General features: G+C 39.9%; 1 long non-coding RNA gene across 2 annotated transcripts; it reads left to right on the top strand.

Annotated features, from left to right (window-relative positions):
- Positions 1–86,643: 86,643 nt before the first annotated feature.
- LOC149524529 (uncharacterized) lies at positions 86,644–131,802 on the top strand. 2 transcript variants are annotated; one of them, XR_016349425.1, is made up of 3 exons: positions 86,644–86,778; positions 110,863–110,956; positions 130,227–131,802. It is a non-coding gene; the product is annotated as an uncharacterized LOC149524529 (long non-coding RNA). The 2 variants fall into 2 exon arrangements; XR_016349426.1 differs by lacking the exon at positions 130,227–131,802 and adding an exon at positions 122,367–123,128.
- Positions 131,803–144,179: the final 12,377 nt, after the last annotated feature.

Raw genomic sequence — 144,179 nt, 5'->3', positions numbered from 1 at the left:
ACTAGATAATGTTTTGGGAATTGTGGGATGACACCAACTCTTTCACAGAGCATCCCTTCAGCTGATGTCATCACTGCTAAATAGAATTGGTTTTAGAAAAGGTTCAGAGAAGGACAACTAAAACGATTAGGGGTTTGGAATGGGTCCCATATGAGGAGAGATTAAAGAGACTAGGACTTTTCAGCTTGGAAAAGAGGAGACCAAGGGAGGATATGATAGAGGTCTATAAAATCATGAGTGTTGTGGAGAAAGTGAATAAGGAAAAGTTACAGGCAGTCCCCGGGTTACGTACAAGATAGGGACTGTAGGTTTGTTCTTAAGTTGAATCTGTATGTAAGTCGGAACTGGCGTCCAGATTCAGCCGCTGCTGAAACTGACCGCCAATTCCGACTTACATACAGAATCAACTTAAGAACCCCAAGCGTCCCCAAGTCAGCTGCTGCTGAAACTGATCAGTAGATAGAAACTGATCAGTAAATAGAATGCAGGAGTCTTTTCGACCACAGAAAACCTTGTTTTACGAAGAACGCCTTTTTTCGAAAGTATCTTTCGAAAAATCCTCTTTCAAAAGAGGCTTGCAGTCTAGAGTAGGCCTTAAATGCCACTAGATGTTGTATTAGACATTTGCACAGTACCTAGCACAAGAGGTTCCTGATTAGTGACTCTTAGTGCTACTGAAAGAAATATTTAATAATAAAAATAATAATGTTCCATGTCATGCACTCAGTTCATACTAAGGTATATTTATCAAAGCATTCAGACTTAATGTTAACTTTTAAAAAAATAGGATTATGATCATTTTTGCATTATGGGCAAAATAATAGTGAGACTCTTGTTCCTAAAAGCTTTTGAGACATAGATGTTTTACTACATTTTTTATGAATAAGTTTAATTATCATCCACCAGTCATCACTGGCCATTATTTCAAAGCTGAACTTTCAAGGACGCACAAAGAAGATTGACAAGCTTCTTTATTCAAGTTCTGTGTTTCTGTAATAATTTCTCTGAAAGTAGACTTTTAATAATCCATTCTAGAAAGGATTTTTAGAAAGCACATACAACAAAAATTTATTGAAACATAACCCAGATATATTGTCAAAGATAAATATATTATCATTTTCTCATATGAGGACTTGAGTCCAAACCATGGACTGAGAACTCAGATTTCAAATCCATGAGAATTCAGATTTCAAAAATATACAATTCACCTGAAATCCATTCTGTACTTATTCAGGTCCTCAGAGTTCTTATCAAAATTACTTTGAATTGCACTGCTTTCTTTTCTTTTATCATTCAGCTTATCTGCTACAGCATGATGGAGAACAAAATATAATTATACAAGAAAAGAAAGTAAATAGAAAATAATGAGTCCTCTTCTTAAATGTATTCTGTTTTCTCTCTTTTTCTTTTTGTCTCTTTCTTTTGTGATGTCACAAAATTCGGCTTCCTAACATCTATTTGGGGGGGCTTATAAAGGAAAGATAGGAGAATATCAGTAATGACCTCTGGCACTTTCTTTTAGAACATCATCTTCTAGAAAGAAGGGCAGTGAAGTATTCATTCTTTCTCTGTGGCATATTGTGAACATATTCTCTTTCAAATATTTGACTTATTCTGGAATATGAAGGTGAAGTGAGCAGGGGTGGCTACTTACTGACCCCAAGTGGGAAGAACCTCTCTCTGAGCCCGGCTAGGCCAATCTGGGTCCTGCCCCTAAAACTCCACGGAGGTCAAGGAGTGGGGCTGAGAGCATAAAAACTGAGCCCAGGAGCTCAGTAAGGTTTCAGCCACTAGAGCAAGCAGAAGCCTGCCCTCAGCTCCCAAGCTAGGAGGGCCCAGAGGACTGAGGACTGGCCTGGACTGCCGGGCCCTTGCTCCAAATAGGAGACTTTCTACACCCTGCCCAAGGGTTCAGGCTGCCATGACTCTAAGGACCAGCAGCCGTGGAGCCAGGTAGATGCGGAGGGGAAGTTAGGAAGTGGCCCAGGGGAAGCCAACGACTGTCAGGTTGATCTTATAACATTCTAGAGTGTGTCAGCGTGTGCCGGGCTGGATCGCCGCTGACCCCAGTGGCAACCAGGGCTGCCACTGCTAGGGCTCTAGGCTGGGAAGCAGTGGAGTAGGGATGGCCTGTGTTCCCCCTGCCACCTCACATACTGGTGGCAGTCTCCCTGTGCCTGTGGAACTGAATTTGTTTGCTGCCCTATCTGAACCAGGACCCAGGCCATACTGACTTTAGGACTATGTTTGCTTTGCTGCCCTGCCCTGAACTAGGGCCTGGAGCCCTATTGACTGAGAGACTGCATTTGCATTGCTGCCTGCCCTGCCCTCAGGCCCCGTGGTTTGAAGGATCCACTAGATGTTTATTTACAGGACTGAGCACAGGGGCCCGGGCCCGGGCCCAGTACCATGCCAGCCAATTTAAAGAAGATGTTTAAAACTGCTGCTCCTGCTTTTTGTTCTTGAGTGTGGCTGCACTTCTCCTCCTTTGGTTTTAACTTTACTTCACATTTTATAAATTATAAAACATTTCAGACCATGTACTATAGGCATAGTCTATATGTTAAGGATTTTTGTGCCTTCTCTTATGTCAAGTTTGCTGATAAGATTTAATGCTGTTGAAGAGTAGAGCTGAGTAAATACTGCTAAAGAGTCAGTGTTAGTAAAACCAATCAATTTGATATATCTAAGTCCCTTGAGTTCCTATTGTAAGAAAGTTTGGTCAGGTAAGGTTTTCCACATTTAATTTGTATCAATGTGTATGTATTTTTACTAGAAACTATGAAAGTTAGGATCATACAAATCAGCAGTCAAACAATCCATTTGGCTGAAATATGTTTGTATAAGATGTCTAAATAATTGCAAATAACAAAAACATGGTTAAAAATGGTTAAAATGGTTAAAAACACTGTATATCTTCTTGCAATGGGTTTGACCAGCTTGCAGATCACAAACTCTTTTATCCAGTCACTCAAGCACTCTCATGCCCATCAAGCTCTCCTTAGCAGATTCAGTTATGCATCCCATTTTCTTCTTCACAAGCTCACTATCATATTTAACTTAATAATCAGAATTGTCAATTCACTGCCAGATCTCCTCCACAGACTCTCTGATGTATTCACAGTGCTCTGAAGCATAACCAGGTGTCAGGTGAATAACTGGTTAACAGAACTTATTCTCCTTAGTCGTGCTGACACACATTTACTTTCCTGCTATGGTCACTGGCTCATCTCCACATCGTTGTAAAGTGGAAAAGACACATTCCATTTGTCACTTAACCATGAGGACATATCCAATCAGCTCACCCCCAAAAAGTTTTAAACTCCTTTTTATTTGTAAACCATTTGGATTAATTACTGATTCTTGGGAAGGAAGAAAAGCATTAGAAATGTGAGGTTCAAAAACAGGCCTTAGGGACTTTTTAATGCACATCTTTTTGGAAAGAGTCAGCGAGAGGATCCATTTTTCACTTATCAGTACCTGAAGAAGAGCATGGCTGATTTGCTTCAGATTTTAAAAACAAATTCTGTTCTGCTCTGGGAATAATCAGGAAAATCCAAGAGCAAAGTTAGGAAAAGATTAAAACAATGCTTGGACCAAATGGGTCTTTAGTTGTGAATATATGGAGCCATACCTATTGCTCTGTAATAAAAGGAAAAGCTGAGCTGGGAAAAGAAGTTATAAAAACTTTCAAGATTAGCCTTTAGGATAATGATGTATGTGTTTCTACCCTTGTAAAGGCGTGGGGAGTGGGGAGAAGTGTTTCTGTATGAAACTGCAGGTTTGTCAATTGCATGGCTATTCCAGTAAGTATTTTGTCACATTTTGAAATAATTTCCTTTGTTTTATTATCTATACAATCTTTTTGCTATAAAAACACAACAAAAAAACTGAATGGAGCCTGGCCCTGAAATACTGAAATCATTTGTAGTGAATATTTTATTTTTGGAATTTTGCATTGATTTCAGTAGGAGCAGAAATAGGACCATTAAACAGATTTTTCTTTGTCTTTTAATCACCATATTTTCCCTTGAATTGTTAGTATAACTCATTCTAGGGATATTGAAGATATTACTGGGGCTCATATACCTGTAGCGTATAATGGTCTCAGACCTGTTGGTCTGTAACTGAAAAAACTTAAAATAACAAAGAGTTCTGCAGCACCTTAGAGACTAACCAGAAATGTAAATGGTATCATGAGCTTTCGTGGGCACAACCCACTTCTTCAGATGAATGGAGTAAGTAAGGTCCTTCAGAACTATTTGTTGTTTTTTAAGTTTTTTCATATACCTGTAGGGTGTATAAAATTTCTTCAAGCTCAGCTACAATTTTCTCAGTACAGCTCTAAATATTATTTTTTCACTTTGACCTATCATCTTATTATATTCATGAGTAAGTACACAATAAGAAGATACATTCTTAAGAATTAATGATGAAAATGTTAGCTCATTTGCCTACCAGTGTGAGAAGGTTCTTTACAAACTTTTGTAATGACAGTGACCAGAAAAGAAAATTAAAGACTGAACTTTGTTACTGTTGTTTTGTTTTGGTTTTGTTTTGTTCTATGAAATCGCATGAAGTCCACAATAGCAACAAATTTTCATAGTCAAATCATACAATGGTACCCAACAGGTAACAACTGAGCAAATCTGATTACCTAGGATTATAAAATATCAACTCAATAGTTTTATATACACAAAACATACTAAGTTAGCAAGGAATTAATGGACTGATTGAAGATATAATGAAATTATTTAATGAGCAAATATTTACTCAAATATTTACTCAAATAAACTTGTGCTTACTTACTCTGAATAGAAAATGTGCTGGCAGCATTTATTATTCAAGGAGAGACCTGTACAGTTGATGGTTGAGGATAAAGTAATTATAATAAGTTGAAAAGCGATGTATGCAAATACTGTGGGTAGTGTAGCTTTTCTTAAAATGTTTTTCTATTTAGTGTACTTTAATTCCAGACAGAACAAGTTGTAGTAATTCAATTTGAAGGTGAGCAAGGCACGTCTCATAGCAGTAAGGTTCATGTCCTGCCTGGCTGAAAATGGAAGAAGCTCTCATGGCCACAACTGAAATAATTATCAAGAGTCAGATGCAGTTAAACAAGGATGAGCTCAAGTTAATCGACCTGTATCCTTCCTTATCAAATCTATTTCTGGGGTACAGTGGCAACCCATCAATACAGGTGAACTAGGCAGTCACCTAGGGAACCAAGATAAATGGCTATCAAGGGCTTTGGAGGCGGGGGCGCCGATCGCATATTTCAGCTAGGGTGCCAGTTGCTGGCAGCTCGTCTAGGGCCACTCCTGCTGGGGTAATCTTGAGCCACACACAGGGCTAGATTAAGACCTTTAGAGGCCGTACGCACTGAAAAGATTATGGTGCCCCCCATATGTAATTCAAAATAAAAACAATACTATACGTTAAAATAAAATTTTATTGTTCGAAATGACACAAAATGTACATGCATGTTGAAATTAAAATAGCTTCTTTCTAGATTTTCTGACTGCAAAATTCTGGATAAGTTCATCGAAACTGACTCGACGAAGCATGTCCGCTTCCATACACAATAGGGAAAGGGAATCAAGTCTGTCCTGACACATTGTTGTTCTTTGAGGGTTTTTTATTCTTTTCAGCTGAGAAAAAGAGCATTCTGCGGAGTTCTGATTTTTCCCATGACGACTACTTTGATGCTTTTTTTGAAATATCAATATCAAATTTTTTCAAAAAAATCTCATTTTTTTTGGTGCCCCTACTTTGCTGGTGCCCTAAGCACGTGCTTAGTCTGCCTATTGGGTAATCCAGCCCTGGCCACACAGCTCATGTCGGTACATCTGATTGTTCAGATTCTTATCTTCCAGAAGCTCATTGGTAATAAGAATAGGGAAGAAATTATTATGAAACATGATGAAACTCTTTCTCTTCCCATTAACTTATTATAAAACTCAATCTTCTAAAGGGGTGCCACTCCCTGCTAGATGCAACAGCTGTCATGTGAAAGCTCAAGGTTAGCCTGGAACTCAAGTTTTCCATCTGATGGCACAATTTGATGTCTCTGCCTCCCCCATGCCAAATCATCAGCAAGAGAAAAAAATATCATGACTAGTGATTAATTAATATTTAATAAAACCAACAGTATGTGAGATGGGCTTGTTTTTGTTCAGTTGTTCTCACTGAATTTATTATACAGTACCTACATTTTAGTGATAGAGGAATTCCCTATGCAGGATATCTGAGATAAAGGGTAAGGTCTGATGAGATGATTAAAGTGTACAAGATTTCTGAGTGGAGTGAAGATTAGCACATTAGCTTTCAAATCAAAGTGAAAGAACAAGTAGACCAGAAAAATCTAACTCTTATCTCAACTGTTATCTAAATCTCAACTTATTTAAAGATGTCAAAAGACTTTTAGAAAGTCTTTATTTCTGCTGCAAAGCTGTAACCTTCCAAAGTTGCACTAAGCCACACTTGATTATTTATTCCGCCCTAGCTAGTCTCAGTGAATGAACTCATTAGCATAAGCATTTCAGTAATTTTCAGTATTAGATCTTGGAATGGTATAGAGACTGTTGGAATATATACAAGTATGCAAATCATTAGTTCACAAAGGCATACTACATCTCCCCAACTCAAATCATTCCAGCTTGTTATTAAGGTTGTATTTACTGAGGAGTTCTGAGATTGATCATTTTGCATAACTTGCTTTCTGGACAGGCAATCTGGAATCTCTATTTCCTAAAATTGGTGCTCTGATAGGTTGGTTTACTCTGCTTCTTATTGTGATAAATTACTTTCCTCTTCAGTTTGCTAGTAGAAGTGGCTTGTGTGTGCTTATTGTCAATCTAATTAGGATAACTGAACTTCATCTGCTCTGGTTTTGGCCAAATTATATGAAAATATGCATTCTAGATTAATGTGATTCTCTGTGGGCCTTCTGACTGTTCACTATATTATGCTTGTTAAGGCTTCCCTCTTTTACATCACTGTGTATTAAAACTTATGCTATATCATTATCCCGAATCCCAGTTAGAGGGGGAAATAGAAGTTGAAACTTTAAATGTTGACTAAACTGTTTTTTGCATTGGCTGAGATAATATTCATTTGTCTCATTTATTCTTTCTGTATCTTCAGTGGAGTTATCCCAGCTATATGCATAACAATATTTAAGTTAATTTAAATCAATATGAATTGTTTATTATGGGAAAAGGTGTGTATAAAAACTGTTCAAGAATATTTAAGCCTTCAAAATATTACCCCATAAATGGGAAAAATTTCAAGTGTTTCAGATAAACTGTCAAAATTACAAGTGCCTAGGATTGTACACTTAATTTTTCAAGACTATTATAAGGTTAATGAACAAGATTTGACATTAATAGTCCTATTCCATTTTTCCCCTAGTCCTTTCTTCATTCACTTGTTGGCTGGCAATGCAAGCCACCACCTCCAAGCTAACTGTCACATAAGGTATTGAGTGGTCCTTACTGATAAACACAGGCTTTGAGTAACTTGCTCTATCTTGGCTTCAGTTTTATTCCTATCCTCCTTCATCTCCAATGAGTTTTCAGTTAAAATGCAAATAAAAGAAAAATAGGCAAAATAAATAATGAGGAACTGAGAAATATTACAATCTGAAATTCTGATACCTCCCACTTCCCTAGAAACCAATTTGAGTTTCATTTTCTGATGTGAATCCTCTTCTGTATTTTTAAGCTGCTAGCAAAACTGAATAATATGTAGTCTGGTATGCACTTGATCATACAGAGTTTTTAACTCTGAAATATGTAATATAGACCTAGAACTGATATTTTCCCCTGTTTTACTACCATATTAAAAAAACAAAAGTGATATTGCACTTTGTGTGGGATACAGAATTGACAGATAACTTATTCATGTTGTATGACAGATTACAAAGTTCAAAGCCAGTTTTATGCCTTTTAGATATGGGTCTCAACTGAAAACATGGACTGGAACAGTCTAAATGTTTTCAAACACCATTCAGGATGTAAATGTCAAAGATTAAATCCAATTTCACAAACATGCTCCATCAATACATTAGAATAAACCCTACAAATTTAACAAGGCTCAGAATATGGATGAATTCCATTTTTTTAGTATAAAAGAATGATGCAGAAGTAAAGGTGTTTTTTATTATTTTAACTGGGATTTTTGTGTAGAACTGTGGGAAGAATATTTAATCTAAAGCTCACATTCTCATAATCACGTTCTCATAATCACAAAGGAATTGTGGTTCAAGTGTAGTATATCCTGATCATTATGAACCACCAATAGAAGTCTTTTCCTGGAGTAAATTTGAATGATGACATATTATGCTATTGTTACAATTTTAGAGTTTTCTGAAAAATGTAATCTTTAGAAATGGGTTCATCATGTGAGGAAAAGGCTCATGCACCTCTGAAACATGACTGGTCATATACATAGAAAAGGCAACTACTTGGTTGCATGCACATTGACTATTTATTAAATGAAGACAAACCTCTATTACTGTAATACTGAAATATTCCACAAGATTAATTTCCTGCACTTGCAGGGCTGAAATTTATACTTTCCAATCATCTCTATTATTTTCATTAGCCATGCTTGCAGGATTTAGTAATAATGTTTTTTATTTACATGATTTTAAAAATTGTTTTCGGAATGCCATTATGGCTAGAAGTCATCCCAGGAAATACATGCATTTACATGAGTATTTGGAGTGCAAGGACCATAAATATTTCATAAGCAATACATTTTTCCATTGGTTGTCAAAGCATAGGAATTATTGTGCCACAAGAAAACTATTTGAAGTTGGAATGTCAAGCAGTTTCTTACACTGTTCATGAATAAATGCTTATGCTGTCTTACTTTGTGATTGAGGTTGACAGTAGAAGTAAGCAAAAGAAAATACGAGAGATTATGAAAGGACACAGTGACCTCATGAAAGTGTTGTCAGAAATTTCTCAGTCTCCTTCAAAGGTCTTGTCTTGATATTTTTATTAGTTTGTCAACTGCTGTACAAAGTATACACTAATTTTATGGTAGTAATACTAATTAAATTAGTTAGCATACAAGATTGTATGATAGCCACGTTGTTATTGCCAGTAAAATTCAGTTTTCTTAAAACAGCAGCAATCCCATGGGATCTTGTAACTCCTACATCACAAATGTGCAAATATGCTATAATTAGAAATAACTCTACTAGGGTCTGTTGGACCTAAAAATTTACCATGAACATAACTGAAAAGTATGTGAAAGTTCATAAAATGTCACCACAATCTATAACTGATTGACTGCTTGAAAATTAACCAAGGAAAAAGGTCAATAAATGATTATGTACAGATGCATGAACTAAACAGAAAAAATGAATTAGTCCAAATCCAAATGACCTTCTCATATAAATTAAGGAGACTGATAGAAATTAATAGATAAAAGTTAAGGACTGATAGAAATTAAGGAGATTATACTTAGCAAAGAAAAAAATGTGGGAACAAAATTACCAATCCAATATTTTACCTTATAAAAATGGATTTAATTGGTGAACAAAATATGGAGGGTAAAGTATATCACCCGCTTTTACTACTTTTGGAAGGGGGGTTAAAAATATCTTCTTGCCTTATCTCAGCTTCCTTGGTCTCCAGACAGAATGAGTACTTTCATGCCAAGAGGAGTGCTGGCTGGCCATGTTCCCATGTAAGGAACTTTGTTTTCACCTGCGAATGCTGAAAGTTGTCATGTAATCATGACATCCAGTCCCCAGCCCACCAGCGGAGATATGTAAATTGCCCACACCACAGAGACATGTGAGATCCTATATTTTTTCCCCTCCTCTCTTGTTCTCATATTTTCATCATATCCTAAAATCAACTATAGCCCTTTCATCCAAACCTGCCTTCCCCAAGGGGAAAGGATCCACACCAATGGCGTCCCAGACCAGAGTATGAAACACGGTCCACGCAGCTGGTGTCATGGTAGAGTTGCAGCCAAAATCTCATTTGTAACTGACCAGCAGTCCAGTGTTCCGAAAAGATCAATAAATGCTATATTTCACTTATCTTTTCTATCCTGTCTCTCCTTCACCTTGTGTCTAAGGGCATGTCTTTCTGATATCAGCATGTAAATAAATTAACTTTTTTTTCCTTTTTATCAAAAAAATTTTATTCTGAAAAGAAAGGGCCATGAAACTTTGCATTCAAAAGAAGAGGGATTCGAAAGACTTTGATTAGTTCACTTTGTATAATCACTCAACCCATTTCCATATGAATGTTTTTTAAATTTCTTATTCTTTCTAGTGTTTAGTCAATAAACTTTCCATCTAAATGAATGCATTTGGGTGTTTGCCATAATAACCGATTAAAACCAAGGTCTCTGCAGAGACATAATCCTGAATTTATGTTTAATGTTGGGCAGTGAAAGAGTTTATATACACATTTATATTATCAGGCCTTTGATAACAATATCAGTACAACAGGACTATTAATGCATTTTTTATGACATAGCATCTAAGTAACTTATACTAACACACTTTGATCAATGAAATGGCATTGGAATGTTATATTTCAATTCAAAGGTATTGCAAAAATAAGATTTACATCATGATACAAGACAGTACCTTCATAAAAGGCAATGCTGAAAATAACAAGTACCTAAATTAAGCCTGCAAGGTATGTAGTATTTATGCACAACAATTATGCAGTAGTTTGCATGCTTTAGAGCACCCCAAAGCACATTTTGCACTAACTGTTTGTACCTAAGTGCAAGAGAAAATTTGCACACTTATTTTTGCATACGTATCTCTCTAACTATAGCTCAAAATGGCTCAGCTTCTGGATTTCTTGCCCAGACTTTCAACTACGCTTAAGTTCCATGGAAGCTCCAATATGAATTGGACCTAATTTTCAAAGTGCTCGGCACTCAATGGTTTCTCCCCAAGAACATCTCCATGAAGAGTGGGTGGATGCTGAACACTTTTGAAAATCTTGCCTTAACTACAGGCAAGATTAACGTAGGATAATATCATTTTTAACGTTTGTAGTTCTTCAGATAACAGATGGTATGTCTACACTACAAAGTTAATTAGAACTAACAGACGTTAGTTCGAATTAACTTTCATAGGTGCTACACTAGTGCTCCGCTAGTTCGAACTTAATTCGAACTAGCGGAGCGCTTAGTTCGAACTAGGTAAACCTCATTGCACGAGGACTAAGCCTAGTTCGAACTTACTAGTTCGAATTAAGGGCTGTGTAGCCCCTTAATTCGAACTAGTGGGAGGCTAGCCCTCCCCAGCTTTCCCTGGTGGCCACTCTGGGCACCACCAGAGAAACTCGTATGCCCCCCTCCCGGCCCCGGAGCCCTTAAAGGGGCACGGGCTGCCTACAGTGCCCGTGCCAGGTGCAAGCCTGCCAGCACCCAGCCAGCAAACCCTGCACCTGGCACGCCATGAGCCAGCCACCCAATGCCCCCCAGCCCTCCGCCTCTTCCCGGGATCAGGCTGGCGGGTCTCGGGAGCCTGGCCAGGACTGCAAGAGGCGGGCACCCGCCTGGTCTAGTGCAGACATCGTGGACCTCGTCCACGAACTCCGCACTAGGCACAGGAAAGTGGCCATCTAGTGCAGGAGAGCTGCCAGCCTGGCCACCCAGGAGCAGGTTTGCATGAAAATCAGGGTGGTCCACTGAGACCCCCGACCCTGAGCCCTGAGCTTAGAATGGCCGTACTGGGTCAGACCAAAGGTCCATCTAGCCCAGTAGCCTGTCTGTCGACAGCAGCCAACCCTAGGTACCCTAGAGGGGATGGACCAAAGACAGTGACCAAGCCATTTGTCTCGTGCCATCCATCTCCAGCCTTCCACAAACTTTGGGCAGGGACACCATTTCTACCCCCTGGCTAATACCACTCCATGGACCCAACCTCCATGACTTGATCTAACTTCTCTTTAAACTCTGTTCTAGTTCTAGCCTTCACAGCCTCCTGCAGCAAGGAGTTCCACAGGTTGACTCTTTGCTTTGTGAAGAAGAACTTTCTGTTACTAGTCTGAAGCCTGCTACCCATTCCTTTCCTTTGGTGTCCTCTAGTCCTTCTACTATGGGAACTAATGGAGAACTTTTCTTTATGCACCCTCTCCACACCGCTCTTGCTTTTATAAACCTCTATCATATCCCCCCTCCATCTCCTCTTCTCTAAGCTGAAAAGTCCCAGTCTCTTTAGCCTCCCTTCATATGGGACCTGTTCCAAACCCCTGATCATTTTAGTTGCCCTCCCCTCTCCCAGCCTCTCTCTTCCCCTCTCCCACCTCCTTTTCCCAGTCTCCCCCAGTTTTGTTCAATAAAGAGAGATTCTATTTTTGAACACACATTTTCTTTATTTTGTACATCAGGAAGGGGGGCTAGGGAAGGGTAAGTGGAAGGAGGTGAGGGAGGAATGGGGTATGCGCCCCTGATGGGGAGGACTGGGCTGGTTCCACGGGCTTCTGGGGGTGGAAGTTCTCCTGCAGCCCCCCGATTGCCCCCTCCCCCCGGATGGCAGCCTGCAGCAAGTTCAGCCGGGGTGATGGCCGAGTGCTGTGATGTTCCGCGTGTGGGCACTCAGGGCACTCCAAGCCAGGACTGCTTTGCAAGCGAGGAACCCTGAGAACTGTCTGTCCGGGTTGGGGGTCGGGTCCCTTTAAGCACAGCCCTTGGCTAGCCTGAGACAGCAGCTCCACACTCTAAGTCCTCATCTGATGCCCTGCCGGCACTGCTTCCGGCCATCCTTAACCTCTGTTCAGGGTCCACTCTTTTTTAAGTCTAGCTGCGCTAATTCGAATTAGCTTAGTTCGAATTAACTAATTCGAATTAAGTTAGTTCGAATTAGCGCTGTAGTGTAGACATACCCAGACTGATTATATGCCACTCTTATGTAGAAACTAGCCCTAACTATTATAGACTCTGCAGTCATTTGATCAAGAAAATGTGTTGGGCGAATAACAGTGTAATGCTAATTTGCTCATATTCCTTCCAACTCTGACCAATGAAATATCCTGAGGAATTTTCATATAAATTACTATGTATTTTGGGCCAGTTTGTCAATGTTAGCTTCTTTTATTATAGCTGGAGATTTTCCCCAGAGAAAGCCGCTAAAAGCTTTAAAAAAATAATTCTACAGAATGAACTCTTTTCAATAAAACAAGAGCACAAATGACATCTGGTATTGACCATATAATAATTTTGCTAGCACAGTATTTAAGGATCACATTTTTAAATGGATACACATATTGGATACAAATGTGTACATATTGTGTGCCCCTCCGAAAACTTGGGCCTAAGAATCTAGAAGCAGATTAGAAAAATAGCTGCTTCAATAAGATTAGTTAACCTGCAAAAGCAAGATAAAGGAGACTATTTGCTTGATTGGGAATCAGGCCCCACAGCAGACTATAGAATAGCAGCTTGCTGCCAGTGAAACACAAGATAGGAGTTTTAACAAATCAGAGCAACTTCTCACTGTGTTGTAGACAAGGTTGGGAAAATTATATATTTACTGGTACATATTGATTTCACCCTATACACACAAACCAAACAACTGTTTCCATTGTTAATAATTGGAATCTACAGATAGTCAATGAGAAAATTGCTGCTTCGGATCTTGGAGTTTGATTTAAGGATATTTATTTAGTATATTTTGACAATTTGTGTTTTAATGGTTAGAAAGCTTTATATTTAACTATGAATTTATTACATACATAATTTCCCACAATTTTAAAATGTCGGTCGCCCGATTTAACTTGCCATGTGTAGACACAGTAGTCCGATCCAAAACCCTTCCCTCAAATTAACTTACTCCTCCTAACAGTTAATTCGAGGGAAGGCTTTTGGATCAGACTACTGCGTCTATATGTGGCAAGTTAAATCTGGTGACCGGCATTTTAAAATGGCGACCAGCCGCGAATATGCTAATCAAGTGCAGGATATTTAAAACCCACGCTTCATTAGCAACTTCAGTATGCTTCATTTGCCTCCTTAGTCCGAACTAGGGGGCAAGTGTAGACATACCCTGACTGAATAAATCCTGAATACAGGATATTTACTGACTAGTAGCAACTATTGATTAATCCTCTCATGGAAGCCACATATGCCATAATTTTGAACTTTTCTTCTGTAAATTGTAGTGTGGAGGTGGACTAATATTGTGATTTTTTGCCTACTAACCAGGCCCAGACAAAGGGTTTGCAGAGTCCAAGTGAGGACACTGGGATTGGGGCCCTACGCTGGGAGTGGTGTATGGTGAATACTCAGCAGCATGGGGCCCAGAAAGCACAGAGCCCAAGGCATTTGCTTTGCTCACCTTGTCCTAAGGCCAGGCCTGATAACTAGGAGGTGACAAGGCCTCTAACCTGGAATGTGTAGTGCTGGTATATAGCAAAAAGCCTTATTCTCACATACAGACCTATTCAAAACTGGGCAGAGCTTCAAGCAAGGGCTAAATATTCTGAAAAGTTACTACAGAATATTTATGTAATCTATTCTTTGAACAATAACAAAAACGAATGCTTTTATGAATCTTTTTGTGCATAATTCATGGTCAAAAAGAGACTAATTCCAACAATTATTTCCCATAGATAGTTGAACCACATCTAGGTAAGAAATATCTGCCTCACCAAATCTTTCCTCTTACATACAGCCCCAATGCAAGTCTTACTGCTGTAGAAGTGGCATTTTAAGATAGTGGGAGCAGGTTGCAAAAGTCTTGAGTCTAAGTAGAAAATATTCTAGCCACACAAAAACCAAGAATTTTTTGTAGTTGTTCAAGTTGTTTACTACTAGTCTGTTAGCACAAAATATAGTCCATTTTTATAGACCTCGGGATACACTCTACCATTCACTTAATTGGCTACCCCAGGCACTTCAATGTAAATGAGGCTGGATTTAACCCCCATATCTTTTCTATTGATTTTTAAATCCATATTCAGACTTTAGGCAGAGTCTTATAAAGTCTAAAAATTAAATTGATGCTCTATGGGAAGAGGGCCTGGACAATTACATAAAAAGTGAATGAAATGTTTTGGAAGGTGCAAATCAATGAGTCTTTATCTTTTAAAACATTTTTTCCCTGTAGCAGTGCAAATGCCAAACATGCTTCTCAGATGCTTTGGAAAAATAATTACTTTAATGGAGAAGAAGGTAGCGTTTATGCCTCACCTGCACTGTAATTACAACCATGTCGAGGCCCCAGCCAAGCTTTTCTGCTTGAAGCTCTGACCTTATTCCCCATCCCATCCTTGACCAGCAGAGCCTCCAGTCCTCCCCTTACCCTTGGAAGCCAGAGGAGCTCCAGATGAACCACCACAAGCACACCCTGGTTACTGCCTGCCTATCTGCCCTTCTGACTAGTCTGAGCACTGGCCTGAGCCTGGGCTAGACCCCAGACCAGCTCAATCCATCCCTGTCCTATTATACCTGCTACCCATGGGTCAACAGTCATCAAAGATAATGCAAAGACGTAATTTGAAATAGTTACAAAAATAGTCAGCTATCAATTTATGCTTATTTAAACTTTTTGTTCTCATCTGTGGTGATTAAGAAAATCCCATGAGTCAACTGGACTGCAATCATGCAAGAATTACACTGTACAGAAGAATATTCATTAATCTAAGACATTTTGAGCAAGATTCCTGCATGGGGTAAGCTCAAGAGACCTTTCACTGTCTCTTCTTAGAGGCTAAATGTTGTTTCACATCTCTGGGGCTTATAAATGTTTTTTTAATCTAAGAATAAGCACCTAAAGTTTCTAAAAAAAATCAATAATCTAGCATTAGGCAGTGGTAATACTGTGTATTTACATATCATTCTTTGCTACTTTCAGGAATTTGGCTACAGTACATAGTCTGGTTATTATGCAACGAGCTTTTATTAAAGATGTTTCAATTCCTCAGCAATACTCACATAGCTCTCCTAATTCTATAAATATTAAATACTAGGTATGTGATGAAATCTCAAAGGGATTTCAGAAACTACAGTAATTGCCAGCAAGCACTGGAAGGATCATAAACTTTTTTGCATTTTCACTTTAACTATTCTATAAAATGTAAATGTCCCTCTGCTTCAGTCACCAGGGAGCTAACCCAGCTAAATCAAGTTTTTGTATGATGCTCTGATTGTTATCTAGGTAGTAATATAGGTAAAACATGCACTTACAGACCCTGATTCACTCCTGCTTGCATGATGGGGATACAATCTCGCTCCTTCTTTTGAGAATTGGAAATTGTCTCTGTAATGTTCATGTTAATTGCTATTTTCCATTAAAACATCTGTTAAAAAATCCTACTAGTGGAGGCTTTTCAGAACAAATAGCCACACAGATGTCAGGGATGGATTAGATATGCTTAATCTAACCTCTGCACAAGGGGCTGAACTATATAACCACTTGAGTTCTCTATATTTATATGATTCTTTATCCTTGCCCACTCTCAAACCATCCTTCAGTTCAAGATATGGACTATATACAGTACTGATTGATGATTTCCTCTTCACCGTGGAAAAGAGTTATTGTCCATAGTAACTGTTAGACTTCTCCACAGTATTTCATATAGCTCACCAAGGAATCTTGCTGTCCTACTTCTCAGATATACAGGTGGTAATAAGATTTCACGGAGGTGGCTTTAGTTCTTTGAGTGCTGTCGAAGTAGGTACTTCAATTCAGGTGTCAGTTTGTCTAGGCTCTCTCAATAGGACATTTATGGTAACAGTTTGTGCATGGGTCACGCATGCCCTGTAGCCATCTCCTGGTGCCATTGGTGCCACATGTAGCACACTCACAACCCAAACCCTCCAGTTCCTTCTCAACTGTCCTTGGCTGAAGATGAAGCTCAGGAGCAATGTCAGTATTCTTCCCAAAAGCCATTAGAAAATAGTTAATTAGACACTTGTTTAGATAAATAGTGATATAGATAGTCATAGTTAGAGTTAGCATCAGTCACTAAACAAATACATTAAATAAATAAATTGTCGTTGTTAGTCCTTTAGTAACCTTCCCTGAAGGAATGGCTATTTGTTATGATGCCAGGGTCCCCAAGCTTCAAATGCTGCAGCTCCTGAGGTGATGCCATGCCTATTTCAGATGGGTACACTCTATGTGTATGCTGTCTGGGTGAGGCGCATATTCTCCCCTCCCCCAAAGTAATCCCACAGGAGCCATTTAAAACCTGGAGCCCAACATGACAACGATCTATGGCTGAAAAGTATTTTGATGAAGATGACCCTCCAACAGAGGCAGACATGCCTCTAGGAACATTCTTAGAAATGGAAAATGATTATCCTCTCAATAAAGAGGACACAAACATCCCTGCAGAGAGCACTGCAAAATCAAAGGCAATCTCCTGCATGGTTGCTACTCCTGATGCCATCCTGTTACTCATTGCTGAGGCCAAAACAAAGGAGACAGAGTTGAGGCAATGGCAAAAACATGTCTCGTTCATGGCAGCGAGCTCACTGATATGGAACTTGGCATCCTGCTTCCATCCCCAGCACTGACGACTCAGTCGGCAACAGTGGATACTACCAAGTCAGCACCGACCACTCCAATTAAACAGCTACAACATCGGTCAGCACCAGCTCCATCAATGTAATGAATGGACCACACAGCACTGACAATCTAGACCTGCAGAGACCAACACACTCTCTAGAGATATCAATGGTATCACATTCACTGATACTTAGTACATGAGGGCTCCCCAACAGACTTCAGAGAAGATCACAGCGCCAATTAAATAGTTCAGTTTTCTAGAGATGGTAACCCAATCACTCCTCACCTAAAGCCCACTGGCCATCATGTTGCCACATGGGTCCAAGACAACAACTGAACCATCCACTGAATGGAAGATCATAGAGGTACCTCCCAATGGCCTTCCCAATATAGTGGGTTCATTGGGAACCCTAGGCTTGTTTAGGAGTCAGTATTCTAGACCATCTACAGTTCAGATGTGAACTGTGTTCTAACCCTGTGTCTCCCACAACACAGCTCTGAGGCACAGTGTGGGGGAGAGGACCCAGAGATTGGCACAGACCATGACACATCTCCCACTCACAAAATGAACAATTCCAGGTCATTGACACTGAGGACTAGGTCATATCCAAAAAAGCCCTTAAGGCGACATTGGACATGGCAGCCAGTTTGATCGCCACAGCCATAACAAAGAGTTCTTTGAAGGGGTTAACAAACATGTGGTCAAGGGGGATCCAGTAAATATAGTATACTTGGATTTTCAGAAAGCCTTTGACAAGGTCCCTCACCAAAGGCTCTTGTGTAAATTACATGGCCATGGGATAAGAGGGAAGGTTCTTTCTTGGATTGAGAACTGGTTAAAAGACAGGAAACAAAGGGTAGGAATAAATGGTAAATTTTCAGATTGGAGAGGGGTAACTAGTGGTGTACCCCAAGGGTCAGTCCTGGGACCAGTACTTTTCAACTTATTCATAAATGATCTGGAGAAAGGGGTAAGCAGTGAGGTAGTAAAGTTTGCAGATGATACAAAACTGTTTAGGATAGTCAAGACAGAAGCAGACTGTGAGGGACTCCAAGAAGATCTCACCAAACTGAGTGATTGAGCAACAAAACAGCAAATGAAATGTAATATGGATAAGTGTAAAGAAATGCACATCAGGAAAAATAACCCCAACTATACGTACAGTATGACGGGGGATAATCTGGCTACGACAAATCAGGAAAGAGATCTTGGAGTTATCATGGACAGTTCTCTGAAAACTTCCACACAGTGTGCAGCGGCGGTCAAAAAGGCAAATAGGATGTTAGGAATTATTAGAAAAAGGATAGAAAATAAGACCCAGAATATCTTACTGCCCCTGTATAAAACTATGGTGCGCCCACATACTGAATACTGTGTACAGATGTGGTCTCCTCACCTCAAAAAAGATATTTTGGCCTTGGAAAGGGTTCAGAAAAGGGCAACTAAAATGATTAGGGGTTTGGAACGGATCCCATATGAGGAGAGATTAAAGCGACTGGGACTTTTCAGTTTAGAAAAGACGAGACTAAGGGGGGATATGATAGAGGTATATAAAATCATGAGTGGTGTGGAGAGGGCCGATAAAGAAAAGTTATTTATTAGTTCCCTAAAAAGAAGAACTAGAGGACACCAAATGAAATTAATGGGGAGCAGGTTTAAAACTAATAAAAGAAAGTTCTTCTTCACACAGCGTGTAGTCAACCTGTGGAACTCCTTGCCAGAGGAGGCTGTGAAGACTAGGATTATAATAGAGTTTAAAGAGAAGCTAGATAATTTCCTGGAGGTTAGGTCCATAAAAGGCTATTAGCCAGGGGATAAAATGGTGTCCTTGGCCTCTGTTTGTCAGAGGCTGGAGAGGGATGGCAGAAGACAAATCGCTTGATCATTGTCTTTGGTCCACCCTCTCTTGGGCACCTCGTGCTGGCCACTGTCAGTAGACAGGATACTGGGCTAGATGGACCTTTGGTCTGACCCAGTACGGCCATTCTTATGTTCTTATGAGACTCATGGGTTCAGGCCTCAAGGATACCACAAGAACTCCAGACAAAAGTAGAGGACTTACCTTTCATCTGGAAACAACTCTGAGAAGACAGACAAGGTGCTTCATTCAATAAGGGACTGTTAGGCCATGTTCTGCACTTTGGTGGTTTATGCTCCCCCTGCAAAGAGAGGGAGATATTAGCCATATTAGAGACCTAGAGAATCCTCAAACAGGCATTAGCAACAGTGACCATCTGATCAGCAACACCTCTGTCTCAAAAACCTCAGTTTTGAAAAGTTGGTTGAGAGTTTGAATGACTTCCCTCACGACACAGCACTCACACTTGGCCCATCCCAAATTTTTGGCCATCAGCTCCAACTCTTCTACCATATCTGGGCCACCATAACATCAGACAAATGGTCACTGAAAGTTATCAAGTTGGAATACACTCTCTTAGCTCCCATCCATCTACGCTACCTCCTTCCCCTTCCCTCTTCAGTGACCCTTTCCATGAGCTCCTATTGTGACAGCTATCTTCAATAGCTGAGTGCCTAGGAAGAAGTAGCACTACAATTCAGATGAAAGGGATTCTACTCCAATTCCTGAGACAGAAGAAGATTAAGGGGTGGAGTCCCCTCTTGGATCTGTGGAAGCTCAACAAGTTTGTCAGATCCCAAAAGTTCAAGATCATCACATTAAGTATGACACTCCTGGTGTTGCAACAGGGGGACTGGTTTTCAGCCCTTGACCTCCATATTATTTCCATATCACCCTGCCCTGTGTTCACAGGAAGTTTCTAAGATTCACGGTAGGATGAGAACACTTCCAATATCAAGTACTTGGATTTGGCCTATCCACGACATCAAGAATCTTTTCCAAAACAACAACTGTGCTAGCAGCAGAGAATAATGATCTTCCCCCACTTGGATGATTGTCTTATTAAAGGCTCAAGTGTATAAGACACAGTGGTGCAGTCCAGTCCACTATCACACTATTCTAGGAGCTGATCTACTAAAAAATATAATGGAAATCAGCCATAAAGCCAGTCCAACAACTAGAAGTTATCAGGGCACACCTCAATACCATAGAAGCCAAGGTGTCTTTACCCCTTATCAGATTCACAAATTTCATGAACCTTATCACAGAGATACAAATCAGTCCCCAGCTTTGGGCTCACATTGTTGTACACTTACTAGGACACATGCCAGCTATGAAGTTTATGGTATGATATGCAAGACTGTATATGCAATACCTACAAGGAATTTGTCACCATGTACTAAGGATGTTAAGTATTAATTAATTTACTAGTTGAGTAGTTGATAGAATTTCCATCGATTAGTTGTTAAGGGCTGCATCTGAGCACAATTCTCGGCTGCCATTCTGCACTCTTAAAGGGACAGAGACGAGCTGGCGTGCAAGATGCCAGCTCATTGTCTGGTCCCCTGCCAGGTCTCAGGACAACTCTCATGTTGCCACTCTCCATTTTTAAAAGGAATGCAGAAGCAGCAGCCCCCCATTCTCCTCAGGCTGCCCTCTGCACTTTTAAATGGAATGCAGCAGCGGCAGCTGGCTTGTGCTGAGACAGACAAGCAGACAGGCTACTACTTTAAAAAATGCAGAGGGGCAGCATGAGGGAGGTTGTGTGTGTGTGGGGGGGGGGAGGGTTCTGCTGCTGTGTCCCTTTTAAAAATGCAGAGTGCAGCTGAGGGTTGTCCTGAGACCAGCAGGGGACCAGAGAATGAGCCAGCGTCTTTGCACGCTGGCTCCTCTCTGTCCCTTTAAGAGTGCAGAGTGGTGGGGGGAGGAGGAGGTGATTGAGTAGTCGATAGTACTAGCTGATAAGCTTCTACTTATTGGGTAGTTGACTACTCAACTACTCCTTCACATCCCTACCACGTACACATAGTAAGCAAACACAACCTACACAAATGGTTTACAGTTCCATCATAGAATCATAGAATAGAATAATAGGACTGGAAGGGACCTCAAGAGGTCATCGAGTCCAGCCCCCCGCCCTCAAGGCAGGACCACGCTCCGTCTACACCATCCCTGACAGATGTCTATCTAACCTGTTCTTAAATATCTCCAGAGAGGGAGATTCCACCACCTCCCTTGGCAATTTATTCCAATATTTGACCACCCTGACAGTTAGGAATTTTTTCCTAATGTCCAATCTAAACCTCCCCTGCTGCACTTTAAGCCCATTACTCCTTGTCCTGTCCTCAGAAACCAAGAGGAACAAATTTTCTCCTTCCTCCTTGTGACACCCTTTTAGATATTTGAAAACCGCTATCATGTCCCCCCTTAATCTTCTTTTTTCCAAACTAAACAAGCCCAGTTCTTGAAGCCTGGCTTCATAGGTCATGTTCTCTAAACCTTTAATCATTCTTGTCGCTCTTCTCTGTACCCTTTCCAATTTCTCCACATCTTTCTTGAAATGTGGCGCCCAGAACTGGACACAGTACTCCAGCTGAGGCCTAACTAGTGCAGAGTAGAGCGGCAGAATGACTTCACGAGTTTTGCTTACAACACACCTGTTGATACAACCTAAAATCATATTTGCTTTTTTTGCAACAGCATCACACTGTTGACTCATATTCAACTTGTGGTCCACTATGACCCCTAGATCCCTTTCCACCATGCTCCTTCCTAGACAGTCGCTTCCCATCTTGTATGTATGGAACTGATTGTTCCTTCCTAAGTGGAGCACTTTGCATTTCTCTTTATTAAACCTCATCCTGTTTACCTCTGACCATTTCTCTAACTTGCTAAGGTCATTTTGAATTATGTCCCTATCCTCCAAAGAAGTTGCAACCCCACCCAGTTTGGTATCATCTGCAAACTTAATAAGCGTACTCTCTATCCCAATATCTACATCATTGATGAAGATATTGAACAGTACGGGTCCCAAAACAGACCCTTGAGGAACTCCACTTGCTATCCCTTTCCAGCAGGATTTAGAACCGTTAACAACAACTCTCTGACTACGGTTATCCAGCCAATTATGCACCCACCTTATCGTGGCCCTATCTAAGTTATATTTGCCTAGTTTACCAATAAGAATATCATGTGAGACCGTATCAAATGCCTTACTAAAGTCTAGGTATATGACATCCACCGCTTCTCCCTTATCCACAAGGCTCGTTATCTTATCAAAGAAAGCTATCAGATTAGTTTGGCATGACTTGTTCTTCATAAACCCATGCTGGCTATTCCCTATCACTTTATTACCTTCCAAGTGTTTGCATATGATTTCCTTAATTACCTGCTCCATTATCTTCCCTGGGACAGACGTTAAACTGACCGGTCTGTAGTTTCCTGGGTTGTTCTTATTCCCCTTTTTATAGATGGGTACAATATTTGCCCTTTTCCAGTCTTCTGGAAGCTCCCCTGTCTGCCATGATTTTTCAAAGATCATAGCTAATGCCCTGACCTGATTACAGTGGTGGACAAGGCCACAACATGTCTGTAGGTATCCCTCTCCAAGAGGAATCCCCAACAACAGAGATCATTACAGATGCTTCATTGATAGGTGGGTGTTCACAGGTGTCAACACATGATACAGGGCAAATGGTCTCAGGGAGAGACTCAACTACACATCAATTTGCTAGAGCTATGTGCAGTTCACAACTCCTGAAGACATTTCCAACCTCATATAGGGAACAAATCCATTTGAATTATGACTGACAATATCACCTTTGTTATATCCAGAATACGGCACCAGAACATTTAGAGCACATTCTATTAGGAACATTTCAACCTTAGTAGTATTTGTCAATAACATTCCTATACTAGAGATCTGTGAGAGGTAGCCCCTTGGGTCTCTGTCCAGACATTCACAAAGCACCATGTATTCACACAGGACTCCAGGGCTAATGTCATAGTGGGCCTTACAGTACATACCTCAATGACTCAAAAGAACTTGATTTTCCCCCATTTCTCTGAGGGTCATTGTTCTACAGTCACCTGAAGAAGAGCACTCAAAAAGACATCACTCAAAGAAGAAAATGTTACTCATCTTGTGAGGCTCTTTGAGATGTGTGTCACTATGGGTGCTCCACTATCAACCCTTCTCCCCTCTACTTCCGAATTCACAGAGAAGACTGCAGTAGAGAAGGAACTGGAGAGCTGTGATTGTGTGCACACTACATGTAGCACCCATAGCATCAAGAGACACCTACTGTGCATGCACAGCCCCCTTAGATGCAGCTACCATTAATCTCTGATCTGTGATGGGACGCACCACCACCTGAAGTGGGCTCTTACAGGGACACAGAGCTTGAAGGACCTTTGTCACGTCTCAGTTCCTCAACCTGACACTCTAAATACAGAGATGGGGAGACGGCTTGTAGAATAAACTCTGTAAAACCTGTCTCTCTAACTCTCAGAGACAAAATTGTCCAGTCTGTTTCCCTGAGATCCAAGAAAAAAATTGCTGTACCCATGTGTACTTAAAAAGGCATAAAATAAACCCTTTTCCAGGGAAGAGATCTCTTGGGAATCCCCCTTCCTAAGGCAAAGCTCTTCCCCCATTCCCCAACCTCCATTTTACCTGGAATTGAGACAACAAAGAGAGGAAATCCACAGAAAACAATGGGGCTCTTCTTCCCTGGGTAACTGCAAGCTTAAGGTCACAACAATCAACCAATACTGGTTAATCAAAACAAAAAGGAAAATACTTTTATCATCAGAACAAAACTACTGTTGCAAGCATAGTAAATGTCCATATCCTCTGTTTGTCAGGGGCTGGAAATGGATGATGGGAGAAGGATCACTTGATGATTACCTGTTTCTGTTCACTCCCTCTGGGACATCTGGCATTGGTCACTGTCAGAAGACAGGATACTAGGCTAGATGGATCTTTGGTCCAATCCAGTAAGGCTGTTTGTACTTCTTATAAATATCTTTGGTTTATACTCATTAAAAATGGTGCAGAGACTGCTAATTCTCAAAAGATAACTTTTGGTGATACTGTTTGCTCTCAGGCAATAGAATATGGAGACCTACTTTTAGTATTTATGCACTAAAACAGACTGAAGAAATGTTTGTTTGGTTTATCCTGAAAGACAGGAAGGCTACATCTTCTCTTGCATTAAAGTTGTTTTGTACCATTCCCCTTTTCCAAAGCATCTCTAATGTTAAATGGTCAGAAGAAGAGCACCCCTACATAAGGGGGGGCCCTTATGAGACATAGTGCTCATGGAGCAGCTCTTATCCTGTTACCATCTTTCCCGAGGGCTACATCTACACTGTAGCCTTCTTCCAGAAAAATTAAGCGTGGAGTGGAATATTGCCACACTTCATTTGCATAATTAATTAGGAGCTGTGTAGACAGCTTCTTTTTGTGCAAAAAACTCCTCTTGCACAAGAGCCATTCTTCCTGAAAAATGAGTCTTGAGCAGTTACTGAGTCTTGAATAGAAATGTAACAATTTAGGCAGTTTTGCTTTATTTGTTTTTGTGTGTTTTGTTTAAAGCCATAATAGGGTCAAATTCTTGAGTTTAACTCAAACTGAAATTCAGTCAAACTCGATGAGTTTCATCTTTTTTCTCTTGATTTTGATGCATCACTATTAAGTTTGCTGACAGTTTTGTTAAGGTTCATGACATTTAGTGAAACGTTCAGTAACCATAGTTGCACTTTTGAGATTACATGAAACTTCTGGAGGTTCCTTTTAGTTCAACACTTCTATGCTTCAGTGGTTTGTAACCTCTACATTTTGTTTAGTCCATCTCACAAAGTTGTAATTCTGAGCAATGCAAAAACAAACCGGGGTCAAATTCAGAGGTGAAGTGCAAGGCTGTGTAAATTATATATCCTTCCTTAACGTCAGAGAGACTCTTGAGCTGACATAATTTACACACCAAATTGCCAAAAGATGGCACAGAAAGTGAAAATCTACAATAGATAATGCCACACAGTTTCTTATACCCTAATGCCAGGGACAACATGTGGGAGGCACAAGAGAGCATGTGCCCCCAAAAGCTACATCTACATGACAAAAGAAGCCTTTTGCGCAAGAGTTTTTGCACAAAATCTTCTTGTGCAAGAGCATGTCCACACCTCAAAACACATCACAAAAGCGATGTGCTTTTGCACAAAAGAGTGTCCACACTGCATGGACACTCTTGCGCAAGAAAGCTCTGATGGCCATTCACAGAATGGCCATCAGAGCACCTGTGCTTTTTCCCATAGGAGTGTCACACTTTCCTTCTTGCACAAGAACTCCTGCGCAAAAGAGAGTTATGCCTCATAAAAGGAGGTTTACCTACGGTGGGAAAAGCCCTCTGTTCTGCCATTTTACTCTTGATTTTCTTGTGCACAAGCACATTTGAGGTGTGGACGCACCACGGGTTTTTGCACAAAAACCTTGCAGGGTAGCCGAAGCCAAACAGTGTAGGTGGGATGGACAGAGGGCTGACCAGCAGCCAAACCTTTGTGCAGCTGTGTGGTTAGTGGAAGGCTTAGCACCTGCAGCACCTGGAGGGGAAGAGCAACATGGCCCCAGTTCGCTCTGTTCTCCTGGTGCAGCACTTGGAGGAGAGGCGGGAGTGCCCCAGCACTCACCAGTGGGAAACAAAGTGATGCAGCCTGGGAAGCTAAGAGAACCGGGATCACTTTGCTGTGCTTCCACTGCTGCCACCAGTTAGTGCAGGGTGGATGAACCTGCTAGTTTTCTGAGCTGATTCGGATGAGGGAAGAGATAAAGGGGGCAGTGGAAGGGCAGGGAGGGGCTGGAGAGAGGAAGACTTTCTTTCTTGCCAGGGTTATCCTGGCACTTCCCCAGGCTGGAGGGTATCACATGGCCATTGGCTCCCTGTGTGTCCCCACACCAGTTGGCCTTACCCACTGTTAATTGTTTAGGGTTTTTTTGCTAAACGTCTTTCGGCTTGTCCCTTCCAAATGACTTAAGCCATTTTAGCCTGTCTCCCACACAGACTCAGAGTTAATTCTGAAACAATATGTGAGGTTAAATGTGAGTTACACAACTGTGACTTGATGAGAATCTTCATAGAATCTAAATTGGGTTTAGCCTTTACCCTGAGGGACCTCTTAGAAGGTTAAATTGATGCATAGGCTCACTTAGACTTATTGTTTGGATCCCAGGTTTTGAATAAATGAGATACTGCATCAGAAACCTGGAACGCTGCAAATTAAATATAGAGATCATGCACAAGGGGAAATGACTGGCACTTTCTTTGCATATACAGTGATGTTTGTATAGTAACAAAAATGATGAATAATGCTGATGTAAACCATAATTTCTGATCTAGTACATTTGCTTCTTTGCACCTTTGTCTCTCCATTTTCTGATCTTTGTTGAAGTATTTTATGCATCTGCATCTTACAAGAAAATCAAGTTGAAGTGAGACATAAATTATTCATATACAAGACCATAAATTGTGTACCCCTGTAATATTAAATATATACAATGTATGGGATTAGCAAATGTTAATAACACATTTATTGTTAGTGTTATATATATATATATGATTTAATTATAACCCTACAATCTAGTCTAATGAAGGAACAGAATGAAGTTTCACTGCCCAGAGCTTCACTGACATTCCTGCTTGTTCATTCTCCAACAGCCTTCACGGGAGTTCAAGAGGGCCCACAACTGAGCTCTACATCAATATGATAGAACAGCAGGCTCTCTCCCTGTCTATTCCAATTCTCTTGCAGTAATTAAAAGTGCCATAGAGTTCAGTATTTTTGTATCAGGAAGAACATTAGCAGAACTTAGTGGTATGAAGTCCATAAACTCTACACAGATTAAGTTTAATTTAAACATTTACAAGAGTTATTGTAGTTGCTGTAGTCACTTGAAATATGTTGGAGCAACTTAATTAGAAAATGTGATTCTACTGCTAAGTGGTTTCCCTACATAGTTATGTTTTAACATTTGAGTAGAAAGGAAAACTGTAAGTTTGACAGCTCCAGACAGTTTTCAAACACTTCCCATGCAATATATAGCAAGATTAGTCATACAAAAAGACAATTTGCCAGACAGAACAACCAGTACTGGAAATAAGCTTCAGCATTTAGTTGATAAAGCAATGTACCTTTCAAAATACTTTGTCTTCTCAATGAAATACAGAACACTGTAAACTTTTGATAGTTTGATGTTGTGACCTTTCTTAAATGCCCACATCACACAGTGTATTGATTTTCACATAATAACAATATGCGGTATTTTAAATGTTTCAGATGATCTTGTTTCAAAGCAATAACTACATAATGTGGATAGCAGGTCAAGAGAAACCTACCACATTGCTATTACCAATTTGTGAATGTCTACAGTGCAAAGGAAGATCATTACAGTCCCTTCCACTAACATTCCATGTACCACCTGGTTGGATTTACCAGCTGAAAAAATATAGGATGATTCTACAGCTAATGGCTTGAATTTCCTACCCTAGCATCTTCAGAACAAAAGTTAGCAACAATTGCAGAAACTTGTATTCCTTTATACTTGTATTCCCAGACACAGCCCTGATGTTGTACAGGCAGATACTTCCATGCAAACCCTACTGATGTTATCTGCAAAGACGCCTGCAAACTCCACCTTGTGTAACATTCTTGACTGTGTTTTCAGATGGAGAGTGCATGAATTAACCAGGCTATGCATCATCTGGAATACTTTCATTGATTGGGATACTGCAGATGGCATGGTGAAAGTAAAGAAATCTCTCTTTGCCTCCAGAAAAACTGTGGTTTATGACTTCAGAAAGTCTCTGCGCCACTGGCAGCCAGCCAATGACTCTTGTGCTCTAGTCATCTTCCCTTCCTCTTCATCTGACCAAGGATACCAGGATACCAAAGTGGCAAGTGAGGATGATGCAGGGGAAGGAGTATGTTAAGGAGCCATTGTGTTTATAGATATGTACAATGAATCATTTCATTCTTTTGCTCCATACTATTTATAATCTGAATTGTAGTTTACTCTAATTCTCTTTTCATTCATTTCTTACTCCTCTTTTTTTCTGTGTCTTTGATTTCTATTTTTAGCATTTTTATATGCCTTTATTTTCTAGGTTTCTTTTTGCTTTTATATTTTTGTGTTTACTCTATCTCCATTCTCCCTTTTTCTCTCAAAATCTTTTCCTTCCCCAATTCCACTTCACTTGTTGCTTTTGCTAGTTGTTTTTCTTCCTAACTTTCATGGCTTCATCCTCCATTCCATTAATCCTTTATGTGCTTCTTTCTGTCCTCAACTTTTTCCAGCTTATGTATAAATATGTTGAACAATAAAGGTCCCAGTACAGATTCTTGGGAGGCTCTACTAGTAAGCCCTCTCCATTAGGAAAGCCATTTATTCCTATATTTTAGCCAGTTACTGATTAATGGTTTTCCTACTTACCCCATGACTGCTTAGTTTGCTTAAGAGGCTTTGGAGAGGGACTGTGTCAAAGATTTCCTGAAAGACTTGGACATTTCATCTTAGAAAAGAGGAGATTAAGGGGGGATCTGATAGAGGTCTATAAAATTATGACTGGTATGGAAAAAGTGAATAAGGAAAAGTTATTTACTTATTCCTAGAATATAAAAAGTAGGGGTCACCAAATGAAATTAATAGGTTTAAACAAACAAAAGAAATTTTTTCTTCACTCAGTGCACAGTCAGCCTGTGGAACTCCTTGCCAGAGGATGTTGTGAAGACTAGGACTTTAACAGGGTTCAAAAAGAGAGCTAGATAGATTAATGGAGGTAGGTCCATCAATGGCTATTAGCCAGAATGGGTACGAATGGTGTCCCTAGCTTCTGTTTGTCTGGAAATGGATGACAGGAGAGGGATCGTGTGAGGATTACGTATTTTGTTCTCTCCCTCTGTGGTGTCTAGTATTGGCCACTGTCGGCAGACAGGATACTGGGCTAGATGGACCTTTAGTCTGACCCAGTACGGCCATTCTTATGTTCTTATGTAAAGTCCAAATTCAATATATCACCCGTGTTTACTTGCTTGTTGAGTTCATCAAAGAATTTTAATAATAGATTTCAATCGCCTCCAAAGCCATATTGGCTCTTCCCCAGCATATGTTGTTTGTCTGATATTTACTATACAATAGATTCAACCTATTGGCCTGTTACAGAAGTGAAACTCACCAACCTGTAATTGCCAGGAGCATCACTGGGTCCTTTTTAAAAAATCAGTTACATTACATAACCTCTAGTCTTCTGATACAGTGCTGATTTAAGTGATTGTATGATGCACAGAGAACATAAAATGTTTAAATTGAGAGAGGTTCTCACAAAAATCTATACCTCCAGTGATTGTCTCAACAACCCTGGTGATATAATTTATTCATTCTCATTTTGAATTATAACATGTATTTCCTCATGTTTGCTCTTCTCCTTATTATGAAAGAACGGGGTACACTTATATTATTAAAACAGGAATTCAGCCACTTTGTTGCATATGAATAAGTATATCCTCTTCAAAAGTATAGCATTTTAAATACATAATTAATTTTATGAGAATTTACATTTAAATTGAAAAAGGAATTAAAATTAAGAAAATATGGGGCATTCAAAACGTATTACCCAGTGTCAGATCTCTTCTGTTGCAAATATAGAATCACTTGTCATACTTCCCATTTATTTAAAACTCTTTGAATATTATGAATTGTTCATATGGTAAAGATTTTTTTTAAAGAATCAATGGTCACTCCCCTTCCCCCTTTTCCCCCTCACCCCCGTGGCTCCATTATTCTCCATAACTCCAAGTTTTTTCTTCACCAGAAGTTAATGAATAAAAATATAGGAACCTTGAGAGTTCATTAAGTCCAGTCCCTTGTACTTATGACAGGACCAAGCATCATCTAAATCAGGGTGGGCAATAAACAGTCTGTGAGCTGGATGCAATTCACTGAGGTTAGTCCCTGTAGGGCTGCCAGACACTTTATTTACCTGCACATCCACAGGTATAGCCACTCGTAGTTCCCACTGGGCACAGTTTGCTGGTCCCAGCCAATGTGGGTTGTGAGAGGCTGTTCCTGTGGATATGCAGGTAAATAAAGCATCTGGTACCCTGCAAATTGCATCTGGCCTGTGGGTTGCTGATTGCTCACCCCTGATCTAGACCATTTCTTATAGTTGTTTGTTTATCCAGCTCTTAAAATCTCCAATGGTGGAGATTCCACAACCTCCCTAGGCAATTTATTCCAGTTCTTAGCCACCCTGACAGGAAGTTTTTCCTAACGTCCAATGTAAACATCCCTTGAGGCAATTTAAACCCACTGTATCTTGCCCTATTCTCAGAGGTTAAGGAGAATAATTTTTTTCCCTTCTCTCTGTAACAACCTTTTAGGAACTGGAAAGCTGTTAATGTGTCACCTCTGTTTTCTCTTTTCCAGACTAAACAAACCTAATTTTTTTCAATCTTCCATCATGTCATGCTTTCTAGGCCTTACATAATTTTTTATTGCTCTTCTTTGGATTATTATTTTCAATTTGTCCACATCTTTCCTGAAATTTGGCACTCAGAATTGCACACACTACTCCAGGGGAGGACCAATTAGCATGGAGTAGAGCTGAAGAATTACTTCTTGTGTCCTGTTTACAACTCTCCTAATGCATCCCAGAATGATATTTGCTTTGTTGGCAATGGTGTTATACTATTGACTCATATTTAGCATGTGGTCCACTCTGATCCCTTTCCACATTATTCCTTCCTAGGCAGTCATTACCCATTTTCTATGTAATAAGTAATCTTTCGTGGAATAATGAATTCCACAAAAAATTGCCTTCTTTAAAAATGGTTGCCATCTTTTTTTCCTCAATGGAAGTGAGATTAAAAATAACCTCGGCAAAGATGGACTTTTTTGAATTAGCTCCTCTCCCACCCTAATGGGCAAGGGTAGGGAAACAATGAGAGCGAAGCCTAGTTGTCTGGTTCTATATTTTACCACTGAAATTTGGATGGCATTTGAGGGGAGAGATCAGGACTTTGTCTTCACCTCTGGATGTTATAAAATCCTCTATCAGAGTACTAATACCTTACCTTCCAAGTGCTCAATCCTGCTCTTATTTAAATCTGTGTCAGAATTTCCAGTTATATCATTGTTGCAGGATTGAGCCCCAGTGAATAAAGGAATAAATTGACATTATAGAAAATAGGTGTAGTCTATGACCATGAAACCATGTCGAAACCCTGACTATACTGAAAACAATTTGAATACAATGCTGGAAATTGGTAAATACAGTCAAACCTTAGAGTATATTGGGTATATATAACAAACCCTTTTATTCATCAAGTAAAATGGAATACTGCCCTAAACTACTTCTAGCCATAAGCTTGGATTTAAAAAAATCCTTTGGTTGTGAAATAAAGGAAATAATTCTTAACAGTGAGGAAACGGGGGTATTGTGAATATATATTATTTTCTAATGCATTTGAATATTGTAATGTTTAATTGTATTAGTCATTTCTCATTAAGCTTTACAAAATATTGTTGCTAACTCAACCTCTTTAGTGTGCCAGCTGGAAAATCTGAAAATGCACTACTTCTGAAATTATACTGGGGCAAAGGTTACATCAGTGGGCATGGTATTGTCTGTCAGTGGGCATATCTTAATTGTCAAGGAAGCAGAAGATTCAGATGATACAGGGAGAGTGAAATAAGGAGGAATGGGCAATAACAGGAATATATAAGAGAAATGAGAAAGTCCTTGATAATGAAGCCTTAGATGAACACCAAGGCTATGTCTACACTGCACGATTATTTCAGAATCGGCTATTCCGGAAGAAATATTCCGAAATAGCTTATTTCAAAATAGCACATCTACACTACAGAGAAGCCTGTAAATTAGTCTGAGGCAGGCTCCCCTAATGTGGATGTGCTACTTTGATTTAGAGCCCCAGGAAGCACTGGGTAGTAATTACTTTGAATGGCCTGGGGGAGGAGCTATTTCAAAATCGCAGCAGTGGAGCATCCACATTACTGCTATTCTGAAATAGCTATTTTGGAATAGGCATTATTCCTCGTGGAATGAAGTTTACAAATGCCAAAATAAGCCACCCACTATTTAGAAATTATTTTGAATTAACGGACTAGCTGTGTAGACTCTCGCCTAGTTATTTTGGAATAACGCTGTTGAGTGAGTTTCGAGTTTGAAATGAAACCTGAACCATTTTTATTTGTATGTGGCTTTCAGTATTAAAAGAACATTTTGCACAACTCTTATAGCTCTGAACATGTAAAAAACTAGAAGGATCACCCTTACTGCAATTTATGTAACATAACTGTGGACAATATTTTGTATAATGTTATAATGTATAAATGGGTTAGTATCAATAATTGTAATTTAATGAAGCCCTTCATAAAGTAGATTTAAAATGTTCTACCCATCCCTTTTCTTTGATATTTGTGGTAGTTACTATTCTGTTTTTAATTTCGTGTTAGTATGACAAAAGGGAAAAGGTAAAAATAAAGGGGTTGCTAGGGAGGCAGAACGGCAAGGTTTTAGTAGGAACAGGAGTATGTAGGAAGTTGTAAGACAAACTAGAAGTCTCTTCAAGTATATTTTACACCTTCCTACCTTCCTGTTTTGTGTTTTCTTCCTCATTCTTAGTGTTCCTAAAAATGTAGGTTATATTCTCACAACCATGACAAAGATCACCATTTAGGTTGCCCCTGAATTTGATCCATTGCATTTGTAGTGGGATAGGTGGATGCTGAAGCAATAATATTTATAACATTATTACATTCTGCTTTCTTCCTGCATCCCAGATTAACTCCATGCTGAAGTATAAGCCAGAGATCTGTCTTTTCAAAAAGCATGAATCAATGTTCATGTTACACTCCTTATCAATACCCAGCCCGGGGCCAGGGAAGTTAATGATCTAAGTAGTAGACCAAATCTGATGATGAGTGCTTGTCACAGTGCCATCTGAGGCATGTTGCTCATACAGTAAGAAGAAAGCATTATACACAGTTAATCCTGAGAGCTACTGTATGTAACACCTTTGATTAAGTGATTATAGTTCTGAGTGGTGAAAAAGAAATCTATAGCTTGTATATAAATTGGTAAAAATATTGGGACCCAGACCTCATAGCTGACATATCTCTCGATATTAATTCATCAGACACTGACTCCATAGATCTGCCTTTAACTTCTGTATTTATAATCTTTTCCATCTGAATTTCTATTGGCTTAGCTATTAAATGGTGATTATATGGGAAATCCACAATATTCCTTGCCCATGATGGAACAGTTTCAGAAACAACTGCTCAGCATATCTGGAAACTGCCACACTTCATTCTGGAAATTTCTGGATCCCCAAAGCTGAGTTACTGCGCAGAGACAGTACACTCTACACTAAAATCCATCTTCTGCTCCAATATTAGACCTGCTAGAGAACCAAAAAAACCCAGTTATTCACCTAGCTCTATGCACTATCCTTCTTCCATGGTTCTTGTTTGTTTTACTTTGTCTGTAATATTCTTTTAAATGTAAGAGAAGGAAAGGCAGGAAGTGGTTGATTATTTATATAATTAATGCATTTATTTAATTACAGTAGCACTGAAAGTCCCAAGCCAAGCCTGGCGCATCAATGTGCTAGACAGCATACAAACATATAGCAGCAGTCATTTCCTGGCCTGAAAAGCTTATTAAATAGCCAAGACACAGGCTGGGAAGAAAGGAAACATTAGAATACCTGATTTACAAAGAAGGAAAGCAGAGTTAAAAGGAGCAAAGGCAGGGAGAGAGATAAGGGAGACCATAAAAGTAAGGATAAGACAGAATAGGAAAGAGTGAGGTTGGGGGGAAAAGTCATGAGATGGACAGGAAGAGGTAAAAGCAGCTAAATAGCCACATAAAACAATGGCCCAGTCTATATGTGATAGCATCACCAATATGAAGGGTGATAGAAATGTAGCCGTGTTAGTCTGGGGTAGCTGAAGCAAAATGCAGGACAATGTAGCACTTTAAAGACTAACAAGATGGTTTATTAGATGATGAGCTTTCATGGGCCAGACCCACTTCCTCAGATCAAATAGTGGAAGAAAATAGTCACAACCGTATATACCAAAGGATACAATTAAAAAAAATGAACACATATGAAAAGGACAAATCACATTTCAGAACAGGAGGGGGATGCGGGGGACGGGGGCGAGGAAGGAAGGTAAGTGTCTGTGAATTGATGATATTAGAGGTGGGGAGAGTGGGATGTTTGTGAGCTAATGGTATTAGAGGTGATAATTGGAGAAGCTATCTTGGTAATGGGTAAGATAGCTTGAGTGTTTGTTCATTCCTTCTTGGAGAGTGTCGAATTTTAACATGAATGACAGTTCAGAGGATTCCCTTTCAAGTGCTGTTCTGTTCTGAAATGTGATTTGTCCTTTTCATATTTGTTCATTTTTTTAATTGTATCCTTTGGTATATATGGTTGTGACTATTTTCTTCCACTATTTGATCTGAGGAAGTGGGTCTGGCCCACGAAAGCTCATCACCTAATAAACCATCTTGTTAGTCTTTAAAGTGCTACATTGTCCTGCATTTTTCTTCAATATGAAGGGGGCTGAGAAGCTGGGATAAGGAAAGTGTTCTTCCCCATGGATCTGGTCTACATCCTGATGGATGGAAGAGGGCTGCTCTTCCCCCTAATGCTGCACTTCTTACTCTGGCTACTACTGGAGAATCTCCTTTGGTTGCTGGGACTTGTTCTGTCTCTGGGGATTTTACCTCCCTCTGAGCCCACATGATCTGAGGGAAGGCGTATGTCATGGCCAGGTCTCTAAGACAGTCCAGCTCCTGAAAAAGATAAAAGGGAAATTTTCCTGCTAACTCATGGTGCTGCTGAAAAGCTATTAAAGAGGCTGCTGGGGGAGGAGTCCTGGCTTAAGGGGCTTTCAGTAGCTTTGAGGGGCAAAGGAGACTTGATAAATGGTGATAAAGGCAGAAAATGTACTGTTTCCCAGCAGAGGCTCTCACTTATTTAGAATTTATAGCATACTGCCTGAGCTGTTGAATTTATCTTTTATCTTTTATAGGCAGCAGTGGTTCAAAGAAGGGAAGGGTTTTATGATCTGAAGAAATATTGATACTTTTTGATTCACGGACCGTCTACGTGCTTAACGCAGTGAGAAAAAATTGGACACACTTGGTTGTGACAAGGCTCGGTGAGATTTTCTCACACAAAATATCAAATGCCAGATGGGCTTTATCTGCGCTAGAGGGCAAGAGGAATATAGATGAGGTCAAACATTCAATGTGTGCAATATGACATTTCATAGCATTTCCTTTCATGCTTTCTCCATTTTGTAGCATTTTAAACCTGTCCGTATTAAAATTATGTGGCATTTTCTAAAATCTTTAAAGAAAAACATTGAACATAGGGATTTTCAATTAATCATTCTGCTTCTAAAGTTACTAGGCCCAGAAGTGTGTGTCCCAAACACTACATCAATGTGTATCATGAACAAATGAAGGGAACTGCATGGGCAGGTACTTGAAATATGACTTTCATTTCATGAACCTTGATAACTGCAGGAGCATGAATCTTTGATATAACAGATATGCTCATGCTTGCTCATGCCAAGAAAGGAAGTTAAAGACCTTTTCCTCTACACAAATAAATCATGGCCTCTGCTTCAAGTACAGAAGTAGTAATGTTGGTTTTTTTTTTGTTTGGGGGGGGGTTGTGACTGTATAGAAAGGAGACAGCTAATGTCAGAAAAGTCGAGGTATTTTAATGAGTGATTGTCTTTAAAAAAATCTACAAAATATGATGAGCAGCTCAATTTTTCCTTTTGAATTTTTGACATTTTTCTCAATGTATAAACTTTTTAACAATAAAGATGCAGCTGGACAACCACTGACATAAGAATTTAGAATCCACATAAATTATGAATGCCTCTGGTGACAGAGGCATGTAGATTAGACTACCCGGCATAGGAAAATAAAGCGGCGATTTAAATAATCGCCGCTTCATTTAAATTTACATGGCTGCCGTGCTGAGCCGATCAGCTTTTGTCGGCTCAGCGCGGTAGTCTGGATGCACGGGGGTCGACATCAAAGGCAGCTGATCGGCTCAGCGCGGCAGCCATGTAAATTTAAATGAAGCGGCGATTATTTAAATCGCCGCTTCATTTTCCTATGCCGGGTAGTCTAATCTATATGCCTCTGTCGCCAGAGGCATGTAGTCTAGACGTACCCAAGAACAGGAAGAAAGGAGAGGCAGAGAAGAAGCACTAAAAACCTTTCACTGAAAGGCATTGTTTGCAAATGCTACTATCATTCAGTCATATTTCAGTACTTGTACTGATGCTGACCACCACCTTACTCCAGCATGTGACTCAGCACTAAGGAGGAGGGAGGAGTGAGGGCTGAGAACAAGGACTAGCATCTCTCCTAGCACCCGCCTTGAAGGAAAGACCTTTGCCCTGCTGTTGCTGCACCATCTTCTGGGTAAAAGGCCTACCCTATTAGGACTAAGAACTTTCAACTTCAGGTGTGGCCTTCAGCCATTACCAGGGGTGCGCATAAAGCCAGAAGACGGCTGCTTGCAGCAGGCCAGGGCAAAGGGATGAGCCAAAGGGGGCTGCCCTTTCAATGGAACCTTCCAGGGCACGGTGAGGGCATGTGTTATGGTGGTGGTTTGTGTGATATAGTATAATTTTTTAGTGTGTTTGTGTGTGCTGGTGAGAGCAGCACATTTGTTATTTGTGTGGTGGCTTATTTAGTTCCTAATGAGAGCAGGGAGGGGAAGGGAGGTAAGGGTTCTTGGTGAGAAGAAGTTCCCCCTATCTGCCCACACTGAAGGTCAAGGAAGGGTTGTGTATGGTGTTTTCCTTTTTCGTTACATGTTGTGGCACAGACGGAGTGGCTAAGGGGGAGGGGGAGGGTTAAATAAAGGTTTCAGAAGTTATCCTGTTGACTGCATTCCCAGTATTCCCACTAAACCCTCTGTTAAGACAATTGGAAATCTCATATCTACATGGATAGATTTCAGCTGCAAATTCCCATTAGCAACATCAAACATTTGTGAATAAGAAAGGATTCTTCCATTGTTAAAATGTGGATGTATCTAAAGTAATAGCTTCAATAAAAGTGGAAGAAAGTATGTGGGAGTGGATAAAATGTTATGGATCAGATTTCATAACTAATGAACAGGTGATATATTAGAAAATATCCAGGCTCTAATCTCTATGATTCTTGATTCTCTGAAAAATCATAGTACACTTGGAGAAGAGATTACTTGTCTTTTGTGCATAATTTACATGCAAGTCTGCGGACTGTTGCTTGTTAGACACGTTTTACAATGGAATAACAATAGGAAAATACAGTGATTTAGGGGGAGGGTTTTGGGAAGGGAAGGAGAAATGAGCTTAGGGCTGGGGTATGTTCTCTAAAGTCAGATGTATGGTTGGACTGTGATTTCCAGTTTTTGGGGGGGGAAATGTATGTTTCTTTCTTTTTATATATGTAAATTCATAGACTTTCAGGTCAAAAGGAGTCCTTGTGACCATCTAGTCTGACATCCTGCATATTACAGGCCATAGGACTTCACGAACTCCCTCCTGAAATGTATCCCTAAACTCTGACTGAATTAGTGGAGTCCTCAGATCAGGATTTAAAGACTGCAAATTTACAGAGAAATTACCGCTTATACTTATTTAAACCTGCAAATGACCTGTGCCCCCTGCTGAAGAGAAAAGGAAAGAATCCCAGAGTCTCTGCCAATCTGACCCAGGGGAAAATTCCTTCCTGATCTCTAATACAGTGATCAGTTAGACCCTGACCATGTGGGCAAGACCCACCAGACAGATATACCTGGGAAACAATTCTGATAGTAACTCAGAATCAGATGTTGGGGATTTTTGCTACTGGTTGTCACTGATGGACAACGTACCATCACACACAGACCCATTACGCCATCCACTCCATAAACTTATCAAGGTTATTCTTGAAGACAGCTGGGTTTTTTGCCTCTTTTGCTCCCCTTGGAAGGCTTTTCCAGAACATCACTCTTCTGATGGTTAGAAATCTTCATCTATTTTCAAGCCTAAACTTATTGATGGACAATTTATATACATTTGTTCTTGTGTCCACATTGACACATGACTTAAATACCCTCTCTTTCCCTGATGTGTTTCTATATGATGCATTTATACCGGGCAAATATATCTCCCCTCAGCATTCTTTCGATTAGGCTAAACAAGCTAAGCTCTTTGAGTCTCCTCTCTTATGATAGGTTTTCCTTGGGATCTTCCTAGCGTCACTTCTCTTTGGCTGTTCCCATTTGAATTCATCCTTCATGAACATGGGAGGCCAGAATTGCACATGCTATTCCAGATTTGGTCTCACCAGTGTCTTGTATAGTGACGCTAACATTTCCCTGTTTCTACTGGAAATACCTTACATGTTGCATCCTGGAACTGACCTAGCTTTTTTCACAGTCACATCACATTGGTGGCTCTTAGTCACTCTGTGATCAACCAGTAAACCCATGTCTTTCTCCTCTTCTGTCACTTCCAACAGATAAGGACCCTAATCTATATCAAAAATTGTTATTGTTAATTCCTAAATGTATTGCCTCCGACTTTCCACTATTAAATTTCACTCTATTTGTAATGCTCTGTAGTCTAGAATGATGCTTGTTCCTGCTCTGAGTGCAGGGGACTCTTAAAGTCCCTTCCAGTTCTATGATTCTATGATTCTGCTCCAGTTTTCAAGGTCATCTAGATCTCCTTGTAGGATATTATGGCTCTCTCATACCTCCCAATGTTGTATCATCCACAAATTGTGTTAGTAATATATAAATAAATTTTGTCAGTATTAAAAATGTTCAATAACATTAGTCTTAAGATGAATCCCAGAGGAACCACTAGTAACCACCTTCCAGCCTGATAGTTCACCTTTTATTATGATCCATTGTAGTCTCCTGTTTAGTCAGTTTCTTATCCAGCTTCCAATTCTCATATTCTCCAGTTTAACTAATAATTATCTTTCTGAAATCAAGGTAGATTAGATCTACTGCATTTCCTTTGTCTGAAAAATCAGATATCTTTTCAAAGGAAGGAGATCAGGTTGCACAGGCATGATCTACCTTTTAGAAAACCATGTTATATTTTATCCTAATTAGTGTTCACCTCTGTGCCTTTCACCACTTTCTCTTTCAAAATCTGTTCCATGACCTTTCATACAATTGAGGTGAAACTAGCAGGCTTGCAGTTTTCTGGGTCACTTCCTCATCCTCTCCTTAAAAATAGGAACCATATTAGAAATTCATAGCACACAACCCCAAGTTTACAGCATCATTAAATGTCCTTGCTATTGGGGTTGCAACTTTGTGTGTTGGTTACTTTAATATTCTTGGATAGCGATTATCTTGGACTCCTGATTTAGTCTCATTAAGTTTCCATTTGACTTCTACCTCAGATGTGGTAATTCCGACTTTCATATCATTATTGCCATTAGTCACTCAGGGCATGTCTACACTAGGAAATTATTTTGAAATAACTAAATTCTAAATAATAACTCCCAAAATAACTATTTTGAAGTAACCTTATTCCCCAAGGAAAGCGAGAGTACAGATTTTGAAATAAGTAGCCTGTTACTTAGCTTCCAGCAAACAAATCACCCTTCTGTTCTTTGGATATTTAAATGGCTTGTGGCACTTTTGCAGTTCTACAGATATTAATGCCAGTGTCTTGTTCAATAAAAACAACAAAGAAAATAACCAAAGACCCAAAGAAACACCAAAATAAAATCAGAACACCACACATATACCTCCTCCAGAGTATGTAAACACTAGCCCCCTAGTTCGAACTAGGGTGGCTAATGCAGGCATTCAAACTTGCAAATGAAGCCTGGGATTTAAACATCCCGGGCTTCATTTCAATGTTCCCGGGCGGGTGCCATTTTTAAATCCCCTTATTTCGAACTGACTGCCCGTGGCTACATGTGACAGTCAGAAGTTAATCCGAAATAAATCCTTGGTTCAGATTAACTGTTACTGAAGAAAGAAAAACACATAAGACAGAAAAAAACATGCAATATTCATAAAAAATCATAATGCCCTTAAGGACTTGCTCACACTCAAACTCCCATAGGGTATGTCTACACTACCCCGCTACTTCGAACTAGCGGGGGTAATGTAGTCATCTGCAATTGCAAATGAAGCCTGGGATTTGAATTTCCCGGGCTTCATTTGCATAAAGTCGACCGGCGCCATTTTTAAATGCCGGCTAGTTCGAACCCCGTGCCGCGCGGCTCTGCGTGGCTACACGCGGCACGGAGTAGCTAGTTCGGATTAGGCTTCCTCATTCCATGAGGAGTACAGCTAGTTTGGATTAGAAGCCTAATCCAAACTAGCTACTCCGTGCCGCGTGTAGCCGCGCGGCACGGGGTTCGAACTAGCCGGCATTTAAAAATGGCGCCGGCTGGCTTTATGCAAATGAAGCCCGGGAAATTCAAATCTCGGGCTTAATTTGCAATTGCAGATGACTACATTACCCCCGCTAGTTTGAACTAGCGGGGTAGTGTAGACATACCCATATATACCTCTACTTGCTGCTCCTTTGCCATATGTATATGGCAAAATTGTGTAGAGAGTTGAATAAGTGCCGTTTGTACATATATAAATAATTAGATTTGCCTGTGAAAGGAGATGGCAACTGTGATGGAATATTCTATAAATGGGAAATTCAATTAAGTCTTCCTTTGGAGCAATGAGGTATTATACCATTGCAGCATAGGGAAATTCTGTCCTGAAGCAACCCCTAGGATGAAAAATGACTTGACACTTTTTTGTATTAAGATGTGGAATGGAATATCTTTTTTAAAATACTTATAGCTACTCAATTTCCATCCTTTGGATATTGCACATGTAGGTATAATCCATATTTTTTTTCATGGAATGATGTTGGTTCTGTGTTGTGATTTATTGAGCTAAGGGTTTGGCTTGTTTAAAAACCTATTTCAAATGATAGTTGCATGGCCATACAAAAAGTCATGAAACTATTAGAGATGTGATTTATTCTAAAAGGGGAGCAAAGGAGTAGAATTAAGAATCTAGAAAAACAATGTATAAATCTGATGGGGAATTTACTTGAAAACTGTACTCAACAAATGACACAACATGGTATTACCAGGATTGTGCTTTTACAGAAACCATCTTTTGGATTAGATACATAATTGTTTACTTTCATCTTTTAAATATCTTGTGGCACTTTTGCAGTTTTACAGGTATTAATTGCAGTGTCTGGGCCAACTTGGCTAAGTTCCATTTTGGATAATTGCATTTTGTCAGTTTAAATTCTATTATAGTTAAAAATGGATAAACTATTATTTACTTTGTCTCTCAAAAATCAATAGCACTGGTGGCTGCCGTATTCTACTGTGTAGGTGGCTGTATTTTAATAACATGTTTGATGTTAACCCTTTTTTATACAGAAACAAATCTTGTTGCTAAAAATTGTCTCATTGACTTCAGTGGTATGAGCGTCCTGTGACTTTAGAAGCAATGAATTCTATGCATATAATGAACTGTTAAAATACATACAGCATAAACAAGTGAAATCATGTTTCAAAGCAAACATTGAAAACTGAATAAAGTATACAGCTAGAAGCATATTAGGACAATGTATGTGAAGCACTGACTCTCCTCACAGAACAATTAGAAATAATTTATTTTCTAGCCAGATGCTCCAACATTCTTTTGGGCCACTTAGGCAGTGCACAGGCCACACTCAGTACATGGGCTGCTAATGCCCGGAAGAGAATTCCCCCATCAGAAGGCAACTCTGTGTGGGATCTGGGAGATGCCCCCTTGTTGTAAGATGTTTAGGTGGGAGGGCTTGGCAGTGCTCTGACACAGAAGGGAATCTAGCACTTTCAACTTTATGGTATTTTAACAGCATTTTTCATTTTTGATTAGCATGATATCTTCAGAACAATGAAGATCTGATTATCTGAAACATCTGTTTTTAAAGTTACCTTTTTAGGGCTTGTTCTTAAACATGTAGGCATGTGTATCACTTCACTCCCATAAATAATCAAATGGATGCCAACAAGACTTCTCTACATAAGTGTTTGCACACGTTGTTTGCTGATCAAGCTGCTGTCTGCTGTCGTGGTTTTATTTTGCTTTTGTTTTGTTTTAATTCACAGTTTTCTCAATATATGCTATCCTTTGGAAGGTCAGTGACTAAAAGGAATTTTCAAATATTGTAAATTATGTGTGTGTGGGGGTACACTGTGAAATTTGGTAGTGGAAACGAATGTGTCTTTATTTGCAAATTTTACATTGATGCTATAGTAGGGATTTTTTTTACTTTTTTTTTTTTTAGCAAAAAAGCATTAGCTTATGCTAAATTATAAAACTTCCCTGGAAATGATGGAGGAAGGGACTTATTTCCTCCTCTATCTCACATAAAATCCCCTCTCCAAAATAAAAAAAAATACTGTTTTAACATTTTGTCACATCACAAATTGCTAAGAGCAGAAACAACCCTGGGTCAGCAAGTTTAGAGCCCAAGCAGGTGTCTGTAACACATTACTTCTTTCAGTCCCTGGAATTGGGGCTGGAACCAAGAAAAAAGAAGCCACAACTAGCTGGCAACATGCAATATAATGTTTATCACAATCTGGTCTTTTACATCATAGCTTTAGATTATATTCAAAAGATTACACTTAGCTGCAGGCTACAATAAGTGGCACAATTATGCTTCTCTCCTGGCTTTTGGCTCTGATAAGTACTTTTTAAAGCGGGTTTTGACAAATGGCATTCTCTGGAAGGAACAATTTAGACTAAACATACACATTGATGATTCCAAATTAATTGTAACCATTCAGAAGAAAGACCTGGGCATCATAGTCAACAACTCAATGAAAACATATGTTCAAATCACTCTGCTGGTCAAAAGAGCAAAAATGATTTTAGCCTCCATTTTATAATACACTTCTATAAATTGACTGTGCGCCCTTACTTTAGATACTGTGTTCCTTTTTGGATATCATGTCTCAAAGAAACAAGAAAAGCCCACAGAAGGGCAATGAAAAATTAAAAGCATGAAAAACTTCCATGCAAGGGGAGAGTACAATGAGTGGGACTACTTAGTTTATATAGGAATTGAATAAGATTAGACACAATAAAAGTGTATAAAAGGAAGAGGGAAAAGAGAGAAGGTCATTGGAGAGTGAGTTCCTATTAATATCATGAACACAAATGTTTGTCATCTGAAGAAGTGGGTTGTGCCCACAGAAGCTTGTGATACTATTTATATATTTTTGTTAGTCTCTAAGGGCCTCCAGGACCTTTTTTAAAATGTTTTTTTTTTTTTTAGTTAAAGAAGGTCTTCCCTCTGAGACTTCCTATTACTATGTTTCCCTAACACAAACTTATGTAGATATTGGCATACAGTATAAGCTCATTAAGTTTGCAGATGATATCAAGCTGGGAGGGGTTGTAAGTGCTTTGGAGGATAGGGTCATAATTGAGAATTATCTGGACAAACTGGAGAAATGGTTTGAGGGAAACAGAAATTTTAATAAGGACGAATGCAAAGTCCTCCACTTAGGATGGAACAATCAGTTTCATACAGAATGGAAAGTGACTGTCTAGGAAGAACTACTGCACAAGCTAAATATGAGTTAACAGTATGACCCTTGCAAAAAAAAAAAAAAGCAAACATGATTCTAGGATGCTTTAAGAGGAGTGTTGTGAGCAAGACACGAGAAGTCATTCTTCCACTCCACTCTGCACTGATTTGGTCTCGGAGTATTGTGTCCAGTTCTGACTACCACATTTCAAGAAAGATGTGGCGAAGGTCCAGAGAAGAGCAACAAAAATGATTAAAGGTCTAGAAAACATGAACTATGAGGGAAGACTGACAGAACTGGGCTTGTTTAGTTTAGAAAAGAGAACACTGAGTAGGGGACATGATACAGGTTGGACCTCCCTGGTCTGGTATCTTTGGGACCTGACTGGTCCTGAATGAGGGAATTTGCTGGACTAGGAGAGGTACCCCGCTGCCGGCTTCCTCCTCTGCCTCTGTCTCCGCTTTCAGCTCTGACTGGTCACCCTGCTGATGGTCCCAGCTTGGTGAGCTGCTATGAAGCTCCAGCCCAGCTCCTCTGCCAGGCTGCCATTCCTGCCTCTCCACATCAGCCCACCACAGCCCAGTCCCCCTGCCTCACTGTCATGGGCCTAGATCTGGCTCCCATACTGAGCTGCCTCATGGATCCAGCTTTGGCTCCAGCTCACAGGCATGTGCAGCTCCAGCCTCCTGTCAGGATGCCATGTGGCCCTATCTCTTCTGCTGAGCTGCGCTCAACCCCAGCCCCAGCTTCCCTGCCAGCCCCTCTGCTGAATTGCTGCTAGCCCTGCTGGGCTCCCAAGGGGTCCCAGCAGGCAGCCCTCCTGCTGCCTGACTCCCAGCCACCACAGGGGCTCTCTGGCCTAGGAACATCCATTGCCCTGTTGGACCACAGATGTTGCCAAACCAGAGTCCTAGTTTAGGGATGTGTAACCTGTAGCAGTTTTCAAGTATTTAAAAGGGTGTCACGAGGAGGATGGAGAAAACTTGTTCTTCCTGGCCTCTGAGGATAGAACAAGAAACAATGGGCTTAAACTGCAGCAAGGGAGGTTTAGGTTGGACATTGGTAAAAACTTCCTAACTGTCAGGGTGGTTAAACACTGGAATAAGTTCCCTAGGGAGGTTGTGGGATCTCCATCACTGGGGATATTTAAGAGCAAGTTATATAGGCATCTGTCAGGGATGATCTAGTAGGTGCTTGTTCCTGCCGTGAAGGTGGGGGACTGGACTTGACCTCTCAAGGTCCCTTCCAGTTCCAGTATTCTGTGATTCTATGATTCCGGTGAAACCAAATGGTTAAAAATTCTAAACTAATAAAAGGAAATACTGCACACTTAGGCCATTTAACTCACAGCCACAACATTTTAGTGAAGCAAAGTGATTAATAGGATTAGACTGGGTAAAATCTTTAGGGCTGTGTCTAGACTGGCCAGTTTTTCTGGAAAATCAGCCGCCTTTCCGGAAAAACTTGCCAGCTGTCTACACTGGCCGCTTGAATTTCCACAAAAGCACTGACTTCCTACTGTAAGAAATCAGTGCTTTTTGCGGAAATACTATGCTGCTCCCGTTTGGGCAAAAGTCGTTTTGTGCAAAACTTTTGCGCAAAAGGGCCAGTATAGACAGCTAAGATTTGTTTTCCCAAAAAAGTCCCAATTGTGAAAATGGCAATCGGGGCTTTTTTGAGCAAAAGCACATCTAGATTGGCACAGACGCTTTTCCGCAAAAAGTGCTTTTGCAGAAAAGCGTCCATGCCAATCTAGACGCTCTGTTCCAAAAATGTTTTTAACGGAAAGCTTTTCCGTTAAAAACATTTCTGGAAAATCATGCCAGTCTAGACGTAGCCTAAAAGCGCCTAAGACCAGATTTTTGTATGTATATAGTCTTTATGGGAGTTAAAGTCCTAGGTGCTTTCAATTATCCTACCTGGTACCTATTTGCATTTTTTAGGAATCTCAATAACTTGAGAAATCTAGCCATAAGTGCCTAATGTCATATACAAAAGTGACTTCGATACTTAGGAACCCACATCTCATCAATTTTCCACAAGACTTGGAACCAGTAGATTGGTCTTGTTTTGCAATTCCTCTATTCTTTATGCAGTGATCCTTTATAACTGAAACAAGTTTAGTTTTTTTCCTCTATTCACTTCTCAAGTGACATTATCAGAACTCTCTATATATAAACAGCTCCAGTTGTACTATTAGACACTAATTACTGCATTAAATGAAAAGTATTTAAGCTGCAGAGTAAAAACAGTTAGAAACCACTAGAGTTAACACTACCTTTGCAACCTTAATTTTCCCTTTGTGCATATCAATATTCACATCATCACATACTATGTTTTCCACAGTGCCACAGCCTCAGTCAGTACACAGAATACACAGTGCTAACTTAATGAGCAGGTATTTACATTTTGTGATTGTTCCATGTGAGGCTCCATACCTCATTTACGGTGCATTATTCAAAACCTGTCTGAAGACAGAAATTTCTAAGTGACAGGTAACTGCTTTTACTGATATATATATATACACCCTGGATTCTGTAATTTTTACTCCAGTTTATCTGAAGTAGGTTTTATCCACAAAAGCTCATGACCTAATATGTATTAGTCTCCAAGGCTATGTCTAGACTGCAGGCTTCTTTCAGAAGAAGCTTTTCCAGAAGAGTTCTTCCAGAAAAATGTCTTCTGAAAGACAGTGTCCACACTGCAAAAGCACATTGAAAAAGCAATCTGTTTTTTTTTCCCCTAAAAATAGCGTCCACACTGAATGGACGCTATCTCACATTTCAGCTCTAATTACTATGTACGGAGTAGCCACCAGGGCACCTGTGCTTTTTCCTCTTTCCTCTTCTTTTGAAAGAACTCCCTCTTCCCCATCCACACACAACTTTTTCTGAAAGAGTAGCTTCTTCCTTATAGAAGGAGGATTACCAATGTCAGGAAAAACCTTCTGCTCTTTTGATTTTCTTTCAGAAGAACATGATTGCAGTGTGGACGTAATTGAAGTTTTTTCAGAAAAACACCCGTTTTTCAAAAAAACAACAACTCTGTAGTGTAGTCATACCCTAAGGTGCCGTAGGCCTGCTCATTGTTTTAAAGTTACAGACTAACATGGCTACCCCTCTGAGACTCAATGAAGATGTAGCCCTTGGACATCTTAGCTATTAAAGCAAGGAAGTTCCTACTGAGCACTTGAGAAGTGTGATTTTTCCCCAAAGGCTTACAATTTGAGTGCATTTTCACAGAGATGGCAGAATATCCTTGACAAAATGGCCACCCTTAGCCAAAGTTCTAGTCCCAACTTCAAAATGAGGGGACAATAGAGCTGTTCAAATAATGGTCCCCAGAATTTTGTAGTGTAGGAAAAAAAGTATAGCATTCTATAGACTTGTTCTCAGAAACAGCTGAAACATGGTAACTAACAATTTTGAAAAAACAAATTCAACCTAAGTCAGATGCTCTGTATGTCACATTTGAGCCCAAACAGTTAAAGATTAGTCAACTTATAAGCAATGAAAAACGAGATCTTATAATGGAAAGTATGACCATTTTAATCATAAGTGGCATTATCAACTTTATCTAAAACATATGACTACATTACCTAGTCCAGCTAAAATAAAGATGTTTGCAAAGAACTTGTGTGATGCCTGTGGACAAAGTAGCATCAATTATTGCATTAATATCATTCGTCTTTATCAATTCAGAATTGGCCTCTTCTGAAAAATAAGTATGTCTTTGTTGTTTTTGTAGAACATGTATTAGAAGTTTTTGGCTTGGGATTCCATAGTTTACCCAAAAAACCTATTTGTGAGATACACAAGCATAAAATGATATATAATCTATGGAAATTTTCTTAGCATATGACCAAATATAAAATTATCTATACTTTTAAATCATTTGTATAGTATTCTTACATACATTTTTTATGGATATATTTATTATATGTCCTTGGTATGATGATGCTTTCTAACAGCCTGATCCTGCAAATGCTCTGATTATCACTGTGATTTTCTTAAGTAGAAGCTACAGAGTATGATCCCTGCTCATTCCATAGCACTTGGGAGGTCCTTAGTATCAGAATGTATGAATGTAAAAACTGTTTCTTGTCCTCTATACAGGACAATCTACAAAGGGCAGATTATGGTCACATAAGTGCCTATAGTTTCTATTCTACTGTCAAATGCATTATAACTCATTAAAGTGAATGTGACGAGGCTGACTTTAAACGTAGAAGAATCATTTTTAAAAAACATTGTCATTCTGGCATAAAGTCAATGATTTTCAAGTATATCAGCGGCTGGGAAGTGAGTATACAGCTACTAGTTCATTAGTAAAGTATGTCTCCAGACAGCTTATCTCTGAAACTGTCAAGTTGCAAAGATCATAGGTACAGAATCCTGTACAGTAGGTTCTAGCTGTTTTTCTAGTTTCCAGAGCTGAGGGGAGAGGAAGACTCCTTACCCTTTCCCTGAGTGATCCATGTAACAACTTAAAATTCCAAACAATATGTAACCACCAGTTGTAAATGTCAAAATATAACTTTCTCCTCCTGGTTTTTGTCAGGCAAAGTAACAAAATACTCTACTGGCCTGGAAAATTTTCTTCTTGACAGAGGCAGTGAAATGAAATTTACAAGCACTCATCTTGCCCACTTGTTTAACAGTTGTCAAATGTATGCAGTGTTTAGGCTTGAATCCTCTTTTGGAGCCTTATCCAAAGTTCGCTGATGTCAATGGGTGTCTTTGAGTTCAGCTGATTGATAAATGTAGTCTCCCACATGCCTCTTAAATTTACTGATTCTGAAGCTAATTCAGAAGGCTGAGAAAAAGCGAGGGATTAATCCATAGTGTTTAATCAAACTTCCACCCATGCATATTCTTTGCTTGCATGAGGCTATGTCTGCACTCTTCCGCAGAGATCTTCCGCAAAAACTTCTTGCATAAGAGAGAATCCACATTGCATAGATGCTCTCTCAAAAGGAAACTGATTGTTATTTACAGAATGGCAACCAGGGCACTTATGCTTTTTTTGATTGCCTCTTTTTGCACAAAAAAACCCTGTTCCCCGTCCTCACACACTTTTTTGCACAAGATCTCTTGCACGAAAAGGAGTTATTCCTCACAGAAAGAAGAATACCTATTGCGCAAAAACCCCTCTGTTCTTTCAATTTTTTTGGCGCAAAAACGTGCTTGAGGTGTGGATGCTCCATGAGTTTTTGTGGAAAAAACACAGTTTTTCTGCAAAAACTCTTTAGTGTAGATATAGCCTGAGAGAGCACAAGTCTTGTATTCTGTGCTGCAAACTGCTCCAGGACATGCAGTGTCAGGGCTCTTATGGCTAGGGGCTGATCAGAACACAGGAATTCTGATTCACAAAAAAATCAGTCTTTTGGAATGAGCTTTTGTTCTGCCGCAGAATGAAATAGAGACCCTTTGAAATTTTTCATGGGGCGAGGGGAGAATGAGAGAGAGAGAGAGAGAGAGAGAGAGAGAGAGTGACCTACCCCAGAATGGGTGTGAATTAAAAGTGTCCTAGTTTAAACAAATATAATCCTGTTTGAAGAAGATTACATTTATTCAAATTAGGAACCTTTTAGTTAGCACCCACAGCTGTCAATATGTAGCATGTGGGAGTTAAAACACACGTGGGAGCTGAAACAATACTTTGGTGCACACTGATATTCACGCTCCTGTAGTCTGAACTGTGGGGCAGTATAGATGTGTACATCTCAGGTATGAGAGTTTCTGAACTCAAATATCCAGAAATATTTCAGAATTAGTTTGTGGTCATCCATGACGAGGCTCAATTATCATCACTTTCAAGGCAAGGTAATGGACCCAATTAGTCAAAATCTACTAGCTCTGGTCTCTGAGGGGAATGTGGAGAATGTTTTCCTCCTTGGGAGCCACGTCTGTGAGGGTTTGTTTTTCTGCTTTTCACTTGTGTGCGGCCCCCGACTGATTTTTCTGTGGGTTCTCCACCCCTGCAATATGAGAACTGCACTGAGGACTGAGAGGGGCAGAAGGTCTGTTAGGGCATGTCTACACTAGGAAATTATTTCAAAATAACATACCAAATCACTATTTTGAAATAGCTTGTCTACACTACACGGAAGCCGCAAAATTAGTCCGAGGTGAATCCTTTAGTGTGGATGCCCTACCTCGACTCACAGCCCCAGGAAGCACGGGGAAGTAATTACTTTGAATGACTCTGGGGAGTAGTTATTTTGAAATAGCAGCGGTGAAGCATCCACACTACCACTATTTTGAAATAACTAATTCAAAATAAACTTTATTCCTCGTGCAGAGCAGGAGTTGTTATTTTCACATAACCAGCCCCTGATTTCAAAATAATGGGCTTGGTAGTGTTCTTTTGAAATAAGAGGAGTTATTTTAAATAACCTTCTAGTGTAGATCAGGGCTTAGTTTGAAGATTTGTTTGGATTTTTATTTGGAATTGTTTGTGCTGCCCCAGAACAGGTGTATACTGCTACCTGACCTGGCTGGAGGCCCAAGCCATAGTGCACCTAGATAGGGAGTTGAGAGAAGATGCAAATGTAAAGAAGGTCCCAGGTGCCATAGATGAGTACCCCTGAAATGCTGTGCCCTCAAGTTGAGGATGCGCACTTTCACTATATGATTTCAAAAGAACCCATCATGAGCCTACCTGTGCAAATTCCAAAGCATTCATATTTTCTCTCTCCTTTGAACAAAAAATCGAAAGATCTCTTCATTATTCCTATACAGTATTTTCTGCATTGATTTCCAGTGCAAGACATTAGATAGTATCATTCATTAGCAGCACTATGTATTGGATTAGGAGTCGTCAACCTTTCAGAAGTGGCATGATGAGATTTACCTCATTCATTCTATTTATAGCTCTGCGTGCCACTGATACTTTTTAAAGTCAATAATAGTTCTTCTTACATTTCAGCAGCTTCATTAATAAATAAATTAAATGTAGATTTTACCATTTAGTGTGATCCTTGGCCTTGCTTTCCCTTATTGAGTTCTCTGATCTTGGGCTTGTAGTTTGATACTTTAAGCAGCACACAAGCCTCAGTCTCCAGTACCACTCTGCTGGTGATGAAGGCAGACAAACGGCAGCATGATCCCCTGCCACAGCATTAGCCCAGCAGTCCCACATCCAGCACTAGCAGCTGCCCCACAGCCATCCCCAGGAGCAGCTATCACATGGCCTAGCCCAGCTCCAGCCCTTCCCAATGCTGAAGCTGGGGCCACAGCTATGTGGTGACTTCTCAGCTGTTTTGAGTGGTGGCCTGGGCCACCTGAGGAGCAGCTGGCACCACAGCCACCATGCAGCCCTGTCCTTGCTCTGGCCATTGGAGGATCCACTGCCGTGGCCAAGTGGTCCTGAGACCACCCCAGCTGCCAGAGGAGCCGCTGCCATGGCCATATCGTCCAGGGCTGATGCCATCCACCTGAGGAGCTGTTGCTGAGGCCACACAGTCCCAGGCCAGCCCTGCTGTGTGGGGGAGGAAGGAGCTGAGCTCCTGCTGCATGTCACTCAAAATTGGTTTGTGTGCCATAGGTTGCCAACCCCTGTATTAGATTCTGAATTTTTAAAATAGAGAGAGAGAGAGATTTTCAATATTCTATAGTTTTATAAACATTTTTGGAGTCTCAAAACAACCTACACAAATGTATACATAATGTATCTAGGTGTATTTCTTATCTCTTGATTTACAATCTAAAAATCAAAATAAGTGGAATGTAATTCCCAAGTTCAAGGAGTAAAGGTGCACTGAGCTTATATTCAAAAGGAGAAACATTTCAGAACTCATCACATGAGGAAATGCATACACAGTCCTGAGGCAGTTTTTCATGCTACAACCATACATAACAATCTAAGATACCAATGCTGCAGTCCTCAGCAGTGGATTAATAAAGTCATAAATGTATGTTATATATTAAGGCACTGAGCTGATAAAATAACTTTAAAACAACACATTCCCTATTCTACAGGAAGAACTCCTTATAAAACATGGCTCATAAAGTTAATCTCTTGTGATGTGGATCACATCTTGCAATCGTTTTCATATTAACATGCAAAGGGTCAAATCCAGTGGAGTTCACTTACATAGGACAGTGAACAATACTGATTTAATTAATTTAATATTGGATCAAATAAAGTTATGCAGTTAATTTACTTTCCCTTAATTATATCCATTACATATTTCCTCAGAAAACATTTAGAGCTCCCCAGTAATTAAAGAACAAATAAACTATATATACATTTGACAATATTACAAAAAACAAGATTATACATGTACAGAATAGTTTAGTTATGCAATCATTTCATTGTTGCTTGAGTTTTTTTGAATACATCCCTAATGAATGGGTAGCGCAGACTAATTTTACGAGAAAATCTTAAACAGTGCAATTATGCCACTGTGCACGGTAATGTGAAAATGTTCACTATCCTTTAAAATTACCCCCCTTTTTGTTCACACTCACTTTCTCTTGTCTGTTCCAGAGGGGTATCCCTGTTAGTCTATAACTGAAAAAAAAATGTAAAAAAACAAAGAATGGTCCTGTAGCAGCTTAGAGACTAACAAAATATGCAGATGGTACCATGAGCTTTTATGGGCACAACCTATTGAAGAAGCTCATGATACTATCTACATTTTTTGTTAGTCTCTAAGGTGCTGCAGGACCATTAGTTGTTATTGTTGTTTTTATTTTCTCATCTGTTCATTTGTCTTGCTTGCCAGATAAAACTATTTTTTCCACAAGTAAATTCAAACATAAAAGACAAATAGTGAAATTATGGTTCTGTGTGTTCATGGGTGTTTTGAGACAGACTTCAATAGGGCCAACGTTTCACCCAAAGTATCATGCTCATTCTTTTAGGTGTAAGGTACAATGTATCATGTCATCCATTGATTGGTTATGGAGCATGTACACTGATGTTACTGTATTCATGAAGTTTCATGAAGGTGCCACCAGTCCCAATTCATAATCTAATTCCCTACTCAGTTATCTAATAAACTCAAACCTTAAGGCCAGAAGGGCTCATCATGATCATCTGGTTTGATTTCCTGCATATCATAATACACAGAACTTTCTTGTGTCATGCAGCTGAGGAAGGCAAAAAATAAGCAAAAAGAAACACCAGAGTCACTACCAATCTGACCTGGGGATAATTCCTTCCTGGCACCCTAAGGATATGGGTGAGACTCACCAGCTAGATGTTTAGATAGAAATTCTTTTCCTACTAGTGTCTCACATCTGGCGATTGGAAATATTTGCTAATAGTGGATGGGGCCATATGCAACCTCCTTTCAACAGCCCCTTCATATACTTATTAAGCTCAGTCTTGAAACAAGTTATGGGTTTTGCCCCTACTACTGCTCTTGGAAGTACACTGAAATTATATACCCACTACTGGCTCATTGCCAGCTGACTCAGGGCAAGGGGCATGGGCTAAGGGCCTGTTTAATTGCCCTGTAGATGTTTTGGGGTTAGGCTGCAGTCCGAGTTCCGGGATCCTCCCACCTCAAAGAGTCCTAGAGTCCATCTTTCAGCCTGAGCCTGAATGCTTTCACCACAATCAAACAGACCCTTAATCCAAGTTCTGTGAGCCTATGTATATAGACGGAACCCTAAAGGGCCCATGACCAGAACCCTTGCAAAGAAGGTGAGGGCATGGTTTCACTCTCACCCAGCCAGCTGGGAGTGAGATGGGAAAAGTGGCTAACTACAGTGTTTACATAACCTTTAAGGCACTGATGGGATTTCTTCCCAAGCAGCACCTATCCCCAGGATCACTTTTTCTATCAATATTTCTTAAGTCCTAGTATCTTTTTCTTTCGAAATCTTAACGAGCCGTGCCACATGATGGGGTGGGTCTGTCTATTAGGTATAACTGTTTTAAGGGTCAGACTGCTTGTCACAACAACACTGAACAATTTCCTCTCTGAAATATCTAATTGTTAATAAATACAGATCAGATATTCAGGTGGTGTAAATTAGCATTGTTCTTTGGGTTTCCTTGAACTATGCCACTTTATACTATCGAGGATGTACCCTTGTGGAATTGTTGTATATGATCTAAAACATTCTCAGCATAAAATAACACGTATCAAAACATTTGTAAATTTGTAATTACTCTTGGATGTCGTTAAAAAGGAAAAACAATGTTATCAATTAAATTAGTGTGCAGTACTTAACACAAGACAATATCATTCCAATTTATGAATAGTTCCCTTAGAATTATTTCTTTTTCATGTTTATATTCACTAGTGATGCTATTAATTGTCAAAAGTTCAATGTTAGGGCATATTTTAATTAAATATGCATTATTCTTAATTAACCAAATCAAGATATGACTTAAAATGCTTATGCACATGTCCTAGTTTCAACATAGACAGAATACAATAGTTTTGTTCATGTTGCTGTCTGAAAGTTAATTTTTACATATTTTTGTCTTTGTGATTATTGTATTTTAAATGCAAAATTCTCTTCTAAGATCCTACAGTAATACAATTGAATTTTTATCAGTACAGGATATATATTCCTATACAACAGAATGGCAAGACTAATTCTGATTATAAGAATTATGTTTATTCAGTCAGGGGATAGAACTGTACAATGTGACATCTCAATTCAATCGTTGTGGCTCAAATTCTGAATATCATACACTAGCAATGAATTGCTTGCCACTGAGTTACTGATTAAGAACTAGTCATTGAAAAATGTAGTATAAAAATTTGAATAAGGAATACATTCAGGAAAATTGTACTCTGGTCATGAATAACTCATGATCAGAAAGAGAACATTTAAAATCAGAAAATCTCTATTATAGAATTTTCTTGGCATCAAAAGCTATATGAAAAAGGAGGCATGGTCTTATAGACAAGACAGAAGACTAGAACTCACATGACCTAGATTCAAGGGCTGTTCATCATTTTTCCTTTAGGGAAGTACTTAGGTCCTTATTCTGCAATTGACTCCATCTGATGGAGGTTCCTTTCAGTCAGTATAGTGGAGGGCTCAGTACCCTATCAACATGCAACAAGTACCTTATCCATCTCATGTTTTGCATCACATTGGGCTACCATATTTCTTATCCTTGTCTGTCAACTGCCCTTCTCTCCAAATCTCATTTTACATTGAGATGCTAGCTTGATGTCATTGCAAACTGTTCATTTCCATGTCATTAATGGTCTTCCTCTCTTCTTGCATTTTCTGGTGTAACCGCTGTATGTTGTGATGATGATAACTATTGGTTTGTAGAAATTCAATTTTGTCTTCAGGGAGAGATCTTTGAGTTGCCAGATATTTTTGATTCTTCCAAAGCAGCATATGTCTTCATGATTTTTCTTATTTCCTCAAAACTGGTTCCATCTTGGCCGATGGTATTTTCAAGATATTTAAAATTGTTTACCTTCTCCAGTTTCTCATCTTGAATTTTGATTTCTGTCATGTAGCCCATATTAGCATGACTTTACATTTCTTTGCATTATTTCCCAAACCTATTTTTCTATTATTTCTTTAACTTGGTTTGTATATTTTTGTAGTCTGTTGGTATTTTCATCTTAGTCAGCAGAGTCTAGATCAAATAGCCTTAAATTGTTTGATTTTAGGCCGTATGTATTGTTGTAGTATTGCTTTAATCCATAGCTGATGACTAGCATGAACAGAAAAAGAGACAGGATGCTCCTGTCCTTTACTCCTAACTTTATACTGAATTGTTTACTCAATCTATTTTCCATTTTAATACAGCATTTTGAGTTGACATACAATGTCTTCCTAATGTTGATTAATTTTGTTGGAATTCCATATTTCTTCACAATTTTCCATATTGTTTCTCCATTTACACTATCGTTACAGCCATGAGGCCCTAATTTCACTATGCCTCAATTCACTGTTTTGTAAAATAGTGATAAATCTTTTTTTCAGAAACTGCTTAGGCTGTGATTCTACAGTTGACTTACAGTGGATGGACTCAGATTGACATGAATGGGGCTTCACGTGCAAGCAGGAGACAGCCAATGTGGAATCAGTTCCAAGGTTGTGTCCATAAACTGTGAGTTCCCTCACTATTGTCTCACTATTTACAGTACTTTGCACAATAGTGTCAGGACATCAGCTAGATTTTCTAGGCACTATTACAATATGAATAATGAATACTAAGGAAATAGTTAAGTAATAACACCCTGTTTTCTTTCCTTCCTTGCCATCTTTTTTTCTCGTCTACTTAAATGTTCTATGTGACCAAGTCTGCCAACAGCATTGTTGGGCCCTTGGACGAGTTGGGAGGGGGTGACTCTGAGCCCCTGGAAGGGGTGGGGAGTTGGACAAAAGGTACAGGATTGGGGGTGTAGCCTCCCTCCGCCAGCCCTTCAGCATTGCCCAGCCTGTGCCACCCGGAACCATACCCTTTAAAGTCAGTGGACCCGGAGGGGACACATCCCTTTGGCTCCCCCCAATCAGCAGTCCTGTGTGTGATATTCCCTCTCATTGTGAAATCATTCTGTAAAGTTTGAGGAAAGTCCATTCAAGCCTTCTGGGTTTTATGAAGTTAAAGAAAAATACATTTTCCCCATTAGAAAAACATTTGTCAATGTTTGTTTCTCATATACACACACACACACACACACACACACACACACACACACACACACAATGCACAAATCAACTGAACTTTGAAACATAAAAATTGGGGTATATCATCACAACCAACTTAAAAAATATCATGGTCGGACAATAGATGTGTGAACAAAAAAAAATCCATTCTCAATTAATATAACTGCATCCGAATTTTTAATGGAATCTGCTCTATATAGTATCATAATGCATGTGTTCTCTTAAAACTCAAGGAGCTGCTAGTGGTATCACTTCCACTATTTAGACTACAGATTATTTGGGGAAGATTATAAATTCTTTCCGGAAGAGGTCTTGTCTCTACACCAACCAGTGTTTCTGCACCTACAGGTGTTACTGTGCACATATTAAACATAAATAAAATCCACTAAAAGGGTTGCAAATTATGGATAGCTTGCATCTTCATTCTGTAGTTCAGTTGTTTATGCATAATATTCTTGGCGCATCTGAATTATACAGTTTTAACCAAGAGATGGAAATAGTGAAGACTTTCAGATTTAAAGTTCTTTGCACTCCTAAAAGTTCACATTTGATATTTGTTTATCAAAGCAAGCCATCAAGCTGAATAAAAAATGTGAGTTATGCTGCTGCGTTATACTTTTTGCTTATATCAAAGTTTAGTAGCGAGCAAATTAAAATAAAGAATGCTTTCAGCATCCAGATGATCAAATATTTAAACTGTATGACCCTCTTAGACTAAAAAAAAAAGTTATTGCTGATTCTCAGTTAGTTTTATGTTACTGCAATTAAGTTGGCCTACTTGTGAAACAGAAGCAGCAGACTACTTTGTTTAGGTGTGCAATATTGGAGGTTATTCATAAACCAACTTCTTATGTGGTTGATCACAAGGGATTAATTTTGGTGGCTATTTTTGCAAATTGTAAGAACAATTAATGGGCAATGGTTTCTTTAATCATCACATAGTTAAAGCAGGGAAGTACTTACTGCAGATTGAAGATGGGTCTGAAGCCTGCATTTATTTGAAAGGATGCACTTAAATTTGTTTCTCTTCTGTCTTTCCCTTTTATATTCAATTAATAAGTAATGGGTACCTTGCACCAGTTCATTTAATTTTAACTTGGCCCCCAACAATCATTTTAAGTGCATTTCATTATATAGCTTGCTAAACCAGTTTTGATTAATAAAATATTCATTGTTATATACCCTCATTTCTAACCTTTTGCATTTTTAAAAATTTTCTTCACAACATACCTGTGTTTTTAGCTTCCACTTTGGAATAAATTGTCCCTTGGGGACCTCAATAAAATCAAAGATTAAGCCTGTAAAACTACAGTTGAAAAACCAGTTTGTATTTGGAACACACAATGATCTGGGAATTTTGGTTTGTTAAGATGTGCCAGTCTCTAAGGATTTATTTCCAATGTAAGCAACAATACTCCATGCATATACAGCACACTGCTTTTATTTGACAGACAGACATTAATTTTCTACATCTGTATTGGCGTGAGATGGATTTAGTAATAGATCCAAGATGAAAATTTGAGATCTATATGTTAACTCCTCCAAATTCAAGGTTTTTTTAATCTGGTGTTCAGTTATTATAACATTAAAAGCCATTTGCACAGTCCAGAGACAAAGCAAATGTTTCCCAGGGTTTGTGGGTGTTCAGGACTGGTATAGACCCAACTACAGACATTAAATCAACATTATCAAAATTGGATTTGCTGTTGATACATAATCTAGTATGTTCCCAATTTGTGCCTATGTTAGATGTCATCCGTGTGATATACATATTAGATGTATGCATGCATTTTAATATGTGCCATACATACATCCCAATTCCATAAATCACATTTATTGCCATACAGTGTTACTTTAACATGGAGTGGCAGAGCTATGTATGCATAGAGATCAGAATCCCAGTGTTTTTCCCTTACATTAAATCTAGTTCCACAAAGAGTCTCCATTTGCTAATGAAAGTACTACTCACTGTAAGTAAGGATTTCAGAATTGGCCCACGGTTCTGGGACAGCAGGGGGATTCATTGTGAAAGGGCCAAATTGTATATGTTTCTGGAGGAAGAATAGGTGCTGAGGAGAAGAATATATGGGTCTGTGGGGCTGTTTCTGTTACTCTGGAAAATATTTGCAAGCACATAATTGCCCGTTGAAAAGAGATGTGGCAACTGGACTAATGACCATGAACATGTTTAAACTGTAACTTTGATCATCATAAACCTAACACCAGTCTCAGTCATCAACAAGTAATTACACCTGTATAATTTAATTACTGATGAATTCCATGGTACACATTAGGTAATAGGTATCTAGTATTCCTCAATAGTGGAACATGACCTATTGAATGACATCAGAGATACTTCTTAGCAAGTTAATCTGCTGTCTGGCTCATTTGCTCTCTCCGTTTGCTTAAAGTTCACTGTACTTCCAATAGTACTGAAAGATGAACTGTTGAACTGGAGGGAGGTTACGTTGGAGTTTCTCAAGTTCAGTCTTTGGACAGATCATCTTTAATATTTTTATTTATAGGCACAGGGAGTGAGTATACTTCTTCTGAAGTCTGCTGACAGTACAAAGTTGGAAGGCATTATCAGTTCAGAGAAGGATTGCAGGATTTTCTCAATGACAAACCAGAAATAGGAAGACATTTAAAACTCGTGCAACTAGGATCTAATACTTCTTTGTGCTATAAACTGTGGGTAGTCATCAGCTGAATACAACAGAGGAGGAAAGAGAATTGAACATGTTAGTCAATCACAAGTGGACTATAAGTCACCAATGTGATGTAACTGTGAAAAAGAGAAATGAGATTCTAGGATGCTTTAGATGAGGCATTATCAGTAAACAAGAAGTATTAATGTCATTATAAAAAGCCCTTATCTGGAACACTGGCATGCGTACAGGGTGTGCAGGCACACCCTAATGTGTTAGGGTTGCCAGGTGTCCAGTTTTCTACCAGACAGTCCATTTTTGGGGGGGAGGGGCGGCTCTGTCCGGTAAAAAAAAATCCAGAAAATACCGGACATGTGGGTTTTCCGACGGGGCGCCTGGAAGCCTGGTGGGCGGAGTGGCTGGGAGGTGGGGCACAATCGGCGCTGGTAGCCCTGGTTGCATGTGAGGAGGAGGGGAAGCCTGGTCCATGCTCCTATGCGCTGGTCAAGCGTGTGGTGGAGCTGTAGCTGGAATGACTCGTGCTTCGCCAGGATTGTGCAGGGGGTGGGAGTGCCCTGGGATCTGCATTGCCCAGGTCAGTCCTGCTCCCCCACTCCCCAGTGACTGATACGCTCCTCCCCGCCATTCCCTCCTGGCCGGACAGTTGGTTCTCCCCGACTTCTCCTCCCAACCTTCTCCGGCCAGCCCCGCTGCACCTGCCGCCAGCTCTGCTTCTGGTGACCAGTTCTCCTCTCCTCCTCCTGAGCTCCCCTGGCCAGCCCCGCTCCTCCCTCCCCCTTTATCCCACCGACTGGTTCTGCTTCCCGTTGGCCGCTTCCCCTCTTCCCCACCGAACTCCCCTGGCCAACCCCCGATCCCCCCCATCAGCTCTGCTTCCCGGCCCCCCCCTTGCTTCTGGCCAACCTCGCTCCCCTCCTGGCCAGTCCGTACCCCCCATGAAGTGCGTCCGGTATATTTTTTAAGACTACCTGGTAACCTTATAATGTCTCAAAAAAAAAGTGGCTTTGCGTTTTAATTTAATCGCATGATACACTCTTTTAATTTTAAAGTATGGATTGTTGTATTATGCAATAAGCACCGAATTGCACATGTAAAAAACAAACTAAGTACAATGTCCCATACTTAAATTTGTATTTTGTAAGTAAAGTTTAGTTGTTAATTTAAAAAAAACCAGTTGAGTGAAGTTTTAGTTTCTTTAGTTTGTTTGATGAATAAAAATAATGTCCTTTATGATTGAGTAGTCAATAAATGTTCACATTAAAAAAAAAAATTCCCTGGGAGCACACCCTAATGAAATGTGTTGCCCACACCTATGATCTGGAATAATATAGGTGAATCTTGGACATGAGGGGATTAGCTCCTAGCCAGGCCTGCCTCTTCTCCCTCAGACCTGGCCACACCGTCAGAGCCAGAGGGGACCCCCATTTGTAAGCCAGCCAGTGCCCCAACCCCAGAACACCAGGAAGGTAAACAGATAGCACAGTATGATCCACCTCCACTGGGAGGGTGAGCAGGCAGTACAGAGCAGCCCTCCTCTAGCCCCAGTGCACCGACGGGTGAGTGGGTGGCACATGCTCCCTCTCCTAAGCACCAGGTGTGTGAGTGGTCAGTGCACCATCCCACCAGCCACAGAGTTCAGGCCAGTCCCTATTAGTCTGAGGCTCAGCCCCACCCTGGTGTCTAGGGCACAGGGACATGAGCACCCCACAGCACAGCCTGGGAATCAGGAAGGGATCTGGGGGTGGGCAAGAGGCGGGTCTAGGTCCAAATAGCTTGTCCTGTTGATGGTTGGAGTTTTTTGGAGGAAGGGGACTAATGAGGGAATGGCTATATTGCATTGAGATTTCTGCTAGTGAAGAAAGAATAGTCTTCACCACATTGTCACTCTATGCTCAGCCTCATTGCGCTACGCACAGGGCAGTGTTGGATTGGATCCAGAGCCTAATATGTACATATGTATAAAAAAAAGTGTAATGAACAATGATAGAGTTTTTATCTTGAGTTATATCTGTAATAAACAAGGAACTAATGACTCAACAAAGGTGGATTTTGTTTGCTCATTTTGGTAAAGAGCACCCTAGAGGGCAAATTAGATGGTGTTGCAATTATGCAGATTAGATTAATTTAAATTATTGTTGTTGTTTGTCACATTTATATGGTTTTAAAAACACTGAGCATTATAAATAAACTGTTACAATAGTTAGATCTAATCTTTAGCAAAACACAAAAGGCTAAACCTTTAAGGACCAAGCACAAATGAATTATGGAGAGCCAATTTTGGAACAGAGTTTGGAGTAAACACAGTACTATTGTGGAGATAGGCAACAAAGAAGAAATCTGTTTACCACTGATAAATATAATGCAGGAATTCAACTCATTTATTTAAGACTTATCAACTCATATAACTATAACCACACTGCATTTTAATATAATGCAATTCTGTCTTTACAATTGCTTTTTTATTTCATGAAGAGTAGAAATGCTGTGTATTTTTTCTCTTTGCTCTGAAGAGGATGTTATATCCTTGCTAAACATAAATTGTTCTTTAATGGTTATAGTGGATTTAGTTATTTTTTAAGAGCACAAGAAATGATCTAAACCTATTAGCTATCCAGTAATAATGCAATGTGCTTTTTGCAACTGCTATTTAAACACTTGTCCTTAATTCTAGAGATACAGGTTGCTCATGTATGCTTGCTAGTTTTGCTGATATATTCCCACTTTCTGAAATAGACATAGAAAAAGTATGGTTCTGACCTAATTTAAGAATGACTTCCCAAGCCAACAGCCATTCCTTCACCCATGATTTTATTGTAAATGTTGCAATTAGTCACCATCTTCTTTATAATAGCCCATGGCAGTCATCATGTATGTTATCCTGTCTCCTATCATCTTCCTTCTCAAGGCTAAACATTCCCAGTTTAAATAAAAAACTTTTCCTCATAGCTCAGGTTTTATAAGCCTTTTATCATTTTTGTAACATTTTAGAACTCTGTAGTTTGTCTACAACATTCCTAAAGTGTTTTGCCTAGAACTGGACACACTGTTCCAACAGAATACAGCATGAGTACAGAAGTTATAATTATCTCCTATATCTTACACTTGGATGTTTATAAACCCCAGAATATGAACCTTTTTTGCAACTACATCACAGTGATGACTCATCTATTTATGATCCATTATAATCCAACAAAGCTTTTTAGCCTATTATTCTTCATTTTTTAGCTGTGCATTTGATTTGTTCCTTCCTTCTGGTCTTTATTGAATTTCATTTCTTGAGTTCAGACCAATTCAGCAATTTGTCAAGGTTATTCTGACTTCTAATCCTGTCCCCCATATGCTTGTGACCTTCACCCAAATAACTGTCATCTGTAAATTGTATAAGTATATACCCACTTACATTATCCAAAACATTATTGGAAATATTGACTACTACTGGCTCCAGACTGACCTTTATGGTACACCACTAGGTAATGCCCAGTTGACAGTGAACCATTAATGCTCTTTGAGAACAATCTTTCAGCAGTTTTGCACCCACCTTATAGTAATTTAATCTAGACCACATTTCCCTAGTTTATAAGAATGCAGAATCAAAAGACTTATTAAAAATTGAGATATAGCAAGTTTACTCCTTCCCCCACCCATCACACGACTAACCCATGTCACAGAAGGAAACGTTCTTTGGCATGATTTGTTTTTGATAAATCCTATGATCATATAACAGAATTATAGAACATCTGGAAGATTATATTATTTGTATGTGCAATTATCTCATGAAATGATCCATAGTGTAAGGTAAAGTAAAAGAAAGTGCTGTTCCTTTTGAGAAGTGTGGGGAGGAAGGCAGGACCTGGACATCAGGGGTACGTCTAAACTACATGGCTCAGCCAACGGAGCCATGTAGATTAGTTTACTCGACAAAGGGAAATGAAGTGGCGATTTAAATAATCGCTGCTTCGTTTAAATCAAAATGGCCGCTGCGCTGTGCCAATCAGCTATTTGTCAGCACAGTGCAGCAGTGTAGATGGGGATCTGCCTACCCCAGAACCCTTCATCAGCAGATCCTGTATGCCTTATTTCATGAGGCATAAAGGATCTGCTGACGAAGGATTCTGGGGTCGGCAGATACCCGTCTAGATTGCCACGCTGTGCCGACAAACAGCTGATCGGCGCAGCATGGTGGCCATTTTGATTTAAATGAAGTGGCTATTATTTAAATGGCTGCTTCATTTCCCTTTGTCATCCTGCCTCATCTACATGGCTCTGTCGACGGAGCCATGTAGTCTAGACACACCCCAGGGGTGAGACTGGTATGGCTTATCAATTTGTGAGGGGGTATTATGTGCTGATGATATGGAGCAGTAGGAACATCCATGTTTTTAAATTTGTCACACTAAGCCATAGAACTTGCTTGTAATTTCTAGTGGCAAGCTGCTTTCTGGACAATTCTTAGTGAAGAAAATTATGTCCTCTGATAGTGCTAATACAATCACCTCCAGAAGCATGCCATATTGTAGCTTACATTGTGGATTGTGGAATTACAAATTGTCCTGATGGTACCATAGTTTTACTTGTATACACTTCATTTATCTCCTGAAGCAGTGGTCCCCACACTTTTGAGGGTTATATACCTTTACTACCTTCCTAGCCAAGGCCAGGAGCGGAGCTGTAGCCAGGGAGGGCACATGGACAAAGGTAAGGTAGCCAAGACTGGGGTCGTGGCTAGGGTGTCTCTGGGGCCAGGAGCACGGCCAGCGCTGGGAATGGAGCTGCAATCAGGAGACAAAGGATGGGGAAGGGAGTGGATCTGCAGCTAGATCACAGTGGAGGCCACCATCTGGAGCTATGGCAAGGGGCAGCTCCATTCCCAGCCCTACACCCAGACTTGATCTGGGTTGAGAATGGAGCTGGAGCCAGAAGTTGAAGTTGAGGGTGGAAAGGGGCTGGAAGTGGAATCATGCCACGTTAGGGGTTGGGGCTAGACATGGGGTCAGGGACTGAGGCTGGGGCTGGAAATGTGGTCTCGACTGGGCGGGGATGGGTAGCACTGCCTCTCTGCCCCCTCTAGGGGCTGGCCCAGGCCTGCCATTACCTCCCCCACAAACGTACCACCATGTGCGCTGCTGTTTGAGTACCTCTGTTCTAAACCATAGGCAAATATTCACTGAAGTTCATCTGTGGCAAACAACTGTTAGCACACTTGCTATTTTTATTTGGGAAATGGTTTTTGTGCTCAGCATTTGCCTTAACCCTAGAGAAGCAGACTACTGCACAAAACAAATTCATTGGCAAAATATGTGACTGAAAGCATCCCAGTACTCACACCCTACATACTGTTGTAATAATCTTTGTACAAAACACACCTTGTGAAGCATAATTTGAAAACTAATAACGTGTGTGGTGAAATGTTTGTAGCAATATTATATGTAAAATTATGAAGTCCTCCTGCATGGTGATATCAAATGTTCAAAGCCATCCAGCCCTGACTAAACAAAAGTTGTTAAACAGGCCCATCCTGAACAAATAAAGTGTTTACCTCAGTTTACATATAAGTTGTAAATCCCAACTTCATGACAGCAAGGTGGGTCAGGGGGAAATGGCAGGAGATGAGGCACATCTGCATTTCAGCATACCAGGTGAGGAGATTGACAATGGAACCTCCAACACCTCCTGACTCCATGCTGCCTTTTTTACTGTTTAAATTAATTTTGTTTTGAGAGTTACTCTTATAAAGAATCCACTTCCAAAGGGTGTCTGGGCTATAAAAATGAAGGGCAAAACACCCCAAATAATCTCTTCAACCTAAGAAGAAATAGGAACTGGCCTTTTGACTTTGTATGAAGAACCTGTCTGAGAAATTGGTGAACCATGTTGTTGGGAACATGTAGGAAGGATTTTACTTTGAACCAAATCTATCTTGTTGAATTGTAATTATTAGATCGCATTTTATCTTGTTCTCTTGTAGCCTTTTCTGACTTTAATAGCTTATACTTAAATTCCGATCTTATTTGTTAAAACATATATTTTGTTTTAATTTAATCCAAACTGGTCCAGTGCCAAGTTAAACTGAACTGCTTGGTAATTCCAGTTAAAGTATTAAACTAATGAATACAAACTGGCCTTTAATACCCAAACTGTACAGGAGAGGTTTGGTCAGTGCAGAACACAGCTTTGAGGAAATTCAAGACTAGGGGCATGCTGGGGTCACTCTGCAAGTGATAACTAAGGCAGATGGAAGTGACTGTAGTGTTGCTGACATGCTGCTGGGGTCCCAGCGATTGGACCAGAGCTGCTCAGGGTGCAGCTTTTTAAGAGCAACCCAGGCTGGGAGCTCCAAAAGCAAAGTTTTGCAAGGCACCCACAATTGTGGGACAGGCAGTGACACAGTCCCGGAAAGGTCTTGATTGCACCTTCAGATTATGATGGAATATTGAGTAAGAGCTGTCACATGAAAATGAAATCGTTTCATTTGAGTGTAGAGCTAAGATCACCATATGGCATGATGATTGCAAAAAATTATAACTCTGATGTGTAATGAAGCAAATAAAAAGCAGTATATGCTAGTAAACAAACTTGAACATAATTTTCACCATAGGAATCCTCATGAGTAGTACAGATGGTCTTATAAAAAGAGAAACCAAATAAAACTATCAGTGGATAAAAGCTAAGCAGAAGAAACATTTAGATTAATCAAATGTATGACTTCTAATCAACTGTATTTCTATGTGTACACTTATTTCAGTGCTTTTAGTAGACTCTCTACTTTCTTTTGCCACATTTCATCTTAATATTTATTTTAAAAGATTCTTTCTGATATCTGAACCATAATTTGTCTTCTTCTGTACTCAAGTTTTTTGTTATAATGCTAATACATTATTTTCATTTTTTACCTTTCTGTTCTTTCAATTCCTAATGCGTTTCATCAGTTCAAATAGCAGGGATGAAGAATCATTTCCATAATCAGGTTTATCAGTGAATTAAAGAAAAATCAGATGGTGATTGTCATCCAATTTCTAATAAAAAAGAGTATATATCTCTCACAGTTCTCAGGTCACTGACAAGCAGCTACTGATGCCTAGCCATTACTAAATCTGCAGAATGCCACAACTCCAATAAACAGGAGTCTCCTCAATACTAAATTAAGTCAAATAGTCTGAATGTGAAGGATTGGGCTTTTCTAGCTACACACTCTCTTTCAGTATAGAGTCCCCATTTCACTACCCCTGAGACTGATGGACAGAACATTTAATTGTTAACATATGGGTTTTGCCAGACATATTCTGTCCAGCAAATGTCTGTTGTCTGCTTGTAGCCATGGGGAACAGATTAATGAACTTCCTGAAGGCAGTTTCTTTTGGGACCTCTAGAGTTGCTCTTTCCTAGAGCTGCACAGCTGCACACCAACTGTCTGGACATTTCTGCTTGTAAACACTTATTCCTCCCCTTTCCTCCCCCCTCCCGGCCCCTGCCCCGACATGGTTGACCAAACTGGAGGGGTGGACGCAGCCTTGCCCAGAACTGCTTTTTAACCCTTTTGTTGCTCGTGCAGGGTATTTACACCCAGTCACAACATCACAAAACCAATAAGAACAATTTGCATTCTGACAATGGTCATCTGAGACCAAGCTTTGAATGGGCATAGAGATGGAGTCACTTTTCAGGTAGGGGCCCAAGTAGAGACAGGTGTATCCTGAAGGTAAATGCCTTGCTGAAAAAATGGTGTCACCAGGAGGGCTTTGGCTTCCTTGACTATGGGATGTTTTTCCAAGAAGAAGGACTGCTAAGCAGGGATGGGGTTCAACATTCAAGGAAAGGGAAGAGAATATTTGGGTGCAGACTGGCTAACCTGGTGAGGAGAGCTTTAAACTAGGTTCAACGGGGGTAGGTGACCAAAGCTCACAGGTAAGTGAAAAACATGAGACCTGCAAGATGGGTCAGAAATGGGGAGCATGGACTATAATAGCAGAGATAAAGGAGGGACAAGGCACAACTGGGGGCAAGATCAAATCAATATCTTAGAAGCCTATATACAAATGCAAGGAGTATGGGAAATAAGCAGAAAGATATGAGGAAATTTACAGATGTGTTGGCCATTTTGTAACTGTTCTATGAAGATATAAGACATTAGTGCACAAGGCTGGTAATCTGTACACTTTGGGGGCCACTTATATAAAGCCATATACCATATTAGAAAAAATATTTTCCTTTAGTAGACAACCGCATTGAAAATAATGTTAACACTTTGTGTCATGCATCATATGAGAAGAGGGCAGTGCCATATATTCTTCCCCCACTCCAATTTTGTTTTTCATAGCTCCAGCAGTACAAAATTCTAGCATGGGTCTTCAGTCAACAAAATAATTTTGAACCATCTTTGGATCTCTAGGAATCATATTAGCTTACACTGCAACATTTCATAGATATGGCTGACAGGAAAATAAGCTTTAATGCTTTGTTAAAGATATTTGTGGGTTTATCTGATAGTGATAAACAAACATGTTTCCAATAGATGATCTTCAGCTAGTATAAATCAGTATGACTGTGTCTACATTGTCATCCCTGTCTGGAAAAGGGATGCTAATGAGACACTTCGGAATTGCAAATCCACGGGGGATTTAAATATCCCCCGCGGCATTTGCATTTACATGGCTGCCGCTTTTTTCCGGCTCGGGGTTTTTGCCGGAGAAAAGCGCCAGTGTCGGAAGTAAGGAAATAAGGGATCTCCCGGAAAAGGGCTTATTTTCTGGAAAATCGTGTCTACACTGGCGCTTTTCTCCGGCAAAAACCCCGAGCCGGAAAAAAGCGGCAGCCATGAAAATGCAAATGCCGCGGGGGATATTTAAATCCCCTGCGGATTTGCAATTCCGAAGTGTCTCATTAGCATCCCTTTTCCGGAAAGGGATGCCAATGTAAACACAGCCACCAGGTACACTGACTTTAAAGCATATGTCAAATGAGGTTCTGGCCCATTACAGACAATTCTACTGTGTAATTTTGCATAAGTATACATTGTGCAAGTAGGGGGCAACATATTACAGTTTTGTTTTTTAAGAACAACCCTACTGTCAATTACAATTTAGGAATGACTTCTTAATGACCTGATTCAAATCCCACTGGAGCCAATGACAAGATTTCTCTTTACTTCAGAGGCAGTTTGATTGCTTCCTAATTCCTATTGAAGAAATAATGCCGTTATGAAAAGGACATCATTAAACTGAAATGTAGAAATTTGACTCATTTTTTAAAATGATTCAAATAGTTTCAAGTATTTCTTCTGCTCCTGATTTCCTTTTCCATTTTTGTTACACTTAAAATATTATTTTCTACTATTTTTCTCTTTGATGTGCTACTTTGAAAGAACCATACAAAATGGGGAAATTGATTGTTCATGCAAAGCCTTGTCAAATACAAAAAGAAAATAAACTTTATTTATAATACAAGTATTTTTTTCGCTCTAGTTCCCTAGGTGATATACTTAACAATGGCAAGTATTAAATGTTTAGACTGGGGTGGGCAATAATTTTTTACCTGGAACCACTTCAGAAATTTTTGAAGTAGCCCTGGGCCACCCCAGAAGGCGGAAAGGGTAGGGCCAAGATATTTCTGTGTTTTCCTATCCACAGACCCTGATTGGGCTTGGATTGGGGGAGAGCACAAAGTCTTTGTCCCTACCAGGGGCAACTCACCTGGCAGGCCAAATCCAGCCCACAGAGGCCCTTTTGCCCTGGTTTAGATGAAAGTGTACTCAGCAAATTGATGGTGTCCTTTCAAGTTTTCACAGTGGACTGACCAAAGACAAAGTCTTTTTTGTGATTTATCATTTTTATCCTTGCTGCCTAGAAATTTCCCATACAGCATTACAGAAACAATTTAATATACACCATATGTGCTGTGAACTTTTCAAACTATCATTACTGGGATTATTTTGAATCCATTAGGACTGTTAATGTTAGGATTTTCTTCCTGTCAGTTTGGTTTTAGTATTGTTAAATCTGGAGAGACATGTATTAGACAAGAAATAAGTTAAGAAATAGATTTTTGCAAATATCGTTATATTCATGACCTGACATATAAATTCCCAAATAGTATAAGCATTACTTTTTTTGTAATTTTAAAGGATGAATATCAGCTATTTTATCTACCAAATATCCATAAGGGACATTAATATGAATAAGAATTACAATTAGATGCCAATTTTTCCAGTGGATTAATGTAAAAGGCATAGGTAAGTGAGAACTAAAAATCTAGAAAACAACTTTACAAATAGAAATGAAACTATGCTAATTTAGGCCCTGATCCAACTCCCATTGATATAATTCCAAAAACTTCTAACTGATTTCACTGTAAGTTTGATCATGTCTTAGGTTGTTCTTGGAAGATGCTATATTGACAAACTTAGAATCAGGAGTCCTCTGGTGAGCAACGATACAAGTATTCATTGTGCCTAACTACTATACATTGCTATATTACATGAACAGATACTCCATGGGGTTATAAAAAATGCAGATCCTTACATTTTAAATTCTCGTCAGCATCCATTCAGCTAGTTAGCTATTACTGACTGTCAGGTCCCTGTCAAGTAGTGGAACAGTATTTCTTATCTTTAACTGAGAGAAAGCACCTCTTCTTGGACTTTTGATTTAGCAACTTGGAGCAGAGGAGGCCTTCTCAAAACTTGATTATTTAATAGACCTAGAGTTCATCTCCCTTTCATTTGCCAAATTGTTACTGTAGAGAGGCAGAAATGAGCATTTGATGTAAATGAATTTGACACCACTTATGTAGCATGTCTTTGTGCACATTTCTCTTCAGCTCTTATCAAATCTAACCAACAGAGAATTATGCAACCTTTTTGAGTACAGTGCCTCTGACTTAATATACAAATTTCATTGATTATTTTGTACTGGCAGCAAAATGTAAATTAAATTAGAATTCATGCATTGTGACACTTTTTAAACATTAACATGATTTAGAATTTTCCACATTCTAAACTAGTTAGGAGCACACTGTCCAGTACAAGAAAAAGTGTGAGTAGAATTATCTTCACAAATCAAACATAACCTTGGACTATTATCATTGTTTTCCACATTTCCTAGTCCATTTTCAGTGTCCTAAATAATCAGTTTATATTTAAGAAGTTTTACAATCATTAAAACCTATTGCATGCTTATCTTATTCTCTTCTTTTTCAAATATACATATTTTACATATTCTGTATATGGGATTGTTCGCTTTCTTAAATGTATTTTGAAGACCATCTAAATTTGGTATATGTTCACCTTAACCAAAATTATGTGGTATTAGCCTCATATGCCAATTACACATTGTATCTCCAAAAACTGGTACTCTCTGGTCCATCAATGTAACCAGATGCTCCCTTTCTTCTCCCCACATTGGAGTTTGGCTGGCTGGATACAAATTCTTGTTTCTTTCCCCTTTTCTTGTATTTCTAGCTCTCCCGGCTAGAGCTTGGTTAGTTTCCATTAAGCAAATGCGGTTTAGCAAATGTGGCTTAAGTAGTTTCCTGTTATGTCAAAATGTTCCAGACACTTGCATAGAAGCTGCATTGCTTAAACAGAATTAATTATACCCACCCTTATGAATATGTATGTAATTAATGAAATAAGTGAGAAAGTATGAATGAGAAACACACACTCATAAGGCAGTCCCACATTTGTAACCTTTTAAGGCAAGAAAGGACCCTGCAAAGTGCATAAATTAAGATTACAAGCGACCAGATGGAAGTCTCTCTCTCTCGGACAAGATGTAACAGCATGCAAAGCCTGGGGACAGCCTGGAAGAAGTAGAGCCTTCCTGCAGAGCTGAAGGGACCTCTGGGGACCCTTGTCACCTTCATGGCTGGCCTCCGGGGTGTTGTTGCCTGGCCAGTGTTCCTGCCACCTGCTAGATCAAAAGTAAACTATGCTGTGTTTGCAGCCTGCCTCTAACTGACCTGCATAAATGCAGCGGGTGTGAGTACAGTCTTCCCATTAAGAATCTGTACTAATAAACAAAGCTCGATTGTGCTCAAGTTCACCCTTTGTCCAAGTTTATTCCTTGGCTCCTGGATCAGAGAGCCTGGAAGCCTGAGGGCAGGAAAGCCAGCTCCCTGGGGCATCAGTGCAAGCCCTCCAGCAGCCCTCAGCAGCAGAGAGCTGGGACAGAGTCCCCTGGCAACACAGATCAGTATTAGGTGGGAGCCCTGGAGTACTGTCGCACCTCCGAGGAGCTCAAGGCTGATGTCAGAGCCCCTCATCAGCATGGGACCAGAGTCCTCCAGCAGCTTCTTGGAGAGCAGGGCTGGAACCCCGCAATAGATCCCTGAGCATGGGGCCATACCACCGCGGCAGCCCCCAGGAGCATGAGACTAGAGTCGAGCCCTGTAGCAGCACCAGGGTCAGATCTCAGGAACAGCCCATTGGAGCACAGAGCTGGGGCTGGAGCCCCACAGCTGCCCCCCACCGATGTGGGACTAGGGGAGAAAGGGGCTGGAGAACTGCACAGGAGTCAGAGCCTTTGCTGTCCAGGGAGCCAGCAGCCCACCAGGCGGGGTGGCAGGGAGGCGAGGCAGGGTACCTGCTGGAGCACCTTGAGAGCAGGTGGCAGGAGACCTCCCAGATCTGGCATATTCTGTTGGCTGGGACCAGTCAGGTTCTGATGGTACTGAATAAAGGAGGTCCAACCTGTATTTTAATGTTAAAAGATAAAAATGAATGTATAATACCGTTCAGTCTAGGTTTTTATTCTTAATGTAAGATTTTGCTCTGTAATGCTAGTAAGTTCATAATATAGAAAATATAGTCACTTAACATCTAAACTTCAATTAATTGGTACTGTGAGATTATATTATTACATTAAAGAAGAAAGGATAAAATATTGTGGGAGGGACTTCTGAATAAAAAAAAGTCTGTGTTTTTTTTCTTAGAACCTAGACAGACAAAAGAAGACACAGGTTTGACTGAGATAAATTGATTTCATAAATCTTTGCGTTTCTTCTCTCAGCAGATTAACAATTAGTTTATAAGGGCATGTCTACAGTAAGGAGAAGATCGACACTCTGGAGGCCGATCTTCTAGCATTCCATTTAGCGGGTCTAATGTAGAACCATAAATCAAATGGAGAGGGCAGCCCCTGCCAGCATCCAGTACTCCTGATGCTGAGAGAAGTAAGGGAAGCTGATGGGAGCATGTGCTGCCATTGGCCTCCTGCTGTGTGGACAGCTCGGTTTAAGATAAGTCAACTCCAGCTACACATTTTGCATAGCAGGAGTTGCATATCTTAAATCAACATGTCTGCAGTCTGCCTGGTCTAGTGCAGACCAGGCTTACCTAATTATTATTGGGTGTAATACAGTTGGGGGCAATATAAGATTAATAATGCTGTAGATGTTTATATTCCACAAATGTGATTTCAGATCTCCTGACAGCACTTTAAATCTAGATTCCATCAGAAGTATAAAATAATCAATATCTTTATAATGTCTTGTTCTTTACTCACAAATTAATGCAAAAATGTATTTCCCTCAGATCTGTGAATATGTAAAAGCTAAAAATGAATGCGCATCTGTAAATATATTACTCCTGTTAACTATAATGGGATTGATATAGATGCACTGACTTGAATATACAATACCAGAAGATTTCTTACTAGGTGCTCGAATCACAAAATCATAGACCACTTGAGACTAGAAGGAACCTTCAGAGATCATGTCCAGTCCCCAGCCTTTACAACAGGACCAATCGCCATCTAGATCAGCCCCAACAGGTGTTTATCTAACCTGCTCTTAAATATCTGCAATGGATGGAGATTCCACAACCTCTCTAGGCAATTTATTCTACTGCTTAATCACTCTGACAGTTAATCACTCTGACAGTTAAGCTTTTCCTAATGTCTAACCTAAACCTCCCCTGCTGCAATTTAAGACCATTGCTTATTGTCCTATAATCAGAGATTAAGGAGAATAGTTTTTCTCCCTTCTCTTTGTAATACCCTTTCAGATTCTTTAAAGCAGTTGTCATGTCTCCTCTCGGTATTATTTTTTCCAGACTGAACAAACCCAGTTCTTTCAGTCTTCCCTCATAGGTCATGTTTTCTAGGCTTTAATCAATTTTGTTCTTCTCTGGACCTTCTCCAATTTCTCCACGCCTTTCCTTAAATGTGAGGCCCAGAAGAGGACACAATACTCCAATTGAAGTCTAATCAGTGCATAGTAGAGCAGAAGAATTCATTCCCATATCTTGCTTACAATACTTCTGTTAATGCATCCCAGATTCATGTTTGCTTTTTTGCAACAGTATCACACTGTTGGCTCCTTTTTAGCTTGTGGTCTGCTGTAACCCTTCCTGTATATTTCCATAGATTCACACAGTATTCATTCTGAATTTACACGCATAATTTCATTTTGTTTCCATTAGTTATACTGCAATTCAGTATTTCTCAGACTACCATTAGCTTAAATTGTCATTTTGAATAGGCATGGTAAGTGCAAAATAAATACATAAAAACTAAAACCAAACAGCATGATGAAAATATCATTCCAATATGAAATTTTGATCAGAAGAATCCTTCACAAGGTCTTGATTTTGAAACTTAACCGAGGTTTACTTTTCATCTTAGCTCATACAGAGAATCTTAATGAAACTTTAATGAGTACTCTTACGATGCTTTGAAATGTGATCAATCATTTAACTTCGCTGCTTATTTAATCAAAGAATCAAAGCTAAAGAGTTTACCTCACATGCATATTCTGAAAAAATAATAGTTGCTGTTTCATTTTGACACCTCTACTGGTTTGATAAGAACTTGCACCATTATTGAGTATACTTTTGAAACTAGAATATGTAATAGAGCTGTCTGCATAATTAATATAACTCACTTCAATAGCAATGTAACCAGAAAAGAGGCCTCCAATCTACCTAACAAAATAGAACTGTTATATTAAATAGTTAAAATACAGGGTGATCATACTGTGTGTTTAGACCACTTTAGTCAGATACAAAGAAAACAACAACAGATATTGAATACATGGAAGCATGGAATCCAATCAAGGAAACCCCAACCCTGATGGTGTTATAATGGTTGGTGGATTTCTTTGCTTTTAGTTTTGATAATTTTGTTAACTTGTATTACCATTGTAATATATGGTAATCTCATTTTAAGTTGCTTGAATAGATTGTTCATATAGGGAGCATTTTACAGAATAGCCAATTAATAGCTGAATTTGGGGGCTCGTAGGTGGTTTTCATGTGGATGAAAAATTGGTGATATACAGTCAGGATATTTTCTTTGCCTTATCACACAGGCAACTGACCATTGACTCTAAACACTAAATATCCCCTATCATATTCTAAGATTTTTTTTATCAGAGCCTCCACTTTCTTTGGGGGATCAAACACTAGTTTCAGGACAATTTCCATAACAGCATTACTAAATGTTTCACACAAACAAAATTCAAATTTTTAAGTAATGATAAGAAGAGATAGAGAAAGTGGGGCATAAGTCAAATAGCCTGCAATTTAAGTATGTCTCCAGGTTTTTAAAAATATTCTTGTCATTTCTAAATTTGCTTTTAAAATATGTTGTTTTTATATTTCTCCCTTGAAATTTTATTTCCACCACTGTTTAAACAAAAACACATCCCGCCAAACAGCATCTGGAATGCCAGTATTAGGAAAAGTGGGAACTTGCCATTCCCACACTTCTTTTCCCACTCACTAAATCTGAATTTCAGTTTCTCTGGGATCATTTAAATGTTAGCCTTAATTATTAATAATTTGAAGATTTTTCAAAAAAGCCTATGAGAAATGGGTGCCAAATTCTATCTGGCTTAAATGCTTTTAACACCCCTTTCTCCCCCCAATATTATGAATTTAAATTATTTTGACTTTTTTAACCTTGCCTAATTGTTTTTCTCTTTACAAAATACAAAGAAATAAAATGCAAAAATCTCCTACATGTATGAGCAATAATGATATTTGACTCAGCCTGTATGAGTAGGTTCGTGGAATTCTGTCAGTGGATAACTGTTATGTGCATCATTCTTATTCTAGAAAGGTTTAACTGAAAAGAGGCTTACTCAGAAGTACAATTATGTGTCAGCCACCACACCACTTGGAGGAGGAGTATGTGACACCATCTCAGGCAGAGTTCTAAGCATCATTGTGCCTAAGAGAGGCACCGTGAAATCCAGAGCTCTGAGGTCCATAGCATAGCTGTTTTGCAGTCCTTATACAGGGATTCAGCATTTGTAGCTGGCACAGAGAGTAACAGGCAGAGCATGACTATGCGTCTGTTTCTTTCTTGATGACTTTTGAAGCTAGGACTGCTATCTGCATGCAGCCTGTGCATTTCTGGAGCACAAGGAGCATAACTGTGCCAGAACCCCTTATGGGGGAGTAATGTAGGTGAGGCTTGATGGTGAGCAAAGATGCATTATCACAGAGCCAGCACAATTTTGCTGTGTATTTAAACACTGCGTGCATATTTTGAAGATATGTGGCATTGTAGTACCTGTAGTCGTGTCATTTGCTATTTTCTTGCGCACACATAGCAGCTCATCTGTGTATTTCATGACATGGCAGACACTGAGCTGTATCCATTTTAAATTATGAAGAGTTAATTGTTCCACTTAATCTGTGTTCTGTAATGGATAGTCCTTGCATTAGCGATGTGCCAGTAGTGGAGTATGTGTGAAAAAAATCTAGTCTAAGAGATTATGTAAGGCTATGTATGTGTAACTCAAAGCAAAGTGATGTGCCCTGTCTTCATTTTGTTTTCAGAGCCAAGTACATATCATTGTGAAGGGAACAATAAACACTTCCACTTCTTATAGTCTGAAACTTGGCAGGCTTTTTATATTTACTACAAGGGAAAACTATAATTCACCTCAATTCTAATTCATATTAGGAAGTACTAGAATAATGTTATGAAGATAAAAAAATACCACATCATGTCTATAAATTATAAAGTGTTTTGTTTCTGTTTTAAACAATATGCTTGGGTGTGTAAGGAGTCAGAAAGGGAGAGAAAAATAGATTTCTTTTCAAAGTGACTTTTTGGGGATCTTGAAAAGAATTTGTTTTTGTTAACTAAAAGAGAGAATGATCTTGTGGTTAAGGCTGTCAGCTGAGACTCAGAAATATGGCTTCAATTCCTGGACTACCACTGACTTCCTGTACAGTCTTAAACAAATCATTTAATCTGAAATCACTGTCTGTAAAATGGGAATAATAGAACTTTCTTTGTCTGTCATGTCTATTCAGAATGTAAATTCTTCCAGGCAAGAATGATTTTCCTATATGCTTACATAGTACTTGTCACAACTGGAATCCATTATTATTATTTGCATTGTATACAGAACCAAGGGAATTATAAGCAAGCTTTTCTACCAAGTCCTAGGCTCACTTTAAAGAGCACAAATTTGGGTAGAGAGCTATTAGGGTAAGGAGAATCCACCTGAACTGCTGAAGTACTTCTTTCAGACCATTGGCATGTCATAGATTCATAGATTCCAAGACTAGAAGGGACTAGTGCTGTCATCTAGTCTGATCTACAATATGGTGCAGGCCACAGAACTTGTCTTAAATAATTACTGATAATATTTCAGTAGAAAAACATTCAAACTTAAAGTAAAATTTGTTTAATGATGGCAAATCCATCATGGCCCATTGATAAATGATTTCAGTGGTTAATTGCTCTGTTAAAAATATGCCAAACTTTCAAACATTCTTTCCGGTTTGAATTGGTCTAGCTTCAACTTCTAGGCACTGGATAGCGTTATACCTTAAGCTGCTAGACTGAAGAGCTCATTTTTAAATATTTGCTGCCCATGTAGGTATTTATAGATTGTAATCAAGTCATACCATTACTCTACTCTTTCTTTAAATAGATTGAACTCTTTGAGTCAATTACCATATGTCTATGCTCATCTACAGTATTTACAATAACTTCAAGCAGTTCTACTTTCAACTCAGCCATTAAAGTTTTGCATTTTTCTGATTTAATTTAAATCAGACATTATTCCAAAATCACATATTCCGCGTCTACCCCCAAGCAGTTATTTCAACATAATGTCTAAATAATGTCGAGCTGGAAGGCTGCTTATTCCAATTCCTGTAACCCTCCAGCTGTGTCTACATTGGCAAGATTTTGCACAAAAGCAGCTGCTTTTGCGCAAAAACTTGCTGCCTGTCTACACTGGCCGCAAGTTCTTGCGCAAGAACACTGACATTCTAATGTAAGAAATCAGTGCTTCTTGCGCAAGAACTATGATGCTCCTGCTCAGGAATAAGCCCTCTTGCGCAAGTGGCCAGTGTAGACAGGCAACATGAATTTCTTATGCAAGAAAGCCCGATGGTTAAAATGGCCATCATGCGCAAGAAAGCGTCTACACTGGCATGAGTGCTTTTGCGCAAAAGCACATTTCTTGCACAAAAGCACATGCCAGTGTAGATGCTCTCTTGCACAAATACTCTAACGCAAAAACTCTTGCGTTACAGAGTATTTGTGCAAAATCTTGCCAATGTAGACATAGCCTCATTGTATGAGGAATAAGAGAAGTTGGGGGAAGAGTGCTCTATCTCAAAAAAACTGCTATATTATTTCGAGTTTAGCTCTCCTGTGTAGACTTGTCCATAATATAAAGGTAGGAAGTTGATACAGGTTAAGCCTCTAAAATCGGGGACGCTTTCATCTGGCAACCTCTGTGGTCCAGTAGGAGCACAGATATTGCAGAACCAGAGAGTCCTGGCTGGCTGGGTTCACCAGCACACCCTGGGCTGGTGGTGTGGGAGCAAATCCCTAGTGGGGCTGGCACGATGGGGAGCACAGCCCTGGCCAGAGCTTACAGCAAGGAGTGCAACCCCAGATGGGGTTAAAGGCAGCAGGGCCAGCAGCCAGGAGCACAGTCTGAGTACAGTACTGAGGCTGACAAGGTGGGGCGTGCAGTCCCAGTCAGGGCTTGCAGTGTGGAGCACAGCCCCAATCAGGGCTGGAGTCAATGGGTCCAATAGCTGGATGTGCAGCCCAGACCAGTGCCTCAGCTGGGGTTGGAAGCAGCTGGGCAGGGTTAGTAGGGTGAGGAATGCAGCCCCAGTCATGGCTGGCACTGTGCAGGGCTAGAGGCAGCAGCAGGAAGCACAGCCTCAGCTGGGAGCCTACAGCTGGGTAGGGAACCTTGACCTCCCCTTGTCCAGCAAACTCTGTGGTTCAGGACCACTCAGGTCCCAAAAGTGCCAGACAAGGGAGGTTCAATCTGTACTAAAAACAATCATAAGTTTCTTACCAGAGGTAGTGAGTAAGGATAAAAATGGAAACTGAAATGTTACATATGAAACAAAATCCATACATACTTTCTAGAGAACAAACAATTGTAAGAAATTACCTGTCCATCTAAGAGCAGTTTTTATTCACCTAAGTCAGTGGTCCCCAACGTTGCATGGCTGCCGGGCGCCCGGGAGCAGAGCCACTCACATGCCGGGCACACAGGGGCGGGGCCATGCATGCGCCGCGCACCCAGGGGTGGGGCCACCCACGAGCCATACGCCCAGGGTCGGCACTGCGCATGTGCCATGCGCCCGGGGCAGGGGCCGGCAAAGCACCCCGGGCCGGCACCACGCATGGGCCGAGCGCCCGGGGCCGCCCACGAGCCATGCGCCCCAGGCCGGCACCGCACATGTGCCCTGGGGCCGGGGCTGGGGCTGCCCACGCGCCCCGGGCCGGCCCTGTGCATGTGCCGCGCACCCAGGGGAGGGGCCGTCCATGCGTTCCGCGCCTGGAGCCGGCACCATGCATGTGCCGCGCTCCGGGGGCGGGGCCAGCCCTGATGTTTCAGCAGGTGCACAGAAATCCCCCGGCGGGCGCCATGGCGCCCGCGGGCACCGCGTTGAGGACCACTGACCTAAGTGACCTTTGCCATGTTTCTAATCATGGTAGTCTAGGATCCTATTTTCATGAGTATAATTGACCTACCCAATTAGATCCTGAGGTTTGGGATCAAAAATGTCCCCCAAACTCATTGTGAAGCTGTGCTGCCTCTCAGATTAGAGGGAACACTGCCACCTGGGCCTTATCTCAGATGTGCTGACTTCATGTTGACTTCAAAGCCATGTTTACCTTGTATGCAAACTGGGCTTCCATTTCTCTGGCTTAAAATGCTTAATTTACATGTGAAGTGAATCTGTCTCAGACAGGTGAATATACAAACATCATTTGTCAGATAGAATCCTGACTCAGATTCAGATTTTACCTTGATTCAGATTTTAAAAATATATTTGCATTGTATATTACTTTTTACACAGTGTCCATATATATTATAACTCCTACAGGAATTCTGCACCACTGTGCTAACACATATGAGTAGCTGTGCACAATTTGCACAGAATTAATGTGCTGTTCAGAATATCATTTTTTCCCCTCAGAACTGGGGCAGCAGACCAGCTGTTGGACTCTGCAGAGCCTGGTTCTCCAGCTTGCAGTTAGTCAGGTGCCTGGATCAGTGGGGACGGAGGTTCAGCACACTCTGACTGCAGGTCTTGATTCTCATCCACATGGGAATGGCATAGGCTTGGGAAGCCCGCATCTGGTGAAAGGCAGAGCCAACAGGGGCTGCACCATATCCCACTGGCAAAGCTACACAAAGTAGAGCCTGCAGCTAGATTCTAGTGATGGCAGACGTGTTTGGATTGGAAGTCCAGATTCTGTGGGGAGAGGAAGCATGTGTCTAGGCTGAAGGTAAATCTGCAGCTGGGCTCAGGGGAAGCAGGTGTCTGGGCTTTAAGGAGAAGAGGAGCATGCATCTATCTCAGGAAGCCCTAGCAGAACACTAGGAGGGAGGAGACAGGTTTCTGGGCCACGGGGGGAGAGGAAGGGGGGAGCCCATACAGCCCTCTTCAGTACTCTCCAACCTGAACTGGATTGCTGTAGAAGAGGTTTCTTTTAACTCTTTATTCTGGTGAATCTTTTTTGATGACATGTTTCTGATAAGTATTTTAAAATACATAACCAAAACAACTGAAACTGGTGTGATTAGATTTTTATTTTGACAAATTTACACATTCTAAAAATATTGTGTGCCGAATTTTTAACTTCTGGTGCAGAAGTAAAAGTGTAAGATCTATTTTACAATGATATTAGCGATCAGTGTTACCTTGGCTTTCATTTAAGATTTTTGCTGGTCATGTTACAAATACATATCACGAAAGAGGTGTACCAGTTACAGTGGGCCTCAGAGGGGGGACTGCTGGGCGAAGAAAATGGACAGTGGAAGCATGTGACTCAGAGGACCAGGCAGAGGAAAAGATGGGTCAGTGAAGGAAAAATAGAGCTCAAGAACAGTTATGTGGAGCTGGAAAATGAAGAAGAGGTACACCAGGTAGATAATGAAGATGGAAGGGTAAGGAAGAAGAGAAGAGTGGCTAGTCTCATAGAAAGAGGTGAAGACTTAATGGAGACAACACCAATAATGAGCATTAGGATTACAAGGGAAAATAGGAATGGCAAGGACTTGCAGCCAGAGGAAGCTAGAGATAGACCAGAGAATTTCACTGTCACTAGGAAAAGGCAGGTCTATGTGATTGGGGACTCCTTATTGAGAAGAATAGATAGGCCTGTAACCAGAGATGATCCAGAGAATAGAAGGGTGTGCTGTCTGCCAGGTGCTAAGATACGAGATGTGGAACTGAGGTTGAAGAGAATTATTAAGGGAGCAGGAAGGAATCCATTGATCATCCTTCATGTAGGAACAAATGATACGGCTAGATTCTCACTGGAACGAATTCAGGGAGACTATGCTAGGCTGGGGAGAATGCTTAAGGAAATTGAGACTCAGGTGATCTTTAGTGGGATTCTGCCTGTTCCTAGAGAAGGACAACTAAGATGTGACAGGATTATGATGATCAATAGGTGGTGCTATAAGGAGGGCTTTGGGATGTATGGTCACTGGGAGGCATTTATGGACAGAGGACTGTTCTCTAGAGATGGACTTCACCTAAGTAGGGAGGGAAATAGACTTCTAGGATGGAGGCTGGCTCAACTTATTACGAGAGCTTTAAACTAGGAATTTGGGGGAGACGGTTGGGAGATGCCCAGGTAATCTCTACGCCAGATTTTAACACTGAGAGGGAGGAAAACGAAGTAAGAAAGGATATAGCTCGGGGTGGGAGAATGAACATGAGGAAGGGTGGGGTGGATACTAGTCTTATAGGTCATATTGGAGGTATAACGTCTGTGCCAAATTGGGTAAAGAATGTGAATGAGGCCAAACAGCAAAAATTAAGATGTTTGTACACCAATGCGAGGAGCCTAGGTAACAAAAAGGAGGAACTAGAGCTATTGGTCCAGGAAGTGAAACCAGATATTATAGGAATAACAGAAACATGGTGGAATACTAGGCATGACTGGAGTACGGGTATTGAAGGGTATGTGCTGTTTAGGAAAGACAGAAATAAGGGTAAAGGTGGTGGAGTCGCATTGTATATCAAAGATGAGGTAGATTGTAAAGAAATAAAAAGTGATGGAATGGAGAAGACAGAGTCCGTTTGGACAAAAATCACATTGGGGAAGAAAACTAACAGATCCTCCCTTGGGGTGTGTTATAGACCACCAGGATCCAATCTGGATATGGATAGAGACCTCTTTAATGTTTTTAATGAAGTAAATACTCAGGGAAACTGTGTAATCATGGGAGATTTCAACTTTCCAGATATAGACTGGAGAACAAGTGCTAGTAATAATAATAGGGCTCAGATTTTACTAGATGTGATAGCTGATGAATTCCTTCATCAAGTAGTTGCTGAACCAACAAGGGCGGACGCTATTTTAGATTTGGTTTTGGTGAGTAGCGAGGACCTCATAGATGAAATGGTTGTAGGAGACAACCTTTGCTCGAGTGATCATGAGCTAATTCAGTTTAAATTAAATGGAAGGATAAACAAAAATAAATCTGAGACTAGGGTTTTTGATTTCAAAAGGGCTAACTTTAGTAAATTAAGGAAATTAGTTAGGGAAGTTGATTGGACTAAAGAAATTATGGATCTTAAAGTGGAGGAGGCCTGGAATTATTTTAAGTTAAAGTTGCAGAAGCTGTCAGAAGCCTGCATCCCTGGAAAGGGGAAAAAATGTATAGGCAGGTGTGTTAGACCAAGCTGGATGAGCAAGCATCTCATAAAGGTGATTAAGAAAAAGCAGAAAGCATATAAGGAGTGGAAAATGGGAGGGAACAGTAAAGAAAGCTACCTTATTGAGGTTAGAGTATGTAGGGATAAAGTGAGAAAGGCTAAAAGTCAGGTAGAGTTGGACCTTGCAAAGGGAATTAAAACCAATAGTAAAAGGTTTTATAGCCATATAAATAGGAAAAAACAAAAAAAGAAGAAGTAGGACCGCTAATTACTAAGGATGGAGTGGAGGTTAAGGATAATCTAGGAATGGCCCAATATTTGAACAAATACTTTGCTTCATTCTTTAATGAGGCTAATGAAAAGCTTAGGAATAATGGTAAGTTAACAAATGGGACTAAAGATAAGGAGGTAGATATTACCATATCCGAGGTAAAAGCCAAACTTGAATAGCTTAATGGGAGTAAATGGGGGCCCAGATAATCTTCATCCAAGAATATTAAAGGAACTGGCACGTGAACTTGCAAGTCCATTAGCAAAAATTTTTAATAATCTCTAAACTCAGGGGTTGTACCATTTGACTGGAGAATTGCTAATATAGTTCCAATTTTTAAGAAAGGGAAAAAAAGCGACCCGGGTAACTATAGGCCTGTTAGTTTGACATCTGTAGTATGTAAGATCCTGGAAAAAATTTTGAAGGAGAAAGTAGTTAGAGACATTGAGGCTAATGGCAATTGGGACAAATTACAACATGGTTTTACAAAAGGTAGATCGTGCCAAACCAACCTGATCTCCTTTTTTGAGAAAGTAACAGATTTTTTAGATAAAGGAAATGCAGTGGATCTGATCTACCTCAACTTTAGTAAGGCATTTGATACAGTACCACATGGGGAATTATTGGTTAAATTGGAAAAGATAGGGATTAATTTGAAAGTTGAGAGGTGGATAAGCACCTGGTTAAAGGGGAGACTACAGCAGGTCATACTGAAAGGTGAACTGTCAGGTTGGAGGAAGGTTACTAGCGGAGTTCCTCAGGGATCAGTTTTGGGGCCAATTTTATTTAATCTTTTTATTGCTGATCTTGGCACCAGAAGTGGAAGTGTCCTAATAAAATTTGCGGATGACACAAAGTTGGGAGCTATTGCCAATTCAGAAAAGGATTGGGATATCATACAGGAAGATCTGGATGATCTTGTAAATTGGAGTGATAGCAATAGGATGAAATTTAATAGTGAGAAGTGTAAGGTTATGCATTTAGGGATTAATAACAAGAATTTTAGTTATAAGCTGGGGACACATCAGTTGGAAGCAACGGAGGAGGAGAAGAACCTCGGAGTCCTGGTTGATTATAGAATGACTATGAGCCACCATTGTGACATGGCCGTGAAAAAGGCTAATACGATCTTGGGATGTATTAGGCGAGGTATTTCCAGTAGGGATAAGGAGGTGTTAGTGCCATTATACAAGGCATTGGTGAGACCCCAGTTGGAATACTGTGTGCAGTTCTGGTCTCCCATGTTTAAGAAGTATGAATTCAAACTGGAACAGGTACAAAGAAGGGCCACTAGAATGATCCGAGGAATGGAAAACCTGTCCTATGAAAGGAGACTCAAGGAGCTTGGCTTGTTTACTTTAACCAAAAGAAGGCTGAGGGGGGACAAGATTGCACTTTTTAAATATATTAGAGGGATAAATACCAGGGAGGGAGAGGAATTATTTAAGTTTAATACCAATGTGGACACAAGAACAAATGGATATAAGCTGGCTAGTTGGAAGTTTAGACTTGATATTAGACGAAGGTTTCTAACCATTAGAGGAGTGAGGTTCTGGAACGGCCTTCCAAGGGAAGTAGTGGGGGCAAAAGATCTTTCTGGGTGTCTAGCTGATGAGTCTTGCCCACATGCTCAGGGTTTAGCTGATCGCCATATTTGGGGTCGGGAAGGAATTTTCCTCCAGGGTAGATTGGCAGAGGCCCTGGAGGTTTTTCGCCTTCCTCTGTAGCATGGGGTACAGATCACAGATAGAGGATTCTCTGCATATTGGGATCTTCAAAGTATTCGAAGGCTTCAATATCTGAGATATAGGTGAGAGGATTATTCTAGGAGGGGTGGGTGAGATTTTGTGGCCTGCACTGTGCAGGGGGTCAGACTAATGATCATAATGGTCCCTTCTCACCTTAAAGTCTATGAGGGTATGTCTACACTACCCTCCTATTTCAAAATAGGAGGGTAATGTAGGCATACCGCAATTGCAAATGAAGCCCGGGATTTGAATTTCCTGGGCTTCATTTGCATAAGCGGGGCGCCGCCATTTTTAAATCCCCGTTGGTTCGAACCCCGTGCCGCACGGCTACACGCGGCACGAACTAGGTAGTTCGAACTAGGCTTCCTAGTTCGAACGACCGTTACTCCTCGTGGAATGAGGAGTAACGGTAGTTTGAACTAGGAAGCCTAGTTCGAACTACCTAGTTCGTGCCGCGTGTAGCCGCGCGGCACGGGGTTCAAACCAACGGGGATTTAAAAATGGCGACGCCCCGCTTATGCAAATGAAGCCCGGGAAATTCAAATCCCGGGCTTCATTTGCAATTGCAGTATGCCTACATTACCCTCCTATTTTGAAATAGGAGGGTAGTGTAGACATACCCAAAGTCTATGAGTCTCACAAGTTGGCACTGATGAGTTCTTAATTAGCAAATGACTGAACAATATGAATGTTAAGACTTCATTTTTGGGAGGGAAGAGAGATAGTCTAGATATTTGGACAGGCAAAACAGAAATGAATGAACCTCTATAATATCTACAAAGGCAACATGAATCCCTTTTATTTATGAACCTTACAGCCAAGCCATCCTTGATTTCAAAATGAGTTTTCTTTATTCTCTTCAAATCTAATGGAATCAATATTTTATTTTTTACCTTTTTACTCCCCTTTTTAGTGTTATAGATATGATTTTCCAGGCCACATGTACTACTGCTCCCCTAAGAATGAGTGGCTATTATTAGATTCATTCATAAGACTGTATAGAAAGCAACTGCATAGGAAAATGTACTGTTCTCAGTTGTCATGCTGGAAATCCCCCCCTGCCTATGAGTCATTGACACGATCACTGGGATAATGGTCTCAGGGGGTTACAGATATTAACAGGATAACAAGCAATTAGTTGCAAATGAGTAAGTGAAAGGAAATTATTTCAGGAAATTCACCATTCATGTTTTGTCAGCCTTCATGGAACAATGCTTTCTTTTTCTCAAAAAAAAGCATAGATGAGGTTAGCACAGTAGAACACTAGCTATGCCCATCTGCAGCATGCAACTGATTTGTCACTTTATGACAGGTATGATAAACTGTTGGTATTATAGAGAAAAGTGCATTCATACGCCAGGCTTTTAAGGGACTAAAAGTGAACTGTACATAATGAAGAATGAAGCATCAGTCCCAGACATCCCAACACTCATCTGTGTGCTGAGATAATCAGATGCTCTAACTAATGGCAACCTGGGGACATTCCAAGGTGCTGACAAAGAGCCTGAATATCTCTAATCTCTCTCAAGCATACATATAGCTCTGTTGTGTGTGTTCCACTTTCAGCGGCAGCCTCTGCATGAAGAAATGTCAGTTTTACACAGGGCAACAGTTGTCAGTGCCTGCAGTTGATATCAGAGATCACACTTTTAAAAACGCCTGCATCTTTATGCTGTAGGCACACAATTTATTCCCTATAATTTCCATCTCCTGTTTCCATGATTTCATACCAGCATTGGTATCAGTAGTAGGAATGCTAAAGTAGCCTGTTTCAGAAGCTTGATAATAGATTGATACCAAGATCAAAGCAGTTGTAGATAAGCCACTGGTTAAAGTATAATGGCCATTTGCAGCTATCCAGCCTAACAATCCCAGTATTGCTGTCACCAACAATGGAGGTGGACCTGTGGGAAATTGTAGATGCCCAGCCACCTACCACAGAATCCAATGAAGGGCATATCTTTTACTGGACCAAGTTCTCCCAGTGAGGAAGTCAAGCTTTCCAGCCATACAGCACTCTCTTTCAGCTCTGGGAAACATACTTGCAAAGTCACACCTATAGGTAAGAAGGCAGGAAACTAAATAAGGAACACCTGGGGCTAATAAAAGATTTTTGGAGAGCCCAAGTAGAAATGCCCCTGAAAAGAAAGCATGCTTCAGAGGAAAGGAGCCTAAAGTGTAAATAGTTTCCAGGTGTGAAGACCTAGGCTATTATGAGCGAACTGGAGAAAAGACTGCTGAGCTCTCAAGACAGCAGAAAAGCCTGAGTATTTTTAGCAGAAGGTTCTGTTGATGGAACTGAAAGGAGCTTGTTTTGAGACCTTTTTAAGGTAGAAAATTTTAAACTGCTGTAAAAGTGCTCTATTTAGAAGGCTTAATTAAGGGGAAGTACTCTGCTGTAAAGTAGAGCCTTTGGACTCTTCTTGACTGGCTTTTCAACCTGATTGTTACCATATTTCATTTTGGGGAGGGGATGAGAGGCTTGTTGGAAGCTCTTAAATGAATAATTCTACTGAACTGAAGTAAAATTACTGGGGGGGTGGCGTCTGCAGAATGGAGTAATAGTTTAGCTTGTACATTTCTGCATGTACTATACTCTGCATATGTTTGAATAATGTTTACATTATGTGCATATACTCAATTCATACAGAAAAGTATAGGTACAAAATCATGGGTCCTAATTTGTAAATGTTAAATGTATTTTGACAGTACTCAAAAATGCCATCCTTATAAAATATATATGAGACAAGGTCACTGGTATGTATAATATGCAAGCTAATTTTTCTAAGCTTTCCTGAGAAGGACAATTTGCAAAGGTCATTGCACGTTGGAGTGTCACTGAACAGTTATTGTTTATGCATTTTTATTAAGACCTTGGAGTGCTGAATGGAAATGTACCAAGTAATTTGTAAGATTATAATAACAGCATTTAACAACCTGCCAGTAGCAATTATAAAATCAAAATGTACATGTCTTCACTTAACCAGGCATAGGTAGTAATTTCTGAACATAGTGCATATATTTTCAGATGTGTGCAAATATGTAGGGATAGTCATATAAAGCACCTTCTCCATGGAAGAGTGTTTTTGCAAAATGCAGTGTGTATATGATCTATTCAAGAAAAGATGGTTAAGTGATTTGGAGAGCCAGTAGAGGTCTGATTCAAAGGCTCTTGGACCAAAAAGTTCCAATTTTATTTCATGGGTTTAGGCTCAAGTGCATATAGAACAAGTTTGATATTATTTGCTTTACAATTTAATTCCCTGAGTGTCTTGCTTTTGTGGGTTTTTCCCCCAAAATAGTCCGTTGTACACTAATTTGGTTAATATCCTTAACTTTCTATATATTCACAATTTCAAGCATCTCCTTACCTAAATTTTTATCAAAATTGCTCTATATAGCACTGGCTTTGAATTAGGCAGACTGTAGTATGTGATGAGAATCAGAAAGAAACATGTTCATTACTGAAGTTGTGCATAAAATATGTTCATTAGGTTTCAGATCCTGCACACCCTCATGCACATGCTGTACTGCTACAAGATGAGTAGTTTTAAAGAGAAGCAATTCATGTTATTGATACCAAGTTCTGATGTAGAAAGGGGAGGGAAGAAAGAGAAGGCCAGCAAACAAAATAATCATTATTACTCTGTTCAAACATGAAGCCAAGGTCTTGATTTGAGACACATGGCAAGAGGGCAGAGGGTTATGACCAATTAATATGAATATTAATGTACATTTAAGCACATTAAGTGCTTTGCTGAACTGAGGCCTTGTTCCTGGACTTCTCTGTAAGACTGCCAAATAAGCTTTTCAGTAAGACACAACCAATGGAAAAAAATATTTTTAAAGGCACATTTGCCAAAAGGAGAAGCTGGTGTCTCTTTAAAAAAATGGGCACCTGGATTGACATGCCAAGTTTGTGCAGTCCAGGACAAATTAAAGCTTTCACAAAGCCAGAACAATATCAATTTTAACTCCTGCAACAAATTAACCTTCATATTACAATAATTTGTAAATAGCCAAACATAGGAGTATGGATTTAATAATTTCACAGTGGGAAATATTCATAGCTAATTACTCATTAGGAATTTATTATAATGTTTAGAACACACAGATACCCACTGAGAAAACAGAAAGACCAGGCTTCTGATGTACCTTGATTCAGTCTGCAATGCTCTCATGAAAGTCTTCATAAATTAATCTTGTTACTCTATAGATCAATGTGCACTTTTTCCATGAAGATGGCATTGGTTTGACTAATGGAATTAGCTAAAGATAGCGTATGTGCAGGGGGGGGGAGATTTTTCATTTTTATAAAATAATTGGCCACTAACATGCTTCAGAATTCCATTTCTTCACACTACTCAAACAGGGTAGATCTTCTAGAATGTTCAAGACACGGAGGCTTTTTGGGTTTTCATTACAAAAAAGCCTTCCAGTACCACACACTTCCTTCCAAAATGTTGATATACAGGTGGTTCCCGAGTTACGAATTCATTGACTTATGACCAACCTCCCATTAAGCACATCCCCGAGTTACGATCGTGCGATCTGCTCTTCTTATGAACAGCATGGTCACATGTAAATGAATGGGGTCCAACTTATGAACAGATTGAGTTATGACCAAGTGTTTTTTTTTTTTTTTATGTAACTCATTTGTAAGTTGGGGACTATCTGTACTTTGATAGTCAAAGACTATATAAGACCGGTTGCATTGGAGCTTTTATATTTCCAATATGTAATCTGTGAGGAAAACAGCTTTATGCAGTTGTTTGGGAGTTCAATAAATTTTTTCTGAAAGAAATGGAGAACTGGATATTCTTCAAGATGCTATTCTGTCTGAGAAAACTGAGATGCTGTTACTCCTCCTCCCATATTTTATGGTAAAGTCATAGGGTAAGTCAAGGAGTTCTTTTACTTGTGTTACCCACAATATTTGGGGGAGGGGTTGTTTTTTCCAGGATATACTTTTCCAGGATATACTTTTCCATACTTTTCCAGGATATACTTCAAGTGGAGTGTAGTGGCAGCCAACATGTCTCTAGTCCTTTATAATTATGAGTTGAAATTTATTGTAAACAAGCTCTTGCTCTGCTGGGAGTTATCAAAAAGATATGTGAAGGAGGTGAGCCAGGTGGACTTCCATTTCAGGCTATTAACAAACTTAAATCTATTTTTTCCATGTTCCTCCATATCTTGATATGTTCTTAAAGTCTGTCTTTTAATATTCATATTCATAATGGATCTCACACGACACTCTTTGAATCTAAGTGTACAAACCACACCCATGAGAATCCTGTAACCTGCTTCCTCCACACTGCTTCCTCTTCGTTGGGGCTCAGGCTGTCTTGTTAGTGTTGTAGCAGCTACATGGTCTGGTCCTGCTGGCAGCTCTGCCATGTGTGCTCTAGAAACTGAAGCATGGTGATTTATTGGGTCTGTGGGGTAAATACTGAGGGGAGGCCTTAGAGGATTGTAACGTGCGCTCCCGCTGTCGTAGCAGCTCCTTTCTATGAGATGAGCTTGTCTCTCTTGTTCAGGTTCTGCACTCTGGCAAATAGGGTCACAGCACCACTCAGGTTTGTTCTATTTGCCCCTCCTTGAGCAGAGGCATGGCTGCATGTTTTCATGACACTGTGTGCAAGGTTGCAATGAAATGACACTTGGATTGAGTCCCCTCAAATGGGGGAGACGGGACAGCCCTTGGTCATCACATTCATTCTGCAGTGCAATTAGATGGCAGCAGTTTATGCAGGGGCTGCCACTTTGACCCTCATGGGCAGCAGGAGCTGGTCAGAAGACCTGACCTGACCCAAGCTTACCTGAACTTATAGTTGGGTACTATCAGATAGCAAGGCTCTCTCATATACGTATATATTTTCTCTCTCTGTCACTGAGTGAAAATCCAGGTATTTCATATAAAGGAGACCAGCAATAGAGACCAGGTTCAAGCATCAGCTCTAGAATAGGAGCTGAGCCTAAGTCTTCCACACCCCCAGTCCAGGAATTCTTTTTTTTTTTTTTCCAACTTCTTTGATATAATGAATGTTAGAAAATGTTTGTGTGTTAAACTGAACCAACTCTTCATTTTTTCTTGGATGTGTCAGTGAATTAAAAATTAGTTATTCAATGAGCTCCTCTTATGAAAGAGAGCATAAGCAAGAGAAATAGTGCCCAAATTCAATCCAGGTTAATTTCAGAGCAACACATTTTTGCATTCTGGAGTGTTAGTGGCTTGCAAATGAAACTTTTTAGTGTAGGAAAAGCTTTGTGAAGCACGTAATTGCAAGAGACAGTATAATCTTGTCCCTTTGAGATCTCATCTGGGCCTGATGCCTCCATTCTCCCGAGTTCTTTGCTTTGAGGAGAGTGCTAAAGTTCTGGATTTGTTATATAGAATGGCCAGCAGTGTAAAGAAAAAAACATGGATCCGTTTATAAATGTCTTTAATATCTTTTTTAAACCTATAAATCATTGCTGAGGAGACTAACTGAATGATCATGAGGTTTCATTAAGCATGTCTTACACAGAGCAACAAAGAAATTGACCTAATATGCCTTTCTGACAGGTTTAGAAATATTTTGTTTTCAATTGCAAATATAACTCTATTTTTTTTTGTTGTTTTTTGTAATAATTATTCATAAACCAGTCCTGGGTTTCGGGGTTGTCTCTTTTGTCGTCATAAGTTCCTGGAAATTGGAAAAACCACTTCAAGCTTATAGGTTTCTCACTGTGACTATCCTTTATTCATGGATTGCTATTTTTAGTGTAATCTAATTCACATGGTTAGTTTCATCCTGACTGGATGATTAAACATATTAAATAAGATGTCAGAGAAGAAAGGTCAAGGAATAATGCATTCCCAGTATAGATTTTGGATGAATTACCATTCAAAAGCAAATATGTTGAACCTCTGTTTACTCCTCTTCACCAACACACAGTGGTCATATGACTAATACAATGGCCCTCTACAAATAGTAACAGAGTGGTTAGCACAGTTAATTGAATATATTCCCAAATCTGTTTTCTCTTTATTCAACCAACTATAACTTTAACCACTTTAATGACTCTGATTCCAGAACATTAAATCTGAATCAAATCTAATTTATACTTATGCCATAAAGTGACCTGCTTTTGGCCATTGTGTTCTACAGACAATCAGTGGAAATAAAAATCACAGAATAACTAGCTGGGTGTACTTCTCTTTCATACACAAAATTGAAAAGATGCTCCATTTTGCATATATTATCTCAGTGATCATCAAGATTCTCATTTAAACTAATCTGAGTTATATTTACATTTTAAGGAGTTTATTTTTAAACATCTACCACTTTTAATAGTTTGAGTATTTACTATTAACTTAAATAGCTGACATTTCTGTGTGCTTACAACTTCTTTCATATGGTGATGGAGATTTAATTTAATATAAAGCTAGGTTTTTCAAGCTTTAGATCAGTAAAGTAGGCTAATATGCCAAAAAACTATATAATAGATTTTTGCTGAACATTGTTCTAACATACATTAGCTGTCAGTGGCTGCCAAAGCCATTGTGGGAGCTGGTGATTCATCACTCACAATGACAACTTGCCTATTACTCTATACTTGCTGCCTGATGATGGTTTAGAAATAACAAGGTGAAAGGGGATTCTTAAAGGCTAACCAAACTAGATACAGGGCTACTTTGTGCTTACGTCCCTAATGCAAAACATCCTTTATGTGCCAGTGGAGAAGGCCCACAAAAGAATGGGGGTGGAACTGCTGGCAAAAATAAATCTTATTTTTTTTTTTTTGGGGGGGGGGGAGGAGGGAGTGTCTTTTCTTTTCCGTAACCCTGCACATGCAATAGATACGGGTCTGTGTAACTGGCAGGTGCTGCTTGTAGTCTATCTGAATGTCACCTCAAGGGCTTTTAGCAAAGGGCTAAAGTCAATCATTTGACTCCTAAGTTCCCTTGGAAGAGTGTGGGGGAGGGGAGGCTATTAGTTAGGTGAGATCTTAACAGACTTTTGAAAGAGATTGGTGGAGCTGACACATGAAGTCAGCTGATACATGATACACTTGCTGAAACTTCGGAACTTTATGAAGGAAAATCTCTGCTACTACACTTGAGTGTTCCATGCCTTATTTCTTGAACCTCCCTGTTTTTTAAAAAACCCTCTGGGAAGTCTGTTCTCCCTAGAAGATCACTGACATTGACTATTGGAGTGTGCTTGCTTGCTTTAGACCTCTGCAGGCTTCACATTGTTGGTGGGGAAAAAAATCCCCCCATAATGAATCTGCATTGTGCCTGAGGCCTGGGTGGATAAGAGGCAGAGATGCTTCCTGTTAAAGCGTGAAGTGAACTGTGGACCAGTATCTCCTTCATCAGCCTAAAGTGAAATAGAGATGTCTGCCTCTTTGAGCTTGAATAAATTTGAGAGGAGTTGGTGACTTGTCAAACCTAAAAGCCTGGTCTTGAAGCACGAGTGGTATGAATGAAAAATTCGAGGAATTCAAAGTAGTCTGCAAGCAGCTACTCGGGCATGTCTGTGGCTTAATGGGGTCCTGTTATAGCAGCCAGCAGAGCAAGACTGCTAGCACTAATATGCAGCACATTTCAGGTTATGTCTACCCTACAGAGGGTTTTTCTTGTTTTGTTTTGGAAAAATGGGCATTTTTCCAGGGAAAAACTTCACTAACGTACACACTGCAATCATGTTCTTTTGGGGAAAAAAAATTGCAAGAACAGAGGGTTTTTTCTGGCATTGGTAAACCTCTTTGTATGGGGAAGAAGCCTTTTTCCAAAAGAGCTCTCTTGGAAAAAGGTGTGTGTGGACACAAAAAAGGAAGTTTTTTCTAAAAAAGAGGAAAAAGCAGATCTTCCTCCCCCCGCCCCCCCTCCCATGCACTTTGGCAGGGTGGATGCTGTCTTTTGGGAGAAGTTTTTTTTTTTTCAGAAGATCTCTTCCAGAAAAGCTGCTTCTGAAAGAAACGGCAGTCTAGACGTAGCCTCACAGTTTTGTTTCTTTGGATGAAACCAAACTATTAAACTGAAAGAGCAAATAGCTGTTCCCTATGATAAAACAGAAAAGGGAAATAAAATGGGACATTATGCAGCTTCATCTACTATATATTTGAGTGAGTTTGTATCTGTCTGTCTGTTCAAGAACTCCTAAACAGAGTGATGACCACCACATTCAGTCTATATCATAATGTAAAGTAAAGATTTGGTTGTGCCAGGAAAATGGGATGTACCTGGAATGTGATTGTCTTCTCATAAAGCCATACAGAGAAGAGATAGAACTACCAGGCAGGAAAGAGGCTGGCTGGGGGTGGCCTTCTCCCACACCCTCCTTTTAGGACTGCCATAGCCTGGAGCCTCCCTCCTCCCAGGCACCCTTTAGGTAGTGAGAAGGGGGCTGAAGCACATGTGCACACTCACTCACTTCAATTCATATGGGAACATTGTTGGCTGTTGCCATTTGTCCAGGAATGAGGGGGAAGTGCACAGTTTCCTACATTCCTGGTTGGGGAGGGCAGATGAATAAATTCATTCCTCTACTGGCTGTACTTGCTGAAGCTTCAGCAACCATGGAGACACACTTCTCACTTGATGCCAGTTGCTGTGGTGAAAGAAGGCTGGGGTTGTCCTCTCTCCCTAGGGCAGCCTGCATACTGAACCCCTCATCCCCAAAGCAATGATTTAAATGATGCATGTACATCTTCATCTTTTTTTCCAATAAGCACACATGAATTGAGTTAAGGACCCGAGCAATACGAGGTAAATGTCCAGAAGATGGGGAAACTCATGCTGTAAATTCTGAAGTGAAATCAGTGCGCTGTTCTGTTTCCTCACCACATAATGGCTAAGCTAAACATAAATGGCTAAACCTAAATCTCTAAAACTGCCGAGTGGATCTGTTTTGTGACCGTTTTGAAGAGTAATCTTTTTCTAGTGTGGGTGAATACATTCCAACCTCTGTATTAGTGATACATTTGTAATTCTAATGTAATTGAATATCCGTAACTGCTATTGGAGCAATTCAGATCACTAAGCAAAGTTCAGAATGCTAGCCTGGAGAAATGACAGTGAATCATCTATTTTAAAATTGACTTGTGAGAGTAGAATTGAAAAAATCTCAGCAAAGTTTGGCCCATAGACATGGCCATGTATACGATACCATCTGCACACATTCACGTACTAATAACTAGATCCCTGTACCAATACAAAATGGCTGCATCTAGATTGGCATGATTTTCCGGAAATGCTTTTAACAGAAAAGTTTTTCGCTTTTTCGCAAAAGTACTTTTTGCGGAAAAGCGTCCGTGCCAATCTAGACGCGCTTTTCCGCAAAAAAGCCCCGATCGCCATTTTCGCGATCGGGGCTTTTTTGCGGAAAACAAATGTAAGCTGTCTACACTGGCCCTCTTGTGCACAAGCTTTGCGCAAAAGGGACTTTTGCCTGAACGGGAGCAGAATAGTATTTCCGCAAGAAGCACTGATTTCTTATAGTAGGAAGTCAGTGCTTTTGCAGAAATTCAAGCAGCCAGTGTAGACAGCTGGCAAGCTTTTCTGGAAAAGCGGCTGATTTTCCGGAAAAACTGGCCAGTCTAGACACAGCCAATATGTACCAACATCTTCATCCACAAAAATGGTTAGTTAATATCCACATCCACAGATGCAGATATCTACAGATATTTGCAAATGTGCAGGTTTCTAGATATACAATTTATATCCATATACACAAAAATAAGCCACAGATATCTGCATCCACATCTACAAATGTGGATAAAAACAGATTTGCAGGGCTCTACTAATAATCAAATATTGGGTCCTTAAGTCAAAGCTGTGTTATGGACGGATGCCTTGTGAAACGTTACTCACAAATGTAGTAAACATTATGAGCAAATAAAAGAAGCTAAAAGTACTCTTCTAAACCTGCAAATTTGGGGGTGGTATAATGAAAGTTAGATTTTTCTTAGCCAAGCACTGAATTTTGATCATAGCAATGATATGTCTCCCAAATAATAGAATGTAAGTTGATTACATGAACAGTAAAAAGTCACTTTTTAGTATGTAGATTATTCTGAAAACTGGGAGATGCTGCTTTTTACTAGAATCTTATGAACAGTCAATTTCTTTGTCATGATATTTGGGGAGCACAGATGCCAAAACAGGTTCTGTACTGTAGAAATCACACCTAAGAGGAGTTACCTATCAGAAATTCCTGTATACTTATACAAGGAGTGAATCTAAAATAATTTTTCAATATTTTCATATTCAAACTGACTGCTTTCAGCTACTTTGAAAGTTCCAGCTGTTATTATAGAGTGTGATATGACATGCCTTGTCAGGCATATAAAGTAATGTTATATGACTCCAAGCTGAGGACCTTAGAATGCAATACTTCATAATATCCTATGTCAAAAAGTGAATTTGTAGAGATGCCAGTTTCTGAGAAGAGTTAACCAATATATACAACTAAAAAAAACCCAAATACTTTTTCTGACATTTAAAAAAAAAAAAACCCCAAAACCCCACAATTTACAATGCAGGAAAATGCGTCTTGTTGTCTATGTAAGTGTGTGGATCAGTCGTCTCTGTGCAACTATTTTTCTAAGCAATGATTTTCAAAATTATTTTGAATTTTTTTTCTACAATAGCTGAAGTTATCAATCTTTCAAAATCACTACCAACACTTTTAATTTATCAAAAATATCTTCACATCAAGAGTTTGGAAAACAAAACTGATCTTCTTTAGGAAACTATCTCAAACACTGATTAAATTATTACAGAAATTTCAATAATCCATTATCAGGATTTTTTTTTCAAAAATCAGAACTTGTTTTGCACAAAAAAACTAACCTTTTCAGTTAGGGAGGAAAACAATTTTTTTTCATTGTTTCCCTTATGTGAAAAGCTGTACCAGTCTGGCAGCAGCAAATAGGCTTTAACCACTTACTGAGGATTTCTCTATGTGGAGAAGGAAGTTGAGCAATCCTTCCTATGGGTATGCACTAATCAGCCATCTAAAGTCTCTAGGTATATATGTTCCAGGTTTATAATCTGAGATCAGATAGATTATGCTTCTAATGCTTCATTGGTAACAGATGAATCTAGTCTGTGTACCAAAGTTGTTTTGTGGATGGAATCCTGGACTGAATCAAGCTATTTTTCTCCCCACACTGTCAAGCAGGTGTAGTTAGGTCAGGTAAGTTGACTCTTTTTTTTTTTTTTTTTTTTTTTTTTTTTCTAACTTACTGCTGGAGCCTTGAGTAGTTACTTGAGGCAATCTAACAGTTTCCATCATAGAAACATTTAAAACATATTACTGTAGGGAGGTGAAGTGGGAGAGTGCTCTTGAACTGCTCAGTGATGAGGTGACACTTTAAGCCATCATTCTATTCTCAGCCACAAGATTGGTGTCCTTTTCTTCATCCCTCCTTTTAGGAGCAGCAGACATTAGATGGTGGTTTTTTTTTTTTTTTTTTTTTTTTTTTTTGGTCCAATTATTTCATTTTAATGACTTTTTTTTATCAGTTTCTTGCATTTGATTCATTGCATGGTATCTCATTTGCTTTGTGGTAGGGGTTTTGTTTTTAACCTATTGCATCATAGGAATCAGTGTACAGGCAGTCCCCGACTTACGCGGATCCGACTTATGTCGGATCCGCACTTACGAACCGGGCTTTCTCGCCCCGGAGGTCGAGGTAGCGGATTGCTACCTGCGAGCTCCGGGGCGAGAGAGCCCCGTTCGTAAGCTGCTCCGGTGCCCCTGGTCTGCTGGAGACCGTCTCCAGCAGACCAGGGGCACTGGGCAGGTTCCCGCGCTTCTGAGGCTTTGCCAGAGCAAAGCCTCAGAAGCGCGGGAACCCACCCGCTGCTTCCGCTTCAGTCCCGGTGCCTGTGGTCTGCTGGGGACCGTCTCCAGCAGACCACAGGCACCGGGATTGAAGCCGCAGCCACGGGGGGGTCCCGCGCCTCTGAGACTTTGCCAGAGCAAAGCCTCAGAGGCGCGGCACCCCACTGCTGCTGCGGCTCTGCTCCCCGTGTCCCTGGTCTGCTGGGGGGGGGCGCGGCTAGTGTGCCCCCCCCCCCCAGCAGACCAGGCTTTTGTTTTGGACCCTGGAGCAGAGCAGCTGGGGCGCTGCGGATTGGTCCTGCAGCGCCCGCTCTGGGCACTACTGGACCAACCCGGCAGCACCCCAGCTGCTCTGCCCCAGGTCCTGATTCAGCCGCTGCTGGTCAGTTTCAGCAGTGGCTGAATCAGGACGCCTGGGGCAGAGCAGATGGGGTGCTGCTGGGTTGGTCCAGTAGCACGGAGGAGCGGTGCTACTGGAGCAACCCAGCAGCACCCCAGCTGCTCTGCCCCAGGCTTCCTGGAATCAGCGCTGATCAGTTTCAGCAGCAGCTGACTTGGGGAAGCTTGGGGTTCTTAAGTTGAATCTGTATGTAAGTCAGAACTGGCGGTCAGTTTCAGCAGCGGCTGAATCTGGACGCCAGTTCCGACTTACATACAGATTCAACTTAAGAACAAACCTACAGTCCCTATCTTGTACGTAACCCGGGGACTGCCTGTAGAATTTCTTTTTCCAAGCTGTAGCAGATTGTGATTCATAGCAGAGTTCTCCCCGTGTACTCTTCTATCTCACCCCTACCAATCCACTTTGCCACTCAAGCATCATCTTTGCCTCATTGAGAGCTTCCATCTGCTGTAGGGTTTCCAGTTTTGGTTGGATGTATTCCTTTGGAGGTTTTATCACATGATAATCTTTAAAGGTTTAGCTTTAATTCCTGGGGACTGCAGGACAATTCTGGAAGGTAACCTGATGCCTGATTCAATTCCAGATGGTTGAGCCTACAGCTATCAATATACTGCTGGTAAACCACATTTGCCTGGGCTGTTCAGCTTTTATGGTTTTAAAACCAAGGAGCAGAATTGGGTGCATTTTAGATCTGAGGCCCTGCCAGTCCTGGTTTTCATTCATATGATTCTTGTATGTTTTCACCCTGTCTGTACATGTACAAATTTTTAAGTTAGGTTTGCAAACCCACTTCCCACAGCATTTTGTTTACATTTATGTAAGTTATCTTGACTGTTTCCAAGCTTAGAAACCACTAACTCTAATGACAAAGTAGTGGCTCTAAAAATCAGTCTCTCCCTCTTTCTCTTCCAGTGTGTATGGAAAATGGGCAGTGCTGAGAATGGGACTGTTTTTTTCCATGGAAGAGAGGGGAGAGTGGAAGGATGTGATACTAAGAGTGGCCACTGGGGACAACTTCAGCATAAAGACAGTGGTCAGCAGGGCTGCAGTTCTATCATCTTGCCTGCTGCTAGACCAAGTAAAGAGCCCCTCTGTCCCAAACTGGGAGTTTACCCCTCCCCCAGGCCTGTGGGGAGTCTGCAGGACATGGGGGGGGGGGAGCCCACTGGAGAAGGAGACAGAACCCGGCCCCTCCCCAGATAGCCTCAGGGGTATTTTTTTGAGGAACAGAGGAGATGGGGATTGGGGGGGGTGCAGTTTCAGTATAATGTCTTTTATTGGCAATGTGACCATGATCATGTTTCCAGATAATTCAGTCCTGAATTATCTGGAAACAATCTAGACTCATGTAATTTTTCTAACCACTTACCTTATTTATTTTTAATATATACTTGGAAACTGAGAACTTTTCAAAATTCAAGTAATAAATTGAAAGACTCCATTCTGTTTCTCCAGTATGGCAATTAACTTAAGATGAAAATTGCCCCTTCAGATAACAGAAGGGAGAAGCGGTGATTTTTCTTTAAATTGTAGGTTTTCCTTTAAAGACTTTATAGTTTACTGAAGAAAAAGTCTACCATGTATTGCTTCCTTCAGATGATAAATGTGATCTGAGGACCACACAAACATCTCACCATAAAAACAATTTGATATATAGTTACACTTCTGTTTTAAAATGGCTCTAACATACTTTGTTAAATGTATGAGAGTTCTAAGTCTTCAAATGAGTAACTTCTGTTCACCAAAAAAAAAAAAATCCCAGATAAAGTAAGTGATCGCAGGAGCTGGTAAAGAACAAGACATGACACTAAATTAGGACACTTATGTCCAAAACTATCTACATGTATGTATCTATCTTGGAAGCAATATTCCTTCTAAATATATGCACATGTGGGTTATGCATCCTGCTTGAGATACTGCAGAGAGAAATGCTTCTTCTAAGAAAGACCGTACACATGTTCTTATGACATCTAAAATTAATGTCACTAAAATTAATGTTTAAAATTGCCCAACCCACCCCCATCTCTCAAGTTCCTGCTTTCAAAAAAAAAAACCACAACCCTTCAAACAGACTACAAGGAGAAACTGCTGAACTGGAATTCTTATTCAAATTAAGATACACTCAACAAGGATTAGACACATGGAATTGTTTTCACATTACAATAGGTAATTTCCATTCATATTAGGAATGTTAAAATGCAGGAAATTGTGTAATCTGAGCAGTTACTTGGTTACATGCACCCATAGTGTGAGGTGACAGCCAGCTCCCAGAGTGGGCTGCTGTTCCATGTTCCTGCCTCTGCATCAGAGGCAACAGCGCACAGCAGCAGCTGGCTCACTAGGAGCCAGCTTTTAATCAGGGAGCTGGTTGCAGCCACCACACTGCTGACTCTGAAACAGAGCTGGCTCCCCAGGGGTGGGGACGGAGCCTGAATATAACTATTAACAGTAACTGATTATGCTCAGGATTATCGGTTATTGTTTAAAAGATTATACTTTTTCATCCTTAATTCAGATACTCGCATCTTCTCAGCATTGTTGGACATGCGCCACTTCCACTCTTACTTAATTAGCCCTGATGTCACACTCCCATCTCTGTATTCCTTTCTTTCTCTCTCTCCCCCTCCCTTCATCTGAGGAAGTGAATTGTAGCCAGCAAAAGTTTATGCTCTAAAATCCTAATAAATGTGTTAATCTTTAAAGTGCCACCAGACTCCTGGGGTGTTTTTTTGTTTGTTTTTTTCAGTTATGATAGAAGGTTGTCTGCAATCCAATCTACAACTATTAATATTATAGCTTCTAAAAGTCTCTTCCTTCTAAATTATCTTGGCTTAATGATAATTTGCAACAGGAAAAAAGAAGGCAAGAAGATTAGAGCAACAAATATATGAAGAAATCACATAACTCAGTAGAAAATTATACCTTTTTTAACAGCTTTTTGTTGAAAGGGATAGAAGCAGAGGCAAGGGATTTATCCAATACCATTTTATAGAATCAATTAAAGGAATTCACCTTGTTTGCTATGATTGGTTACATTAGAGAAATACAGTACTTCTTAAATATGCTTTGAGCTTATCATAGTACAAAGTTCACTAAACTGCTGTATTTGCCATTTATTTTAAAACTGGTATACATCTGCTGTCAGCCATCAGTTTCATTATATCTCATGTTATAATCACTTATGAAACATGATTGCCAGAAATATGGGAGAAGTACTTTCTTAAGAACTGGAGATACAAACAATAAATCAGAACTAAAGGTGCCTCTCCTTCACTTCAGAGTGTCAATACAAATAAAAACATCCGCCGCAACTATTTTTCTGATTTGGGGACCCTCTGTGTATTTATGGACCTTAGGTATGTTTAAAGATTGTTATGGGTATATATTCCGCTAAAACATCCATCTGTAAACTTTTTGTCTCTAATCTTTTCTCTCTTTTTTTCATTTATGTATTGGTGTGGTATCTCGTTCTGCACTCCCATCAGCAAAGCACTGAAGCACTTGCTTAAATTTCATTGAGACACAAGTATGACCTAAAATATTTTGACTTGGACTCTAATCCTTCTTTACGTCTGTCCAGATCATCCTCCCTCACACATGAAAAACCCATAGGTCACCTACACCTCTAAGATTACACAGAATTCACTCTGTTATCCTGTTGGGTGGGTCAGGATTTACCTACCTGACTCTGAAGACTGCAGGGACCACTTCCAAACCTGAAGAAGCTCCAATGATCTCATGTCTATTTGTTCCATATGCCACCCCGTCTATTCCCACTGGCTTTGTCCTTTGTTATGGTTCCCCCTGTATCTTTGGTATCATGACTCCACTGGAGCTATACTACTGAAACTGTCTAATGTTGCAGTTCATATGCTTTGATTAAAGTCATATATTTAATCGAGCAAGATGAACATGAATCCTGGAATCAGTTTAGTGTAGAACGTGGTCTTGTGAACTTATGTACCTCTAGTATTGCAAAAATAAACAGTCACTTGCATTCATCAAGCACTGTGCACAATTAATAGTTTGTCACTTTTCATCTTAAACATATAGAAATTTGTAACCATTCTGGCAGCAAGGTTTAGGCGAAGAACAATCAACCTGACAGTTATCAGAGCTATTAGACATCCAGGAAGACACACAATGTATTACTTAAGTATACAGATTGGTTTTGCTTCCTGGAATGGAGCAATTGCCACTGGAATAAAAATAACACACCACATAGTTGAGATCAACTGATGGCAACTAGACTCTATGAATTGCCTGCCCAGTACACATCATGTAAATAAATTTGGGGGAAATAAATTGGGGGAGGGGGGTGGGAATCCTTAGTCCATGCATTTATTTACTTCCACCAGGAAAATAAAACTTAAATCCAAATCTTCCTGACTGCTAAGAAATGTTAGTATTTTACAGTAATCAAATTAGTGCAGCTGATAGGAGCAGCATGAAATGTGTTCTTACTCTGGCACACTGAAAAGAACATCAAGACAAAGCTATAACAATATATATAAAAATCTACTTCAATTTATTTGATTCATGGATATTTTTAAAATGCACAAAACTTAGTGATATGATGATCTCATGTCACTGGTGAAGAGGATTCGGAATAGCTTTTTTTTTTTTTTTTTTTTTTTTTAAACTGATACTGATTTAAAAAAAAAAACCCTGAAGCTTCAGTTAGTGGTTAAATTGAAATTTGTCAAAACAAATTTCAAAGATATCTCAATTCTTTATGTATTCCATTATATGAATGGAGCTAGTCCGTGGTGTTCTGATAAGGCAACGTATTGATTAATACTTGTGGGTTAGAAGTGTTCATTGCTTCATATCCGCCTTTGATATGAAACAATATCACATCTGAATTGTTTTAAGAGAAAACCAACAGGTCTTTCTACAGGAACCATTATTGAAATAGTAATCTGAAAATAGGGGCAAGGTATTTTATACTGACATACAATATATCAGTCTCTTAATTGGTTTTTATTCTAGTTTGACTCAATGCACTTCTACAGAAAAATTAAATCTACATGAATAAAATACACAGATTATCCACAACTCTACAATGGATCAATACAAATCATCATTTGTTGTTTTTTATGCATTGTGCAGATTGGGGAAAGCAATAAAAAGGCAGTGTGCCAGGGTTAGCCCCTAATGGGCTGCTGTAGCTATATTTATCTGTATCTCTGTAGTTATGGGTGACTGCAGCTCTTGTTGGCCACGGAGGGTTATTCTCTGCCAATGGGAGCCGCGAAAAGCAGTGTCCCAGTCCGCACTGCTTCCCATAGCTCCCATTGGCCAGGACCATGGTAGGCAAATCCAGTGGTGGCCCCAGAGGCGCTAACCCTGGTGAACTGGATCTGGCCCACAAGCCAGTATTTTCCAACCCCCTATTGTAGACAAAGTCTAAAACCAGTAGTGCTCGTGCCCACAGGCAGATGCCCACATAGGTGCCTGTGGAGCCTAAATGTGGCTTTTAGCTGCCCTAATTCCTTTGTAGATTTGGGCCATACTGCCTATGTTACTATGGTGTGTCTCACCTAATCCATAGACTTTTTGTTTTTTGTTTTTGTTTTTTTATAAAGGAGGTTTTGTTTTCTTTGACCATGACCATATGTAGCATATGAGATTTCATAAGCTAATGTATTGCTGACATTTTGGTTCTGCTTGCAGAGAGGTTGTGGTACTTTGTAGAATGTCTGTCAAGTTCTGTGTACTGTTTGGTTGTACAAGCACAAGTGTGATATACGATGTGAAAGAAACATATCCATTTTGTAGCAGGAACTTAAGGTCATGAATAAGCTATAAAATCTAGAACTGGGTGGAATTTTGAGAGGCTATCAAATCCAGTGCCCAGTACTTATGGCTAGACCATGCACCATCTGACTAACCCTGACCAGTGTTTGTCTAACCTGCTCTTAATCTGCAATGATGGAGATTCCACAACCTCCATAGACAATTTATTCTAGTGGTTAACCACCCTGACTATTAGGAATAAGAACTAGTCATTACTAAATATGAGTGATTAGGATCCCGACACTGGATCTCACATGCTCCCATTACAACAAATTATGGGATTTTAATATCTCAGGTTGTAACAGAGATTCTTGGCTCTTCCTTCAGTGAATGTGGCAGTCTACCTTTGTAAGTTTTCTGGATTTTGAACCTCCCCTAGTTAACTAGTGAGCTGGACTTGTACTCTATAACCAGTATCATTCTAGCCAAAATAATCGCAGGTTTTCCCTAACCTAAATACACAAATTCAGTAAATCAAAAGGGAAAATGTGGGGACGGGGATATTCAATGGTGGTTGTTTTTTGTTTTGTTTTGTTTTGTTTTTCCCCTCCGTGTGGAGATTTATAGGAATAAAATGTTTGTTTAGATGAGGATTGTGTTGTACCAGTGTGGGGAAAGAGAGGAGATATAATTTATAAAATCATAACTCTGCAGTAGCCTCAAAGCAAGGGTCTAGAATTTGTTCGTAACACAGCTGGAGTACAATCTGCATTCATGCTAAAAATGGCCACATGCTATGTTACAAGAACAAATTGTGTAAATTATAATTCAGAGTATGGACAGAGCCTTAATATGGTGACTGATTTTTGTACAGAGTGCCTAAATCTCAGCCTTAATGGAGAATTATTTGCAAGCTGGGAAATATAAAAACAACTATGAATTGGCTAATGGCTACAACTACAGTGGGCATTACAATCCAATTACATTTAGTAGGCTGAATTTTTTTTTTTTGGGGGGGGAGAAGTGGTTTTAAAATGAGATTATGAATAATTCTGTACATTTAAACTTGAACAGCAAGATAGGATATCTACTTGATTCACCATTTTTAATGGGGAAGTAAATGTTATAACAAGATTCTAGTGACAGATACAGTCCATCTGATACTCCCTGTTTAGATTAGAGACAGGTAAAATTTACTGTGTGGTATGCTTTATGGAAAGCTTTAAGTGACTGACACATACTGTGGTATATTTTGCTAAGTTACTCTACTTTCTTTTATAATTTCAAATATTGGCATTAGTTCACCTTTTCCCTTCAAACTGAGGTGTATCCTTCTGTTGCTATGAAGGGTGATGAAATGGGAAAGGTAAGGAAAGCTTTGAGTGCCACCCACAGAAAGGGTTGTAGAGAATAATGTCTCTTTCAGGAGTGAAGAAGTTAACACAAAACAGGCATTTTGTTGTGAGATGCTAGAGGAGAGTTGTCTACCATGAGCACCTGGAGAAAGGTTTGGAGACTGAGGCCTGAAACCACTCAAGGGAAATTAATAGTTGTGACTGAATTGATATGGAATAGACAATGTAATGGATGAGACTAGCAAGACTGGTGAGGTCTAGAAAAATGACTGAAGGACTAAGTGATAGAAATGTAGCCGTGTTAGTCTGGTGTAGCTGAAACAAAATACAGGACTATAAAGGACTAAGAGTTCCCTGTTCCTCAAAGCTGCTGGGAGAAGGGGAAAATCCACCCATAGGGACAGGAGGATTTCAACAAGAGAGAGAGGAAATAAAGATGACTTTAATCTCTCTTGAAATCATGTGGTCCTGAGGGCAGCTAGGAACAGTAATTTAAAGTGACTACAGGGATGATCTAAATTAGTTTTTTCAAGCTTTGCCCCACCTCCCTACATACATTTCCTGGTGCACTCCATAGAGAAGTCTGCAGCTGCTTTAAGCCCAACTTGTGCTGCTGCAGTAGTACTAAAGTACCTTAACAATGGTCAGAGAATCAGAGCTGATGGGAGGGGGCAACTGTACTCCAGGCCCAAGCTCCTGCGGGGGGAGCAAAGTATCTGTAATGTCTGTGTAAATAAAAGTGAAATAAATGGGAGTGGTCATGATGTACCAGGATCTAAATTTCTCTCAGCGGGCTGCCTTGCTTTGGGAATCTAAGGAGCCTTGTCCTCTCCCTCTAGTACAATGAAGAAGGGACCATATAATTTGTCTCCTAAAACCCTCATGTGCAGGAGAATATTGAGATGACGTGGTGGTTTCACCTCTTAGAGATGTGACAGGGAATGCCACCATACTCTCTCTAATGCTCAGAAGGCACTATGCATTGAGATGCTCTGGTCACGAAACTGACAGATGTAGCAGTATAGGTGAGCCTTACTGGAACCATAATTTGCCCCTTCGTGTATATGGTAGTTGATGTTAATAATCTTAACTGTTACTAAATCTAATATAAACAAATTTTAACAGATGTGGTTACTAGTGAACTAAATACATTGGAAGGAAACTTTATCCGTTTTGAATTCCATTTTTAGCATATAAGATAATCAGTGATTGTGATAATTAATCTGTGTTGTCCTGTCTTAGGTCTTTCCTCTAGAATTGTTCAGATAAATCCAAATGATATTTGTCTTGTTAGATTGAAAAACTGCACACTCTTTGGAATGAGAACAAGAAGGCATCCTGTGGCACCTGAGGATGCATCTAGACAGCACACTTATGTCAGAATAAGCACTTATTTGGCACTGTCTACACAGCGCCAAATTTCAAAATAAGGCACTTTTCCGACAAATCCCTTAATCCTAGCGGAACAAGGGTTACAGAGATGTCAGAATAGCACACCTGCTATTTCAGGATCGCAACGCAGTCTAGTTTGTTACAGCCACCAGTCCTGGCTCTCTGTTCTGTGCTGTTTAGCGCTAACATACCCCTAAATGTCTTCTAAACCCAGTAAACAGTGGAAGTGTTGGTAATGCTAATAGACAATATTGACCTTCTGTGTCCAGCAGAATCTCTGGTTTGGCACCAATCAGGTCTGGGGAGTACCGGATTAGAGAGGTTCAACCTGTAGTAAGATTAAAAATTGTGTGTGTGTGTGTGTGTGTGTGTGTGTGTGTGTGTACACTAAGAGACATAGCATAGGCAAAGTTCTGTTCTGATGTAAGATGGTGCAAGTCCACTTCCTTTAGTGGAGGTCAGCCTATCTTTACCAGGGCTAAATTTATTCCATAAAGAATTCACAGAAATTTTGTTTTTGCATAACCTATTCTCATAACTCCAGTCATCTGAAGAAGTGGGTTGTGCCCATGAAAGCTCATGATACCATCTACATGTTTTGTTAGTCTATAAAGTGCTACCAGACCATTTGCTTGGTGGGTGCCCCCCCCCATAACAGACTAACTCGGCTACCCCCGAAGCTCCTAGTCTTATATGTTTTTTCTACCCCATCCCCTAAAATTTCTTTTGCATGTACAATGTGTAGTTGTATCCTGTAGGTTTAGTCAATCATTGTTCTTTCTGTAAGCTTTCCTTACATAATAAAACAGTTTCCTGGTTCCCAATAGAGCCAGTGTAATTGCACCGCCAAGTAAACTCAGAGAAGATTGGAACAAAAAATTGTGACATAATTGTTTAAACCCAAAGGGTGTTTGGGTAATAACAAAAATGTATCATGGCAGAAATAAGAACACAGTTCTTATTGCAGGAATGTGAATTACCCCCCACTTCTAAATTTACTGGGTTTTGATGTACTCATTTTAAAAAGTACATTTAGTTCTCCTTGTCTGCAGATGATTTGCCTGAATAAGGACATCAGATTCAGACCCACAGTGTCTCTTCCTGTTCTTCACTAAGGCCTTGACCCAATAAATCGCTTACCCTGGTATTTAACTCTGAGATACATTAAGTGAAGCTTGTTTTCAGCAAAATATTTAAATATGCTTGTAAAATCAAGTGCATGACTACTCATACTTAAGCAGGGTCTGTAAGCATGTGCACACCTTTAACTGAAGCCTTTACTGAGAAGACCTACCATATTTTCCAGCATATAAGGAGACTGGGCGTATAAGACGACCCCCTAATTGTCCAGTTAAAACATAGGTTTTGGCCTATACTCGCCGTATAAGACTACCCCCCCCCTTCTGAGGCAACACCATTTAATAACATCAGATTTGATTTAAATAATTTTAATTAAAATGATTTTGACTTACCGGTACTTAAAATCCTTCAAAATCCTCATTATGTTCATCCTCTGACATCATAAGTTCATCAATGACATCTTGTGGTACATTTGTAAGACAGTCATCATATGGATCTAATTCCGAATCAGATGGTGTGGCTTCAGCTTCGGCTTCCCCTTCATCTTGCCACAAGAAGTCGTCCTCCATACCATCCAAAGAATTTGATATGCCACACTTCTTGAAAGACTTGATTACTGTTTCTGCATCAATATCATTCCAGGCTTTTATGACAAAGTTACACAAAACATCCAATTGAGGCGCACGCATGTTTCCTCCTTTTGTGAATGACTTTTCGCCGCTAACCATCCACTCATTCCACTGTTCTCGAATGCGATCTTTAAATGACTTGTTTAGGCACACATCCAGTGGCTGTACCAATGATGTCAATCCTGCAGGAATAACTGCCACATCTGTGTTTATTCTTGCCAGCCTTTTTTTTGTGCTGGTTGTTAAATGAGCCCTGAACATATCCCACACCAGTAGGTTACGTTCTTGACGAAGTCCACCTGGTCGCCTACTCCATACATTATCAAGCCATAGCTTTACCCCTTCTTCATCCATCCAGCCTTTTTCATTCACAGGTACAAAAACTCCAACAGGGAACTTGATTTTCGGCATTGTTTTTCTTTTAAAAATAATCATTGGTCTTAGTTTGGCGCCATCAGCTGTACATGCTAGTGTTAGGCCCTAGAAAAAATAGGCCTAGTGCAGTTATGCTAAAGCAAATGTAACAAAGGTTTCTGGGTAGTCCCTGGGCAGAACTGGAGATAGGTTCAAGCAGGGACACACCCTACACGCTTGCTCAAGTTGGCAAAATGAGATAAGCAAGAAGCTGCATTTTTGTACCTGCTGTGATGAGGAACAGTTTGTTTTGAGAACTGATAAGAAGACTCCCTGTTTCTGCTCTCCCCATTTGTTCTAAACTCCCTGTTTATGTTCTCCTTTGGCCATAACAAACTGTCTCCTTATTGCCCAGTACCTGTCTTTTGGGCTGATAAGAAATTGCTGATGCATTATGAATTGCTTAAGGCCATGATGTATAGTTGGCCAGGTATGCATGGGTATTAGAGGTTCTAACTGATAAAGGGGGGTTGGTTGCTTGGGCGAATAGTCTATGACGCGACGGAACTGTCTATATAAGCCTACCTGTAAATGAAATCGGGGCTGGTTCACTTTGGAGACGGGCCGCTCTCTATTGTTGTGTGCACCATTCAATAAAGAGCTTGTGATTGGATCTTGCTGGTGTTGCCTGTCTCTTTGCGGTCAGACAACGAACAGAGGCTGTCCGGGTTCGAGTCCCCGACACTAGTACCACTGTAAAACTGGACTTCTCATGTCCTGTTGTTTTAATTAACACTGTTTTTGCACCTTTTGGATTAACAGTTTTATTTCCAACCATATCGAAATTCATAGGAGTTTCATCCATATTTCCGATCTGACTTAACGCATAGCCATGTTTCTTGCACTGTTGTAATACACATCGATGGAAAAGACTTACTTTGCCATTGAGATCTGCAGGTAATTTTTGTGCAATTTTGGTCTTTTGCCTCAGTACCAGATTATGCCTTTCCAAGAACCTAGTACACCAGGATACAGTGGCCTTAAATCCTTTGCTGTGATCTGGGTTAGATTTGGCCCACTGAAGTGCAAACATACGTATTTTGTTTCGTGTCACTACATAACCATTTTGATGATGCTCATGCACCATGTCTGCTACGTGCTTTTCAAGTTTTGACCAATGTGGGGTGCCTCTTCTTAATGCACACTTACTACTTGGCATACTCTTTAATGCATCTTCATTTGCTTTCCAGTCTCGGACCATCTTTTCTGTTACTCCATATTGACTTGCAGCAGCACAGTTATTATGTTCCTTGGCAAAGTTTACAACTTTCAGCTTGAAACTGGCTTAAAATTTCCTTCTTCTTGCTGGAGCTATGATGGGGTCTTTTCCACCAGCCATTTGTTGTACACCCACTTATAGAACGTCCCTAATCTTTTAGGCCGCTGGATGTGCGGTAATACAGTACTGTAGCTTCGGCTACATACAGAACGTCCCTGTGCTGATACTGTATGTACCGCGCTGAGCCAATCCCGGCAAGCGGTGTATTCTATTAATGCATACAAAGCCTGCTCGGATTGGCAAAGGTTGTAATAACCCGCCTCTCTGATTCAGCCAATCCGAGCAGGCTTTGTATGCATTAATAGATGACACCGCTTGCCGTGATTGGCTCAGCACGGTACATACAGTATCAGCACAGGGACGTTCTGTATGTAGCCGAAGCTACAGTACTGTATTACCACACATCCAGCGGGCTAAAAGGTAATAATAGGGACGTTCTGTATGTAGCCGAAGCTACAGTATGTTTATATCTGGCGTATAAGACGACCCCCGATTTTTTGGGGGGATGTTTTTTAGTATAAAAAGTCGTCTTATACGCCGGAAAATACGGTATTTATGTCTTCAAGGTTAAGTACAGACCTGAGGGCTTTCCTAAATTAATTGGATCTATGAGGAGGGCTTTCAGTTGCTCTGATTCTAGAGAACATTTAAGCATTATGCTTAAGTACGTACTTAAATTCTGCAGACTCCAATTCAATCAGATGCTTAAAGTTAAGTATGGACTTAAATGCTTTTCTGAACAGAGGTGCTTCCTTGAATTGGTGCTTCTAGCTTTCATCCTAATAAAAAGGTTGTATTAACCCAGAGACTTCTACCAGTTTTCCCTACTCCTCACTATTTCCCCCCCTCTCTCTCTCTCTCTCTCTCTCTCTCTCGCACACAGACAGAGAGAAAGCTGCCTTTGCACTTGGTTCTTGCACTTTTACAACATCTCAGGATGACCACCATCATCATCATACATGCCACAATGCCATCTCCATCCTCTTTCAAGCTGGGCCAAAAACATAAAATTAGGAATATGTGACCGATTTTTTTTTTTTTTTTGTGTGTGTGTTTTTGTTTTTCCCCTTTGTTTTGTTTGTCTATTTTTTTTCTTTTGTTTGGATAGCTGCAGTTAGATCTATAATCACAAAACTCTACCCCCTCACCCCCCAAAAAATCCAGAGCTGGTTGATTCTTAATGTTTTTTTATGACTGGGAGGCATGTTATAGGGACACTAATTAGTCTCTGGTGATCAAGAAATTAACTTTTTCAACTCCTCTACCTTTTTCCTTACACAGGTGCTCTAGGAAATACTCAACATTGTCTGTGTGGGCGCTGGAGGAGAGTCGGGTCTAAACATCCAACAACATAAGGAAACTGAGCTCCAGGCTGGTGAGCTCTGTTACTCATTTTCTTACATTAATTTTCTTTGCACTGTCCCTTGCTGGCTGTACCCGTATTTCTGCTGAGTTATTTCCCTATTTTATAGCTTTCCTAGGCCTGCTAGAGGTGGGAAATGTATCTTGAGCTGCTCGGGTTTTTTGTTGTTGTTTTTTAAAAGTAGTTCAGTTGCAAGTCTCATAATTTTTAAGGTGAATTTAATTTTCACTCCTCCCCCAAGACTGAGCAGTTTCTAAGGTTCATTGGCATGTTTTATGAGTATTTAATTTTTGTAATGGGAAATTTTTAAAGAAAATCAAACAGGAACAAATCCGATATGGGATCTATGTCTTTCAATCTAATTCTAGTTATTTAGTATTGAGCTGAGGCTTTAGGGAAAATTTTGGCCACTCTTTTTTACTTGGGGGTATCTCTATACCATTGAGAGACTTAAACATCTTTGTTTGCTAAGACACTCAACCTGAGAAACTGAAGAGAAACAAATGTCAGAACACATTTTCCTTACAAACAACTGTTTATCTTGAGCATTGATGTTTTCAGGTACTTTCGAAAAAGTTTGAGCTGAAAATAATAAACAAATTATATTTAAGATATAGTGGTGTAATACAGTGCATAGAAGCACCTTCATCTATAGAACCATTTTCCTCGGGGATCCTCACTAGCTCTTTCTCAAAGCAGCCTTGTTCTTAATGCATTTATTTCCCTGTATGCCTTTCATGGGAAGAAGCTAGTTCTACTAAATTTGACAAACTTGCTGTTGTAAATTTAATTTAGGTATTTTGTAGTTTATTTTCCACTCACCTGACTGGTAAGCATTTGTAACTTTTGGAATGGTGTGGGTTCTCCTCCTCCCCGCCCCCCCCCCCCCCCCCAGCTTTTTCCTTTATTTTTCACATGGCAGGGGGAAGGGGACTTCCCATTTTTACTCTTTAAAATGGGAATAAGAAAATAAGGTTTTAGCTGTGTTTAACCTGGTTATCAAAATGGATGCCATTGTGACCAGCATCAGATATTAAACTGGGTATTCTGGACTCAAAGTAGAAATCTCAACAGCCTAAGTTAATACTGCCAGGCTCTGTGGCTATGGATTGTACACAGAGAAGGACATAGCACACACCAACCTGGTGAATGGATTACTCCCTCTGCACTGAAAATCTCACCCTATACCTACTGAGGCATGCTACAGCTCAAATCTTGAACAATTCCCTAGTTCTATGATGTCAGCCAAGATGACAGTTAGCAGACTGAACCAAGGACCCCCAAAGATAAATGCATGAGTCACTATACCTTGTGTTTGGGAGCCAGGCTCCATAATTGTGACCTATTTAAAAAAAGAGTTGCCTCCAATTTGAATTGGGCTAAGCAGAGAAGCCTGGCACATACTCTCCAGTGCATTACATGTGTGTTCGAAAAGGTGGTAAAGCTCCCTGGGGCCCCTGCTTCATTCAGTGAATGAATAAATGTGAAGATGGTGTGACCTATAGCTGATTTGGACAGTCTAAAAAAAGTATAATTAGCATTGGGTATTTAATCAAAATTGCCAACATAAGCAAGCACTCTCGCACCCCACTAACCACAAAGATGACTGATTCAAAAACAACTAGTCAACAAGGCTACATATTTTTCACTTATGGTTTCCAGTGAGAAGTTCAAAAAATGTGACACTTGCAAGAAAATATATATAAAATTCAGAGAAGATGTGAAGGAGGAGTTTAATGAAGATTTCAGCCACCAATGGCAGGGCCCAAAACACAGAATAACGGTGTCGTGGTGATAATACTTCTGCATATTCCACACATGATATTTGTGTGGTCTTCTCACATTTGCCATCATGGGCATCTGTTTTGCACATGGGAAAATTCAGATTGAGACATTATATAACTTGCCCAGAGCCATAAAAGACTTAACAGAACTAGGTATGTAAAATGATTTAAAACTAACTGTAAAACTGTTAGAACACTAGTGGATACACAGTTACACATGTTGTGGGCTCTGAGTATAACACTTATACTGTAGAGCTCTCAATGCAGCCATGTAAGCTTTTTACTGCAGAGCCTGCAGTACAGGGTGGCAACTGGCTCAGTAGGAGTAGGGCTGGCAGCATGAAGCTGGCATGCACCTGTGAAGAATGTAATGATAATGGAAACCTATAAACTGATGCTTATCAGTTAATCATTTAAACAGTTACACCTTTACATCCCTAGTACGAAACAGGATTAGCTCTCAAGAAATCTTGTTTCTTCGGCCTGTGCTCAACAAGTAGACTTCCATTCTCTTAATATAATGCTACTTTATTTCATTTCAAAAGTTGTCAGCATCCTTTATTTCTATAAAAGGAAATTATTTGAGAAACCATGATAAATATGAAGTCTATTGGAAAAATCTATTCTTTCCATTTTTCAGACATTTAGTTTGATTAGTACAATTTAGAGAGAGAAGAAAAAATCCTGGTATTTACAGCTATCAACAAATCTAAGTTAGTAACATTAAAAAAAAATCAGAACTACTTAGATATTAAGTTGTGGATAACATATGTGCATACTTACAGAACTACTTAGATATTAAGTTGTGGATAACATATGTGCATACTTAGAGAACTAACTTGTTTGCAAATTGCTTTACAGATGGTACTAATTAAAATCACTTAAAATAATTATAGGAGCAGATTAAATCAGATGTTTAGTCTAATACTGTAGAGCAACTGAATTAATTATAGAAGACAAGACTATCGCTTATTTCCTAGATAGAAGACCAGACTATTGCTGAATTGCTTAACTGCTTTATTATAATTTATTTCATTTCAATTCAAGTAGTATACACTTTTCATTTGTTAGGTTAATCTTATCTTTTTTCCTGGCTGCCAATTTTTTATTCTAAGTGTGTATTATCATCATCATACCACCTGACATAAAATGCTCTAACAATCGCTGAAGAGAAAAATATTCAGTATCTAACACTGTAATAAAAAATAACTTTCATTGTTAAAGGGGGCATAAATAATTCATTTGGGGAGTGGTATCCCAGGAGGCTGGGTCCCAAACTACATTCTCCTTGGACCTGAAGAGCTTCAGTTGCTATACTCCTTCTTGGGTAGGGGGGCCTTGCCTGGGTGGAACTGGGGAACTGGCCCAGCAGGACAGAGTGGTGAGAAGCCTCAGAGAACAGGAAGGCAGGTGTCAGTGACTTGATCAGCCCTCTGGGAGGCACCCCCAAGGAATCTCACCCCATCACACCTGTATGTCCTAATGCTGACCTGCACTTTTGCAGCCACATTGATCTCACAAGTCACTTGGGTGTAACTGAAATTTTTCTCATTTTATTGCCCTTCATCTCTGAATCCCTAAACATTTTCCAAATGTGAAGGCAAAAATCACTATGAAGTCTAACATGCAAGACATTTTGTCTACAATTGAAAGAACCATACCTAGGCTATTAGCGCTGTTCTTCAGTAAATCTCAAAATTCTTTTCAAAGGAGAGAGAAAATCATTATCCCCATTTTACAGATGGGGAACTGAGGTAGTGAAGTAGATTGTCTATAAACAGAGCTGAGAATGAAACTCAGGTGTAGTGAGTCCTAATCCAGTGCTATAGAAGCGAGACCATACTTGTAGCTACCTCTGTAGAGAAATATGACTGCTGTACTGTTTATCACTGCACAGCAACCTTTGAAAAAGTTTACTTCAGAAGGCAAAGAAAAAATAACTGAAACAAATTTAGCTTGGCTGTGAACAGAATTGGAATTTGATCCAGACACTGTAGTTAACAGAGGTTAGAGTAAACTGAAGATGGAAGCAGAATATGATCCTGCATCAAAAATTACTTATTACCTTTTTTAAGAAAAGATTTAATTTTTAATGTTTGGGCATACTAATTGCTGCGTCTATCAGGCCATCTCAATTCAGTGGGGTGTACGTCTAGACTACAGGCTTTTGTCGACAGAAGTTTTGTCGACAGATTCTGTCGACAAAGCTTCTGTTGACAAAGAGCGTCTAGACTACATTCAGTTCTGTCGACAAAGCAAGCTGCTTTGTCGACCAAACCCTGTAGTCTATTGCACCCTAGATGCAATAACACCTTCTGTCGACAGAACTCTGTCGACAAAAGGCGTTATGCCTCGTAAAATGAGGTTTACCAGCGTTGACAAAACTGCTGAGTTTGTCGACAGAACTCAGCAGTAGTGTAGACGCAGGTATAGTTTTGTCGACAAAAGTCCACTTTTGTCGACAAAGCTCTGTAGTCTAGACACACCCATAGTGACACAGTTCTGTCTGCTTAATTGTCATAACACAGATTGCCTCATGCACCATACCAGCGTTAAAAAATAAGTGTGTTCATATTGCAATACTTTCTTTTCCTTTCTCCATAATTCTGTTTGCATTCCATAATGTAAAGAGGGATAACTTTAAAATCCTACAGTGTCCAATGTGTTTCCAGTATAGATTTTCAATGAGTTCCAGTCTTCTAGCTGACAGGCCTCATGAGAACATATTGCGACTGTAGATAAATACAAAAATATCTTAGTTAACCATCTGATGAGAACTCTTTAAGGCTTATTAGTATGCAATATTTATAAGAAGCAGGAGACATTTACCCCTGAATGGTTCCCAAAGAAAGATGTTTTATTACCCAGACTGGGTATCGTGTGGAAATTTTCATTTTAAATTGTCATTTTAATCTTACAAGGGATTGGAAGGCTATCCACTGATAGAAGATTTAATTGCAACTCACATTTGTTCTTAGAGTGAATAAATTCCTGGAATATCTACTACTATTATTCCCAGTATAGTGCTTTAATTATTGTTGTGATTGGTGTATTTTACTGTGTAATGGTATTTAGCAAACAAGTACAAGAATCAGAGGAAAATTTTATATCAAATATGAAACATGCATTGGAAGGCAGGGCCTACATGCAGAATACATTAACCAGGAAATTTTAAATGTCAGTTTTCAATAATATTGTAATTGCAATAGCTGTAATAATCAGCATGGAGTATTGCCATCTGTGTATAGATAAGGGAAGACTGAGACATTGTAATTCCAGTAGGAAATTCAAAAATCTGGAAAGTAACCAAGGATAGGCCAGCTGGAAGAAGAGGCAGTCATTTTTAGCTGTCAAATTATGCCTTTTGGATGCCCAACTCTTCTTTAGTTAAAATAATCTTTAATAATTTTCAAAGTCATCTTGAAACCAAAATTCTGAGGTTTTTTTTTTTTTAAATTTTTAATCTGTATTAAGGAAGGAAACAAACACGGAATGAACTCTTGGCCCTATTGAAATCAATAGGAGTTTTGCCATTTATGTCAATAGAGCCAGGTTTTCAATCATGGTTTCTAAATTCACAGGCATATGCAGTCGTTGAAAGTGGATAGCCCAAGTTCTTTAAATAGAGGACATAGCGGTTTATAAGACTGCTGTTGAGATTTTCCTCCTATGTTCTGCACTGAAGAGAGAGAGTTATAGATGCCATAATAAATATTTTAGTTGTTTCGGGTGACTGTAAACTGAGGAGGGGAGGCAAACTGACATTCCTGAAGCCTATTCACTAAAAAGGAACAGTATGGGAAATGGCAGTGCAAGCTTCCACATCCTGCTCAGCCAGCCTGACTACATTCTGTCCTGGAGAAACCAATTTTAGGGAGTGGAGGCAATTTATTCCATGCTTCATATCCGTTCTGAATTAACTCAGAAGCTGTAAGGTGTGGTGGTCTGTCCATGGACAGAAATTTGATATCCCCATACACTGATCAAGTTGTAACCATTTTTAATCACTACCAACCTGGTTGGATTTGTTGTAAGGGAGAGGTTAAAAGTGCTGTCCTAAAGACAGCTAATTCCCCTCTCTACGCAAGGAAAAATTAAATGAGAAAATACAGAGGGTCATATCTTCAGCTGGAGTAAACAAACAGTGAAGTCCAAGAAGCTATACTGATTTACACCACCTTAGAATCTGGCCCAGAATATGAAAGGCATAGCACCAATGGTCTATTCTGAGAATGCAAACTTATTCTTTACATAGACAACCAAGGTACATGGTTTTTAGAAAACTGAGCCCTCTTGAAATATCCCTCAATGCTGACACCTGCTCTAGCAAGTCTAAAACTATGCATTTGTAAGATTTCAGTATGCCACAATGTGTTATGCAGTTTCTATACCTTGAATAGCTTTCTGAAGCACCAAACCATTATTTATGAAGCAATAAAGATGTTAAGTGCTAAGGAAACACATTCTTAGGCCCACAGTTGTGTGATGCAAAGTGACTTTCGTAGTGCAAAGTTTGACATTGTATGATGTGTCTAAATGTCAGGTATGTACTGTGAATATGGAAGAAATATCAAGCCATTTTCTCAAGAAGTTGCATAATGTAGCTTTGAGAGAAACATAGCGCTTAGAGGGTTTTGAAAGCACCTACTGCCAAAACAAACACTTGAGAAATTGTCTCAAGCAGATGAGTGTAAAATGTTCCTCTTGGTTCTGCTGTTTAACAGTATAACAGAGCTTTTAGTGCTATGGGGTGCTATTTATTTATTGTGATTTGCCTAATGACAGTCTCTTGTGGTGATAATAGTTCAAGCTTCTTGAAAAGTGGCATCCTAATATGCTATTGAAGGCTGGCTGCATAAGGTAGTAGCTATGCCAGAAAATATTCTTGTTCCTCACCTGGGTGACTTTCCAAAACTTTCCTCCTCACCTTATTCCCAAGAGCCTCTGCTCTCAAATGCCAATTAACCAACTCCCTTCCAGTGAAAAACAAGAACACCATGAAACCAAACTAGCCTCACCATCCCTGCTGGATGGAATACCACCTCCCTTAATCCTGGAGCTGTAATGTAACTAGTTTGCCTTGATATCAAACACCTTGCCACTTTCTCCCCTTAAGTGCGAAGTATGCTCTTCCCACCACAGCATGAGGTAATTCCATAGAGCTGTTCAGTCGCATTCATTCAGTTAGTCACCACGAGAGAACTGGATGTTGTACAAATGGGAAGTGAGGGACAATTGCAGGAATGACTGCTAAAAGGGGAGTCTTCCTATGTAAAGCACAGGTAGGAGTAGATAGTTGGCAATATGAGGAAGGAGTCCTTGGAAGGAGGGTTCCAAGAGGTCCCTGGAAGCATTTTAGAGTTGAGTCAATGAGTCAATGCTGTTTGGGTGTAAAGTGTCTCTAATTCTTACTAGTACTATAGGATTGGACAAATACTATAATACAAATATTTGCATGTTTAAAAAAAATGCAGTTCTATGGAATGAAGTGTAACCCATTATGCTGCGAGTACCATCTGCCATGACCTATTTGAACTGTAACCCCTTCTCCACTACATTTGATCATACCCCATTATTTTTAGTGCTCTGAAAAATTTGATTCTCCTAACTTTCTAAAGACTTTTTTATATATATTTTTTCTCTTAAATAGCAAAATCTAAGTCAGAATTCAAACATCTCCAGTTTCTCCACAGCGAGAGGCTATCTTCATTAATATGCAAAATGATGTTGTTTAAAAAGAAGGTTGTATTCCTTTAGTCAAGGGAAAGCATAGTTAGCCAAAAGCAGCTTCTTAGGTTGATAGTAACTTGTATGTGTATACTCCCCTGACACTTGAATATTTCTCCAGTAAATCCCCCCTTCATTTTCCTCTGAAGTAGAGAGATTAAGCGTGTTTTCAAATTGTTTTCAGCTTTATACTGTTTTAGTTCTGGAATAAATTTCATTGTCCTTTTAACTGAAGTTGCCTTTTAGCTTTATCGTTCTATTCTGTGGTGGGTAGAACAAATTCTACTGCAACGATAACTTTAGTGTTGAAATTTCAAATCTTATGAAAGCTTTCATCCTGCAGTTTTAATTCACCCATAGTTATAGTAAACTATCAATGCTGCTGGGTGTAATGCTAGGCTTTTCAAAAATCTTTTTTAAAATACCTTTTAGTACTTCATATAGCTAGCATGGTAGCTTGGGACCTATCAATCAAGTAATTTAAGATAAAATGTTTGTGGTAGCATAAGGTAAGTCACAAATGGCCCCTGTTTCTAATGGAGGAGATCATGGTTTGCTGTACTGTGTGATAATAGGTTAATGATGATGTATTAGTGTGTCATCAATTATATGGACAGTATAGTTTGTATTGTGTTTAAAATCTCCATTCCCTTACACAACGTATGATATGGTACCAAGCACACATCCCGCCCCCTTAACAAAAACCTAGTCTTGTGACATCCTCAGCTAGATGTAGACAAGCCCCCAAACTCTGGGATTATCTGGAAACATCAGTGTGAGCCCTACATTGTTTAAGGTAGTGGCCCCCAACTACTGGTGGACCATGGTCAAAGAGCACTTGCAGTCAATCACTGAGACTTCAGTTCCCGTGCTGAAAAGCAGAGTACAGGGTCCCATGTGTGGAGAGGGCCCCCAGAATTCCATTTTCTGGAGAAGAGGTCAAGTATGACACCACAGTTCCAAGGAGGACTTTGTCTGAGGCCAGGAGTGAGAAGTGTTGCTATGTCAGTAGCATCCTTTGCTAGGCTGCTAATAGGGTACTGCTGGTTTTATTTTCATAGTCTCATTTCCAGCTTAGATTGTTTTCAGATGACCTAAATAAGAAGAAAATGGCATGCCAACTAATACTAATGAAATCTATTGTTGGGGCCATCCAGAAGTAGGGTAAAGAACTCTTAACTCTCCTGAAATCAGGGTAGCTTTGTATCTTATTACTGCCTCTGATGGCATTAGCAGTGCCACAAAACAACACTGTTTACAAGCCATCACGTATGCTGCCTCTACCCTTGTAGGGCACAACTAGCAACAATTTGTCTTCACAAAGACCCCAGTCCAATGTCTTCCCCACACCTCTGAGTTTTTGGGAAGGTAGATAAGGGCCACTGTAATTAACATCCACAGCAACCATGCAATGACATTTATGGGATTTCACTCCACAAACAGATCACCAGGAAATCAGAGTGCATAAATGATTTCACTCTGATTGGAAGCTATCTGCTCCAAGCTGCCAGCTGTAGTTGGAGAATTTTTTCCCCTCTTCCCCTCCCCCGCTATATGCTAGAGAGGGGCCCTCTCAGCATTTGTCTTTCCCTAAAGAACAGTTGAATGAAGGAGTGATAACTTGTAATGTATAACCTGTACTCTAACCCCTAAAACTTCAATAGGGGACTACTCATCACAGTGGAGTATATTAGTTCCAGGAAGGCCTGCTTGTTAACTCTTCAGACATCCAGATGGCAATATCGTGGATTGGTCTCAGAGAAGATTTTGGAGACGTGTGATATGAAGGTGCTACCTATGCTAGTGCAGCTTACAAGATCATATTTGTAGAACAAGTACCTAAACCTTCAGGGCTTGTTCACCTCTACTGACAGGATCTTTTGCTAATAAAATTACAGTATTAAAATATCTAGAAGGCCAGATTCTGATCTGGTTCGAGTCTAGATGAGCAGCATTTAGTGAAGCAACCATGCTGGCCCTGAACCAATTTCCTCCTCTCTTGACCCTTGGCTGCACTAGTGTTCAGCCTAGTCTATGTCATACTTAAAGCAGTCAAATGCTGTTCTAAATTACAGTAACTATACTAATATCCTAGTGATCCATGTGCCAGCCAATATTCACTGGCGTTCATTGCACCCAGCTTAGCCCCCTCTCACCTCTGGTCAATCTCCAGTGTCTGAATATTGTGGTGGGTGGTACTGGCTTTCTCAGACGAATCTTCTGCTGCTCCGTCCCTTTTGCACCGCTGGAGTAGTGCGAGGACAGAGGTGGAACTGACAACTGCTCTTCTTATGATCTTATAGCAGAATCTGCTTCCAAAGAAGATTTACAAAAACACCTGCCCCTACAAATGAAATACATATCAGAGGTTGGGATTTTTTTAAAACAAGTGTTTACAAATTAAGTTTCTGGCTTTGTATGATAGAATCAAACCTCATTAATTACTGTAGTTACAACTGCAACTTTGGTCTACTTCGTCTTTTTTAATCAACATTTATCATGTACAAGTTGCACTAGGTGGCTGTAGAGTTAAGTTACCTATCTGAGAGTGAGGCACTGGCTAATGTAGTTCAAGTATAAACAATATAAACAAAACCTGTATAGGTTGAAAACTCAGGAAGCTTTTCTCAGAAGCAAATTACTTTCCCCTAGAAGAAAGCTTTACCCCCTCAAAATGAGCATGCCAATAGTGTGAACTGCATCCGCCCTGAATGAATGAAAACCATATATATTGGCTATTATAAAGATGTATTCTGGAAGAAAAGGGAATGTGAAGGTGTCAGAAGAATGACAATACATGCAGATAAAAATGACCCCACAATTTAAACCTGGATCTAGAAATGCTCAATATTGGGTTTTTAGGATTAGAATTTCATAAAGTTTATAAAGCTAAACAAATATCAGGAATTGAACTCTGATCTCCTGTTCCCCATCCTCTATTTCTGAGCTGTTCATCACAGCCACGAGCTTGGTACAAGCCCATCTTTGCATGCAATTTTTTGGCAGTATTGCTCCGTCAAAATATCTAGGTTAAGAATACATTACCATTGCACTTTTTAAGAACTCAGGATATGCAACTTCAAATCTCCCTCTCCCTTAGCTCTATGTATATTACATAATTCTTAATGCATGGAATTGTCTCTAATCTGAAATATTATCCATTATTAAAAGCCATGTACACCTATTCAAAATGATGGAGTGTTAGTATGTAAGACTTCAGGCCCAATTGTGTTCTCAGTTTACTAGTTTTATGCTACAGTGACTCCCTCACCTTAACTAAAGTTAATCATGATTTATGCTAGTGGAAGATTTTAAGCAAGTCATTAATGTTGTGTTGACTCTTCTGAGCTAAAGAAAACTCCTGTTATACTAACAGAAACCTCCTTGCAATGTATCCATGCATTTGCATCAAGAGTCTGTTGTGTTGAAAGTAACCTATTTCCTGCCAATGGAAGATTTCCCTCCCCCTCCCCCCAGTTATGTTGCGATCTCAAAGAGAAACTGAATGAACATGAAACCCTACATTTTTAGTAAACTTAGACAAAAGGATGACGTGCTCCATAGTGCAAACACGTAGGCATAGACTGTGGGCAAACCAGGACATTTATATTTATACTTTTTGGGTCCAACCAGCGTTCTGATTTATTCATGCAAAGAAATGTCATATTTCTAAACATAACATGAAAGCCCTAAATGTAACCAAGAAAAGGGTAATAGTTGAGTGTGGTGTTTTAATGTTAGGCTAATTTGGAGAACCAGGAAACAGCAAATTCCATTGACTACATTAAAGATTACCTTGAGGTTGTAGGCATCATATCTGTATAGTGCAGCAAAAAGTGATCATGATCAAAAGCACTTCCTACTCAAAAACATAGCCTTTCATGACACAAGTTTTTTTATTTCTCTTTCAGACACAAGAGTGATCTGTAAAATTCAATGGCATGTTAATCTCCACTAACATACATGACCACTTTTACATTTGAAGCTTTGTGACCATTATAAAGGGGCTTCCCAGCAACCTGCATCACTAGTTGGAAGTTGGCAACCTTTGGGTGTACAGTGCTGAGTTAAGCCTGTGTCTCCCTCGACGTGTCTCAGCTCCTGAGCATCCAGTGCCCACCCACAATTTTCCACTACTGAGACAGCTACATGTGGCCTGATGAAAACTATCACAGTGTTTCTGTGTGAAAGGATCAATATGCACAGCTTGCAAAGCAAGCAATTTCAAACTGGGAGTATTCTTCACAAATTGATTTGTCCCTTTAAAATGTGCCCTCAATTTTGCAAAAATGTAAATCTGAAAATCTAAGTATCATGTAAAATGAACTGCCACAAAAAAGTTAATCTGGAGACTGGTAGACCGAGGGACTTGGGTGACTCTGCTCTGTGAATGGGCGCTCGTTAATATCCCTGTCCCCAAATTCCAGCTCGAACAGCATCCATGAAATTGACAAGAATGAACACCACAGGTTGGCGCTTCTGAAATGAAATTTTGGAGGATCACTGTTTTGCTGGTACATTGCAGTGAATTTGTTTTTGTTTTGAATTGGAACAAAATCAAATTAAAAGACCATGTAACACCTGAGAAACTGCAATCCCCGTATTTCATCCAGAACTAATACTGAGCACCTCCTGGATGTTTCAGTGGAAAATAAGGATGGTTATGTTCTTGCAGGAACAAATTCAGAATTATAATTCCTGCATCACTTAAGGGGGTAGGGAACATCCAGCCCATGGGCCAGATCCACCCTGTGACAAGTCTCCATACCATGGGCCAGAAGCTGAGAGCCTGGGTTGCCCCATAGGCTGGAGCTCTGAGGTCTGTCTTGTGGTGATCAGGGAAGCACTGCATGCTGTCCTTGCCTGCAGACACTGACCATGGAACAGCATCCAATGGGAGCTGCAGGGTAGTGCCTGCAAGAAGAGGTAGCACGTGGAGCCACCTGTCCCCCTCCCAGGAACATGCCAACCATTTCCAGGAGCCATATGGGTCCAGGGCAGGAAGGGAGCCACCACTCAGGTGCCACCAATCAGGAGCCACCTGTGGTAAATGCCCCACACTCCTTCCTGATTTCCTCAAACCCTGAGCTTCCTCTTCAACTTAACTCCCTTCCAGAGCCCATATACTGCACCTGCAGGCCAAAGCCCTCTCCTGATCCCCAACCACTTATCCTCTGCCCCACCCCAGGCCTTCTCACACCCAAATCCCCAGCCCTGAACCCCTTCCTGTATCCAGACTCAGTCCCAGAGCCTACAGCCCCAACCCCTTCTCCAGCACCCGGATTCCAGCCCAGACCTGCATCCCCATGCTCCCAACACCCCTGCTCTGAGTCCTCTCCTACATGTCAAAACTCTTTGTCCAGGCCTAGAGCCCACACCCCCAGTTGGAGCTCTCACCCCCTCCTCAATCCTACCCCTCCCACATCCTTAACCCCGAGCCTCTCTCCCAGTGGGGCTGTGTGGGGCCCACAACTGACTCTTCTTTTTTTTCCCATGATAGGGGAAAGGTTCCCCACCCATGCTATAAGAGATAAATCACTCCTTTGTAATCTCTTTGGCTGGGCATCTCAAGAATGGTATTTCAGCTTTTTTCTTTTGAGGGGTTTGTTAGACTTTTACATTGTATGTAACTAAGCTCTCTTAGCATGGTGATGGATGTTCAGATAGTATGCTATCTCAGCACCATCCACATAAAATCAATAGCCACCATAGCAAATGCAGTGCTGAACATCTCTTGCCAAGGGTTGTGCGCCCCCAGTTCCCATTTGGTTTCAATGGAAATTAAGGGCGCTCAGCATCTTGCAGGATCAAGTATTTATTGTTTTTATCAAGAGTTACATGTCCATGTGAACAGTGTAGCAAGACAACATGTATATGCAAGAAAAGCATACGTTAGCTATGCTTCCCTTAAGACCTATCATCAAGGATCTCTGCTATAGAGAAAGATGTGCAGTTGAAAAGCAGTAGGAAGAACGAGAAGGATTTTAAGATTACTGTAAATTAAATTTTCTCTAATGTTTAAACTGTAGTAATAGATAATGTGAAATCAGGAAGATAGCCACTCTATTGGAGAATGATAGTGGCTGGGAAGAGGTTACAGAAGGATGCTTTTGGAATTAGGTCAATGCTATGCTCTGGAAAAACTATAAAGAATGCAGTAGTTGGCAATGTGCATCTTTATGTATGTTTCAGTGGTGAGCACCCTGAGGGCTTGATCCTCTGAGATGCTGACTGCAACCATCCATATTATGTTCAGTGGGAATTGATGTTGCTCATCAGTTCAAGGAAACTAAAAGAGAGGTATAGAAAACTTCATTGCTACCAAAGAGAACTGTGACCTCTGTTAAAGCACATGATCTGCAATATAGAGAAATGTAGTGTGTGATACTCTGACAGTTAAAATTATAAGCAAACCACCCCCTCCCCCCGCCAAAAAAAAGCGCTGCCACTGCTTGCTGGGCTTTCTCCCTTTTTAAATTATCTTACTTCGGAGCCAAATTCTAGCCTCCATACATAAACAATCCCCATCCATTAAAATAAATAGAAATGGATACAATGAACAGTGTCTGAGATTACAATTCCCAGTTTTAAAGTCTTCCTGGAATGTTATTCCTGGAACATTAAAAGTAATACTGGACTCCATAAAAGTTGTAGAGTCCTATGACAAACCTTATTCAAAATGCTATCCAGCAGTATCCATTACATTTTCACGGGTTACTATCAAAAGTTACTATAGTGTTATCTGTGATAACATAGCATTTTCTTTGTGCTTAAACCAGGAGACTTGCATTATTTCAAATGCTGCTGTCAGGTGACTGTCAGTAAATGCTCTCTTTTCAATGGTAGCTATGATATAGCTTTGTTAGAGGTCAGCAAATAATTAGAAGGGTTTTTTTGTTTTGTTTTTTGGTGATTACATCTTGTTTATATGAAGCCCCTCACAATTCCACGTATGTTGTTTGGTTTGATTCCTAACCTGTTGTGTAATGAGGCAGCATGCTGTTCAAAACACCAGATGTTACACCCCAGGGATGGCCGCTCTTCATTTGTGAACAATATGATGCCTATGTATATAATGACAAATTATGCCTTCTGTCACACTACAAAACTCCAGTACAGTCCTATTGATGTAAAAGTGACTTCAGTGATTCTCCATGCGAGTAAATGAGAGCCAGAATTTGGTCCACATTTTGTATAATGTTTCTGAGAGTCAAAAACATGTATTTTTTCACTGTTCAATTTTTGGAGCTGACATTATCAATATAAAGATGAAATAGGGCAGAGTTGAATATTTGTAATTTAGCCTTGAGAGCTTTACAGATGTCTTATGCTGGGAGCGAATGTCATGTGAAGTTGTATGCAACTTGGATAGGTTTTAATTTGACTGCTCACATAATCTACCATATGGCCATTCTGTCCTTGATTATGATCATTTGGCACAGAAAATATGTCATACACCAGCTTTTCAAAGAAAACTTTTTTGTGAGTGGGAGGAAGGGCAGTGGGTACTGTAAATTAAAAGGGCTATGGATTTGTTTTTCAAATGTAAGTAACTCATATATCAGCTCAGTTTCTATGTTGGAATATATACCAAACAATCTCAAAGGTTCTTTTTTTCAATTTTTCTCATTAGAATCAAAATCTGAATTTTTGTTCTCTCAATTTCAGATAGAATCTAACAGTGAAGTTTAAAGAGGTCTCTACTTTTTGCCTCTTTCCACTCTGTCAGAGTTGATCTTTCCTTGAATTTTTTTCAACTCTTGGCTTATATGACTGTACTCCCTGGTTTTTCATTCTTAGACGCATAGAACTATAGAGCTGGAAGAGACCTTAGAAGGCCATCAAGTCCAGCTCCCTGCCCAAGGCAGGATCAATACCAATTAAATCAACTCAGCCAGGGCTTTGTCAAGCTGAGACTTAAACAACTCTAGGATGGAGACTCCACTACTTCGCTAGGTAACCCATTCCAGTGCTTCACCACCCTCCTAGTGAAATAGTTTTTCCTAATATCCAACCTGGACCTCTCCCACTGCAACTTGAGACAATTGTTCTTTGTTCTGCCATCCGTCACTACTGTGAACAGACTTTCTCCAGCCACTTTGGAACATCCCTTCAGGAAGTTGAAGGATGCTATCAAGAATGAAGGCCCCCTCACTCTTCTCTTCTTCCGACTAAATAGACCCAACTCCCTCAGCCTCTCCTCGTAGGTCATATGCTCCAGCCTCCTAATCATTTTGGTTGCCCTCTGCTGGACCCTCTCCAATGCATCCACATCCTTCCTGTAATTGGGAGCCCAGAACTGGACACACTACTCCAGATGTGGCCTCACCAGAGCTGAGTAAAGAGGAATAATCACATCTCTGGGTCGACTGGCAATGCTCCTCTTAATGCAACCTAATATGCCTTTGGCCTTCTTGGCTACAAAGGCACACTGTTGACTCATGTCCAGCTTTTCATCCACGGTAATCCCCAGGTCCTTTTCTACAGAACTGCTGCTTAGCGAGCTGGTCCCCAGCCTATAACAATGCTTGGGATTCTTCCGTCCCAAGTGCAGGACTCTACACTTGTCCTTGTTGAACCTCATCCGATTTCTTGTGGCCCAATCCTCCAATTTTTCTAAGTAACTCTGGACTCTATCCCTGCTCTCCAGCATATCTACCTCTCCCCCTAGCTTAGTGTCATCTGCAAACTTGCTGAGGGTGCAATCCATCCCCTCATCCAGGTCATTAATAAAGATGTTGAACAAAACCAGTCCCAGAACAGAACCTTGGGACACTCCGCTAGAAACCGACCGCCATCCTCACATCGAGCCGTTGATCACTACCCGCTGGGCCCGACCTTCCAGTTAGCTTTCTATCCATCTTGCATTCCCTTACATTTATCCAATCCACATTCCCTTAACTTGCTGGCAAGAATATTGTGGGAGACCGTATCAAAAACCTTGTTAAAATCAAGATATATCACATCCACTGATTTCTCCATATTCACAGAGCCAGTTACCTCATCATAGAAGCTATTCAGATTGGTCAGGCATGACTTGCCCTTCATGAATCTATGCTGACTAGTCTTGATCACCTTCCCCTCTTCCAAGTGCTTCAAAATGGATTCCTTGAGTATCACCTCCATGATTTTTCCAGGGACTGAGGTAAGACTGACTGGCCTATAGTTTCCTGGATCATCCTTCTTCCCTTTCTTAAAGATGAGCACTACATTTGCCTTTTTCCATTCATCTGGGATCTCTCCCGATCACCACGACTTTTCAAAGATAATGGCCAGAAGCTCCTCAATGACATTTGCCAACTCCCTCAATACCCTCGGATGTATTAAGTCCGGACCCGTGGATTTATGTACGTTTAGCTTTTCCAAATAGCTCCTAACCTGTTCTTTCCCCACCAAGGGCAGTCCACCTTCGTCCCATATTGTGTCACTTAGCACATTCGTCTGAGAGCTGACCTTGTCCATGAAGACAGAGGCAAAGAGAACATTAAGTACTCCAGCTTTCCCCACATCATCTGTCACTAGGTTACTGCCCTCATCCAGTAGGGCCCCACACCCTCTCTGATCACCTTCTTCTTGCTAACATGCCTGTAGAAACCTTTCTTGTTATCCTTCACATCCTTTGTGAGTTGCAATTTCAATTGTGCTTTTGCTTTCCTGATTACTCCCCTGCATTCTTGAGCTATACATTTATACCCCTCCCTAGTCATCTGTCCAAGTTTCCACTTTTTGTAAGCTCCTATTTTGTGCTTAAGTTCACCAAAGATTTCCCCGGTAAGCCAATCAGGTCTCCTATCCTATTTGCTTCTCTTGCTACGCATTGGAATGATTTCTTTCTGTGCCTTCAATAAGGCTTCTTTAAAATACTGCCAGCTCTCCTGGGCTCTTTTCCCCTTCATGTTAGCATCCCAGAGGATTCTACTCATCAGGTCTCTGAGGGAGTCAAAGACTGCTTTTCTGAAGTTCAAGGTATGTATTTTACTACTCTCTTTTCTTCCTTTGGTCAGGATCCTGACATCTACCATCTCATGATCACTGCTTCCCAGGTTGTCACCCAGCTATACTTCCCCTATTAGCTTCTCCCTGTTTGTGAGCAGCAGGTCAAACTGCACATGACCTCTGGTCGGATCCTTCAACACTTGTACCAAGAAGTTATCCCCAACAATCTCCATTGTTTTCTTCCCATTCTTTTCCCATTGTCCTCTTTGGTGGGTCTTCATAATCCCTTCTCCCTTCTCTGTTGCTCTCATTCAAGGTGTTGCCCTTGGTCCCTGCCCTCATAACATTCTCCTTCTCATCTATCTCTCATGGCTTCAACGAGAAATTCTAAGCATTATTCCCATAACCTCTCTCGAACTCTTATTCCTTGTGCAGTCTAACAATGCACCTCTTGCATGTCCTTTTGACATCCCAAACTCACTCTTTCCAAAATTAAGCTTATCTACTTGTGAGCGCTGTTTTCTGTCTCTCTTCTCCTGCACTATTGTCAGTTCCTGTGATTGCCTTCAAATTTCTCCTCTTTTTCTCTTCCTGATCAGCTCTTCTTTAACATTGCCAAAACTGAGCAATTTAATTTCTATCCACATTGGTTGTGGGTTTTTTCTCTTGCAAGACACTCAATCAAATCTTTAAGGTTTGAAAATACCTGGAGAAGGAATCTCAACTTTTCCTTCAATAAGGAACCTTTTTCCTTTCTTGCTACCTACACAATGTTATCTGCTATGGCAGGTGGTCTGGGGAATGGAGGTAGGCCTACTATATTGCCTTTATCCTGTGCCTTTAGGAATTAATTGGCACATCTATCCTCCTCCAATCCCTCTCCTATGCTGATAAGCCCATTTCATGTTCTAGGAAAAGCTGCCCTGATCTGCTCTTACGTATAGCTTTTTCAGTGAAAAACAGAATCCACTTCCCAATTTCTTATGTTGCTATCTTCTAGAGGTCATTGGTCTACTTCTTAACCAGTTCTAATGCTGTTGGGTTCTGAAATTCCTCTGGTGATCTCACAACTTTGGCCTAAATTTTATAAGCCCGCTGCAATATAGTATGCCCTGAAGTGCAGCCATCAGTGCCACCCCCTTTAATAAAATCCAATGAAGGAATTGTCATGTGGTTATCCTTGAAAAGGAGACCAGATGTCAGAAGTAGTAAAAGGACTTAGTTCAACCCTGAACTGGCATGCCATTAGGTGGTGAATTGCTAGTTAGGGAAATGATCATTTTTAGCTTAAACATCGAAATATATATGAACAAAAGCCTGAACTCTGAACCTGAGAGTTTTAACAATCACTAAATCTAGGAATGTTAATACTGTACACTGATATTCCAAGAATGTGTGATGTCCGATTGTAAATCACTTTGGCTACGTCTACACTGGCCCCTTTTCCGGAAGGGGCATGTTAATTTCAGAGATCACAATTTCAGAGATCGCAATAGGGAAATCCGCGGGGGATTTAAATATCCCCCGCGGCATTTAAATAAAAATGTCCACCGCTTTTTTCCGGCTTTTAGAAAAGCCGGAAAAGAGCGTCTACACTGGCCCCGATCCTCCGGAAAAAGCGGAGAAAAAAGCCGGAAAAAAAGCCGGAAAAAAGCCGGTGGACATTTTTATTTAAATGCCGCGGGGGATATTTAAATCCCCCGCAGATTTCCCTATTGTGATCTCTGAAATTAACATGCCCCTTCCGGAAAAGGGGCCAATGTAGACGAGCCCAGTATGAATTTTTTGTTAGTTAATATTGTTCTAAATACAATTTCTATCTGACACCTTCATAGACAAATGAAAGTCAATCTATGAATGAGAAATCAAGGCGATTGACCACAGAATCATGTGCACACAGGAAAAAAACCAGATTTGGCTGGACAGAGTCCAAAACTACAAAGACGCTGAAGCCAAGCAGAAGTAAATCAATGGCCTACTGAAAACCAGTGAAGAATTTAGTGTCAGAAAATGTAGGATTTAACTGCTTAATTTGTCCCTGATATCCTTCCAATAACTTGAAGCTCTGTGTCTATATGGTCTTCTATGTTGTACTCAAGTAATATAGATTCCTTTCCTTTCATATTTTTTCCCATGATAATGCAAAAATTTCTATCACTTGTATGGAAACAATGGTCTCTGATTACTTTGGAGTACCAAAATATTGTGGAATTTCAATTCCATGAAAAATGGCAAAGTTTGGGAATTTTATCCAGGTTCAGGATGAACATTTTTTTTAAATCTCAAAAACATTTATAGAATTGAAACGGTTTCCTGGCTTGCTTTAGTAAGCAAATTTTAATATTGATAAAGGGAAATACCATTATACACTATGCATAAATAACCTGTTGGCAAGAAGGTCCACAGGATGTGCTGAGCCCAAGAGCATGGTGGTGTGAAAAATGGAATTGATATTTATCTGGATAATCAAAACATCCACAGTTACACTAGAGAGTTAAACACAAATTAGAAGGGATATCCTGCTTTAGATCACAAGCCAAACTATAATTGTCCATTATTAGGACTTTTGCATGATCTTCTCCTACAATCTTCAAAGCATTTATACACAGAAATAAAGTTGAACTTTTATCTTCTGTACCCATGAACTGTGGCAAACTGGCTAAGTAAATTCACTCTTCAGAGACCCTAGCAATAAAAGACAGATTGATAAGTTTAAGAATTTAATAGTTGTTTCCTGTTTGGTTTTGGCTTTTGTTCCTTTGAGACAGCTGTTGTTTTTAATATAATGTTGCCTATAATTTAGCTATAAAACGATTAAACTGCATTGCAAGTGCATAAATTCATAATGTACAAAGTGAACTCTGAGAAGTTATATTCTCTGCTCCAAAATTTTTCTTGATCACGTTATATTACACAGATCCAACAAATTTGGCTTTATTTCTGGTCTACTTCATTCATGCAGTTCAAGCACATTTATATTGAACTGTCTCTTCAAAGTACATTTTCTTGATTACTTTCATATTGTTCCTGGCACATCAGTAGTAAACACAATGAGAAAATATTGGTTTTGGAGAAAATATTTTCTTGAAAGTATGAAAAGTTTACATATGAAAGATGAAAATATATTTTGGTAGTGGTGTGGCATTAACACATTTAAAAAAACCCACAAATATTGACAAGTCTTTAACATTAGGAGTATATATTCCAAAATGTTTTCCTATATGATATGCTACTTAAAGAATCTTGCATCCTGTGGATCAAAAGTTTATTTAACGCTAATATTGCTGTAACTTAGATTGGAAATACTTTTTAACAGTAAAATGCACTGTCCTGCTGCTGAACAATATTGTTTGTTTGTTCATAATGCCTCCATATTTTCTTATCATTTGCTGAAGATTCATCCAGCAGAAGACAAACAATTAAATGATAAAGTGAGGCCAGTTTGGATGTACATTATTAAAGATGTGTTGATAGCTAATGATGTGATTTTAGCATATTTATATCAGGCAAAGCCACACCTTCATGAAAGCAAGCAAATGCTTTTATTCCTAGTTTCTTACTTATATGTGAACTGCTCCCAACATTTTGAAACAACAAAGACAGTAGTAGTAAATCACTAAAAATTCTCCTTTCTTTTTTCTGTTCACTCAAACTCTCAAAATTAATGGTTCCTACCAGTGCCTAAACTGGTATCACTTTAAGAGTACTATCCTCAAGTTTAATATTAGATTAAAAACCAATTCCACATGTAATTTACTTTATCTTTTTTTGTTAGAGGAAAAGTGTCCAGTTAATCAATTTCTTTCATAATCTGTTGAGCTTTAAGGGAGATAAAGTGGGGTTTTTTTCAAGTTTACTGCAAGCCTGTATTTTATGATTACCTATAAACTGAATTATAACTACATCAGAGATTATACAGAATGGCTTTGTGATAGTTCTTAGTGAAGATGGTGAATTTTTTTTTTTAACCTGGTAGTCTCCTATTTCCAGTACTAGGATGTTCAGAGGGGATGGCTTAGAAAACATCTGTAGTACTGACTTAACAAACTGGATTAGAATGCAAAAGTATGGAGGTAGCTTTTCTAGACACGCTCTAACTTCACAAGTTCATGGATATGACATTTTATATTGTTACAAAATGAATATACATAGGGTTCTTTAATAGTCTACAAAACAATTCTTAAAACATTTTCTTCCCTTGTGTATCTAATGGTTTTCTATGGCTAGGGATCATGTATTCTGGCTTGTTTAGGTATGGCAGGCAGGAGGAAAAGGGAAGAGTTGGTTCATTGCACATTACAAATAAATACTTATTCTGATATAAGAGGGAGATCAGTTGTAAGTCTGTAAGGCAAGAAAAAGAAGGAAAATAGGAATCCTGTCATGGGGGGGGGGGGGGGGGCACTATAGGCCACCAAATCAGAAGAAGGTGAATGAGGTATTTCTAGAACAAACAATAAATATCCAAAATGCAAGACCTGGTGACAATGGGGACTTCAACCATCCAGACATTTGTTGAAAAAGCAATAGAGCAAAATAAAAATATCTCCAGTAAGGTCTTGGAATGTATTGGGGATATTTTTTTGTTTGTTTCAGAAGGTGGAGGAAGTAACCAGGGAGGGGATATTTAAGGCTTAACTTTGATTAACAGATAGGATTTGGTTGCAAAGCTGAAGGTTGATGGCAATTTGAGTGAAAGTGATCATGATTTATGATTCTAAGGAAAGACCGAAGTGGTAGATGAAGAATAAGGGTAATGGACGTCAAAAAAAAAAAAAAAAAAGCATAATGAAACAAACTCAGAAAATGGTAGCTAAGGTCCCATGGAAAGAAAATGTATGGGAAAAAAAGTAGTTCAGGAGACTTGAGAGTGAAACAGCAAGTGAAAGAGATATTACTGGTGAAACAGCAAACTTATCCTTGTGTGAAAGAATGATAGGAAAGACAACAAGAGGTTCATATGGCTCCATCAGAAGCTCTTTAAAGGAATCAAAAAGTGCTAGGGATGAGAACAATAGAAGGGCACAAGCATGCAGGGACACACATGCTAAAGCACAAAATGAATTACACTGAACAAGGAACACACAAGACAAAAAAAGAGGTTCTATAAATATTTTGAGAGCAAGAGAAAGACCCAGGAAAATGTAGATTCACTACTTAGTAGGGGAGGAAAGCTAATAATAGGCAACATCAAGAAAGCTGAGGTGGTTAATGCCTATATTGCTTCAGTCTTTGCTAAAATGATAAAACAGCCTTAGTGACTTGCGGACTTGTGACCAGCTATATAATACAAATAATATGAACAACAAGAAAGAAGTAACCCAAGCCTAAATTGGGGAAGAACAGCTTAAAGAATATTTGGATAAACTAGCTGTATTCAAATGAGCAAGGCTTGAAGAAATTAACCAAGGGCACTTAAGGAATTAGCAGAAGCAATCTTAGAACCATTAGCAATTATCTTTGAGGGCTTTTGAGGATGGGTGGAGTCCCAGAGCACTGGAGAAGGCCAAATATAATAGCTATATTTTAAAAAGGGGAACAGGAGGACCCAAGATATGATAAACTTGTGATCCTAACTTCAGTACCTCAAACTAATTACTAATTTGTTCCAATATATTTTAAGTTCCTGGATGATAAGTTTATAAATAATAGCATAGATTTATCCAGAACAAATCAGCCATTGTCCCTTTTTTGACAGGTTCACTGGCCTTTAATTTGCATGAAGTACACAGTTCTACCTGTCCATACTCTGCCAGCCTTCTTCCCCTACTCCTTAACAAAGAAAGGGAGTTACAATACAGAAATGTAATTGTCATGCATATTAAAGGGAGATAGTATAGTCAACTGAATTCTACACTTAAAAAAATGATTTAAATTATCCCAGGTACTCCACTTGATTGTGGGGCCAATTGCCAAGTATTGCTCTTCTATAGTCACATTTTCCTGTATTTTCAGATATTTTCTCTCCTGTATGAAAGACCTCACACAAATAAGGCTGACTATTGCAGGGGAAAGAGTGATACTGATGTAGCATGTGGGAGACCAGGGTTCATTTATCTGCTTTGCCATGGAGTTTGTGTGACCTTAGGTGTGTCACTTGGTTTCTCTGGGTATGACTCTCAGTATTGATAAGCTGACTTGAGCACTAACAATAGAAGTGTGGATGCTGTCAGCAGCTCAGGTCTGACGCATATATTCATACTCAAGAAGTTAGGTGGCCTTTGACACCAGCAGCTGGAAACATAAACTCATAGAACACTAGAACTGGAATGGACCTCGAGAGATCAAGTCAGTCCCTGTCCTCACAGCAGGACCAAACACCTACTAGATCATCCCTGACAGATGCCTATCTAACCTGCTCTTAAATATTTCCAGTGATGGAGATTCCACAACCTCCCAAGATAATTTATTCCAGTGTTGAACCACCCTGACAGTAAGGAAGTTTTTCCTAATGTCCAACCTAAACTTCCCTTGGTATAATTTAAGCTCATTGCTTTTAGTCCTATCCTCAGAGGCTAAGGAGAACAATTTTTCTTCCTCCTCCTTGTACATCTTTTTAGATATTTGAAAACTGCTATCTGGTCCCCTCTGTCTTCTCTTTCCTAAACTAAACAAGCTCCGTACTTTCAGTCTTCCCTCATAGGTCATGTTTTCTAAACCTTTAATTATTTTTGTTACTCTTCTCTGGAACTTCTCCAATTTCTCCACATCTATCTTGTAATGTGGTGCCCAGAACTGGACATAATACTCCAACTGAGACCTAATCAGCACAGAGTAGAGTGGAATAATGACTTCTCATGTCTTGATCACAACAATCTTGTTAAGGCGTCGCAGAATCATGTTTGCTTTTTTGTGTGTCAAACTGTCGATTCATATTTAGCTTGTGGTCCACTATGACCCCTAGATCCCTTTCTGCAGAACTCCTTCGTAGACAGTTGCTTCCCATTCTGTATGTCGAGACTGTAGGCTTCTTTCGGAAGAAGCTTTTCCAGAAGGGATCTTCCAGAAAAGCTTATTTCGAAAGAGAGTGTCCACACAGCAAAAGCACAAGGAAAAAGCAATGTGCTTTTTTGAAAGATAGTATAAACATTCATTGGATGTTATCTCGCATTTAAGTTGTGATTTCGTATGGACGGAGTGGCCACTATGGCACTTGTGTTATTTCCTAGCGGCCTCCTCTTTCAAAAGAACTCCCTCTTCTGCATCTGCACATGCCTTTTACTGAAAAGGCTTTTTCAGAAAAAGGCTTCTTCCTCCTACAAAGAGGTTTACCACTGTCGGAAAAACCCCTGTGTTCTTTTGACTTTAGGACGAAAACGCAATGCCAGTGTGGACGTAAGTTTGGTTTTTTCTGGAAATACGCTGCAGTGTAGACATACGTTGGGTGTGAAACTGTTCTTTCCTAAGTGGAGTACTTTGCATTTGTCCTTATAAAATGTCATCCTATTTATCTCAAACCATTTCTCCAGTTTGCCCAGATCATTTTGAATTTTGACCCTATACTCCAAAGTACTTACAATCCCTCCCTGCTTGGTATCATCTTCAAATTTAATAATCATACTCGCTATGCCAATATACACATTATTGATGAAGATAACCGGTCCCAAAACAGACCCCTGCGGAATGCCACTTGTTATGCCCATCCAGCATGAACCATTAATAATTACTCTCTGAGAACAGTTATCCAGCCAATTATGCACTCACAGTAGCCCCATCTAGACTGTATTTCCCTAGTTTACTGACATACTGTCATGTGAGACAGTATCAAATGCCTTACTAAAGTCTAGGTATATCACATCCACTACTCCCTTATCCACAAGATTTGTTCTCTTCTCAAAGAAAACAATCAGATTGGTTTGACATGATTGGTCCTGTCACCATCAATCTTTTTGATGAAAACCGAAATGAAGTCATTAAGCACCTCTGCATTTCCAAGTTTCCTGTTGTTGTTTTTCCCCTCTTCACTGAGCAATGGGCCTACCCTTGCTTTGCTCGTCCTCTTACTTCTAATATCTTTATAGAATGTCTTCTTATAACCCTTTATATTCTAGCTGATTTGAGCTTGTTTAGTGCCTGTCTTTCTAATCTTGCCCCGCATACTTGCGTTGTTTGCCTATATTCATTCCTTGTCATTTGACCTAGTTTCCACTTTTTATATGAATCCTTTTTTATTTTTAGATCATGTAAGATCTCCTGGTTAAGCCAAGTTGGTCTCTAGACATACTGTCTATCTTTCCTACACAGTGGAATAGTTTGCTTTTGAGCCCTTAATGGCCTTTTAAAAAAAAACTGCCAACCAGCTTCAGTTTTTTCCTTTTAGTCTTGCTTTCCATGGAACCTTACCTACCAGCTCTCTGAGTTTATGAAAATCTGCTCATGAAAATGCCTTACAATACATTTTTTTTTTTTTTTTGCTGTTCTCTTTTCCTTAGAATCATGAATCCTATGATTTCATGGTCATTTTCAGCCACCTCCTCCCTATTTGTTAATCAAAACTAGAACAGCTTCCTCCTTTATTTCAGAAGGTTAAGAGAGCTACAAAGTGTGCCCTTGTAGCCAAGAAGGCTTATGGAATATTAGGGTGCATTAGGAGGAGCATTTCCAGGAGGTCTAGAGAAGTTATTATTCCCCTTTATTCGGCACAGGTGATGCCACATCTGGAGCACTGTCAAGTTCTGGGCCCCCAATAGAGAAAGGATGTGGACTCACTGGAGAGGGTCCCACGGAGAGCAACCAAAATGATTAGGGGGCTGGAGCACGTGACTAACAAGGAAAGGCTGAGGGATTTGGGCATCAGTCTGCAGAAGAGAGAAGTGAGGGAGGATTTGATAGCAGCCTTCGACTTCCTGAAGGGAGGTTCCAGAGAAGATGGAGAGAGAATGTTCACAGTAGTGACAGATGGCAGAACAAGGAACAATGGTCTCAAGTTGTGGTGAGAGGTGTCCAGGTTGGATAGGAAAAACTATTTCACTAGGAGGGTGGTAAAGTATTAGAATGGGTTACTTAGGGGATCTCCATCCCTAGAGGATTTTAAATCCCGGCTTGAAACAGTTCTGTCTGGGATGATTTAATTGGGGTTGGTCCTGCTTTGGGCAGAGGGTTGGACTCGATGTCCTCCTGAGGTCTCTTCCAGCCCTAGGATTCTATGATTCTAAAAAACTGTGTCCCATGCAGTCCAATAATTTATTCGATAATCTGCACCCTGCTATGTTAGTTTCCCAATGTATGTCTGAATATTTAAGTCCCCCCCCCAACACCACCAAATCTTGTGCTTTGGATGATTTTGTTAGTAGTTTTTAAAAAAGCATCATCCACCTGTTCTTCCTGGGTAGGTGGTCTGTAGTAGATGCCTAGCATGACATCACCCTTGTTTTTTACCCCTTTTAACTGAACCCAGAGACTCTCAAGAGGTCTGGCTCCTAGGTCCATCTCAAACTCAGTCTAAGTGTATTCATTTTTAATATGTAAGACAGCATCTCCTTCCTTTTTCCCTGCCTATCCTGTCTAAGCTAGTTGAACCCTTCTATACTAATATGCCAATCATGTGTACCAGGTCTCTGTAATACGAACTATGTCATAGTTGTATATGTTTATTAGCACTTCAAGCTCTTCCTGCTTATTTCCCATACTTCTTTCATTTGTATACAGACATCTAGGATACTGATTTGATTTTTTGCCCCCATTTCTGTCTTATCTCTTCTTTATCTCTACTATAACCCATGCTTCCTTCCATTTCTGACCCATCTCCCAGGTCCCCATGTTGTTCACTTACTAGTGGACTTTGGTCACTTACCCCCACGTCAAACCTAATTTGAAGCCCTCCTCACTAGGTAAGCTAGCCTGCATCGAAATACTTTAGATTCAGACTGGTTAGCCTGAGTGTGTGTCACAATGTCTATGCTGCTATAGTTAGCATGCTAGCTTAGGCTGGGCTAGCGTCAGTCTGCCTGCCTGCATTGGGGCTCAATCTTCCCAGCCGTGGTATAGCCATACCTTGGTGCCTCAGTTTTCCAACTGTAAAATTAGGATAATTATTCATCTCTTCCTCACAGAGGTGTATGAGAATAAATCCATTAAAATTGGAAAGCATTCTCTCTATTGATGACAATTGTTATATAGGGGATAGGCTTTCATTATTATTTTCATTATTATGATTACCTACCTATTCAAACTACTGTCGGGTGCACAAAAGCTGAACAAAATGAGAAAAGTGACCATTAGTGCCTTGTCTTTCAGTATTAGTAGTTTTATGTGTTGCATGTAATAGATGGAAAACTTCCACATATTTGTATCCTTTTAATCTCTAGTCTTTTGACACCAAAAGACTATTGTGAAAGCATTGCTCGTCACATAGCTAATGAATTGAGTCTTGTATATCAAAAAAGTGAAGCATACATTTTGCAAAATAGGCAACAGAGGCCCCTTGATAAATACACAACTAAACTTAGTGGAGTTAACAACTCTCGATGTGAAATATTTGTTCTTTGACAACAGATTTTTTCATAAGGTTGCAAATTGGTTCTCCACCAGCATCCCTAATTTGCATATAAAAGCTAATCCTCCTTGCTGTAACAGCATCCATTTACTGTTCCCTTGTAATGTCTGTAAAAAGATCTATTTACAACATGATTATCCTCTTTCCCTCTGCTGAACCAGAACATAACATGTAAGATTATAAAAAAAAAAAAAAATAGCGCTTCTGTAACAATGGCAACACTATCGAGATTGTTGTTTTTTACATCTCAATGCCTTTCACTTCCTGCCTTAAGAGTTTGGATGTGAATTTCCCTCCTGGAAAACATTCTGCTGCCAGCTCCCTCCTGTGTGTCTATCCCAAAGGACTCCAGCTCCAGCTGCTTTGTAGAGTTCAAATGTGGCTGCAGGAGCAAAGATGTCATCCAACTAGGCAAATCTCGTACCTAGTAGAGCTTTGTAAGTCAAATCATGACCTTTTAAATTCTATATGGCAGCCACTAGTAACCAGGGTGGCTCATGAAGCACTACTGTCAAGTGCTTCAAAGTACTTCGCTCACCAGGTGGGCAATTACATTCAGACCCCATTTCAGCTTTGGAATAAATTGGAGATGTAGTTCCATGTAGCATGCATTACAAAAGCTTACTTTTGAAGAGGCTAAGATATGGCTGTCCAAAAGCAAAGAGGAGCATTTGATAGAAAAAAAATTGTCCTCTGGAAGATCCTCCTGATGAAATCAGATTTTTTTTTTTAAAGCCATCCTAGCCACAGATGATATTGTATGAACAGGCTTGCTCAAAATTGAAGGTATATAACAAATAGTAGATACACAACCTAAAGCAAGGGAGCATATATATTTTCCAGTTGCCTCTAGTCTACCATTATCGCTTTTACTTTACTTGGATTGAGCTTTAGTTTCCTCTCAGCCAGGCCCCCATCACTACCAAACAATGTATAAAAAACGCATCCCTATCTTGCTAGTTCAGTCAATTTATAGGCATACAGCTGAGTATCATCAACATGCTGCACACCATAGCTAAGGCCCTACCAAGTTCACAGCCATGCAAAATGCTTCAGAGAACTTAAAATCTGAAGCCCTCCCATGAAATCTGGCCTTTGAAGGCTTTTATCCTAGGGTATGTCTAGACTACAGGCTTTTGTCGACAGAAGTTTTGTCGACAGATACTGTCGACAAAGCTTCTGTCGACAAAGAGCGTCTAGACTACATCCAGTTCTGTCGACAAAGCAAGCCGCTTTGTTGACATGGCAGGGTAGATGCAAAGGACAGTGTAGATGCAATAACGCCTTCTGTCGACAGAACTCTGTCAACAAAAGGCGTTATTCCTCGTAGAATGAGGTTTACATACGTCGACAAAACTGCCGAGTTCTGTCGACGTTATGTCGACAGAACTCAGCGGCAATGTAGACGCAGGTATAGTTTTGTCGACAAAAGTGGACTTTTGTCGACAAAACCCTGTAATCTAGACACACCCCTATAGTATATATATTTCACAGGGAGACCAGCTTTTCTTAAACTGGGGGTCCTGACCCAAAAGGGAGTTGCAGAGGGATCACAAAGGTGGTTTAGGAGAGTACGGCTATGTCTACACTGAAGGCTTCTTGTGCAAGAACTGTTTTGCACAAGAGTTCTTGCGCAAAAGGTCTTGCACAAGAGCGCATCCACACTGCCATTTGCTTTCATAAAAGAATGTCCATGGCAGTGTGGATGCTTTCTTACGCAAGAAAGCTCTGATGGCCATTTTAGCCATAGGGGTTTCTTGCGCAAGAAATCCCTTTTGCCTGTTCACGCTATCTTCTTGTGCAGGAGCTCTTGCGCAAGAGGGCTTATTCCTCGTGGGGAGAGGAATAACTCTTGCGCAAGAAGCCCTCTATACTATAAATTTACTTGTGCAAGAACATGTCTACAGTGTAGACGCTCTGCAAGTTTCTGCGCAAGAAGCCTGAAATGTAGACATAGCCTATGTGATGGTACCTTTACTTCTGTGCTGCTTTCAGAGTTGGAAAACTGGAGAGTAATGGTTGTCATTTTGCCCTGGAGCCTAGTAGGGATGTGAACGGTAAACCAGTGAACAAGTAAACCTCACTCTTAATGGGTGAGATTTACTGGCTCTAGTTAACCAATAGGGGCTGGAGCAGGCAGGGAGACACTAGCCCAGCCAGAGCAGCACCTGTCTATGGCTGGGGCGGGGGGGGGGGGGGCGCGGCACTCCAGCCTACTTGGCCTGAAGCCATCCCTGACTTAATTGGTTAAATAGTTAACCAATTAAATGGGATTTTACATGCCTAATGCCTAGCTCTGAAGGCAGCAGTCAACAGGAATAAGACTGGCAGCTGCTGACTAAGGACCTGGCTCTGCAGGCAGCAGTGCAGAACTAAGGGTGGTCATACCATGCCATCCTTACTTCAGCACTGCTGTTGACAGTAGCCCTGCCTTTGGATTCCTGGCTAGCACCTTTCACTCTCCAGCTGCCCAGCTCTGAAGCCAGAGCTGCTACCAGCAGCTGCACAGAATTAAAGGCAGCAATACCCTACTGTTTTAATTTCAGTGGCTCTTCTTTAATGTCCTCCAGAGATCCTCGCGAAGTGTGGGCAAAGTGAATACAGATGTGTTACTTACCCTTTCACATACTACATACAATCGGGGTAACTTTATGAAGAAAATATCAGGATTATTACAAGCAAGAGGAAGTAATTTGTCATAAAATATGCAATTAGCCCAAGGAACTCATTGCCATGGGAAGTTGTGGTGACCAAAATATAATTGGGTAAAAAAAAGAACTAGTTAAGTTCATGGCGAACAGGTTCCTCAATCGCTTTGAGGGATAGCCGAGTTAATCTGTAACTGGAAAAACTTAAAAAACATTAAATAGTCTAGCAGCTCCTTAAAAATTAACAAAACATGGATGGTATCATGAACTTTTGTGGGCATAACCTCTAGATTTTTATATTACCAATGATGGATATCCACCATGACCCTTGATAAATTGTTCCAATGGTTAATTACTCTTGCTGTTAACTCTGAAAAGCCATTATTAAATATTTATTCCCCATGTAGGTACATATAGATTGTGATTACATTACCTCTTAATCTCTTCGTTAAACTAAATAGAATGTTAAATTAAATAGACTGAGGTCTATCACAACAAGTCAGGTTTTCTAACCCTTTGATCATTCTCGTGACTCTTCAATTTATAACATCATTTCTGAATTTTGGACATCAGAAATAACATAGCATTTCAGAAGGAATTGGAAGTAGAAATGAAATAACCCCTCTTCCTAATTGAAGAGTCCCCTGTTTATGAACCTAGGCACTGTACTAGTCCTTTCTTGCTACAGCACTGCACTGGGATAGCTCATGTTTACCTGATTATCAACCATAACTCCAAAACTTTTTTCAGAGTGTCAGCTTCCCAGGGTAGAATCTTCCATCCTACCACCTACATTCTATTTTCCTAAATATTTACATTAATATTTAGCTCTATTAATGTTTATTGTTGCCTTACACACAGTTTACCAAGCAGTCCAGATCACTCTGTATCAGTGATCTGTCCTTTTCCTATTTACCAGTGCCCTACTTTTTGTTTCATCTGCAAATATTATCAGTGATGACTTTTTCTTCTAGATCATTGACAAGTGTCAAATAACATAGGCTTAATAACCATTTCCTCTGAGACACATCCTCTCAATGTGAAATTATATTTTTATATTTTAATTCAGTGAATGTGTTTCATGTTAATTTCATATCTTTCTAGTTTATTAATCAAAATACTGTGAGGTACCATATTGAATCTTTTTGTAGAATGCTGTTACCATTATCAACCAAACTTGTAATCTCAAAACAAAGTACCAAGTTTGTTTGACAGACTCTATTTTCCATGTACACAAATATTGACTGATATTAATTATATTACCCTCCTTTAATTCTTTATTGCTCGTTGTCTTGTCCAAGATCGATGACCAACTGATACTCCTACAAATGCCCAGGTCATCACATTTAGTCTTTATAAATATGGGTATGGTGTGGCGTAGTAGGGGTGCTGTCTACTCTGTGACCCTGGGTCCCCCTGCGCTGTGATGGGAGATTCTCACTGACTCTCCCAAACGTGTATTAACCCAGACACCCAGGCTCAGCCTCCCAGGGAGGGAGACAAAGTAAGGAGGGCGGAGACCAACACCTGGCTGGGGAGCAGGGCCAGAAGAGAGTTTTAGTTTCTGTCTGGAATCATGGAGGAGGCAGCCTAAGCAAGGGGCCTGGGATTTAAGGGCCCAGTCTTCCCCATCTCAAGGGGGGGCTGAGGCATCCTAGGATTACATCTATGCTGTGCTGTATCCTGGAGAAGCAATAAACTCCCTCTATTCTACTGGCTGATGGAGTCTGTTCGTGCCCCTATGGGGGTGCAGGAGGCAGGGGAACCCTGACGCGTCGCCACATATGGTACCAGCATTCTCCCATTCTTCTGCAACTTCTCCAGTGTTTCAAGACTTATTTTCAATCCATATTAATTGTCCACTTAGCACTATAGCTAGCTCTCTTAAAACTCTTGGATGCAGCTCTTGTCTGGACCTCCTGATATAAACATGTTTAACTTAGGGTTAGCTGTTCTTTAGTGCCCTCTAGAGATCAGCTGAATGGATAAATGGAGACCATAACCAGGTATCTATTCTCTAGATTAAAATTGCTGTGCTATTTGAGTATAGGACTAGCATAATAAATATCTAAATGATAAATGCTTTGTAGCTTGGAGTAGCAGGGAAACATACAAGTGCTTTGATAATATCAGAAGAAGAGACCTAATTTAGCTATTGATACAGTAATAAAAAGTAGAGAAAGTTACATAATGATCCCATTAATTCAAAATAATATTACAACATTTCTACATCCATTTGGTAAAAATGAAATTCCCACTGTTTGCTATTGCAGCATAAAATGTCATGTGCCCCATCAACACTATAGGTAACTAAATACAAATTTACACCCTTATCCACCAAAATGGCCCCTTTCCTCATAAGGAAAAATTTTGCTCACAACATTGCTTGTCAGTGCAGCAGTATTGAATAAAGCAACATCAGTGAGGAAACAGCTTGGAGAAAGAGTAAAAATAAAATGGGAGCCCACCAGAAAGGGCTTCTGCATAGTTTCATCAGTCCTTCCCATCATTACTCTTCACTCTCTTTGAAGTTAGCACTGTGTGGAAAAGCTTATGAAGTGTTGCCAGTGAATCAGTTCTAAGCAAGGGCAAGCGAGTCTGAGACTTGATTATAGCAGTGAACTAGTAATGGGGAAAAAAGAGAA

This window comes from Pelodiscus sinensis, chromosome 4, assembly GCF_052426305.1.
Source record: "Pelodiscus sinensis isolate ZL-2025 chromosome 4, ASM5242630v1, whole genome shotgun sequence".
NCBI classification, from domain to species: domain Eukaryota; kingdom Metazoa; phylum Chordata; order Testudines; family Trionychidae; genus Pelodiscus; species Pelodiscus sinensis.
This window is presented reverse-complemented; position numbering and strand designations above follow the sequence as displayed.